Source organism: Pezoporus wallicus, unplaced genomic scaffold, assembly GCF_028554395.1.
Source record: "Pezoporus wallicus isolate ANWC-B61680 ecotype Strahan unplaced genomic scaffold, APGP_CSIRO_Pwel_v1 contig_6732, whole genome shotgun sequence".
Lineage (NCBI taxonomy): Eukaryota > Metazoa > Chordata > Aves > Psittaciformes > Psittacidae > Pezoporus > Pezoporus wallicus.
The window spans coordinates 419,351-535,178 of NW_026638638.1; the positions used below are offsets into that span (position 1 = coordinate 419,351).

The window sequence follows — 115,828 nt, forward strand, 5'->3', positions numbered from 1 at the left end:
TGGTGATCCCTGTCAAAAAAAGCAGTTCTTGCTCTTCCTCCAGTGGGTTTGGGAACAGCTCTCTGCAATTCCCTTAGCACAGCCAAGGGAGGACCTTTCTGAGGACCTGGGACTCACCTTGTACCAGCATACCCTAGGCCAGGTGAGATCCTGCACCACAGCCAGAAGGTGAGGTTTACATCCAGGAGACCTGCCTGGCTCTCTTGCTGAGGCCAGCCGTGGCCACTTACAAAGAAGACCCACATGGCCTCAGCCAAGGGTGCAGTTTTCCAGGCCCTCCACATTGGCTCAGCTTTACAAAAGGGCAATAAGTGTGTGGTGTGCAGGCAGTTGAATCAAGCAGGGGTGCACTGCTTTTCCTCTCTCTGTTGTTTCCCTCCAGCTAATCTCAAGTCGTTTTGAAAGCTCATATTTTGATCTCAGTGTATACAGAAAACAGAACAGCTCCAAACCCTCATCCCAGCAGCACACAGGAATGCCGTTGCCGAACTCACTGTGAGCACACACAGCTTTCTGTCACATCCTGGGGCTCAAGGCAGCAGGCAGAGCTCTCTCATGAGGCTTCCAGGCTGGCAGAAGCTCAGGCAACTCCAACACTACCACAGACCATTCGGTGGGACCTCACACTGGGGAATATGAGTGGAGGTTGCTCCCTGGCCCCATATGTGGAGAGACATTTTAGGATCTGTTGCAATAGGATGAGGAGTGACGGTTTTAAACTAAAAGAGGGGGGATTCTGGCTGGATGTGAAGAAGAAATTTACACTGAGGGTGGTAAAACCCTGGCACAGGTTGCCCAGAGATGTGGTGGATGCGCCATCCCTGGAGACATTCAAGGCCAGGCTGGATGTGGTTCTGAGCTACCTGATCTAGTTGAGGATGTCCCTGCTCATTGCAGGGGGTTTGGACTAGATGACTTTGAAGGTCCCTTCCAACCCAAACCATTCTGTGGTTCTATGTCCCTTGAAGATGGGCAGCAACAAGTCTCTCCCTTAAAGAGAAGGGAGAGGGGAGTTTCAGCAGTGGGGAGAGGAAAGGGTTGTGTTGTTGACCAAGGCAGCAGCTTAGTGCAGCTGTGCTCACGGCAGCCCTGAGCTCTCACCAGTGTTTCTTTGAATCCAAAGCGAGGTTTTAGGCACCTTGTCTGCTGGGTTGCTTTGTGGGTGGCTGGAAAGCCAGAGGCTCATGACACTATCTTGTGCCTTGGGCTCTCTGCTTCCCTGCTGGGAGCTGGAAGCCGCAGGAACACATCTGTTTCCAGGGCTCAGTGTGGGGGCCAGCAGGGCACAGGACCAACATTGCCTCTTTGGTGTTATGAACATGTGAAGCACAGCACACGGCAAATCCTAATCCTAATGGCTGCTGGAGCATCTGCTAAAATACTGACCCTCCTGCCCTCCATCCTGTAGAGATATGGTTGAAGGGCTGCCTATGGTTCTTTCTCAGGCTGGTGACGTTCCCAAGCAGCACAGCCCTGTGCTTGGCTAGGGGGATGCCAGCCGCACCGCTTCTCCTGCCCTGACTTCCTCACCTATGGACAAGGGCCAAGCCTGTATTCCCTCCATGGTCTGGCCATGGGCAGTGCTGTGCAGTGCTGGCTTCAGAGCCTCACTGTGCACAGCCCTTGCACAGCATAAAGACAAAACGTGTTTCCGAAGTTGCACTGCTGAGCAAGCACTGTGCTGAGCGCGCAGGTGGGACAGGCAGAGGCGTCTGCCCCGCAGGACAGGAGATGATGTGAAACCATCAGACAGGAGAGCGAGCCACGATCAAACAGAGCAGAATTACCTGCAAATGCAAAAGAATCGAAGCGTGTCAGGGAAAGCAGGAACACAGGAGGGATAAAGAGCTCAGCATTAGGCTCCTCTTGGGGAGAGTGTCAGGGCAATGATAACTTGCCAGGGCTTTGATTTCTGGTGAATGCATACAATGTGTATGATTTGTTCGCTGCTGGCAGAAGGTTTTGTTGGGGGTGAGACCAGGAGGAGCAGCCCACGCTCCTTGGCTCTCCCTAGATAAAGAGCTGTTTGATGTTGCGGCACTCTGCCATCGGAGCAGGGAGAACTGATGAGCTGCCTTGCACAGGAACTTCAGTCCAGCCGGCACCACATAAGGTCCTTTATCAGTGTTTATTATTATTGTTGGTGTAACTGTTGATATTATTACTGCTATTTGTTATTATGGACACCCGCCAAGACACACCGGCTATTTTTTCTGCCTTCCTAAATGCCAGCACCTATTTTGTTTGCACTGAATCCGTGGGCATGTATCTGGGCAAGCCACAGCCTACCCTGGCTGCGTGCCGATGTGGGGACGTTTGCAGGGGGCTCCTCAAGCATGGAGTGGCGTGTGGAGGTGTATGTGTGCACATCTGTAAGACAGAATGCCATTTCTTAACCACTGTGCTCCTTCCTCCTTAGCGCAACGCCCAGATCAGGTAAAATCAAGCTCCAGTACATGGAGAAATGTGTTTCCCCATTCCCTTTTGGATGCCAGAGCCTCGTTGTCTCACAGGACTGTGGGCTGGGTGTGTTTGTTTGTGTCGAGTTGCTGATACATTCATGGAAAGTCAGAGCTAAAAGACTTTAAAGTGGTGATGTTTTCAGGTGCAGAAAAAACTGACTGAGACCGTTTGGCATTCCCTGCATGGGACGCCTGCCCTGGAGTGTCAAAGCAATTTTGGAATCAGGTGCCCAACGCTATTCACAGGGAGAGTGAATGTACATTTACAGGCACACCCCAGATCACACAGACAAGGGTAACCAGGGCCAGGCTCCCTTAACAACAAGGCAAGACACTGTAGTGACTTAGCAGATGTGGGGTTGAGCCTCAGGCCAGGATTGATGTGTAAGTGGACGGATCTACGATGCCGTCTCCATAAAACACGGTCAGAGCCAACAGTGCTGTGGCAGGTGGGCAGCCACAGTGCAGGCAGGAGCATCACTGAGGAAGCTGTTTGCAGACCCTGATTTACATCTGCTGCTGTCTGCCCTGGCACACAGGAACACAGGGGAGCTGGGTGATGTCTGGATTCAGCTGACTGACAAGGTGGAAGCAACCAGCCACAGTTTCTGCAGCACCCCAGGTCTGCGTGCCAGTGTAGCACCCTGCTAGCTCAGCCACCAGCCCTGCCTGGGCCCTTTCCAGGTACAGACATGACGTGTGGCACCAGCTCCAAAACACACTGCACATGACAGCCAGAGCACTGTGAGGCCACCGGGAAGCCTGGGTGGCTGATGGGGCTGTTAGCACTCTTTCAGCCGTCTAATGTACAAGTCCTTATCAGAAGGCCCTGGCTTAATCTCAGCTCAACTGGAAAAATGCCGATGACTGGAAATGTCATCAGCTGCCTGTGGGCCAGGCTGGCCCTGAGCTGATAAGGAGCAACGCGGAATAAAAATGTCAGCACAAAACTGGAGAAACACGGAGCCTGGTTGCATCTCTCCTCCATCCCGCAGGAAGCCGGGCCCCTCTGCTGCCAGTCGTTCTCTAAAGCCTCAGCGAGAAACCCTGCTCTCTCTGAGGAAGGAGAAAAGTGGCTGATCTCAGTGCTGCAGAGAAAAAGTGAAACTCCTGCCCCACTGACTCAAAGAGGGTAAGGAAGCCATATTTTGTTGCTTGCTTTATCTTAAGGCAAATCTTGTGATGTTCTGGGTTGGAACCTTGTTTTTTTGAAGCGCTGGTAGATGGTGGGAGAAAGAGACGCACCCAGAAGGAGATCTGACCCCCTGAAATGTGGGCTTGGAGCACCATCTGGGCACTAGGTTTGGGAAGCAGCTCCTCTTGCCCCATGAAGAGCATGCACTCAGGATCCCACAGGAACAACAAATACCACAGCCCTTGGGCAAGGATTAATGCCGTAAGTGACTATATCTCACCTTCCCTCACTGGTGGGAGGGACATGTTAATTACCCACGGGGAATGGGGTGCAAAGCTCAAACCCTGTGATTTCCAGAGCAGAACAGTGTCTGAATATGGTCACCTGGGTCTTGAGTCTGTCTGTGTCCCTTACAGAGAAGTTTAGGGAGGTATACTTGCATAGCCACTTGCACAGTTCATACGTAAGTAACTTATGAACTCATGGAAGCAACCTGTGAATTTTTCCATCTGTGTTTTACTGAGGAGTCTTTGAAAGAAAGATAGGAGCCAGAGAGAAGTGAGGCAGTGTGATTTACAAAGGCTGCAGGTGGTATCGATGCTGGCTTTATGTCACTGTTGTGCTGGGGGATAGAAAGGAGGGAAGATGCACTAGTTCCTCACCCCACTGGATCCCTTGGCCAAACTCCAGCCCTGGGACTTGCTCATTGTGCCCAAGGCACATGAGCCAGCTGGATTGGTCTCCTACTTTACCACACCAGCCCTCACGTCAGCTTTGCCCTGCAAGGCCCCACAGGGCACATTGTGCTTCATGTGTGTGTGCCCAGACAGTAGTGTGATGTTTGTGGATTGTCTTTTTGAGGCTATTCCTTCTCTGGTTGGGCATGCCAGGACAGTCCATTGCCAGCTCAAACAAACATCAGTACAGGCTGGGGATGAAGGGATTGAAAGTACCCTGGAGGAGGAGTTGGGGTTAAAGGAAGTGATTCTGCTGCTCTACTCTGCTCCGCTGAGACTACACCTGGAGTACTGCATCATGCTCTGGGGTCTTCAGTACAGAAAGACATGGACCTGTTGGAGACAGTCCATAGGAGGGCCACAGAAATGATCAGAGCACCTCTCCAATGAGGAAAGGGTGAGAGAGTTGGGGTTGTTCAGCTTGGAGAAGACTCTGGGAGACCTTACTGCAGCCTTTCAGTAGTTAAAAAGGGCCTATAAGAAAGACGGGGAAAGACTTTAGGGCAGGGGCAGTTTAGGGGTGATGGTTTTTAACTAAAGGAGGAGAGATTCTGGCTAGACATGAGGAAGAAATTCTTTACAATGAGTGTGGTAAAACCCTGGCACAGGTTGCCCAGAGATGTGGTGAATGCTCCATCCCTGGGGACATTCAAGCCAAGCTGGATGTGGCTCTGGGCAGCCTGATGCAGTTGAGGATGTGGCTGCTCATTGCAGGGGGGTTGCACTAGGTGAGTTTTGAAGGTCCCTTCCAATCCAAACTATTTATGATTCTATTCTATGATTCTATGAAATCTCCCTGGCGGAGTTTCCCCAGCTCCCTTTTTGCCAGCATGGTTCTCATGACTATTTATGGCATCGTCGCTGAGATTAAACCCCAGACTCTGCCTGGTCCCGGTCTGGTCTTTGCAGACAGGGGCCCTGTGCGCAGCCGAGTGGTGCTTCCTGATTTACAGCGGTGGCGGGAGACCCGGCAGGGCGCTCACAGGTCGAGGCAGAGCCCGGGATTTGCTCGCCAAGGGAGGGGTGACGCCGGGTCCCCGGCTCCGCCCGGCTCGGCGCAGGGCCCCGTCCGGCCCCGCTAGGGGGAGCTCGGGGCTCACGCACCGGCCCGGGTCGGCGCTCCGCCTGCCGGCACCGGGAGGCTGCGGGCGGCGGTGTCCGGGCTGGGTCACCCCATGTGCCCGGGCAGTCCCTGCTCCGAGCTGAACGCGGAAGCGGGGGATCGCTGACAGCCGCCAAGGAGCGGGCAGGAGGCGGGTGTGCGACGGCGGAGGGAAGCGCGGTGGTGAAGGATAGGTCTCAACGGGAGAGGCGTGAAGGCGTACAGAGGTGGCCGGGCGGGATGGAGGAGTAAACAGAAAAGCTTTGCTGGAACTCTTGGTTTTCAGGAGGTTAATTTACCCGGTGACATTAAATCCTCCCAGTTATTTCTTGCCACGGGTACTGCCTATTGAGTAATTTACTTCGTATAAACCTATCAAGCGGTTCTCACACAGCAATTGAACAAACACACCCCAGAATTTTGATGGGTCTGGACAAAAGTAATCAAAAAGATTAATTATCGCTGTTAATCGCTTGCTTTGCAGACTTAGTTGCACACACCCCAACATGCCTGGTGCCCTAAGTGCTTGGGAAGCAGGGCCAGTGGGCTGGGTAACAGCAGCAGCAGGGGCTGAAGGCAGAGGAGCCTGTCATTGGCCCAACACTCATGGAGAGACAGATGTTTGGGTGTCAGTATGTCCATGCTGGGACAAGGAGGTTTTGTGGAGGTCTCTGGACACCAGTGATGTGACCAAGAGCGTGTTTCCTTAGCTTCCAGAGTGATTTGCTTAATCAGCCTTGACTTCCTGCTCAATCAGGCGGCTCCTCTGGTGGGGCAGCGTGGCCGGAGGGGCTCTGAGGAGCTGCTGGGAAAGAAGAAGGTTCAGAGGCTGGAACACTTTCCCTGGAGGGAGCATGAAGGAAGTTTAAACTAATTTAGCATAACAAAGGAAAGGTTAAGAGGTGACTGGATCATCATCTCGATGTACTTCTTTAGGAATGAGACTTCTGGGAGCTGAGGGCTGTTAGAGTTCGGAGGACAAAGGAATAACAACATACAGTATCTGAAAGAGGAAGACGGCATGCAAAAAAGGGTGTCTCCCTTGTTAATGCTTAAGGTTATCGACTAATGTACTCAAAGATGGAAGAGTTTCTATCCCTCGATATCTTTAAATCCAGATGGCAGATCTTTCTGAAAGACAAGCCTGGGGTCACACAGAAATTATGGACTTGTGATTCTGTGGCTCGTGTCTTGCAGGAGTTCATATGAAATGATTTTATCCGATCCTTTGGCCTTAAGATCTATACATCTCCTTGCAATAGCTAACAGCTGCTGCAAACCTGCTAACTCCAACTGGTAGTCTGTAGATGACCATGATGTGATACACTTTGTGCCCTCTTCACCCCAGGACATGGTCCTGATGTACAGCCAGGACCGCTGTGCCATGGCAGGGTAGCCCTTGAGCCCCCCTTTCTCTCAATGGATTAGTGTGGTGCTGCATTTTCTCATGCTGTTTTTCTGTCCAGGGATGGCCGAAGGCTTGCTGCTGCATAAGTTGAAGAAAGCATGTTCTGCAGTCTGGGCTCTGCTGTTTGCTGAGGACTACTGAAGTATATGGCATCATCTGCAGAGGCTGTATGGCTTTATTTCTGCTGAGCTATGGCTACTCTTCAGAGTGACCATCAATGAAATAGTGGAAACCAGTATCTGCTTCTACAGAAAACTACTGTCTGTGAGAAGGAGGCCTCTCTTTTCCCCAGGAAATGTTCAGGTTTCTGTTGTCTATGTCCAGATTTGCCTGATGGGGGCATGAACCTAAAGCTCTTGGCTGCCAAACTCTCCTGATTTGAGCCTGCTGCCTGGTTTGAATTTCTTCTCCTCTGAGTCCTTAGGTTGCTCAGCTGAGCGTTGCGTTAATGTTGGGCTTGGAATTTGCTATTCCTCCCCTAAATCGCTATGCTCTGCTGCCCAACCGTGCAGTAGTTCCTCAGCTAATGTAAATCAGTTTAGCTCCGCTGCCTTCCCCCTTCTGTCACATACCCTGGCTCACACCGCCTCCCGCAGCCTGGCACCCTGAGGCAGCCACCACAGCAACCCTGTTTGCCCCCACAGGCCCTGCGTAGGAAGGTGAGGGTTAGACGGAGATGCCAGTTAAAGCCCAGTCAGCTGTGGCAGAGCTTCAGTGGAGCGATGCTCCTGTCATCTCCATCCTAGGGCTGGGCCTGGACTCTCGTACCTCCCGCCTTTTGGACCGGGCAAGTGAAGCACTGCTGCCTGTCAGGTCCCTTGGTGCTGGTGATGTGGAGGGTTCACCCCCATGAACATCGCCATAAGCAATACGTAAGAAGGCAGCATCCCTGTGCTAGGTCCTTGACTTCAGCAGGCTTCCTGGTGGATTCAGACTTCCAGCATGACTCAGGATATTGCAGTGTATCCTTAAGATAACATCTTTTGCTTGCCAACATGTAGGCTGGCTGCCAAAGGTGGGGGAGGAGATCTGTTGTGAGTCTTTTGTATGTGCTCATAGTAAATAGATACATGCCAAACTGATTGCAATTGCCTTTCTATTTCTCCACTAGGAATTGAAGGAAGGGAAGAAGCAGTCCCCCATGGTCTCCCCCAAACCACTGCCTTATACCCAGGGTGCCTGCAGCCACCCATCACTGTTGCAGCCAGCACACACCCCATAAACAACAGTGTCATGATCCAGGTTTTGGCACATGCTTCGAGATGCCTGACCTGTCTATCAGGGTGCTCTCTCCACTCTGCGTCTGAACGTGCTGCTGGGTGAGAGACATGCAGATGTCCCTGGTTATGGATGAAGGGAACTAGGGTGCAGCAAAGCAAAGTGACAAGGGTGTGCTGCTGGCTGGGGTCAGAGCTGCCCATGGCATGGGCACCCTGGCTGGGTCAGCCCTCACCCTGCAGAGCTGAGCAGTGTGCTGGGCCAGCTCAGACCCACTTGCAGGACAGAGTCAGTCTCTGATCTACTGCCCTGTTGTCAAATCATTAGCTTTTCCGGTTTAAACGCTTGATAAAATGGCCCTATTTTGAAGCCTGCCAGCTGAGCTGCTGCTCGCTGCCCAGGACTGACACTTCCAGCTGATCTCTGGCAAGATGCTTTCTCAAATGATTAGAAAAATAAAAGTAATCAAAGTTGTAACCACATCTGTGGCTGCTGTTATTGCTGGGAGCTGGGAAAACCAGCTCGGAGGCTTCGAGGTACCTTCTGAACTGGAAGTCTACCAGCACAGGTCCTGGTAATGGGAAGACCAGACACTAATGTGGCCCTTACAGAAATTTCTGGCTGAGCGAAAAAAGCAGCCTAAAAACCATCTGATTTAGGCTGTTATCCTAAATCAGCTGTGGGTTCTCTTCATGCACACCATCCAGCTGTGCTGATACATTGGCAGGCCAAGCCGATGAAGAGATCTGTAGTGTTAGTGAATGGTTTTACTTAGACGATTCTCTTTTTCTATTAGTTTTTCCTAGGCTGCAGTATCTGTCCTCCACCCTTTCCCAGCACAGCTGGCAGAGAAGGGAGCAACACAATTTTTGCCTTGGTGGAAGAGAACGGGAATGGTACAGAGCATATCTGGAGCATTGCTCTTGAGTTGGAGGGACAAATTGTCTGCTGGTGTAAAAAGCCCCACCTCAATGGCATGCCGATGAGGTGACAGCAGTTTAATGCAGCAGAGGCTCTGTCCCCATCATCTCTAGGAAAAGTTGATTAGGTCCAGCAGATTGCTGACTTCTTTCATGAAGAAGCTGTAAAAAGTTCTTTTCTTCTGCTAGTGCTTCTCTCCAGGGAGTAGTTGGCAGAGAGAGGCGAGTCTCTCAGCAATAGTACATTTCGAAGTTATTATGCCAGCAGAAAAGAAACACAAGGATTTGAACTTGGTAATACATATTTCTGTATGACAGGCCAGAGCACTAAAGAGACACACACACACACACACACACACACACACACACACACACACACACAAACACAGAGCCCACCCGGCAGACCTCCCCAGGTCTGCAGGGCGCCTGACTCACTGCACTGTGGACCATGGAAGCTGTGAACCGGACCCCATTCATTCCAGGGCTAATCCACCCTTAAACACAGCTCCTGGTTTCGGTGGCTTGGTCCTGCCACCAAGCCAGCTCCTGTGCTGGCTGGGAGGGATGGAGATCTGGATAGAGCTTGCTTGGCCTCAGGATATGTCTCTTTTGGCTGTGGACAAATGGGGTCACCTTCTCTATCCACCCTACTGCTGTAATGAACCTACTGGTCATGATGATGCATTCAAGTAGTGAGCAATGCCACTGAGCCCAAATCTTTGTGGGGCTGTGGCAATAATACTGCTTTCATGTAGGAAATGAGTGAATTGTCAACCAAGACCTCCTCTTTTTGTAATGATTAACCCTCCGCTAATGATTTGATGTAATATTGGGTGATGTTGAGTGCTGCAGTATTGATGTTTAATGTGGTTGTCCTGGGTTCAGCAGTAGCAGTCATTTTTCTCCTTCTTGGTAGCTGGTGCAGTGCAGTGTTTTGACTTTCAGCTCAGGAACAGAGCTGATAACACTGATGTTTTGGTTTGGCCAAATGTGAGCCTCATGCTCTGCCAGGGAGGAGGGGAAGCCGGGAGGAAGCAGAGACAGGACACCTGACCCAAACTGACCAAAGAGGTATTCCAAACCACAGCACGTCATGCCCAGGATGAACAGGGAGTTAGCCAGAAGGGCTGGGAGACTCCGGGGTTGGAGGAGGTATCGGTCGGAGCTTGGTTGGTCAGGGTGGGGGGTGGGGGGGTGGGGGTGGGGCGAGTTAGCAGTTGGCTGGTGGTGAGGTGTTGTATTCTCTTCCCTTGTTATTTCCTTTATCATTATTATCATTGGTGGTAGCAGCAGTGATTTGTGTTATACCTTAGTTACTAAACTGTTCTTATCTCAACCCGTGGGAGTTGCATTCTTTTTGACTCTCCTCTCCGTCCCTCCGGGAGTAGGGGAGGGAAAGGAGGGGGGGGAAATAGTGGATGAGTTGTCTGGTTTGGTTTAAACCACAACAGTTCTCTAAAGCAAGGGCTCAGGAAGCAATAGATTTACTTTAGCTAATGTGTGAGAGCTGGGCTGTCCCTGGGCTCTCTGCTAGCTGACGGTCTGACGTGTTTGCTGTGGTGTGGCAGCCTCACCTAACAGAAGCTGAATTTCTGGCTAATAATTTAATGAAGGCTTTGCTGTATTTCCAATTACTGGAAAAAGCCATGATTCTTTTCTTCTATGTGTTACGAAATCAGCCCTTCATACTCCATGGAGCCAGAGGGGAGAGCACCTCATCCTTCTGAGATCCTCATCAGTCTTCCAGAAAGCCTGCCCACCCTCCAAGGGGCTGGGAGGCAGCTCCCAAATGGAGGAGGGCAGCAGAGGTAGAGCACTGCATGGGGGAACCAAGCTGGCCCCAGGACCCACCTTGCCCCATGCATGGCTGAAGTAGATGGAGCTGGCGCCACAAGTAAGTGGCGTGGGAGGAAAACTTGGAAGGACAAATTACTGCAGGTATTGATTCCCAAGGCTGCTTGCAGAGGGATTTCATTTAGCAGCACTGCCAATGACATTATGTGCAGGATCTTGTCCATGGCTGGTTCAGTGGCATTAAGAGAATTACTTTGGCCTAATGAATAGGAATAAGAATATTTCAACCTCCTCCCTGGAAAGTAATGGTGGATCATCAAGTGTGCAGCCAAGTTCAGGTCTAGTCACTTGCCAAGTGAATGTAAATGACGGGTTGTTTTATTTAATGGAGACCATGGTGCGCTGGCCAGAATTCTTTTCTTTGTGGGTTGGTGTGTCCCTCCCCCCATTCTAAATCAGACTTTGTCTCTGCTCCTGACTGGCGCTTATATTTCAAGCAGAAGAGATTTTTGCTGACTCTTGCACTGAGATCTGTCTGTAAATTGCTCTAAACCTCCTCAATCAGCTGTATTTCATGCTGTGCTATGGGAGGAGGCAGGAGCTGGTGTGCTGGTGGTGGTCACCACCAGCCTGCAGTGGAGCTGGATCTCCCTGCCTTCTTCCAGCTCAGAGCCAGTGAGATGCTGCATTGCTGTCACTGCTGCCCCATTTCACCAAGATCAAGGGGACGTTGTGGAACCCCTCACCCTGGCATTGTGCCCTTTGCTGGCACGATGTACGAGCACCTGGGCTGCATTGCATTTGGATTTAGACAAGCTGCTCGCTCCTGCAGGACACCTCCAAAGCCCTCCTCCTGCTCTCTGCACCGCTGTTAACAAGATGTTTGCAGGGGTAAAAGCCCCTGAAAAGGGCCATGTAAACGCACACGGCCCAAAAGCCAGGCAGATGCACTGAGACGCAGGGCCCAGGCACTGCAAGAGCAGGATTTGTCCCCAACTCAGCACAGCATCCAGAAAACCGGGGCCAGGGGCAGTGGGGAAGGGCAGGTCCTGTCTGATCAGGGCCTTAATTTAGTGTTACACTTTCAGTGACTTACTAAACTCTTAGAGCACAGGCTGTGCCTCACCACGGCTCACAAATTACATCACCATGAGACAAAATACCGTCACAGGCAAACATTTTTAGGCAGGACGCAGCGTTTTGCTTCATGTAACAGTGATGATTTGTAACAGTAATGGCAGAGGGTGGGTTTCCCCCCTCTTCTTTTGTAAAAATGAAAAGTGCTTGCAAAGTAAACTCTGATGTTTCAGCTACAGTCACCTCTCAAATGAAATGGCTGTGACTACTCACCACCAGTTAATCCTTGCATGGAGATTTTTGCTCAAGGATACGGGGTTTTCATCTCTTTGCTCAGAATCAGGGTTCTGCCCTAATTAATTTTTTTGTTGACGGGGAAAACAGGTTTCTGCTTTGTTTTGCCAAGTGTTTCGATGTGTGAGCAGAGGTGTCGCACGGGATGTGTGTTTGCAGAAGAGGCTGATGGCAAAGATCAAAACTGATTTGTTATGTTTGCAGAGAAAGAGGCTCTGTATCCACAAACCTGAGCAGGGTGTGACTGAAGGCTTCAGAGACCAGCATTTGGAGCTGTAATTGTGGCTGTGAGTGAGTGACCAAAGTCCTGTTGACCTCACAGAAGCATAATTTCATGCTAGGTGTCTCTCATGTCCTGGTGCTCCCTCCCAGACCCAGTCTCTGACCTGCCCAGGACAACATAACTCAGTACAGCTCTGGGCCTTTCTCCTGCAGGATGAACCCAAGGGCTTCTCCTGCTTCAAGGCTGAGCAGAGAAGGGGCTGTGGGGTGATTTGGGAATGAGCTGGGTTGGGATTGATGCTAGTCAGGTCTCTGACCATTTGCAAACAAGCTGTAAAACCATCCAGACAATAGGCCTGCGGAGCTGCCTTTTGGCTGGAACTATGCCTGGAAAATGTATTTCCCAAGTGGGCACTTCAGCAGTTACAAATCCCTGACTGATGTGGTCGAAGGACATGGCAAACACATGACCCGTTGCCATGATCCGCCAGCCTGGATCCTACTGATGTGCTTGTTTAATCCCCTCTGACACCACACAGAAGCTTCTGCCTCTGAGCACTGCCAGCATCAGCCCTTCCTGGTGCAAAACCCCCCATCCTTGCAGGCACAGGCGGATGAGAGATCCCTGTGGGAGAGCTGGCCCGGCTGCTGGGAAAGCAGCAGTGGAGAGCATGGGAACGGGTGAAGAGCTGGCTGCACTGCTCTCATGGAAAGCTCAAGAGCAACTGCTTGGCGTAAGAGCTCACCAGGGTCATGGTGCGTTGGGTGGGATGGAGGATTGTCACCTCCTTCTGGACATGTGGCTGCTTCAGGAGGCTGTCAGTCCCCCTGGCTCTTTTTCTGCTGCCTGATCCTTTGCTTGCTTCCTTTGTCCTTCATGGCAAACCACTGCCAGGGTGGGTGGGCCGTGGTGCGGGATCTGTGCTGGGATGGATGGAGGTAAGATGGAGGTCCTGTTTGGGCTCCACAGCCAAAACATGTGCTTTCTGGGCATGGCAGCATAGCTTTGGGGACCCTCAAGATCATGGGCACCACAAGACCTCCCTGTCCCACCGCACTGGTTGCTGAGGATGTTCACGTTCATGGGTAGGCAGCAGCAGTGAGCTGCCATAGCCCTTCACAAGTTGTCCTAATTTGTCTCTAACAGGTCTCTAAGGGCACAGCTCTCCTTGACTGGTTGTCATCCACAGCAGCACCATGACTGGGCCTTAAGTTGGTGCCAGCTGAGGTGCACAGATGTGTAGCTGTGTACTTTTGCCTCTCCGGAGAGCCACAGTGCCATGTCCTGACACTGGCATGAACAAGCACTGTGCTTGGTGAGTTCAAAGGATGTTTTTACACAACTGGGGCTGGGAGGCACTGAAGAGGTTTTTCTTTTTCTTCCCCTTTTTAAACAATAAATAATGGCAAAATCCATTCCTTGCTTCTTAAAAACAGCTCCTTTTCCTGATGGATAGATAGATATAATGAGATTCTCAAGCTCATAAATCTGCTGCGACTTTATTACCTGCATCTGTTGGAGATGATGTGAAGAGAACTTCATACAGAGAGGACTCTTAAAAGGTTACAAAGGGAACCAGCAGTCTGCAGAAAATCTTCATCTAGAGAAGACAGCCAAGAAAACCTGCGTAGAAAAAAGCACTTGAGCTGGATGAATAGAATCATAGGTATCAGGGCTGAATGCGCGCGGCACCGGCAGTGGAGCACCTTGCCGTGAAGTGAGCCAAAGCCAGTCCCCGGCATGGGTAACTGGTGCAGGAGCACTGTGCAAGGGCCTGGCTGGCACCTCTGCCCTTGTACACCCATAGTTCCTATGCTGATGAGGTAGGGGGCCACAAACAGTGGTGGTGTTAAAGCAAAAAGCAGAGCTCAAATGCACTGGTGCTTTTTTATTCGCCTTCTGGTTCATGTGCCACCAGGGCAGAAAGACTGGTGAGAGGCTCAGCCCCTGCTCTGGGCTGCTGGGTCTGCCCTGGTGGACAGCCCCGTGGGTGGGTTGATGGTACATCATGGCCTTCCTACATCCCTACGCCGCTCCTCCTTCCCTCTGGGCTCTCGTGAGGGAAGATATGGGAATGGGCATAGGTGCAGGCAATGGGCAGAGAAGATAACTGTTTTTTAAGCTGGTTGATAGATCAGTGGGGATCTGACTGGCCCCCAGGTGAGCTGGTGGCAGCTCTGTGCTTGCTGTGGAGTCCTGGACCAGGGACTGCACAAATGCTGGAAGGATCCCAGTGGCTCCTGAGAGGGGTGGTCATTTCTCAGCTGGGATGTGTACCCACTGAATGCGGCTGTGTCCAAGAAAGAAGCAGGTAAATGAGGATGTCCCCTAGCCTTGCCCCAGAGCCAGCCTCAGTGCTGCCAGGGGGCTGTGATTGCCAGACAAAGTGAAAATAGGCTGGAAATGATGCTGGAAAGTGCAGCTCCCAGAGCACAACAGGCTGTCATGTAAGGTCACATCTACAGTGTGGTGAAATGATAGCTTCATGGTACTATAATGCAAGCTGGCAGTTATTTTGGTGCAGAGAGTGAGGCTTAAACTTTTCACTCCCCATTGCAAGGGGGAAGATAGAAGGAGGAGCTTTGCTTGCTGGCTTTCCTGCCTGAAGTAGACTCTGCTCACCCTTGCTGAGCCAGGGAGACAATCCAGAAAGCAGAGCTGCAAACGTGGAGAGAGCAGACGGCATCTTTAAGCTGTGATCATTGAAGAATATTAACCAATCTTGAGCTTTATGACTGCCAAAAAGTGATGCTTGAGTAATGGTGCACCAGGAATCCTGAAGCACTTCTGTAGCCTTGGAAAATGCAGCTGCTTTGGGATTTCAGCCCAAGACGGCTGTTATTATCCACTGTGCAGAATGAAGCTTCTGTAGGGAGCTTTTAGAAAGGCCATCATTCTTCCCAAATAGTGGTTGTTTTTATCACCTGGCAGTAATGATACTCTCTGGTCCCTTTAATATCCGAGTGTGTTCCCAAAGTGAGACCGGGAAACTCATTTAGGGCTCGCCCCCTCCGAGGGAAACAGCTTACAATGTTCTGCCAGGTAGCCCTTACCGCTGTGACAATGGACACTGCTCACCTAATAAAAACCTTGCTGACAGACACGGCCTCCTGGTCGTTTGTTGTGCAGCACAGCAACGTATATCATGGCTGAAATACGCGCCAAGCAGCAATCCTAATGCACACAGTGTCTCTGCTGTAATTGATTTGCAGGCAGGACAAATACCTGGTGGAGAGCGTGAGGGGCTCTGTGTGCTGTCCTGGCTAAACCCTTATAATGGTGTGTGAAATGGTATTGCTGAAACCGGTAAGCTAAAATCCAGCTTGTGGTTTGGCTGGCTGTAAAACCACATCACCCAAAATATGCCTGTCCCTGCATGCGTTGGTTGGAGCACCCAAGCTCCAGTTCAGGAGGAGAAGTATTGAAAACCAGATCAGAAGTGATGACTCTTTCCACTAACGTGACTGCAGCATCGCATGTGCACCGACTTCCATTTTTTGGCCAATGCTGAGATTTATTGTTCCTTCAGGTAAATGTTGAATAGGTAAAATCCTTGTCCGGTTGCTTGTTTTGGCTGGTAAATGCCCTGGGTGGCTGCTGCCTGCCATCGGTGACCTGTGTGTCCTGACCCTCCTTTTCCAGAGATGGGTTGAGTGATGGCACCTGCACTCTTTTAGGGATGGCTAAAGTTGGTGGGCATGGCTTGGCGTGGCAGCATGGTTCCTTTCCAACTCTGGCTGTAAAGCATAGGGTGGCTCTGGGCATACCCAAGGACCCTGCACTAGGCAATAGCCCTAAATTTTGTCACTCATCCAGCATCTCTGGATGTCTGGTCGGGACAGCTGTGCTACTACATCCCCATCGCTCAGCAGCTGGGGCATGTGGGCTGCAGAAGTGATGGGAGAGATGTGAAACCTCACCAGATACCTCTAAGCAGCCTCCCCAAATATATGAGCTGGCTGGTGAGCAGGTGGAGGAGGAGGGCTGAGGTCTCACAGTCAGCTGCTTTAATTTCATCATCTGCAGAGGGCTGCTTCACCATGAATCCCCCTCCCCAGGATCAGGTAGCGTTAGAGACTTGATCCGTGGGAGGTGCAGGGGGAAATGTCTTATGGTGCGAAACTGGAGGAGTTCAGCCTGTTTAGCTTATTAAAGAGAAGATCAAGAGGTGACTTAATTGTGCTGTGTGAGGAACCTTCACGGGGAGAGAAAGGCAGGTATTAAAGGGCTGTTTACTCTAGAGGAGAAAGGCATCACACGAGCCCGCGCCTGGAAGCTGAAGCCAGACAAATTCAAATTGGGAATCAAACAGATCTTTTAAAAAATGAGTATTAATAAAGATTAAACTACCCAGGAGAGCGGCGCATTCCCTCGCCTTTGATATATTTAGACCCAGACAGGATGTGTTTCTGTGCCATACACTTTAGCCAAGCAGGAGTTACTGGGCTCGGTACAGGAGTAATTGGATGCCAGACTCGGCCCTGTGTCAGGGAGAGGTCATGCGAGATGATCTAATGGTCTCTGCTGGCCGCTGGTCCTCGCACAGCCAGAGCTGTGATTTGTGTGCCTGTGGCTGCCTGACAGGGATGTGGCTCTACCAAGAAAAATAGGCAGGGAAATGCAAAGGATGTGGCACCATGGTGGTAAGGACAAGAAGACAGGTGTGTGCCCAGAGTCAAAATATCGGAAAGGGAAGGCTTTTAGCCAGAAAATGGCTTTTTGTTAACAAAAATATGAACTCTCTGGGTATTTAGCAGATAAGTACCTATTATTTGCATATTTGTCCCTCATTTTTTGCACAATTCCTTAAAAATTAAACCACCTCTCAAGTTTTACATTGACTGGAAAATCAAGGTTTCAATATGAAAACCTCATTTGGGGAAAGAAAAAGATAAGCCTTATCCAAATTTCATGTAAGAAGGGTACATGTATGACTATACCCTTCATGTAAGAATGATACCTGAAAACCTCAGTGAGACCCAGGAGTGGCTCAGGAGCAACACCACTCACTTGACAATGTTGATGTACATTGTGAACTTATTCTCCTCTTCATCTTTATGAGCCACTCCTGAAGGGCTGGCAGGTGAACATGCCTGCAGAGGAGCTGCTTGGGCTGCCCCTCCTCGTATTTAACAACGCTGTGATTTAGCAGAGCTCATTTCCCACTCTCTGCCCGGAGTCCCTGCCCCAGTCCTGTGGGATGGCGTGCTGGGAGCAGGGTTTTGAGATGCAGCACAAAAACGTGGAGGGCCAGGCTGAGCAACGGGCTCCTTCAGCAGGGACGGAGCCTGCGGAGGGCTCTTGCTGAGTTGTTGTTGTTCAAGGTGCTTTTCATAATATTTTTTAAATGTGTTTGCTTCCTCTTGCAAATGTTCAAACATCTTTAAAGTGTCTGTGGTGCCAAGCTGCTTCTCGCCCTCTTTTAAGAGAAATAAGCTTTCTTTAAGGAAAAGGAGCTGCTAAAAGCACAGCATGCCCAAAGTTAACAGCGAGCAGACCGAAACTAAATTAACACCAGCAAGATTTCAGCTGCCCCTCCAAAATATTGTGTCTCTCAGCAAAGGGTCCAGGAAAAGATGGGAGAACAGATTGTTTTAGTGCATCATAGTGGTGTCTCTGAGGCACAGATGAAGCTCAGGCTGGGTTCCTTTCCCCTTGCCAAGCCTGCGGTGGGGAATCTTAGCACCCAAAAGTGGACGGTCAGAGATGCAAGCTCAGCAGTGCACCTGTAGGCCTGCGGTGAGACTCAGGATGCTGGAACTGGCTGGTTTAGAGAAGCATCACCTGGAAAAGCAGAGCATGAGCCCAAAAATGAGCCTGGTGGTGAGAAGGAGGCAAAGGACAGGTAAGGAGAGTCTGGCCCTTCTCCACTGCTATAAAGGGAGAGGAGAGGGTGAGAGTGTTAACCGTTAGCCATGGTGTTAAAGCTCTGTGTGGATTATGTTGGCCGGCTTCAGTGATGGAAATAGGCAGCTAACAGTGAGTTCCTCTTTGTAAGAGAAAATAGTCAAAACAGCTTGAAAACTATTCATAATGAGAGCTCTGAGACCGGCAAATGCTACACACACACAGAGTGAATACTGTCATTAAGCGCTCTTTGGATGACAGGCCCAGCAGTTCATTATCCCCATCACTGCTTGGGGAGGGTGGAGGAGAGAGTGGGGTGAGGGTTTTTTTTTAAATAATGCTTTTTTTTTTCCCCTAAATTAATCCTCACTGCAGAGCAAAGCAACAAAGGAGCAGCATAAAGACGGCATCCTGCCTCGCCAGTGCCCTCCACGGCTGGGGCGTGGGGCTCTAGCAACCACCATTCAGGAAAATCGGGCATGGAGTGGATGGGAAGGGGATGGCCTCATGGTGAGCAGGGCTGCAGTCAGCATCAGTGTGGCAAGGGCCCTCTGCAGAGCGAGGTTATGATGGGTTATGCACAGCACAGGGATCGGCTCTTGTGGATGTGAGTTAAAGGTGGGACTGTGGGGTTGCAGGGGGGGTGTGGGGAGGGGAGAGACCAGGCTGCGGGTTAGCCACACACGTGTGTGAGTCTGGCACAGCTAACAGCAGCCCATGCACCTCTGCAGCAATGTGCCACACAGCATGGCACAGCACACGGGATACCTCTGGGCAGGCAGCCTGCTCTGCGTCCATACCCATGCCTGTGTCCCAGTCAATTCACCCTGCAGGAGTGCCAGCAGCGTGACAAAGACCCATAGAAAGGGACCATGGTGTTCCTGCTGCTGCCATGTGTCCCCCAGGGCCATGGAGCTGGCCGGGGTCATGTGCCTGACCCATTTACCACATGTGCAGTCCATCGTGGGATGCCTGCAGAGCCTCGCAGGCTGCAATAGCATGTGGCAGTGCCTGGACTTTTATATGTGCTGCAGGCAGTCTGTGGCCACTTGACACTGGGCACATGGGAAGGACCAGGTCTTTGCTTTTCTCTTCCCTTTTCTTGCATGGGTATTTTTTGCTCAGCCCGCAGCTGAAGCTGCAATGGCTGGTCACAGCATCCCTGCTGGCTGTGGAGGGAGAGCCTGCAGGGCTCTGGCTCATGTGACACATCCCCAGCAAAGGTTTTGCCACTTGGTGCCACCAAAACACAATTACAGCCTTGATTGTATTTTATTTATATTTTTATATTTTCTATTGAATTGTACGTACCTCCATGCTTACTTTTATATATATATATATCCATATATATCTCAAGATACGGTGTAACAAAAGTTTGCTTTTAAGACCCTGGCTAACATTGCTGTGAATCCAGCAGACTTCAGCCTCACCAGCTGTTCATGGCAATGAGGTACCAAGTGCTGGGTGCCTCCTTCTCCATATGAGGATGCTCATGAGTAGGTTGTGACTTGTCATGTGAATGCAGGTGGGTGTCTCGGGCCATGACTCTGAAGCCCCTGCATATGGGGATGGCCATGAGGAGCAGGTCTCCCAGCTCTTCCTGCAGTCGATCAAATTCCATAGTTATCTATGCTCAGGGAGAAGGCACAGGATGCCAGTCCTGGTGCAGGTGCAGGGCTGGCAGCACTGTCTGCATTTGCAGGCAGATCCAAAGTGTGTCCTGACAAGGGTAGGTGAGAGCATCAAGAGATGGTGTTTTATAATTAGACTCCTTGTCTGAGAAAGAAGTGGTTTTTTTTGTCAGGGATGGTGTTACAGTACTGCTTGTGTCACCTGACCAGAGGATTTTAGGGTGTGAAAATCCCTGTATGCCCATAGGACACCTCTGCACACTGCTTGCCCACTCAGAGGGACCCGACACCCTGCTGCTGCTGCCATCCAGATTGGCCAGGGTGTCCTTCGGGCATCAGGAGGAACATGGACAGGGCTTATTAAAACTTGTGCAAATGGTTTCCCAGCCTGCCAAGCTGCCTGGGCAGCTGCCATGAGTCACTGTGGCTGCGCTGTCACTCCACCCCTGTGCTCCATCAGCATTATCTCACCTTCATCTCCCGTATCTGCGGGAATCATCATAACTTATTCCTGAGTCAGGATGCTGAATCTCCTCAATTCCAGCAACAGCACTGCATTCACAACCTTGTCATTATCCTGAGGCTGATAACCTCAGGCAGAGGTGTTCATGTTTGAAGTCATTGAGCAATGTCCTGTTTGTGATGCCATGGATATCCAGAAATACAAGCTGCAGCAGCCCTTTCCACCTTCCTACATCACCCTCTGAGCCCTCCACTGTCAGACCCAGCCTCACTGTCCTGCTTAGCCCTTGAAATAGACCCCAGTGTACAGCAGCTCAGCTGCAGGTCACCTTATGGCCCCCTGTTCATGTACCACAGGCAGGCAGTGCTGCGCAGTAGGGCCTGCCAGGGACTGCAGATTGCTATTTTAATGGTTTTATGACACCCAAAGCATTGCAACCGGCTGGCTCCCAAGTGTGGATCTGCTCTGGTTTAATGAGCTTTGGAGATTGCATCGGCAGCAAAGACCCGGCTGCTTGACAGCGGTCAGCGGGGCTAATTAATCTGGTGTGTGCCCAGAGCCCCATGCCTGCCTGCAGCCGCAGCTGGGGCAATGCCGATAGCACAGCTGAGATCTGAAACTGCCTTAGAAAGAGTGCTTAAAGGGGCCTGTTCTTACCCAGCTTTCCCCCTTGAACTGAGGCCAACACTGTTTCTAATCTCACGGTTTAGCTTCTTCCGTTGAAAAAAAAACCAACAAAAAATGGCTATTTTTGAAACAGTGTCCAAGTGGGACTCTGAGACTGGCTCTGTAACACCAGCAGGCCAAATGAAGATGCTCCTTGTTGGTACCAGTATCTGACCTCTGCTGAGGCTGGGGCTCCCAGTCCCTGGGAGATGGGTTAATTTGCTTTATATCCCCCTTTTACCCCAAAACCCCAAGGCTCAGAGCCTCACCAAGGTGCCTGTGGGGAGAATTAACAGTGCTGACGACTTTGTCTCTGGCCTCTTCAGCATGTTTCCCTTTGTGTTTCCCCCAGCCCTTCGGATTGTGTTGCTGTTGGAGCTGGAAGGAGCTGCTTGGATTGGCACCAAGGTGTTTGTGTATTTGAAGCTCAGAAAAGGGAGAGTTGCTGAGATGGCTTTTTCTTTCCAGGAGGAAAGCCAGAGATGGGGCCGGGCTTTTCTTCCTCTTCCTTCTACCTAAACCAAAATGAAACCAAGCTTTATAGCTGCTTCAGTGGGTAATCACTGCCTAAGTGTCAGAAAGAGCCATGGAAACCCCTCTTTGCTCCATAAAACTGAGAGGCATCCATCACCCTCCTTGACACAGCTGTTGGCAGGGAAGCAGCACCTTCCAGGCACTGGGATTGTCTTGTAGTGCCAGCAACGGGGCAGCAGTGACCGGGCAGCCTGTGGTGGGAGGCAGCCCCATCCTCATCCTTGTCCAGGCCATGAGAGATGGATGGCCCCTGTGTGGTGCTTGGCTCAGGCTCAGAGCAGGTGTTTGGGCAGGGCCACAGTACCTGGGGGAGGCCCCTGGCAGGGGGTTGAGCTCCGATCACCCCATTGCATGGATGCAGGAGATGGATGCATGGAGACGGGCGCATGCAAGCCCCTGTCTCCCTGTCACCTGGCTGAAGCAGCACATGTCACCCATAGGAAGCACCAGGCCTGGTTTTCTACACGTCTGCAGGATGCCTCCTCATCCAGCAATATGTTTATATAAATAAATTGGTAAATGAGAATCGCTGGGCAAGATGCGGTGGCAGGATGCCAGCCCCAGCCCAGCCGATTCATTTGCAGTTCTCATTAACTTGGGCTGACCTTTGCTCACATTTCCACCACGAGCACATTCAAAACAAGGCAGACATTTAACTTTGTTTTGGGCGATGTTACTCTAATGTGGCTTTTTTCCGCATAGCTCTCTCTTTTATGGTAATCAAATGTTCTGCCAACTTTTCCCTTGCTATGTACACCAGCGAAGGGAACCAGATGCTTCACATTTTCCTCCGAAATGTATCTGAATGTTGTTTTTTGTTTAGTGTTTCAGAGGGAGGGCTGGCTTACAGACAGCAGTTCATAACGCCAGCCCTCGCTGCACCGTTTCCCAACTTACGGTGGGTCTTGGCTCTGGCTCCCGGCTGGATCCGCAGTCTCTTCCCGGTACATTGTGGCAGCAGCCCCCGAGCTGTCCCAGTCTCAGCAGGGCACGGCTGCCGCTGGGGACCCCAGTGATGTGGGGTGAATAGTGTGGGGCTGGGCAGGCCCTTCCCTCTGAGTTCTTGCACAACAGAGCATCTGAAGCCTGGCCATGTTGTGCAACCAGCCACAGCTCTCGTGGAAACTCTGGGGTCAGCCCAGAGTCACATCTTGGGAGAGCCGATCCCCGGTTCAGGAGCAGGTTGTGCTGCTCATGGGGAGCAGCTTGTGTGGCTTTGCCTGGCAAGTGCCGCTCTGCCTCTGTAAATGGAGGGGGTTCACTCTGGTGCCCCTGACTACGTATGGGGGTCCTTGCACCAGGGTGGTTTCAAGCTGGTGCTCTGCATCCTAGGGGCTGCTCCTCCTGATGTCCATGCAAGGTCCGAGTTGTTGAAGCCCACCCAGTGAATTGTTTCTGAGCAAGGAACACAAGTGGTCTCAGGCAAGACTGTCAAAAGTACTTGCCACTGGGGCACTTCTGGCCATTTTAAATAATTTCTCTCCTTTACCTCCATCTGTACTTCTGCTGCTATTTTTATAATCGCTTTCTGCTTTCAACTCCTTATCTCCTTTAGCTTTCCCTCTCCTTTTCACTCTTTATGCCATAAAATCTTTTCATCACCTTTTTTTTTTTTTCTTCCTTTTGGGTCTGATTGGGCTTTATTTCTTCTTCTCTGCCAGATTTATGTGAGTTGTCAAGTCCAGCAGCTATTTGTCTCTGCCTGATGACAGACTTGCCTTTTCCAGCCCCCCCCAGATCAGATTCACGGCTGCTCTTTAAGGCCCTTTAATATTTTAATGTTCCAACTATAAATCTCTTTTTTTTTTTGAGCTTCAATCCTTCCGTGGGCCTTCCCGTGGCTGGGTCGGTGGCTCCCCCCTGCTCCCCGCTGTGATTTGTGGCATGTCACAGGCGGCATTTGGGGTGGCTTTGCCCTGTGCATGGGAACGGAGGGCAGGGGAGGGGAGCGGAGAAGGAATTCGCTTTTCCTTAAGCTCAGACAATTCCTCAAACCTTGACAGGAATTGACACTTTCTGTGCTTCCAAGACGTGATTTGTTGTGGGCTTGTTGTGCTTTTTATTAAAATGCTCTCGTGGAGTGCTTAAAAAGGTTGGCTCTGCACAGCCCCAGCTTCCTGCTTTAATAAATGCAGCCTCAGCTCACAGTTTTTCCCTCTGATGTGTCAGCTGGGGACTCGCTCTCCATCTCAAATACACACAGACTGCTTAAATCATCCTTATTTTTCTCACAGGGAGAGAGACTTCTTTGCTCTCTGAAACTTTTCACACCCTAAGTTAATAAAACTTCTCTGCTGTAAGGGATGGATGTGACACTGCTGAGGGTTTCATGGCCGAGCGCTGGATTATTGCTGCAGTGTAAAGGTCTCCCCAGCTCTGGTAAGCACATTGAATGTCTTCTTAAAATATGAGGTTGAAATGCACTGGCAACGGCTGTCCCTGAAGGCTGCTGGAAGAGCTCTGTGTTGTGTTGGAGATGAACACCTCAGGGAAGCGCTTCCCAAGGGCCACTGCAGCCCAGGGCTGCCTCTGGTTTGTCCAACACAAGCCATCAGCGAAGTGGTGAGGTGCTGGAAGAGCTGCCCTGTGCAGGATACTCTTCTTGGAGAGCTGCAAAAAGCACTGGGCTTGAAGCCAGTGCAGTGTTACTGTCTGAATAAACCCAAGAGACCAGGAGGGCAAAACCAGTGCTATGCATTTTGACGGCGTTTGTACAGAAATCACTCACCTCCGCTATTAGCATGAGATTGGTGGTTGATCTGAAGGGTGACAAAGCAGCCCCTCACCATGCCAGGAGGGACCTGATAGGAAACCATCAGCAACACCTGGGGCAGCTCTTTCCTCTGGTGTGTAAACATTTAACTGAGGACGTGTTAGCAGACTCTTCTGCAACAAACAGTCCCGAGCCGCCAGCTCATTGCAGCCCTACACCCACCTCGGCAGCACAAGGAAGCAAGGCTGTATTTCTTCCCTTGATTTTTGGCACCTGGGACAAGGCGGGGGTCGAGCTGCTGAGTGTTTATTTCAGTGCTTTCTATTTCGGATATTAGTGGTGCAGCTGAGTTATGGTACGGGAGCCTAGAAAGGCATCATTCCCTCTCAACACATTATGGATTAGTTATTTTCCTATTAAACTGCTTTAGTCATGGTGAGTGTGTTGCCTTAAATGGGTTGCTGTGTGTAACAGGCATTGACATGAAAGCCTAATCCTACCTGATAAGTGGCAATAAGGATCTGTTGAATTCAATGAGAATTTTGCTATGGGTGTATGTGGACCAAAGCTCGGTGTCACCCTCTGTATTTACATCCACAGGGCTCTACTGAACACCCACCAGAGCAGCCGAAGCAGGGCTGAAAGGGCACAGCATGTACACAGCAGTGGTGGCACTGGTTCAGAAGCACCCCTGATGCTCAGCAGACCAGGAGTCAGCGCTTGGAGATCATCAACACCTCTCATGTCCGGGTGGGTCTGGCCCATCTGGTGGGGTGCGAATGATTTCAGTGCAGCTACAGTGAACCTCCTCAGGGAGAAGCATTAGGGAGCCCCGTGGGGAGAAGGAGCCTTTATAGATTCTAATCATCATGGTCTGAGCGTAGGAAGCCTTGCAGATGTGGATATGTGAAGGCAATGTGCTGCAAGGAGGCTGGTGTCCATGGGTAGCGGATGAGAGCACCAGCCTCTGTGTCTGCCCAAGTCACTGTCCATGGTAAAGCCAGCACCAGGTTTTGCTCAGTGCCCTTGGAAGGCTGGTGGTAACACCAGGCTCCGGGAGACAGAGGAGCTCTTCAGAGACAGAGGCGATGGGAAGCTCCACTTGCACCTGCTGCAATTAATTAATTACGAATCCAGTTATTAGCTCAGCCCCATGGCTCCCCTCCCTGCCAAGCCCCCAGCTGGCCAGGGAGCAAGCCATTATTTGAAAAGGTTTCCCATTAAACATGAAAGCAAAGGAATATTTCAAAGAAGACGGGGCAGGAGAGACAGTGAGGGCATGTGCACGATTGCAATCAGCTCTCAAGGATGTGATGGAGCGGCTGGATCCCCATCTTGGAGCAGCTTGATAATGGTGAAATTGATTTCATTAGCCCGCTCAGTCCCTGATTACTCTTGTGCTACATGAAACACTCCCATGGCCCCTACTGCATGGCAATTGCACACAGGCACCCGTGGGCCCCACTCCAGCCTGCCAGTGGCAAAGCAGCCCACCCAAATGAGCCCACCCAGCTCATGCTATGAAAGAAATCCCTAAAGATTTAAATTTCCTGATGCGGGTGCCTGCATTCTCTTTGTGCCCAGGTGGAGCTGCAGCCCAGCTCTCAGGCTTTTAACCCGGGCAACGCACACATCTGCTTTGCCCCCGTTTCTCTATTACCTGCTTTCTGCTCTTCGCTTTAGAGGAGGCGCCTCTAACCGCAGTGATTTACAGGCGGTGTTATGGCAGGACAGGTCTGACACTGATTGAGTCGCTTATCTGACGTCTCTGTCCTGCTCTCTGACAGCCTCTCCCCCAAGTATCAATCTGCACATCAGTTCTTTATTCCTGGGTGAGGGAAGAGCTGTCAAGGTTGCAGCTACACTGTCATCTTCATCTAAGCTGCTAGCTGCCCTTCATTGCTTAAAGACCCTCTTTAACACACACGTGCTTTGAGAGGGGGACACCGCGCTGGAGGTAAGGAGATGGCAGCAAAATTTCATTTGCTCTCAAGGCACCCAGGGCTTGATGGATTGGCTCTCATCTGTCAGGGTGCCCATAAATAAACAAGAGCTCTCATGATGCAGGCTCAGCCCCACTGCTTCTCCAACCAGCTCCCTGCAGCCCCATGCTGGCTGCTGGCCAGCCAGTGCAGGGACACTGCAGGGGGCTGGGACCACTTGAGACGCAGTGGTTCCCTTGGGCCAGGGCCATCATCAGGGTGATAGGACAGAGCAGAGAGAGGGTAGAAAAGCCAAGTGCATGGGATCAGGCTTGGCTTTGGGGTTTGCTGAGAGTCCTCACTGCCAGGTGCTCTTGTGACCCGCAAAGATGGGCTGAAGCAAAACCAGAGGGGACCACGTCATCCCGGTCACTGCCCTCCATCACAGGGCCTGGGACCAGGACAGGGTTAAGCTGGCACCCAGCTCCTGCACTGCAATGAGGCAGCTGAGCTGGAACAGTTTGGACCCCTGTGTACCCCCAAGGGTGGCTGGAAGGAGGCAGAGAGGGCAGGCTGCTCCTTGCTTAGTACCTGTGTCATCCCCTGCATTGCATGCAGTCATTGTTTTCCCCTCAAACCCTCATCCCCGTGGCTCACCGTTACTGAGCTCTGTGGTTTCACTGCCTTGACTGCACCTTCCTGCTCAGCACTGAGCTGTTTTAGTCCTAAATGATGTTTTTGTTAGCTAAAAAGAGCACTCCTCTCCAGGATCACCAGCAGCAGTGGTGCAGAGTGGCAGGAAGAGATTGGATTCACTTTTGGGTTTGCACTCAGGGGCTTCTCTTGGGACAGAGCAGCTTCCAGCAGTGCCTGGCTCTGGGAGGAGAAGCTGTGTCTGAGTGAGATGATGCATGTATGCACAGGGGCTCTGTTAAAGCCCCATGTCACCTCAGGGTCATCTGAAGGGATGGGCAGTGCACAGCACAGAAGTGCAGTGGGGATGGCCCTGCACACCTCTAGCTGTGCCCCTGTTTTCCTGAGGTTTTTGGCTGCCCATAGCTCTCTCAGTTTGGTTTCCTTGTTGCTGCTCTTCCACAAATAAAAACCTCACTGGAACATAATCTCTACCATAATGTTTATTAAATAGTAATTTTAAAAGGTTTTTATACAAATCATATAAACACAGTTTGATTTTTTCTTTTTTTTTCTTTTTTTGTTTGTATTTTTTTTTACACCGAAGAATCACAGTAAAAGCTCTTTTAAGTCCATAAGTCCTGGCTCAGCCAGTGAACGGTCAAACACCTTGAACTGCAAACCTTGGAGAAGTTCCATTTCTGCATATAATTTCTTAATGCTTTAATTCCCATGCTCAGCCCCAGCACCTTCCCACAGAATGAAATCACCCGGCACTACAGCCCGCCTGTTAGCAACACGTCCTCACCATGGGAAGAGCGTGGAGGCAACAGCTCATTTCAGCGAAGGCATTAACACCAATTTTTTCTCTCTTTTCTGAATTTCACAGAGGGAATTGTGGTCAGAAATCCTAATCTATTTGCAGAGGAGGATGCAATGAATTGAATGCACTGACGAGTTTTCTTTCCCCTGTTGAAGTTACAATCAAACACAGTTTTCTGTAGAACAGTAAAGCACCCAGCAGAGGTAAGTGAGGTATCGGCTTTGCAGCATTATCGGCCTGCTCCTGCCCAGCAAGCGCATGCATGTGGGTCCTGCCCTATCGGGAAGGGGCAAGCAGGACACACAGGGCAGGCGCTTTGCTGAGCCCAAGTTAGTGCCAAGATCAGCAGTACTGTCCTGCCCCAGATCAAGAGATATATTAACACGAGTCAGTCCCACGGAATAAGTCACATACACGATACATACAGAGAATTCACGTGCGTGTGCAAACACACTATTTCTGAATATATGTATACATGAACTCTTTTCTCTGTACGCCTACTAGACACCATAACGTCACCTTTTTAATTTATATATTTTCACCTATTGTTTGCCTAAGTCAACTTTTCTACTGTATGGTCTTTTCCCATTCATCCTTCCCTTCTCCTGTGATTTGAAGGGGATAAAAATCATTCAGCAGCAGCAATCCAGCTTTGAAATGGTCGGGTACATTCCCTCTTACTGCCTGTTTCTTCTGTGCGGTAAAATAACACCCCTGTGGAATTTGTCCACAAAGAACGCCAAAAGAAATACGGTGATTGGAAAGGAGAATCCGAGATACATTTACTGCTGTTTCTGTTGGGCAGACAGCGTGAATTAAAAAAGTGAAGGCCTTTGTGTCTGCCCGTCCCTGCATGTCTGTGTATGAACTGTGGATGTTTTGATGACACAGCCGCTGGTATCAGCTTCCCCAGTAACCCAGGCATCTTTCTCACAGTGGAGAAGTCTCCCCCCCCCAACCTTTACTGTCAGATGGAGCTTTCCATGAAACACTAGATAAATGTTCCCATTCCCACCACACCGAGGAGCAGCTGTGGCACTGTCCGTGCTCATCTCCTCTACAGATGTTGCTTGTCTCCCCAAACACCTGGCCTCCTGCAGGATGTGTTTGCAGGTGCTGTGCCAACTGAGCTTCACAGTACATCACACCTTTGGCGTTCTGTGGTTAGTGAGGCAAAAAAAATCCCTCCCCAAACTATTTGCTAGGCAAAATGTAAAATCAGGACATGTCAGGTATTTCCAAAGTGCTCTGAAAAAGCAAACACAACGTGCTGGGAAGCTTTCCTGCTTATATACGTGCAAGCTGATAGGGACAATCAATCTGTGCCGAATTGGAAAAGAAGGCATTGGTTTGGGGCCCAGCACTTGAATTCTTGTTTCTCCATTAAATTGTTTTCATAACACTCCTCTCCCACGGCACAGTGGTAAGTGGAGAGGTATCAGCTGCCAGACAATGTAGCCAGACCACTTGAAAGCAGAAGGACCAGACTTCTCCCGGGCTCTACTGGGTAGAGAGTGTTGACTGTTTTGCCAGGGAAGGATGAAGGCCTCACTTGTTGTTTGATACAGCACTGATCATCAGATGGAGGAAAAATACTTCTTCTAAGGCACTTGTTCAAAGTAAAACAAAACACAGCTCATCATAAATAAAACTTCAGGTTTTTGCTACTGATCGGGAACAATGCAGCTTTGCTCCGAAGGGATACGGCGGCAGCCGTTTGGTCCACCAGTGCCGACAGCTCCAGCTTGTGCTCCCCAGCTCCATGAAGAAGGGGAGCACTGTGAAAGAGAGAGGGCCAGCGAAGGGCGGGGTGGTGGGTGCCATGAGCGGGTTCCCAGGGACATGGGCATGGCTCCAGCCTCCTCCCCTGTTTATTTTCCCTCCCTGGCACTCAGGGGAGTGAGAGGCCTCAGCACCGTGCCCCAAGTCAAACCAAGAGTGAAGCCCCCTTCCCCAAGCCATTGCCTGAGCGCCGGCAGCCTGACAGGCTTTACTTTTCGTTTGCTGCAACTTTTGCATTATAGCAAAAAGAAGAAGGGCAGGATCGAGATGGGTGGGAGATTCAAAGAAAGGCCTTCCTGATGAAGGCCTCAGCTGTTGCAATCCAAGATCTGGATTTAATAAATGGCTCTTATTCGCAAATTGCTTTAAGGCTCTTCAGCTTCTGTCAAAGAGGTGCTTCTACACATAGGGTTTCCTTTCTATTTTATTTCTTAATGATTTTGGGAAGCACTGTTGCTACCGCTGACATTAAAGCCAGTATCGCACTTTTCCACCCTACCAGGAGAAGGAAAGTTGAAGGTAACAACACGCTTCCATTTTCAGGACTGGAAACTGCAGCCTTCTGGACTTAGTGTGAAATGCACAAATCCCTACAGCCAAAACAATATCTGGATGGGGTCTAAAATGGACAGGGTCTCTGTGTGTGTGTGTTATTTCTAAAGAAATCCCTCAGCCTTCTCAGCAACTCACCAGAGAAAGGAGGTGGAAAATAACAATCAACATTTAGTTTTCACATCCAAAAGGTAAACCAGTCTCTTTTGCCACATCCCAGCCACTCGCATCAGCAGAAAATGAAGATGAACCAATAGACAAGGGTCTCGGTCCTCCCTCGCCCAGCACAGTCCAGGTTGCGGAAAAGCCCGCACGGTCCTGGCGGAGTGTGACACACCAGTGGGACCTGGTGGCAGGAGCAGCGCCTCCCCTCGCTCCTCCCGCACTCCTCGTTCCCCATTATGGCATTCAGTTCCCATGGAAAACAGCAAATAAAGTACCCCCCTGCCAGCCCACCTCACCAGGCACAACGCTGAGGGTGATCCCCAGGGCACCCTTCAGGCCTCCGAACAGCACTTCTGGTGGTTCATCTTGACCTTGTGCTTGATGCCATCATATAGCTCGAAGTTGTAGTTCTCCAGCGTGGTGGAGCTACGTGAGGACAGCCCGGCATACGAGCACGTGCAGTAGAGAAGCAGACCAGCGCAGATGGCCCCGAGGAGGACGCCAAGGGAGCTCATTGCTATGATGGTCACCAGGATAGGATCCAGGGTGTAGAGCCAGCTTTTCTCTTTGTCCAGCTTTGGGGTTCCTGGAGAGTTAGTAGAGAACAGTGTGTCGTTCCTATCCGATCCAAAGTAATCTGCAGTGGAATGGGCACTTCTTATTATCCAGGGATCACTTTTTCCCCCATCACCTTTATGCGTTTCTCACTTGAGTTATGATGGCTTTACAAGAGTATAAGCCCTGCCATGGGTATCTTTCTACAGGATTCACTAGCCCAGGTCTAGAAGTGATGTGAAGCACTGAACTACCAAGAAAGCGAGGTGCCCTAATATCTAAATAGCATGCTAGCATTTTACACTCACCAAAACTCTGGCCTTTCAAGTGCCATTGGGTTCAAAACTATGGAAACAATATGTCACAGCACCCAGACTTAGTTTTCTCCATTTACAAGTCAAAATGCCATGCAAGCAGCAATTAATGCTTGAAAGATCAGTTCCACTTGTCCTAACACAAATACAATATATTGACTTTTAAAGGTTGCTGGCTGGCTGCTGAAAAAGGAAAACAAGAAAAGAACCTAATGTCTTTGTCCAGACACTAAGTCACCACATCAGTGTATTTTCTCAAGCATGTTCTAGCTTATAACTCCCACTAAAGCTGAAGTTTATGAGTAATTAATTGTAGCATCCCATAGTGAAACACAAGTTTCCCCAGACAAATTGCCAGTGTGTCATTTGGGTACCAACCTGAATCATCGTTGTCTTCAAAGTCTTGCTCAGAGATCGGAAAGTCATCCTCCATTCTTGGGAAGTTTACTAGAACAACAAAATGGGAAGCACCATTTGTTTAAAGTGGATTTTTGGGGGCATTATTGTCACTGGTCACTGGACTGCAGGACTGGTTGGAAGAAAACAATAGTTAAACTACAGCAAGGCTCTTCCTCATGGAAGGAGGAAGAACTCTTCCTCTTCCTTCGACTAAAGTCAATGAAGACTCTTTCAGACTTGAGAGAACAGCATCTTCCCACTACATCACATTTCATGACCACCAAATGACCAGCTTTTAAGAAGAAATGAGAGCGAGTGAAAAGCAAAGAGACCAGATAACTTGAATAGCACTAAAATATTGTCATTGGTGCCTGCATAATGGCCATAATTCACTATTAACAGGCTCGTGGGTATTATCCTTACAACTCTGATTAGGATCATAGTGCCTGTCATTACTTGCCACTAATGCTAGATCCATTTAGCACACTCTACTTTTCATGTTTTCCCATACATCTTACTGGACACACAGCTTCAATGACCCACTTTCTCTTTGGGTACTCAAATTTATCTGAAATTTGAGTAATTTGAGGAAGTCATGTTTCATCATTATATGTTTTAATGCAAAAGCTGGTTGAAATGGGGAGAGCGGCAAATGGGTGTCCATATCTAGGTATTTATGTTAACACTTCTCTGATCCAAATTCCTTTTAGTGGTGACATTTCTTCTTATTGTTCAGCACAGATCAAGCACTAGTGACCAAATGCATACGCTGTAATTCCAGAGCAGAAGTTATTTTCTTGTGCAGCCTTCCTAGCATTATCTCTATGTATAGTTACCATGGCTCTTTTTTTCAGTTTTCCAAAAGAAGATGCCCTTTCATTTCTATCTGCTTAGATTTTTCAAAGCTGACAGTAGCTTGGGGTGCTCAACTGAGAAGGCACCTTGAAATGATCAGGAATGCAGAAAATGAGGGACTACTAGAAAGTGCTAGAAGTGACACTCTTGAAATAGTTATGGTTAAAAAACAAGGCTACTTCACATCTTGTGTGAAAATAGCAAGAACTGTTTAAAGAGTTTGCTTGTAAACAACAAAACCCAAAGAATGTAACCTGTGCCCAAAAAGCCACGTGTGAAGAAATTATTCAGAACCCTATAAAAGAATATTTGTGCATATTTTCACAGAGATTTAGGACTTGAAAAGCCCTCCTGAATTGTCAAATCATGTATTTTTGCTATCCCAGGCAATGGTAGGAGGCAATTCCCCACCAGAGACATTTCAAGGTTCACTTCCAGAGCAGGGGGCTCTGCTGAATGCCATGCTGCCTCAGCACCACCTTATACCTGACTGCAATGATCCTCTGTGCTGGTACTAATGATACCTTCCCAAATACCCATTCCTTGGGTAGAGTTGCCTTTTGCCTTCTGCACTCAAAGGATTAAGGGATTTCTTTGAATTTTCAAGTGAGCCTAGCAACAGGAACAACACTTGGCCCTCCTGAGGATGAGGTCTGTGTCTAGTGAGCCAGGTAATTCAGCTGGTAGGTTGCTGAAGAAACATAGGTGCACACCATTTTCTGTAAATCCTCACTTTAGCAGCGAGTTCACATGATTTCTCAACACTTCCAGAACTGACAGGCCCAGATGGCAACATCTTAGGGCTGGGAGAACTGCCTGAGGGCCCCTTGCAAACATTTAGAGCCGAACATGTGGAAAAATAACTTGCAAAGCAGTTCACACGCGGAGACGTCTGCTCTGCTAGTCCTCCATCAGAAGACAAGCAATGACATTTGCCAGCCGTGTCACCCACACAACTCTGTGGAAACTGCAGGCTGCTCGAACACAAGCAAAGGTCAAAACTGGACCATGGTTTGCCCAAGGAGCCCATGTGTGGGAAAAGACTGTTGAAGCCTTTTGCCTTTCCATATTGTAGCTCCTCTAAATTTTGTGTGAGAACAAGCTAGCAATTTGGTGCTCTTTTATTTCCCAGGGTAGCCTTGAGGGGAAAGCCAGAAAAAACAAAGTATTGGTTAATCAACACTTTCAAAAGAACACCAGTTCTTCCAGCCTGAAAGGAAGGAGCACTGGGAAAACTTGAAAAGAGAGAACATTTATACAAAAAGCCAAGCCCAAAATCTATTTACTTTTCTAACAATTTTCTCAATTCCCCATGCTAACATGACTCCAAGTCTTGCTCAAAATATGTCTTGTTCCTCACCCATTCTCTTTCCTCCTCAGACCTGTGGTAGGCCCTCATTCTTCTGTTCTCTGCATGCCATTTCACTGCTATCAGATTGTCTGTTGTCACACAGGGCTCTACTCTGGCTTTGGAAAAATAGGACTCAACGTTTCTTTTTCCGTCCTGGGGTTTCTCAATTCATTAACAAATCAGCTCTGGCTGTGTGGCTGTCTGTGGAAACTGAAGCTGGTGGTCTCAATTGCAGTTCCTAGTGGAGATGATTTCCTCTCACAGAGACTAGCCTGCTATTTGTCATCAGTTGTGCTCCTTTGTGACAAGTCTCAGCAATATTGTCACAAGTGGAGCAGGCCATGGAAAGTGCCCCTTTGGAAAGTGGTCCTCAGAAAAGCCTCACAAGCTGCTGGGCAGAATGGGAGAAACATGCTGTGCCCTGTGCTGTGGGGAGACGCTTCCTTAAAGGGCAGCTTTCAGGTGCAATTTTCCTTGCATTTTAAAATGAAAAAAATATAAAATACTAGAGAAGGGTAGGCAAGAACATTAGGGGAAACTGTATTTAAAGGTGAGGAATGCTTTCTACTAAGTGAAAAGCTTTTTTCAAAGCGTGTGTGCCGAATTATAGCTGTGAGCACCTAGCCAGTCATGCCCCAAAGATGATGTTAGCGATGCCTTTGGAAATGGCCAGATGCTGAGAAAGGCTGTTATCTGTTGGATCTGAAAGCACTGCCAGCTAAAAGGCTAATTTATGGGACCTGAAAAAAGAAAGATAAGATTCTAATCAAAGACAAGGAGCGACTTAAGTACCACGTTCATATGAACTCACATGGAGGGAGAGGAGAAAATTAGTATTTCCAGAGATTAAGGAACTTCAGTGTACGTCTGGTTTAAAATAGCAGCAGGGGTGGGAGAGATCGGGCCAAGGAGGGGATTACTGGAAGGGAGTGACATGTAGCTTGCTATGCCTTGCCAGGGCAGCAGGGGAGGCACAAGAGTACACAAGAGAAAGGTTCTCTGATGTCCCACCACAGACATACACGCACCTCTTGCAGGAAAGCTCTCCCAGATCTACCCAAGGCCCCTCAACTGCAAAGCTGAGGTCAGTGCATCATATGGACTGGCATGTACTTCCCACCACCACACACACTCAATGCCAGCCTGCTTGCAGGGACTTACTGGCAATGCACACTGCCTCAGGCAGAGACCTTTGCAGCAAGACAAGAGCTATTGTCTTGGAGAGGACATCCAGTCCCAACATAGATGCATTCCTCCAAGGCAAATGACCACCATCAAGAAAAAAATGCTGTTTTCTTCCTGGACTGACTTTGTCTGGTTTCAATCAGGGCACTGAGCACTGCATCCTGCCAGGTCCCTCCATTGCAGGACAAAGCTCTGTTCGTTACCATGCATCACTCTACACAGAGGCATTGCCTCTCAGTCTTCATAGGTGAACAAAATGAGCTTCTCAACAGAAGGTGCCTTCCCCAAATGATACATTAAACTTGCAGTAATTTTGAGCCCTTTCTGTTGCCTGCCCACATCCTCCCTGGCACACAGCAGAGAGCACTCCTGCCATCCTGCTCCCACTTCCCGCAGGCATCCACAGGCTCTGGGGACAAAGGAGATGCGCCAGGTGATGACGGCTGGTGGTCTCTGCTACCTACCGTCTCTCACTCTCTAGTAACAACTGAGCCGTGCATCCCGGTACAAAAGTTGGCTGCCCTCTGGTGCTTTCCACAATGGGGAAACAACCATATGCTGCTCGCTTCCCTGAAAGCAGCAAGTGTCCTCCTATGTGTTCACCCCTCTCTCTTGCGGCTACAACATCCATCTTGGCTGGTGCTACCCTGCCCAGCAAGGGGAACACTGGAGGTGTACAACTGCTGCCCTGCCAAATAGCACCCAGGAAGGGCCGAAACACACAGCTAAGTCCAGGAAAAGGGGGTCAGAAATTACCGCTCCCCAGTGCTGGCAGCCAGAGCTCCAGCTCTGCGCTCATGCTCGCTTTTCTCCCTTTGCTCATTCCCAGCCCTTTTCTCTCGGCAGCAATAGTGTGACTCCAACTCACATCACTTTGTTTTGACACAGCGGAGCAGCCGCTGTGGCCTCGCCTTGACTCCGCTCTGTTTGGCGGCAGCAGCGCCGCGCTGCTCCTTCGGCTGGGAGCCCAGGGGGCTGCGGGAGCAACACTTCCCACCCTCCGTGAGCAGGGAAGTGCTTCTCAAAGCAGCAGCACAGGCACCAGGCAGAAACACTCCCTCTGAATCCCCCACCGCTCTATTTCCAGCCCCCAATCAGCCTCACTTCTCCCTTCCTTACTCCTCCAGAAACACAGAACAACTTTAGTTTACAAAAGGGCTAAATCCCTGCCAAATTTCAAATTAAAACAGTGCTTTGGCTACAGCTGAGCATTAAAGAAAGCAAACAAGTAGCTTCTCCCTGGCCTCTGCAGCACAGGAACCCCCAGACCTTATCCTCAGATTGCCTTGGGGCTGCTTCAGCAGCAGTGCATGGTTCACATTGCAGAACAATCATCAAACCAAGGGGCATTGAGGAATCTCTTGTGTTCCTTGGGTTCCCATGTGCAGCGAAGATAGGGAAGCATCGCTTGCCAGGTGAAGACCCCACTGAAAGCTCTTGGAGATGTGAAGCCAGGCTAGGTGTGGAGGCACACGCAAGCAGGCAGCTATTACCAGCCCCAGCACTGCCCTCCAATGCGTGGCACCCTGCCCTCGCTGCATGCATGGAGGATGGCCAAGGCAGCTGCCCAAACTCAGGACCCTGCCAAACCCTCCCTCCAGCATCACATCCTTTGTTGCAGCCCAAACCTTTCCCTGGCATGTCCTGCTTTTGCACCTCTCCTCAGCACCAGCACCAGGCCAGGAAAAGAGTGGTGGCAGCATGTGTGTGTAGGGCATTACAGGGGCATTATATAGCATGGTTTTCCTCTTTCCGTCTTAGTGCTGGACTACCGAGGTAAGGAGCCACCATTTGGGTTTGGTGCTCTGTGCTGAGCTCACCAGTCCCAGCTCCTCAGCGCAAGGGCAGCACTGCCAGTCCACTACCACCGCACAAGGGCTGGAAGCCGGGGGAGAAGCTGGCAGCTCTGCGGCATCCTGATACGTTTATCACCCTCCCTGTTGTTGCTGTTTGTTTTTACAGCAGCAATGGCTAACGACACTATTCCTCAAACTGGCAGTCACGCCTGCAATTGCTGCTAAGAGCCGCCAAAGCCACTGATGGAGGAGCTGTGGCAGAAAGCCAACAAGCTGTCCAAGCTCGCCTAGAGGCCCTCGCCTGGTGTCTGTGTGCCTCACTCTGCTGCTCTGACATGGGGTAAGATGGGGCCAGCCCTTATAAAGGTTTTCACAGGGTTTCTAGAGGGGCAAAAATCCCAGCACAGCCTGGTTTCTACCTCATTCCCTTCCATTCACCAGCAGGGGCATTTCAACCCTGCCCAGGAAAAGCCAACGTTGCCCTTTCAGCATGGGGACAAGCAGCTCAGGGTTCCCTGTGCCAAGTGTCCTGGCATGAGGCTGACCCAGCTAGGTGAATGAGCACTCCTGAGCCATCATCCATCTCCAGCATGCTGACATTGCAGGCAAGGCACAGCACAGCCCTTCCCCTGGCACCCTTTGCTTTGCCAGGTCATCGCTCCCTCTGTCACACCCTTGTTAGCCACCGGCTTTGTGCCACCACTTACAGAGTGCCCTTGGGTCCTCACCCACAGCCACACGGAGTCACTTTCCCTACAACCCAGCAGCAACTGCAGAGGTAAAAAGACACCATCACCCCACATACCGCCAGGGGACTCATGCCTGCACCCTTCCCGTGACATGCAGGAGACAGCAGGCTTCCACCCCTAATGACACTCTGAGATACAGAGCCCCTGCTGCTACCCCATTTACCCCTTCTTCTTTTAAAATAGACTCTTAAATGCCTGACACTACCTGCAGCAGAGGTTGCATCAAAATCACACCAAGTTGTATTTTTCTTAAACAAAGTGTGCTCATTTTTGCTGCCTTCTTCCTTATGATGAGCAGCAGACTGAGCAGCACCCAACTCCCTGGTCAATCTGGCTGTGGCGCACATAAGGAATAATTAAACCCCAAATGATTCCTCCCTTTTTGTCTGTTTACTTCACAGAATTTTTTTCCTCCTTGTTGGGAAGCCATCAGCCAGTCTTCCCCCCCCCTGCTTTTCGCATGTGCATATTTTTTTAAGTTTTGCTTGGACATTCACTGAAGTGTACGAAATGCAAATTACAAGTGCATGGGCTTTGCTGTACAATTAGATGGGGGGAAAAAAAAGCTAAAGAAAAGATAGCATGGTTCCTCAGCTCCATTTGTGTTTGAACACCCACAGTGAGGGATCACATTTGAATTATTTTTTGTTGATGGCCTGAATTCCTTGTAAAGCCAGGAAGTTTCACTGCAAAGCTGAGCTGCATGCCAGAGTAAAGAATATGATAGAAGGCAAATAAATGCAGAAGGGAAAGAAAACCTCTCAAATTGGCAGCAAAATATCTTTCACATGAAATGCAACGCTGCTGACTCCTCTGAAGGGGCGAAAGGCACACCTAGAGAAGATGGGAAGATGCTGCAGCAGAGATCCCTTTCACAAGATGGGAGGACTCGGATGGAGGGAAGGCAGGGGGCACATACCCTTGGTGCTGCCGCACTTGGGCTGCTCACACACAGCTCTCCTATGAAGCCCGACACGCAGAAGCCCAACAAGGGTTTCATGGGAGAGGAATGCCTTGCCATTTTCATTATTCATTTTGGTAATGGCTTACCCGGTGTTCAATGTGCTTACGGACGGAGCGCGTGGTTTGGCTGAGCTGGCAGCCAAGCCGGCCCCCAGGGCCCTGGGAAGTCGGATGTCCTGTCTCCAGGGGCCCGGCTGGAGAAATTCTGCATAATCACAGTGAGCCATTTAGCACTTAAGAGACGCTATCGAAATCCCCAGACAACCGCAGTGTCAGTCCAGCCACCCAAAACTCCCACTACGGGCTGGTACAAATGTAATGGATCTAAAAGCCACTGCTAATGGCCTGATCCTGAATGCAGCAAGGCAGGGTGCGCACACAAGAGCTGCGTCTGCCTGCAGCAGGAACAGGAACTTCACTTCGCTAAAGCAAACAGCCCTGATGCTCCAAAAGAAAACATGGAGTTTTGAAGCATCGCTTTGCTTCAACCGACAGCGTTCTCGTTAGCACAGAAAGAAGAAGGAAGAAAACCCCCAGGTATTTGTATAAAAATATCATCATTTTATTACATTCCACACAATACATCTTCAAAGAGTTTCAAATTTCCACAAGATATTTTTCACACACAGGCAACTGGGCAACGCTGGGGATGTCAGGGCTTGAGGAGCAGGGGAGAACTGGGAATAAAAATCAGGAAGTGACCTTCTGTTTTGTCTTTGGTGATTTTGGTTTGAAAGACAGGGTGCCACATTCTCCTCCCTGACACACCGATGCGTACTTGCTACGTCCATGGGGGTGAACCTGGTTGAAGCGAGGGGATTGTCTGACCTAGGGAGATTGAACTGACTGGAAACGTGATGCTATCATCTGCTGACATGGCCTGGGCTGACCTGAAAATGCAGCAAGCACATGCCACTATTTCACATCTGTTTTAATCTGGAGCTGGCTGAGGAGGAGTGGATGGCTGGGATTTCACATCACCAGCCATATGCACTGCAACATCAGTGCTGCATAATGAGAAGGCTCCCAGAGAAAGCATTCTGGCCCTGGAAGCTCCTCTCTAGGGGCTGCCTCTCTAGGCAGCACTACCTGCAAGGTGACAGGAGCTCACATGGGTCCCTTCCATCTCTGCTGGGACAGGGACAACCCTGCTGCCCTTGAAAAGCTCATGGGAGTCAGACCTTGGTGGGATGCTGCCCGAGCACTCACCACCCCTAAAGTGCTCACCATGCCAAATCACCCCAGGCTTTTCTGCGCTCCATGCACGCTTTAGACACTTGCTGCTGCAGCTGAGGGGGTCCTGCTGAACCCTGTTGAGTAAACAGCATGTGAGCTAAAATAGGCTGCATGAATAAAGGCAGGGAGGGAGAGGAGACTGACACCCCATCAACAGAGATCCCCTGGGCAGAGGGATCCACTGCAACAGGGGCCAATATCACACATGCACAGCACCGTTTGTGTTTCCACTTTTTCCCCAGACCAAAAGGAAGCTCAAGACTGCAGGAAAGTTAACAGAGCTGCTCGTCTCAATTCATTCTATGCAATATTCATGGGCAAAGGATGGGTGGGGAGCACTAGCAAGTTTAGGAGGGAGGAGGGAATCTGATCACTCAGCACAAATGAACACAAACCTTGCTCACTAGAGGTACTTTTCTCACCTGGAAACAGATTAGAGTTAAGGATTCAAACCACTTTTGCATCTCATCATTCAGTAATTTATATAAGGCATTTCCACTACAATATGCTGGGCCATTCAACAGTCGGAGGCATGTTAGAGGCTCCATCTCACCTCCCTGGTTAAAGCAGTAGCAATAGCTGGGCCCCTCAAGGAGCACCTGCTAGGCTTTGCTTGCTAGATGCTACTGATGCTTTAAGAAGCAGAACATTAGCAAACGCAAAACTAACTGACATTCTAGAAAGTCAACTGGCAATTTTTGTGATTCAGCAGCTATGAATTGGGCAGAGTTAAAAAAACATACCTAAAACCCAGAAAGGGGAACTATCCTTGTCCTAGCAGAAAGACAAGGAGGAGCCCTCTCCCCTTTTCCTGTGTAAAAGCAAAACCATCAGCACCCAGAGCAAGGATACTTATAAAATAAATAAACCTTCAATTCTCAAGAAACTACAGTATTCAGCATCCACCTTAGACCTCCTGAAGTCTATGTGTTACCCTAAGGCTGGCTTTAACAGATACAAACAAAACATTCATTATGAGCTTCTCTGATATAAGGCAACTTTAAATAGATTCACTTGCAGGTGAGGGAAGGAAGATTTCCCCCCCACACACACACACTTCCAAACAATGGCTGTGTTATCATGTTGGCTGCAGAAAGAATAAGATGGAGAGATCTTACTTTTTGGATGTCTATGAATCTCTCTGGATTCTTCTAGCCATCTGAGGTGGACATTCCTACTGTCCAGCCTGGCCTCTTCTTCTCATTTTGCACCCGAGACATTAACACTATCAAACAAGAAACCCAGCCAAAGCTAGATAAGGCAACAAAAAAGCATTGCTCTCTTTCCCAAGTAAACAAATCAGGGTATTTACCATAAACATGACCCAGACCTTCCAGAGGGGAGGCGGGAAGGGGAGAGAAATGAAAAACAAAACAAACATTCCCTGTGCAAGTAGAAGCGACAACAAGCAAATTAAAAGGGGCTGTTTCTAAATATACATTCAGTCAGTCAGACACGCACATTCCCATGCACACTCGCATACACAGATTTAGCACTCTCGTGCATGAGCCGCACACACAAGCTTCCAGGCTCTCCATCAAGTTCCCTTGCAGGTTGCCTACTGGGAGGAGGGAAAAAACCCCAAACCAAACAAGCCTATTGACCAAAAACCACTCCCCAAACAAACAAACACAAAGAAACAAAAAACCCCACCCGACACCCCGAGACTCCTCAAAAAGTAATTGAAAGGGAGCATTCACTTCTGAAGTGAAGGGGCGTTGTGTCTCTTCTGGCGATCCAAGATGCAGCATTAGTTTAGAGTTTGTAAAAGATTCAGGGAGGGCTGGGGGGGACAGAGAAGGGACGGAGATGTCTAAGAGTTCACACGTATGCTAGGTAAGGAAAAAAGTGCAAAACTGAGGCAACGTATTTGAAGTCTTAGTTTCTGTCTGTCTGTCTGGTTTGTGTTTTGTTTGTTCGCTCGTTCCTGTTCGGCTCTCAGCAGCGCGAGCTGGGGTCTTGCTCTAGTTTTATGGTTAGGGTGGGCTCCACGGCCACAGGGGCCCCGTTGGCATAGTGGGAGGTTTTGTAGGTGATGGAGTGATCGCTCTTCTTGGCCGCATAGCGGAACCGGTGGTAGTGGAGCACAAGGGCCAGCGCGACGGAGACCAGCACCACAACAGCACCTCCGGCGGCAATAACGTAATACCAGTAGGCTGGGATGGGCTGCACTGACACCGTGTCCACTGTGGGCTCGGTCCCTGGCAGGAGGGTTGCCCCTGGGGAGGAGACACAGAACAGGGTTGCTAGGTGGGAGGCATGCAGACGCACAAACAGAAACACACATGCTTTCAAGAGTACAGCACGGAGTAACACGAGGTGCCAGGGCTGCCTCCGGATAGGGGGTGTGCGCCTGGCGGGGAGCACAGCCTGGCATTCACTGAGCCCACATATTCAAGGGGCCTGTTTTCTTCCCTCTTAATTCATCACGCCGCCTGGATTTCAATACATATTCCATATGCACATTATTATTACTGTTATTTCTGGCATCAACAAATGTTTTCTTCCCCCCTTATTTTTTTGCCTTCTCCAGATCGGCTGCCTGGCTTTGTCTCCACATGGCAGATGTTGTCAAGCAGTGACAAAACACATCACTTTCCTAATTGGAGGAAGAGCATCACCTCAGATGGGCAAGGAAGTTACAGCAGGAGACTGGGAAAGAAATTACAGGAAGAAACAGTTGCTGTTCTAAAAGAAAAGACAGAGAAGAAGATCTCTGTCTGAAAGTGCTCTGCACACAGACCTGCTCTCACTAGGTGCCCATTCACAGACTGAGAGATTTCCTTTTTACTTTTTAAAGCAAGAAAGAATGGTTGCGATTATTTACATGGCACAGACTGGAAATTCAACCCAACGCTCACTTCAGAAACTCATGCTCTCCACAGCTTAAGCAAGCCAGGACCATGAATTCATGCTGATAAAGCAAACACACCCTAGGGAGGCCTGGAAAAGTACCTGCCTCCCTTGAACTCAAAGGCAGGCAGTGCCCAAGCTCAGCCCAGCAATGGCTAACCCTTCCTACTCCCACAGCTGCAGTGTGTTTTGCAGGGCAGGGCTGCAAGGCCCTGCTCTCCCTTCCTAGGTCATCCCGGGACAGCTGTGTGCACATCTGGTGATCAGCCACCACAGGACCTCACTGCCAGCCCGCACAAGCACGCACACATGTGCCTTGGCTGGCGTCGAGCATCGGTGTCTGTGCTGACCCTCACGGCCCAAGACCAGCTCTGTGCTGTTCCTCCTGCACACACTGCTCCCACCTGCCCAGCTCCGTTTGTGTAAGTAACTCCAGAGAGATGCACTTCTGCACCACATTTATTCATTGGCTACTTCAAGGGGTCCGAAGTCCCCAGGGAAGCTCTCAAAGGGTTTGCTCTGGTGCTGGACAGATTGATCCCCTACTCTTGCTTGTCTTCTCCTCTTGCCCCTGGCACACTGTGGGGGGCACAGCCTGTAGGTGCTGGCAAGCAGAATTTTAGGGCTCCTGCAGTTTGGTGTCAGCATACTGTTCAGCTCTGCTCTAACCAACTCCAGCTTGGTTTCTTCAGCAGGCTTGGAGGATGCCAAGGAAGTAAAGCAGAACAGTGCAGGATGTGCGCACTTTGCTAGCAGCAAGGGCATCTCACAGCACAGTTTCTGCCCTCCCCTACAAACACTGCCCTGCCAGCAGAGCCACTGGCTTCCAAACGTGGGATGGAGACAGCTTTTCTGCTGCTGGTGGCACAGAGGATGAGGGAAAATGCAATCACAAGGCTTTCCTCCTCTCCCCATCCCTCAAAACCTGAGCACAGGGAGTAAAACCAAGAATGAATACTGCACCCAGATACATAGCTACAACAGAAAAAAACCTCAAAACCAAGAAAAAAAACCCACACAGCCAAGCCAAATCCTGCTTTTACAGAGCAGCAGGCTGGGAACCACCCACATATTTGTCATTGTACGCAAGGAATTCGGATGTCTCAGGAAAAGCCTACCTGCCAGATACACCACCCTCACCCCGTTTCACCCCAGCTACCCCTCACCACCAGGAATGGGGGTGGCCCTGTTGTTTCTGCCCCCCCCCCGGCGCCTAAGAGAGGGGATACAGGGTGGGCTGTATGTGGGGGGTGGGGAAAGCAGGGAGCAGGCAGTTCTATGTCCTCCTCCTCTATCTCTACCAACCACCCTGGTGAGAGGGAACAGAAGCAGCACATGCCTACACAGGGGGTGTCAGTGTGGGACATCCCTTGGGGGCTGCCATCAGCCCCCACCGGGGTGAGAGCTGCTGTCTCCAGCACAGATCCCACTGGCCAAGCCACCCCACACCCATACACAGCCCACCACCATCCCCGATGGATCAGCAACGCCTCGCCTGTGCCTGACAGTGCTGGGGCAGGGGGTTGACCCCCAGGAAGAGCACGGGGCTGCTCACTGTGCAGAGGCCACTCATGTTTACACTTAGTGACAGTCGCTGCTTACATAGCACCTCAGTCCATTGAGAGATTTACAGGCAAACAGCGGCTCACACCACTGATATGCACTGGCCTTGCTGGTGGAAACTGGGGTGGGGAGAGGGGGGGCAGGTGTCAGGGATGCAGACAGCTCTGGAGGCTGTAGGAGAACAGCACTCCCATCCGAAGAATAGAGGGGAGGAAGGTTTCCGTGGCTTTCTAATGTCTGTACATTACCCAGTGCAGGGTAAAAAGGGTGGATCTGTCAATAGAGGAACACACACCACAGTGGTGAGCCTGCGCTCCTTGCCCCCTTCCCCACACACCTCTGCCTGCCTGGGGATGAAGGGAGGCAGCACGATGTGCCCCAGATGATCCCGCTCATGGGAAGAACCCCTGGGGGATCTCGAGGCAGTTTCAGATTCAGGACAACCTCTGCTTGGCTCTGACCTACTCCAGATGTCCCTGTGCAGCAGCTGGGGCTGCAAGCATGAGGGGTAGTGCAGAGCCTCTCCTTGGCCCCTGTTTCCGCACTTCACGGCCCTGCTGAGGAGATAGCAGAAGTCTGGAGAGTTCATTTAGCAACTGAAGTCATTAAGGAATCACACTCAGTTGTCTCTGAGCCCTAACGAAGCCAATTCCCAACACTAATGATCGTTCTTCCTTACACTGTCAGCCACTAAATATAGCTGCCCATCTACTCAGCACACAGCGCTGATGTTATCTGCTCTGTTTTTACTGGCTCTGCTGCTCTCTGGAAGTTTTCTCTTGTATCAGTGGAAAAGTTCCCTGCTCGGGGAGATGGAGAAAAAATCCATCTTCGTAACTTAATAATTTTTCCACTCCCCTTTGCCTTCCGCCACACACACACACACACACACTTGCCCTTCCTCACTTACTCACTAGAACTCTTGCCTTAATAAAGAAATGCCTCCTGCTGTTCTTGTTGAGTTTGTGGGTGCTTTGTTTATGCATGGCTTGGGAGACTGCTCACTGGAAACTCTTATTTAATCCCTAAACGGTGAGCAATTTCATCTGGGTGTGCTGCTGCACTTATGCCTCCAACCTGGCCAGGTACAGTCCCCTCTTCTTCCTAACAGGGGAGACTCCACAGGAGCCTGTTTTAGAGCAGTGCAGCAGCAGAAATAAAAACCCATAAGAAGAAAGAGCAAAAATCCTCTAGGGACCAAAAAAGGAGAAAATCCTTTCCAGAGAGCCTCCTAGAGAGCTGCCTGCCTTGCTCTGCCATTGCTCATATTCCTCTCTGAAATCACTGACAATAACTGCTGTGGACAAGCAACACAGCTGGAATTTTCATAGATGGCACAGATGAAAGCAAGTATTACACTCTTCTAATCTGAATGCCACAAAACCAGTGTCAATCTCAACCCCTTAGTTGCTGCCTGTCATTTCTCCAGGAAGATATCCCTGTCTTGATTTTGGGATACTCAGTGTGGGACCATCCCAAAGGCAAATTCTCCCCAGTTTGTCTCCGTGCTTTTTGGAATACATCTCTGATTTTTAACCAGGTATTCAGCTAACTTCTTGCTTCCAGCCACTTGTTACACCTTCTCTTTAAGGGTGAGATGCATCAACTCTCAAATGCAGCACAGTTTAAGCACACTTGACTGGTCTCGTAAGATCCCAACCCACTAGGCTGAAAGATATTCCACCCACACAATTCTCTTCTTATTTGCCTTGTGATCCTGGAGCCTGGAAGGTGTGTATTTTCAGCTTTGCTCCCAAGCCAGGGGAGGAAGGATTTGCTATTATTTTTAATGGCATCTTACTTTCTCAGCTTATCATGTAAGTGCAGGAGTGGGAGCCACAGAACATCTCCATACTTCCTGCAGTCTTTCCAGCTCACCCAGTGCTAGGATGTCGTTAGCAATGGGTGGGACCCCACTGGCACAAGCTGGTGAGCTCCTAAGTGAAGGGAAGGCAACAGCATCTGGCTGTGGTACTCAGGGGCCTTGCTGTGCTAGGCACAGCAAACACTGTCCCTACCAAGCCAGTGTGCCCTGAGGCACGCTGAATAGGACGTAGAAATGGGAGGCATACAGGCAGCAGGGCATGGGGTGAAGAGAAAAAGAAATGACATGAGTTAGCAGGACTTTGGGACAGACCCAGAGGAGGGTTCAAACTGAAGACAGCATACATTACAAGCCCCAAAAGACAAGGATGATGTTTGCAAAATAGGCACCAGACCAGACCCAGGAGAACACAGAGTGATGGTGTAAGTAATGTCTTTGTCAGCTGAGAATATTGCAGCAGCTTTTCAGTAACACCACAAGTCTGAGTTGCAGATAAATAAGCAGCCTACAAACCCAAATTCATAGTTGTTACAGTATGGGTATGACTGTAAAATATAGTGTTACACCCTGTGGATATCCCTCCCGTTGGTAATGCTCCACAGCCTGCCTCACACGCCAGGGACAGAGTCGTGCACTTGACTTCAGTCTCAGCATCTACTTTTCTTTTAGTAGCACAGCTCTCAACACACATACCCACCAGAGACAGTTTTGCCCCACACAGAAATGCAGCTGTTTCTAGGGAAGAGCTCAGCCATATCTTACAGCAGAGTAGGGGATGGGAAGAGTTCAAGTGAGTATGAAGGGGAGCCCTAAGTTTGCTCTTCATCACAACACCCCCCCCAGACACATTCCTGAAAAGGAGGGCAGGAAAAGAAAGTCCAAAATTAAAACACAGGGAAAAAAACCTCAAACAGACTGAACTGATCTTCCCTGCAAAAGCAGACAGCTTTTCCCACCCCACAGCAAGACAAACAGCATCCCTGCTGACTGCTCACAGAGAGAGGCAGGTTTTCTGAGTTCCTCACCTTTTCTCTTACTTTGTAGGTTTGATCAGACAAATGCCGGTTTCTATTCTCCAGGCTAGTATTAAGCTATTAAATGCACCATTTCACCTTGTTTCCCTTTTATTGACTGTCACCTTCAGAGCTCCTCTTGGCAGTTTGCTCTCCCACTTCTACCTCCCAACTCCCTTCCCCTCCCAAGCACACCATCCCCACCCCGCTCCACCAGCAGCTCAAACACCACCGCTGCCAGCACACCTATAAACTAGAAAACAACTTTCCCCAAATGAATGTAAGTCACCACCACCTCATTTCACTTTTAATTGGTTACTGGTTTACTTGTTTAAGTCAGTTGATAACTACCCTTTACTCCACAGCCTTCCCATTATGAGCTCTGCTGCTCTTCAGGAGGCTGGGTACCTCATGATGGTGGGTTTCCTAATGCTATTGAGCCCCAAGACAGTGTAACTTGTGTTTGCCTGCTCCCTGTTACCTAGCAGGAGTCAGAGGGTGCCACCTCCTGCTGCTGTGACAGAGGAGGTTTAGCATAGAGCTGCCATTTCAATGCTCAGAACATTTGCTGTTTGTATAAGCACACACATTGCTTTTCTTCGATGTAAAAGCCCATGCCAGCAGAAAGAAACCACCAAGAGAAGTGCAGTTTTACCTGGAAAGTAGAAGTTCTCACCTGGGAAAGCTGTGATGGGTTCTGCAAAGGAAAAAACAAAACCTAGTATCAGAGTGGGGGATATTACAAGGACACAGTTCATGTCTCTTGATTTGCAGTGGCCAAGTGGAGCAGGCATGTGGCTGTGCCCCACAGAAGCCACTTGCTGGGAACAGAGCGTGTGCTAGCCAGCCTTACCAGGACAGGGAGAAACCCGCTCTCAGACATGTAATAATCTTCGACTCAGACTTCAGAGGAAAACATGTCTGAGGTTGAGGGTAATTTGGATTCAGCTGGCTGGCTTGAGTCATCCAAAGGCAAAGCCTCACCAGTCCAGTGATGAAACCCCCTAAATTTCCAAGAGCAGTTTTGTTTCTGGCTCAACTCTGGCCTCGTTATTCACATGGGAACTGTGTTACTTCTGGGCATCGATGCCATGCTCCTCACTATCTCACAGTGATAAGAAACAAAGGCAAGCAATTTTTTTCTTCTTTCTTTGAAGAAGTAATCTATTATAAATTACTGGATCTGAAAAGCAATAATTGGCACTTATTACTGATTACTTTTTTGCAGAAGTAATAGATTTCTGATTATTTTTAGATTACTTCTGCATTATGCCTGTGAGTCACAGAAGGAGACTCTGGCTCTACTGAGTGCTATGAAATCATCACTCAAGTTCAGAATGTGAATGACACATCTGTCAAAGGAAAAAACTATTGTGACTTATTAGCGTTCTTTCATGCTAAAAAGGAATCAGATTACTTCCCAGGATTAGATCTGAAAAAACAGGAGTAGCCTGTGCTGGAGTCAGATATTCTCATGGCTCTGAGAGAGAAGGAGTAGCACTGTATCTCTGCCATTTCATTATTATTTTGGTTACATTGGAAATGACCCATGAGTTATATTAAAGTTTGCAGTGAGAGCCCTTTGTTAGAAATGATGTGAAACAAACTACCCTTATGGGTTTTAAGATTCCCATTCAACTTTCTGGAATGGGACAAAGAATTTTGCACAGCAGTTTGGTGTGATTTTTAGGGCTGTCGATGCTTTAAACTTTATAATTTACTAATGCTTTTGTTTTGAAATGTTAAGCTTTCGGTTCATGAGGCCCAAGATACAGAAACACTGGAGCTAGGTGAACTGCTGAGCTCAAAAGAAGTTAGATAGGAAATGTTATTAGTGTTAATCACCAGTCTTGCTTCTCTTTAATGCCATAGAAGGCAAGGGATTAAAACACCACTGTCAAATCTTAAATACAGGGAATTTGACATATGGAGTATTAGCTCCTTTGGCAGATGGGAGACCAACAGAGTTCAAAGCATCAAAGAATCTGAGACTGACAGTGCACAAGAGCATCTCTGGGGCAGTCCTGGTCCTCTGTTCTATTATTAATGTTGGTTCCTGCACCATCTTCACCATCACCTGCCTGCACAGGGTGGCAAGAGATGCGACCAGCCCTTGCCAGGCACAATTTGTCTTGTGTCTCCTTGCCTGAGATACAACCCTTGGAAGAGAGCATCAGTCCCTCTTGGGTTAAGAGGCATTGGGATCCTCCCCTCCCTTGGTGGGGGAGAGGAGCTTCACTGAATGGGGCCTTTCAAAGTCCAGTGGGGAGAGAGACTCTGCTCTACCTACTTTGCACTGACTTCAGGAGGGGTCAGATGCTTTGTGGGTGTTTAACAGTGAAATTTGCCTCACCCGGGTCACGCAGAATTGCAGCCACTGTGGGCAGCTCTCAGCACAGAGCCCCCTAAGGGGATACTGCTGGTCCCAAGCTCAACTGGGATGGCTCTAAATCCACATCCAACCTATAGGGTCACGAGAGCCATCAGAGTGCACGCATGGATATGCCGGTTAGGGGAACAGTGTAGGTCAACAGCTCCACCAGCAAACTGCTAAAACACACTTTTTTTGCCTTTTTTTTTTTTTTTTGACATTTTTAAGTCCTCTCTGCCTTTCACATTGAATGAATCCACCTGGCTTTTGGCCTGGTTCGGGAATGGTGAATTCTAGGACAAAAATTTCCTTTGTTATGCTGTTAACACTGCTGTAAAACCCCTCTGCTATTTTCTTTCTTATTAGAGAAGACTCCTTTTGAACTCATTGCCCCCTCTAAGCGTGTAATACTGACTGACAGCTGGTTTCCTTTGTCTAGCACTTTCCTTTTAAATTTAGTGTATGTCCTTACCACGCAGAATAGTCCTCCGTAACCCTCAGCTGCTCCTCCAGCTTTGCGTAGCACAGACATGTGCTTCCTGCCTCTCGCACCAACAGCCCCCATCCCGCAGAGACTGAGTCCCCCTCATTTCCTTCATGAGCAAGCAAAGTCCCAGCTGAGATCCAGAATTCCCAGTACCACAAGCAGGGGAGAAGTGGCCGATGGAGCCTGAACGGAAAGGTTCTCCAGCCCCACCAGCCACCCCTGGCCCCCACGGCTGGATGTGGAACGTACCCATGCAGTTCTCCAGCGGGATGTCGGTGCCTAGCCGGATGTCATCAAGGGCGAGCTCTCCCAAGTAGCCGTTGCGTATAAATCCCTCAAACACGATCTGCGAGAAACCGGGACAGAAATGTCAGTGCTGGGAGGCACAGAGTGGCTGCTACTCCTGAGGTAAAGGGCAGCAAACATGCTCCTGGCTTTCCCTGCACACCTGCGGATGACCTGAGGCTAGTCTTACTTCTTGCCTTGACTCTGCCACCCCTTCCCCAGGGAAAGCTGCCCTGCAGGGATAAGTTCTGCAGAGAGATTGTTACCTGGCCTGGCAGCACGTGGCTTACAATTTGTTCAGTTAAATGCCTCTCTTATGGAACAGAGACTCAGTGAATCAATGTTCTGTATTGCAGGCCACCCCCCGGCACTTGCACAACGATGCAAGTGGCGCGTAACACTGACTGACAGCAGCAGCAGATCTGGCCTGTGGTATTAACTGGACTATGATCAGAAAAAGGAAGGGAAGGACACAAAATGCACGGCTACATTAACAGTAAAGTGTTGTTCCCATTAATATTACATAAGAAGTATTGAAATGTTAGCGGAGAAGGGTCAATTTATTCCTACTTAATCACAGGCAAAATATATTAACAAAAATAAATAGAGTCGTTAGCTCTAAGAACTGCTGAGTGGAGAGACTTGCATATTTACATAATGATGCTGTTATTTAGCTAATGCCGGCATATTCACATTTAACGCACAAACTAGTCAGCCAGTGCCCATCATTCTTATCTGTAGGCATATTGTGTTTACTGGTATTTTATTAAAAAGCCAAACACACACATGCAAACTAGTCATGCAGCTCCAGTGCAAAGCTTTTCCTGTATATCTCCCTGCCTGCTCTTGAGGGTCCAAATAATGTCCTAGGGCTATGTATTTCACAAACCTCCTCTCCCCAAATTAGGTGACCCCTTCCATCTAGGATGCCCGGGCCACCTCCCTAAAGGGCTCACCATCTGACTGTGCAGGACACAGAGTGTCAGAGCTGTTGGTACCAAGCTCAGGCCATCATTCCACACGGGAGGTAGCAGCTCCCAGGGTCAGGGCTGGAAGCTGGATGGAGCAAGGCTCCCTGCAGGGGTGGTCACTAAGTGCTACCTCAAGACTGCAAGTGTGCTCCCTTCTGCTTTGGAGGGTGCTGGATGCCGTGCTGATGCTCATTAGCAAGTGACAACAGTAGCCCTGGCTCCCCAGCAAACGGCACACTGCCCGGAAGGGCTAATCATGCCAAAGGCACTCCTGGAAGCTGCAGTCTCTCCGTGGGGTGCTGGCAAAGCCGTGCCAGAGGGACTCGGGCAGCTGCAGCAAGCAGTACAGCTCCCTCCAGATCATCCCTTCCCTTCCACTGATCTCCTGACAGTGCTTCACCTAGCCCTCTGATCTGGTCTAATGAGGCGTCTGAGAAATGTATTCATGGAGACTGGGGAAGGGCTGTTTGCTGCCTACCCTTAAGAGCTGGCCATGCTCCCTCCCAGCTTCCCACTTCTCCTGGCTGCAGGGTTTGGGTTTGCTCTCTGGAGCTGTGCCTCTTGTCAGACTACCTGATGACCATCAGCTGGGGGGGGGGTGGGAAAAGCACAGAACAAATCGAAACAAAAAAAGAAGGGAAATATTTGGAAAGTGGGAGACTTGAGGAATATAAAAGGCAACAGTCTGAACAAAGGCCCAAGTCTGTGCAGAAGACAGGCACTCTCTGAATAACAAACAGTGTCGTTTAGTTACTATGGTAACTTGAGAAACAATGAAAACAGCCACATTCCCTAATGATGAATGGGCCCTGGATCTGAAACACTGAAATAAAGATGCTGAGATGCCTGCCCAGTCCAAGACACCTTCCCTGAGCATCTTACCCGGTACTCCATGTCGTAGCTCGGCAAGATGATGCGGCCTTCCCTCCACTCCTCCCCTTGGTCCTCCATGATGACCCACAGTGCCTTGTGCTCCTGGCTGGCTTCCCGCCAGACCCGTAGCATCACTCCGTTGCTGCCCCATGCCTGGTACTGGAAGACCATGCAGACAGCACTCCGGGGCAGGTAGATGGCGGGGCTGATGATCCTGGCTCTCAGGCTTTCCCTCCTTCCACTGCTCTGCAGCTGCAGGTAATTCTTGCCACCTGTACAAAGAGGAAAACAACATTATATTATATTATATTCTGTGGGCCCTTGCAACAAGTGTCTCACCTCCTGCCAGGTAGCTTTGGCAGTGCTCTCGCACCCGTGCCTGCAGGAATGGGGTCTCACGCTGGCATCTACTTGTGTGCACAGCAAGCCATGCCACTGCTGCGCCCTGGGCAGGGCATCGAGGAGCACACTTTCCTCACCAGTCTGTCTGTCCCAGCAGGAGACCAGCAGCAACACCAGAAAGCGGTAAGCCAAAGAGCGACATAATTAGGGGAAATTAAAGAGCAGTTATTGTCAGAAGAAGCAATGCCATGGTAATGACATTGGCAGGGGGGTGTATTTATTCTGCTGGGAGCTCGCTCAGTGAACAAGCCTGAGGTGGGTTTTTCTAACTGCCAGCACTGAAAATTCATCTCGGGATGGGGATCTCAAGCTGTGTTCATCCTGCCTCTTTTCATCCCCAGCTGTAAATACTCCACAATCAGGATCTAGCTGACAATTTTGAGGATATGCACGACAACAGGAAAGCTTTGCCTCTCAGTTTTTCTGTAGTGCAGCAAAACAGCCCCTAAAGCATAGAACAGAGGAAGGACGTGGTCCCAGTGAGCGAAGTATGCACAGGTAACAACTGGGTAACTGCAAACTTGAAGGTAGCTGAAATACATACAGCAGGGATTCACTTGCTTTAATATTACATTGAATCGTGCCATGCTTTTTGTCAGTCCTCAGGGAGGAGATTCAGTACATTTGATATCTCAGGAGAAGTTCAAGGCTGAGACTGGAATTGGAGATACTTGATATGAATACCGATAGCAGCAAAAGCCCATGGATACAAATCCCTGGGCAGGAATCAGTGGTTTCCAGCCCTCTCCAATGAGGAGCCTCCTCAAAGGAGTTTCCCATTTGCAGCTTGAATGCCTGAAGTCCCTTAGCACAGACTGAAAGCCAAGCGTGTAGCTGATGTGATCCTTAGCTGTCCCCCACATCATGCCCAATGGCCAGCTGGAGTCCCTGGGGTTGCTCCAGCTGCAGTGCCTGCAGCACCAGGCAACACGGACAGGCCAACAGGATATTGCTGTATTTTGCATTTCACTCAACAGAAGGACGAATGTACTTCTCTTGCTACACAGTGGGCAAATGTCACTGGTGTTTCATGCCAGCTCTCCTGTAGCCCATGGGGGTTATGTCTGCCCCAGGGCCACACCTAAGGGTCTGTCACTTCCTTTCCTCACATCTTAGCCTGCTGAGCTTGATGGACAGAGCACTAAGTAGCAGCTTAGCTCCTGCTTGCCCTGCTCCCTCTGTGGCTTCAGTGCCCACAGCAATGGCAGAAGAGTAGCGTCTGAACTGAGAATCTCACAAAGTGCACCCAAAACACCTCCAAAACCAGAGAGACCTGAACTTAGACCCCAGGCGTGGAAAGACAAGTTCCACCCAGAAAACAGCAGCTGACCTCGCTGCTGCTCAGCGATCCTGATCCCCAGCTCAGGGGAAATGGGTCGGTGGTTGCACTGCCACTGGCCCTGCCGCAAGTTTGTCACTGCCAGGGAGCTGGGCTGAAACCAACCACCGTGAGCTACACAGCTTTCTAAGATAAATTTAGGACAGGACAGCAGAAAGATCTGCCATCACTCTGCTCCTGGGATGTATGGTCAAGACATTTCAAAAGCGTAGCCACTCCATATGATCTTCCAGTGACTGTGCTGCGTGAAGGACAAATCTGTCGCTGACCGGCCACATAAAGAAAGAGCACTGTTTTCCAGCAATATTTTCCAGCACCTATGAAATGTACCTGGGCCACTTGGCACTTTATGCCAACAAACAATAGCAGAGAAAGAGATGAAAGTATGTTTGCCCACTCCTGCTTGAGTGAATCACTTGAAAAAGTACCATGCCGTTCTCTAATGGAAGAGTGTTCTTGTGATTTACCTCAGAGTGGTAGTGGTGGAGATGCGGCAGATAAACAAGTGGAGGAAGGCAAAAAAAAAAAAGAACAAGCTGTACTCCATGCTTAAGGAGTGATAAGGTATAATAAGTCATCAAGGTCTCCTGAATTAAAATCCTCTTTTTGTAATTCACTACAAGCCTCTTCAAAGAGAAAAGCAGCAACAACAAACAAGGTGGAAGAGCAAATCAGACTGCGATCGCACAATTATCTCACAGCTGAAATGGTCTCACAGGGAAATCTTTAATAAAAGCACCACCCAGGCTCACGAATGATCAAATCCAGATCCTCAAAGTTCAGGACCAACCTTTGGTGCCAGTATTTAGGCAGCCTGTCTGAGTGCAGGGATGTGAGCCATCCTTTCATCCACCCAAAGCCCACATGGGACTGTGTTTACTGTGCAGCTGGAAACCCCCCACAATCCACACCCCTCACTGGGAGCAGCTGGTACCCAGTGCCATTGCCTCCATCACTTCAGGAAAAGATTTTTTGTGCCTCTGAGTCACATCCCTCCCGCCAGGGATGACAATGACCTCCTGTTTGTTCCCATTCCTATCAGGCTGTGGTATCAAAGATACTCCTAAACTGCAGCCAAAACCAATGGCCCCCTCAATCGCACAGGCTCCTTCAGAGCCACAGGAGGCCTCCCACATCCTGCTTCTCCTGTTCTCCCTGCCCAGTGCTTGCCGGGGCCCATATTGCTCTCCAGGACCTACTGGCAGTCCCTAGGGCCGTGGGGAAGATCAGTCTTCAGGTGATGAACCCAGATGCTCCCCTGCAGGTAGCAGTGAAGGTTTGGGCACCATGTGCTCCCCTCCTGGTACCAGTTTCTGGAGTGGAGAACTTGAGTGCAAGCAGACATGTCTTTCTGCATCATTTGAAGATGAAATGGCTGGATCACTCTGATGGCTAGCTGGACCTTCTGAAAAGCCCTGCAAATTTGCTGAGATTGACTGAACAAGGGCACTGTGGAGCTAATTGTTGGAACAGCATGTGGGAGCCCGGTGGTTCCAGTAGCTGCTCTGTTTGATACAGTCAATGGAAGTGTTTGGCACAGAAGGAACCTGAAAGGCTGATTTCGACTGCTAAAACACTTGAAGGGAGCTTTGCAATGATGAGCTGATCAATTCTTCCAGGATTAGAAATAAATTTTAATCTCTTTCCCAGAACTTTGCTTTGCAGCCTCTATTCCAGATAACACTGCAGCTACATCCCCCACCAAACTGGCACTGGCAGTTCAACGTGCTGGCTCAAAAAAGGCAAGACAAACCTGCCTCAGGCATTTTAACCTACCACTGCTTTTGCAACTGACGCTACAGCATAAATCTCATGGAAGATTTATGGGATCATCTGGGTATAGGAGAGCCAAAGGAGTGTGAACACGCAACCACCCCAGCCAGATGATGGCAGAGTCACTTGTATGTGAATGGCAGCGAGTCCTAGATAAATCACCAGCCGGGCCCTGCAAACAAACCATCTGGCCAATGTGGTTTCCTCTTGGCATACCCATACCCTCCTGCTAGCAAGCCATCTGAGAGGACATTAGGGGCAGTGGGGGGATGAAGCCTTGTGGTCTGGGTCAGGCTGCAAGTACAAGCTATGGCAGCTGCCCCCTCTGCAAGGTCAGCCTGCTTGTGCTTGGGTCCTGCATGTCTCACCCCCTCTCCCAAGAAAAACACCTTTCCTCATCGATCTCAGCAGCACATCTGGAGGTCTTCCAGCAAAACATGTTGGGCAGGATGTACACAAGCAATTACTGAGACTCCCCCTGCATCTCCACCTCACTGGGTATCATTGAGTTACAGCTGCTGCTGCTCCTATGGAGAACCCACGCTGAGTTGTCTTCACTTACGTCCCTCCAAAGGTCACTACACTCTTCTTCATTGCAAAGTTTGTTTCATGGTGTGTTTTAGTAGCAGCACCACATCCCAACGGCAGCCACCTCTTGTCTACCAAATCCCATAGGTGACACCTCTGCCCTGGGCCCTCTCTGCTGCTTGCACACTCCAAAATACCACCCTGACCATGCTGTGTCAGGACCAAGCAGGGCCTGATCCCGCCATTCTTCTAGTGCATGAAAGCCCTTCCCTTTTGCTGGGTGCGGATCAGCTCAGATCCCCTCATGGCTGCAGGATGCTCTGGGAGCAGGGGGATGCAGCTGCATGAATATGCAGATTGAAACTGGATAGTTATTATATTCTTAATTTTTTGGCAAGTCATGCAAATTCACCTCAAAAGGCTGCCACAATAATTTCAGTGACAGGCTTGTCCTCAATGACAGACTTTCATTTATGAAGGGAAATCAATCCCCCGTAGAACTAATATTTATATTAACTAGATCACTGCATCTGCTGGAAAATCCCCTCAATTTTGATTATGTGTTAATTAGCCTGCCAAGTCCTTGCCATTTCACTCTCTACATCAGTCCGTGAAAAGGCATAAAACCCCACACCTGCCCAGAACCAAGCCCTCTGCCTGCTCTCCGGAGCCTTTCTAATGGACGAGCCATTACATCCTCTCTCTTAATTAAGCTTCACGTCCTCAACAGCATGGCACAGTTGTGAGTCCTACTGCCTCCCCCCGGAGTGCATGGAGGGCACAGTGTCCCTGACAAACCAAATGCCAATTAGAGCCTGAGATTTATGCTAAGTGAGCTTCTTGCCACTGCGCCGCGTCCACCACCAGCCCAGCCGGCACCCTGCATACCCCTACATGAAAGGGTGCCCACAGACCCACCCACACCCAGCATCTTGCATGCACAATTAACAGCATTAACCACGTCAGTGCTTCCAGCGCACACTGCAGCTTGCTCATGTGCACACATGCTTTCCTGAGCCGGGCTCTGTGACTCACAGGCTGCTAAGTCACTGCTGTGAAGTGATGGAGTGATGCACATGCTAAGATCTGTGAGACAGCGTCTTGCTTTGCAGAGAGCATTCCAGCCAGGTTTTATAGGCAGTGTGTGTCACTTGTGTTTGGGACCAAAGAGTGACTCTCTCTACAGCCCAGTCCAAGTGAGTGGGAGTTTTGCTGGCAATGAAGGGATAGACTGTGGCCATGCACCTTTGCTCATAACAGAGAGTATGGGCATGAGGATGGCCACAGCCCGACCACGTCCTGGCCCTAGCAAACTTCCCCTGATCTGGGTACTGGGGGATCTCAGCTCCACCATGCTGCAGGCAGCCAAGGCATGAATGGTTCAGGTTTGTTGTTCCTCCACTGTGCAAATCATGGTCAGGAGAGCCATGTACAGCTTTGCTGAGAGGCAGTCTGTGGTGCATACACTGCATGTGTGATGCATACACTGAATGTGTGGTGCATACACTGCATGTGTGGTGCATACACTGCATGTGTGGTGCAGACTGCTGGGTATGTGGTCTCCTTCCCACAGCATGCAGCTGCTCGCTCATTGCACAGAAGTGCTTGACTTTTACACCGCTTTGCATGCAAAGCTGCCTCCTACTTCAAAAGAGGCAGGTTTGACCCCAGAGGTCAGAATGTGTCCTCAAGGCATAAACCCTAAGAGTAAGTCTCATGAGAGTAAGTGCACACCCACTTGAGCCCACCCCTGCTCCATTAACACCATGAAAACCTTTCTGCTGGTTTGGACAGAGTAGGATCAAGGGCTTTAGGCAGCAGTTTTCATGGAACTGCAGGAAAAACATGAAACTTTCCCTTTTAAAGATCCCATGGGAAAAACATCAGAATGGTAAAGGGTCACCATCAGCATAAAAACAGCTCAACATTTCTTTTCCTTAAAAAATAAGGTCTTACGAAACTTCAGAGCACTACAAACATTCTTCTGCTGGAAACGCTTTGAAACAAATAAACCTTTCCCTGCAGCGCCTGCAACACAAATGAGCAGCATTCCTGACCCTCAAAGCCAGCAAGGCCATGGCCCGCAGCAGAAGCTCTTGGTGGGCTTTGAAGCCCAGCCCAAGAGCTATGTGGTCAGGAGAGCTGCAAGGTTAAAACTGCTTCCTTTTCTGTGTGCATGTACAGCTGCCAACACCCAAACAACACCGGGTTCACAATGCTGCCAGGGCCCTGAACGCTGACACCGCGTTCACCCGGTGGAGAAGCAGTGTGTGGTAGAGGTGCAACCTCACAGCGCTCTTCTAGGACCACAGGGTATTTACTTACTGACTGCAAGAAAAGGGGAGGGGAAAAAAAATGGGCAAAACACAGCAATTCCAGCTTTGCAGTGCTGGCCTCTTAGCATAGCATCACTCAGAAGCAATGCAGACGCACCTAACAGCTTAGGATATGAGCCAGGATTTTTATACCCTTCAGGATCAAGACCACAGTGAAGAGTTGTGCTCAACTTGCCAACCCAGGTTTATTTTCAGGTCTTAAGACCTCTATCTTGACACCAATGGCACATTGCCATTGCGTGCAGCAGGACGGGGGGATGAAGCCTCATTGAAACCTGAACTTGTTGCTCCTTGAAGCGTGCTAGGTGCAGCTAAGGGGAATCTTTCTACAGACGGGAAACATCTGAAAATACACAGAGGGAAAAATCCTAGCAATCCCTTGTGGAGGGCATGGAAAAGGGAGCAACAGTATTTTCTAGACTTGCAAAGGGCAGGGTAACAGCTGGAACCATGCTGAGTTTCTGCTGAGTTGAGCACTTTTGGTCCACTTCCACCAACGGGGTCCCCAGACACGTAATGGGAGCCTGCAGGAGAGGACGTGGAACTAATCCATGGTGTGAAGAGCCCAAGGAACACAGGGCTAAAAAAAGAAACGCAGAGCTGCCTGAAAGAGTATCTTGGAAATAAAAATAGTGGGATGAGAGCAGTGGGTGTCTTGTCAGTCTCGAGAAGTTCTCCATGCCAAAGATGAGGAGGAATTGCATCCAGCGCATAACATGAAATTGGGAGATATCTGAGGAATTCAGGCCTGTCTCTCAGCAGACTTTTCTAATCAAGTGCCTCACAGAGGATATTTCACCATGGTCATTTCCTCCCCCTTTCTCTCATGCAGACTGAGCCAGGTTCCTCCTCTCATTATTATTATTTTGTTCCCCTTTTCATTTTAATTTTTGTTTTTGCCATTTTCAGAAGAAATAGAAACACCTCCCGCATGGCTCTTAAAGGCACAGCATACTTCCTTGCTACCATGGAGCAGCCATGGCCTCTAGCCCAGGCCAGCAGCTTTAAATCAGAGTAAATTGGGCTCCAGCAGCTTTGAGTTCCCGTTAGCTTTTGCCCTGCCCCTAAACCAAGCACAGCTGCTCTCCTTCACCCAACTGCTCACCCCAGGGTGGGGAATTCACAAGAAAAGACCACCCCGAACAAGGCCTTTTCATTCTTTACTCCCTGGAGTCTGAGGATGGATTTTCTAAGTAGAAACAAAGTGCTGGAGGGAGTGCGAGGGAAAGGCAGGGGAAGAATGGGGGAGTGTGAACTGAACAATGCTTCGATTCTGTCCCCGCCGAAGGGCTGGCATTGCCTCTTTTTCATGTTTTTCAAGTTGCTTTTAAAAGCTGTGTGGGGAGGAAAAAAGCAAATAGTTGTTTCCTTCTGTGTCACATCTTAATTTCTAAGAGCAGACCAAAGCGAGGCATGGCAGTGATGCCTTTGCATGTCAGCCCTTCTGCAGCCCTGCTCTGTGTGGGCAAGGCTGCAGCACAGCAGTGCCGACAGCCATCCTTCAGTCTGTGACTGGTGTCTGCTGCTGACTTCTCTCACCACCATGGGCAAGTCACTTCAGCCCCCTGGAGCTGCTACCTCCTCCTTTTCCTCTGCCTGTACAGAGCCAGTGATTAGCCAGGCAGGGCCCCAGTGCCCCCGCCTTATTAGTGCTTCAGTGCCCAGCTCAGCACAGCACTGTAAGAGAGACCTGGCACAAAACCAGATCGTTGCACTCAATACGAAAATGTTCCCTGGGTGCAGTGATGAAGTTTTGCAATTCATAACTAACTAGGAAGGAGAAGAAAGGGTATAAGAAGGGTAAAAACCAGAACTGCATGCTGAACTGTCTGAGGCATTACCAGCCTCTCCCGGGCTGTGCATACACATGCGCACGTACACAGTCTTCCAAGAAACTATGGCCAGCTAATTGTAGGGAGACTCGGGGGAGAGGAAATGAAATGAAAAATTGAGTCTGAGTTATAAAAATAAGTAATTTTTATCCTACTTGCAGGAGGCTTATATTAATTAAACATTATTATAGCGAATGAGATGGGGAGGGTTATTAAGTCTGGGCCTGGCTGTAAGTGTTCTCTCCTGTTGCCTGAGGCTCCACTGAGCTCCAGATATTAATCTTCTAAAGCACTGAAATGCTGAAGAGATAAACACTTGAAATATGAAAATATTTTTCTCCATAGCAGACGCTGTGTCCCTGTGTCACGCCGAAGAATTTGTCAGATGTCCATACAGGCTGCACTTACAGCATTACCGTGTCTCTTAGAAAAATGCCAAGCACCTCAGGAGCCGAAGAGAGAAATGATGTGTGCATTTGTGTGGGGGTGATTTGTGTGTGGAGATGTAGCAGATTCTCCTCTTCCCATATGTTTCTGGAATACATATTTTCCTCTTTAGCACTGCCTACCAGGTGTTGGCTGCACAGCTTTCCAACTGGCTGGCAGCACTGCCAATCTGGCCAGAGCCTCTGCCAGGTGGCTAACAGGTTCGCCTGCATGTTTTCATCTCAAGACTCAACCTTTACTGGGGAGGGCACAGAGGAGCCCACAGCATGCATGCCACCGTGGGCACATGGCATGCAGACACTGGAGTCACCAGGCATCGGGGCAGAGCTGAAGAGAGGTAAGAGAAGCCAGCTCTCCTTGGGGGAGTCTTAAGCAATGACTGATAGTGAAGTGATGCTGTGGTGACACAGCTTACTGTTGTAAGGAAACTGGCAAATGTTCTTCATGCCACCAGTGCCACAAAGTCAGTGAGGGTAAAGAAAGGGCACTAGTCCCAAGGCTAGTTCCAAGACGTGAAGCTGAAGAACTTAATCTGTCAACCACACTGCCAGAGGCAGGCTCCCTTCCAACCCATGCCAGAGCCTCAGTGAGGGCCGCCATAAATTAGGCAAATCTTCTGCTTCCAAAGTACAAAAGAAAAAAAGAGCAAAAGTCAAACAGCAAGAAGCTGGCATATTACAGCATTTTTAGGGCTTAGCTCATCCTTCACTTGGAGGAGGCTGAAATCCAGCCTGTGCAAGCCCAGAGTGCAGAATAGCTGAAGACTATAAGCAATCCGAGCAACATATGGGAGGAAGAAATGCAACTCTAACGAAAAAGGAAATGCATTCTGGGGAAAAACCTAGGGTCCTATGTGGAACAAAGCCAAGGCTAGCCTTCACAGTCACAGGGGATTCAAAGCCCAGTGTCTGACTCAAGACTATCTCAAGAGGACAGTATAATTCAGTGCCAGTGGTCACACTCCCATAAATAAGTCATGAACCATACGGCAAAGAATCTGAAAGCTTCCACAAAAGAAAATGTTAAGCTCTGCACAGCATTCACAGCTCTTGATAGCTGTGCAATAATCAGTCATACTGTTCAGATGGAAAAAGCCCCATTAGCTCCTTCTTCCCTGCTTTGATATTCATCATCTTACCAGGCACAGTCTCAGGGCTTGGTTCAGAGTTGCCAGTCCAGGTGCTTGTAGGCTGTAAAGACCACGTATAACCCATTGCCAAGTCGTGTGACCAACCACAGAGGTCTTCAGGGAGATCAAAGTTGCAGTTGAAGTTTGCAGGGAGGTGGAAATCTTATAAAAAGAAATAGAAGCAAAATAAAGTTGGATTAAAAAATGACCTACCCATGAAGGGTTGCTATTAAAAAAACAACCCAAACCTAAAATAGCTTGCAAGCCATAAATACTGGAGAAAGCATGAAATCTCATTCACACTGATGCTTTTAACCTATCTCACATTTCGTCAGCTCCAGGGATCAGCCTTAAATTCTGCATCATCAAAATGCTTGCCCCACGTCCTGCGGCTAATCCACCAAACTAAGCAAATATAAAAGCAAGGACCAAATGCTTCCAGACTCTAATCAGCACCTTCTCTTCATCCCCTAGAGCAGTCAAATATTAAATGCCTTCTTAAATGTCAGGGAAGAGTGCTTCCTGAGTGCCCTGTGCTCATCAGTTCCTGCTTTGGCTCCAAAAGGAGAATCTCAAGTGCTCCAAAACCCCAGCTCCTGAGTGACAGATCTAGCCACTTGCACCAGACAGGAGCTGTCTGTCAACGTGGTGAGCTGTCACTCACCACTTCCTACCTTCTTGTGGAAATGCCACCAGGGGAAATGTGAGGCCACCATGAGCTCAAGGTTTTGGATTCTGAGTGAAAGAAGCCAGCCTCTATTTCTAGCTCCACTATGGACTCAGTACATGGTCTTTGGGCAAGTCATTTAACTTTTCATCCGTGAAACAGGAGCAGAGATAATTCCCCTGTGTCAACAGCCTTAAAAGCTCTGGAGAGCCTTCCCGCAGAGACAGGTCTGTAGGCAGGAGGGCACATGCCAAGGGCTGCATGTAGCAGCAAGGCAGCTGCTAGCTCCTTTGGTTGGGGAAGCAGCCATAAGGCACAGAAATGGTCTGAGAGCATTCCAAGCACTCAGTAGACATGCATGTCACAGCCCAATTACAGGCTGGGTTTTTCCTGAGCAAAGAGGAAGTTTTAAATCATAGTGCCCACATAGTGATAGCCAGAAGGAGGTGAGTGACTCAAGCGATAGGCATCAGGAGAACTCTGCTGTGAGGAGCCGAGGGCTTTCTTTACATGCTCCCACTCTGAAATAAAACAATGGAGATCATGGATCCTTTTATTCCAATCTAATCTCATACCCTGGAGAGAAGCATTGTTTCTGTTTGGCTGTCATAAATCTGATTGTCCAGAGAAACACACTCATTGTTTATGGAGTATGAGAATGAAAATTGTTGCTAAATCTGAGGGAAGCTGATGGGGAGGCTGGTTCCACGCTCCGCAGCATATCCTACCCGCTCTCTTGCCCTGGACTGCACCCAGGAATCGTGTTGTTGCAGTGACTATTACTGGCCTAAATATCCTCTTGGCAGTTTCCCAGGTGCCACAATGGTAGCAGGGTTGCACAGGCTTAACACTGAGGCAAAGTAATAGGAATCAGACCCTTTAAGCTACTTCTGCAACTTGCATTTCCAGAACTCAACTACAGCAGGGTCCTGATGGGAGGTGTGAAAAAGCCAATTATCGTCCTTTTAAAAATGTATTTATTTAAAAACCCGTTATTTTTTTTTTCTCTGGGACTGGAAGCTGAAATGACAGAAGCCCTAGGATCTGCCTCAGAGGATAGCCTTTCCTCATGAGATGTCTTGTTGAAGTCCTGGTGTATATGCCCCAGGCCCAGTGCTGAGGTCCAGGCTCTGCGGTCCTGCTCAGAGGCATGTACCTCCTACACAATGCACTGTACAACTAACCCTGCTTGGCTCTGCTAAGCCCTCTCCCCTTAATCTGCACATTTCACAAGCTTTAGATGCTCACATCTCCCTTGCAAGGAGAAGAAGAACAGAATGTCTGCTTCTACACGGAGGAATCTGAGGCAGAGAATATCAGTTCCTCCCAGCACTGGCTCTTAGCATGTAGTCTAAGCATTCAACCTCTTCTTCAGTCAGAAGAGGCAGGCAAGTGCCAGAGATACCAAACCGTTCCCTGTATATCTGACAGCCATCTAAGGCTGGAAGGACAACCTCCTGCCTGAAATTAGTGTTTCCCTCTCTCCACTGCCTGCACAAGGAGCCCAGATTGTCCTCCTGAATTTTAGGCAGCTGTTATTAGGGAAGATGATCCTTAACATATAGATGTTTAGGACATCAGCCTTCTCTACATGTTGTGATTTACTCTCACAGTTGTGACCACTGCAAAAGGAGCCCTACATACCAGGCAGTCTGAATCTCTCCCCTGAATCACATTCTGAATTTATGACACCCAGCCAAGGGGATCTGGAATGGAGGTGGTTCTAAACAGGGCACTAAGTGAGTTTCTTCAGGTCACGTAAGGAGGCTGGGAGAGCAGCTCTTCAAGTCAAGTCTTGTACCCTACGGACTAAATTAGCTGCTATCTCTTGCTCTTGCATCCTTCCTTGATATAACTTATCAGATTCTGGCAGGTTTTGTTTGTGATTTTTTTTAATCTTGGCCTATCACTAATAATATTACTCTAAGCTTTCCAGAAATCAGCCCCATGTATAGGAGCTAATGGGAAGATAAAGAGTATTTGCTTAGCTCTTAACTGCTCATCTACTGAGATAAAGATGTGCTGCTCTGATACATACCCTCCTCTTCTCCACAGCTATCACCACACTCGGTTGCTTCTTCATAAGTTGGATATGGGGTAGTGGTCTCGTCACTCTTCAAAGTGGGCACCAGCGTCTCTGCTGTGGGCTTTACATCTGAGAAAGAATGGAGTAGAGATGTTATTTCAATAGGCAATATAAAAAGCCTAGGTAGGAGGAAACAAAGCAAAAAAATCTTTTTCTTGTGTTCTTATAATGGCAGGAAGAGACAGAACAAGAATACCATGAAATTTCCACGTGCTAGAAATGTCAGCATAGTTTGAACTTCAAGTGAACCGGCTGTTTCCATATGGGAGTTCCTTTGATTTAGCGTTCCCTTTGGACGAGGCTCTCCTCTAGACATACACGCTACTTTTCCCTCTTAATTTTTTAATGTATACGGGTGCTGGCAATCCACTTGGCTGCTATTGCTGGGTAAGAGAGATCACAGGCAAGACGCCTTTTCCTTTCAGAAAGGCACATGACGCGTTAAAAAAAGCACACACAACATTCCCACCAATTGTGCCAATTTATAAAACAAGTCACTCAAACCCACAAATGACGTAACCGCAAACGGACCCCAAGGATCCCCTATTGCGCTCTGGCGCGCTGCAGAAAGCATCTGGTTTCACACTCCGGGCTCCTGACTACACTTTCAAAGGGTCTCTGTCCAATTTCCCTCTCTCCAACACGGCCTGTGTGAAACAACCTCCAAGCAGGTGTCAGGGGAAATTTAAGCAAGAAAGGGAAGGATATTAAGATCAACAGTAAATGACATTAGGTTCCAGCAGGCTCTCCTTTTATGGGCGCATTAACTGGAGTTCAGCAGGCTTGATTCTTTCCGTTTTTAAAAAGACGCTGCTTTGCTCAGTTGTGTGTGATTGTGCTTCTTTGTTGGCACCCTTCAGGATATCATTTAATAAAGCCAGAAGCAGGAGGAAATAGCTAAATACATTGAATATTTTCCATAGGCTTCTTTCTGCCCTTTCATTTTCCTGTTATTAAACATGCTGCACATAAACTCTCAGGGTTGTTTTTTTTTCTTTCCAGTGGCTGTCTTTTGTTCAGGATAAAATACCAAACAACATCAAAGTCTTTTAATTTGTAAGTTCGAGTTTGTTACAAACCCATAAACCTCCAAATTCAACAAAGAAGCAAATCGTAAGCAGCCAGGCACAGAAAAATGCCATAAAAAAGAAAAGAAAAAAGAAAGAGCAGCAGGTGAAGGTAACATATCAAAAGCTGCAAGTTATTTAGAGCTTGTGGTACAATTTTTTTTAGGCTGTTGCTCTTGTATACTGAGATTTATAGCTGAAATGTGAAAATGTGAAAGGACCTTGAAAGCCAAGTCTCATACGGACACAGATGATGAGCAGATGTAAATCAACAGTGTTGCATTGCCCTAGACAAGCTGCAGAAATATATCTTGAAGAATCAGTTACCATGGCAGAGCTGCAACACGATGGTTACAAGAGATAATGACCGTAGCAGGCAGGACAACATCATGTGTGAAATGGAAAGTGAAAAAGAGAGGTCTTGCTTGCTTGCTTTCTCTCTCCGTGGCCCTGCAAGTGTCTGTGCAACTGGTGGTAATCGCTGATCAAAATGCAAAGTCACTGAGCAATTGAAACCAGATGTTTGGAACTTCAAAAGAGAGAAATCCAGCTGCAAGTGAACATTCATCAATCTCCACTCTTCAGAGGGAAAATTTTGGCAGGTCTTTGAAAGAAGCCGATTACTGACTGCCTGCTTCCCGATTTTTGAGTTACTAGCCAACTAGTGTGTACGCACAGTTGCTGTTAAGTTACCTGTTTGACGCAGTAATTAAGATGCATCATTGCTGATAAGAAATAGAAGCAGCTGGGTAGGGTAAACACAGGCTTAGGCCCTCACTTGAAAATGTTTTAAATCAGTTTATTTTAATCCATCTCTTAATCTTGCTTCCAAGCAAGTGCGATTGGGTTTTCAGAGCCAGTTCTGTGATGTGCCTGGGTCCTCCCAGCAAAGGAGGGCTATATCTTGGCATTGTCAAGGACTGTTGCACGTAGCCAGCCTGGATTTAGCATGCAGATAATGCTATGGGCTATCTCTGCTCCCCAGGTTGCATCATGGATACAAATGCTTTTTATAACATGGTGAAGCCACAAGATTACAAGCCCAGCTCTGATTACAAAGCTGAATGCCTCTAGATCAATAAAGCTACGAATATTTATGACTTGGCAGTTGAGTTTTAAACATTACAATGTGCAAATGATTAGCCAGACTGGGAAATGACCATAAAGCACCCTGCCTGGAAAAAACATGGGCTGTTGCTGCTGATATTGAAACTGAGTGGGAACATTGCTGTAAAAGAAAATTTGGACCAAAAATAGCACAAGTTGAGGATGCCAAGCCCCTCTTCTTCTCTAATTCAGAGGAATGCAATGGAGGGGCTGAGATATACATGGTTGGAGGTACTGTGCAGCTGCCTCCCTTTGTGGCAGTGATGCGGCACTGTGATGCACCAGCCAGCAATGTCCTGCAGAGATCTGGCACTGGGAGATTCCCAGGAGCTGCAGGAAGCAGCAATGTGGGAGCTGCCCGAACACTTCTGCATGGAGACCACTTCGGCATGGAGCCTTGGCTCCCACTGCTTGCATGAAAGCCATAGTGCCTGCTTCTCCTACAACACTCCAAAAATGTTGTAAGATTTAAACTAAGATCTAATCTTGATTTAAAGTTTAGATCATCTACAGTGGATTCCCAGTCCAGGGGGAGATTTGCCATTGACTTCAAGGTGACAAATGATTATTAGTAATTGTGTGTAGGTGTGTTGTGTGATTTGCTGTTGTTTGTAATGCATCTCATAGCACACCAGAGGAGCAAAGGGTAGCAAAGACTCTACAAAAGGGTAGAAAAAATCCTCTGTGTCCTTTAAGCTTCCCAGAATGGGAATTCTTACAAGAAAATTCCTTCTACAGATGTGTTTATAAAATGGAAATCTTACCTCCTTATCACTGACATCTGGATACCAGATTCAGATTTAAGTAGATTATTAAAAAATAAAATAGATTAAAAAAAAGATCAACTAGCCCCTGGCACTGAAAAGCTAGCATCAGACCCAGTGAGCTGTAGGGTGCATTTTTAGCTTTTGGGGATGAAACTATGGAGCAATCAATCACTCTTGAGCCTCAGAGGGTCAAAGGCACAACCTCTACTGATGCCAGTGAGTGTGCTAGACAGTTTTCCCCTCTGTATTAAAAACAATGGTGGCTGCAAGGCACACCACTTGTGAAAAACAGGTGGGCAAAAGTGAACCAACTTCCCTCGTCCTAGGGATCTTGTAGAGACATCACAGAATTAAAACCCCAACTTCGTCTGCAAAAGGATTTCCACATGGGGTTCAATGAGAGGGACAGTTGTTTTTAGAGCAAAGACTTATTGCGGCAGCTCAAGATACCTGTACTGGTCACTGCACGCCTCTTGTGCACCTCTGCTTCTCTTCCTACTTTTTGTCTTGCCCATCTGGATTAAAAAGCCGAAATGTTATCTGACAAAGAGACTGGGAAAGCCTGCACATTCAGATAAAAGATGTGAAAGGAGGGAGAAGGGAATTGCAGACAAACCCTGCATGGGGCTCTTTGTGAAAACTTGGACTGGGGTGCAATCAATGCTGCTACATCCTGCATCGAGACCAGTTCTTTTTAAGGCAGAAGTAAAAAGATGGGGTCAGGCCACACTGCAGGTCCTGCCCTCATGGCTGCAATTTCCTTGCCATGGCATGGCCCTGAGGTGGGATAGTAGGGAGAAAAATAACCTTACACTTGCACCTTGCTGGTTTAGTGCTTGCTGCATCCCCAGTGCCGCCAGTGGGCAGACACACAGGAGCTCTTACCTGTCCAGTCACAGCCCAGCACCTCCAGGCGCATTCCTATTCCTGCTGGGGACCACCTCTCCGGGTACACTCGGATGTACTGTGCAGGAACAGGGTCAAACCTCCGGACTTCAGGGATATCGTAGTGGATGTTGCCTTCAAAAAGCTAGAGAGAGAGAGAAAAAAGGCAGATGATCTGTGCATCCCCCCATGCTCTCCACCAGGCTTGGTAATTTGGGTCTGGCAGGACACAGCCAGCCTGAAATATTCTAGCTGTCCGACTCCAGGCCATTGAGTCCGGCTAAGCAGATATTGGGCTGCTCCTCCTCAGTTCCAAGAAGACCAGACAGGCTGTTCCCAAGAAGCCTGAACAATTTCACTTGGCCTCTGCCTAATTTCCAGGGGTCAGATTCTGATCCAAGCCATGCAGGGGAAGCCTGGGGAATATCCGCTGGCTTCACATACAAATAAGATCACAGTTGTCCTTTGGCAAATACAGAAGCTACTGCATGTTCGAGGATAGTGTGAATGCTCAGTTTTCCTCACAGTCCAAGTACTGCTGCTTTTTAGCTTCCATGCATGAACTCAAGTCTGTGCAGAAGGCTATAGATAGCATCAGGCCTTCAAAAACTCATTTGTAGGATGAGGAAAAATTAAAACTTACTCAAATTTTCAGAAGCAGATGAGTTTGCATAGAAACAGAACAGGCAGTAGCAGAGAATTCATTTATTCCTCAAGCCCCCTGTCACTCCCGGACTGCTAAGCAGAAAGATTATGGGGAACTCCAATGATACAGGGAATATAAGGGTCATGCCAGTATGGCAAAAGGGACTTTATATAGCAAATTTCCCAAAGAGAAGTTGTGATTCACCTTCCCCTTCCAGGGATGCAAAGCTCCTCTTCCAGGGATGCAAAGCTACAACAGCAACACCGCCCTTCCCCTTAGAATGTGTAATTAGTTTGTGCCAAACCGAATCGAAGACAAAAACTTTTGGACTCTGACCTGCAGGAGCTGGGAGGACCAGAAGGTGATGTCCACATCCCCAGGTCTGGTGCACAAGAAGATACGAAGGAAAATTGCCATCCCTGGTACAAGGTGGAACTACAGCCTCTAGTACAGCTGATGAGCAGGACCAGAGGACACAACCTTGGATTTCACGTGACAACCCAAATTCCCGGAGTCTCTTCGTGGGGAGACACAGCCAGTTTCCCAAGACCGCATTAAGCAGACTGCATATAGCCAGAAACACAGCTCATTATACAGCGGCTCCAGGCAGCGCCTACCTTGCCTTGCATTGTTTTGGGGTCCCGGATGAAGTCCCAGTCCTTCCCGTTCATGCTGTAAGCCACCTTAAACTTCTTCACAAAGGAGCGGGACTCTGTGGTGGTCACGCTGTCCCCTCCACGGGCCCCCTGGATAATGACGCCTCTGACGTTCTTTGGGACACCAAGGTCCGCCTGCAGCCACTCCTCGCCGGGCTGGGCTTGGGGGACACGTGGAAACCAGCCTGAGCGGCTGCTCACCAGGCGGGCCATGCTGGGAGACCAGTCATAGCCTCTGGTGGAAGAGGCTGAGATCTGAGAGTCAGGGATGAGGCCAGAGAGCATTCCCAGCAAGTTGGAGCAGGGCGAATCTGCAGGAAAGGAAAGGACATGAACAGTCAGGGCAGTTGCAAGGGAGTGCTTGTGGGTTTCCCTGCAGGTTTAAGCACTTTGCCTCCAGGGACTGGGTGCCTGTCCCCCAAGTGCATTCATTGGGATGGGTGCCTCCCAGTGTCACCATTCCCACCCCAAGCAACCATGACAACTGTGGGGACAGCACCCCAGGACAGGCTGCTGGAGGGACAGAGAGGAGGGCTTGAGACCAAGGAGAGAAGGGGACCCTCACCGGTGATGCGGCAGCCATACAACTCCAGCCTCAGGGCGATGCCGTTGTGCCAGCTCTGGGGACGGATGCGCACAAAGCGTGTGAGCACCGGGCTGTGGATCTTGTTGAGAACCACCTCCGTGGCATCCTCGTTGGCCTGAAATGTCTGCAAGGGAGAGGGGGCACAAATATGGTTACGTGTTCTCCACATAGAAAGAAATAGCTAGATCAGCAGCCAAAATAATCCCAGCAGGGTAATGCAAGGAGAGGCTTTATGGGCAGCGCCAGCCTCCAGCAAGGGCAAGCACCCAGGGGCAGGCAGGGAATGCTGAGGTGCTGGCAGGACAACATGCTGAATGGACTCCTCCATCAGGCAGAACCAGGAGCTTGCTGCCCTGCTGCTTCTCATAGTAAATTGGACTGTAAGGCCACAGATGCTGTGAGATCACCCCCAAACTGAAAGCTGCTCCAACGCAGAAGGCCGGATGTCCCTGAATGCTGTGTGAGATCTTGCCTCGTCTCCATGGGTAAATGGGCTGACATCCTTGCACAGAGCACCACTGGGACACACTGTGTGCAAGCAGCAGCAAAAGCAGGGAGGATGCCTCTTCTGCCTGGGGCAACAAGCTCCTGTCCCAGCCAGCCCCTCGCCCCTGCTTCTCCTACACACATGCAGCCTGCCACACAGAGACAGCGTTTCAGAAGAGTTTATGATCCGACATGATATGAAAAGGGTGCTGCTTTACCAGATGTCTGTAATCAATAACTACCAGATGGATGTTAAATCCACCCCTCCTGCCCATTTTAATAGGCTGGACAAGGACTGGATACTTGTGTTTCTGTTTCAGGCTGCAGAGCCATAGTGGAGAAAGACAAAATACCCAACCTGAGGATAATTTCCAACCCTTTCTCTGCCCCAGCATAAAGCACTAAAGCTCATAGACCAAGGCTGCAGGCATTGCCTGCTTTCCTTCTAAGCACGCAGGCTCTCAGGACAGGGATAAGCATCCTCCAGACTCAGACAGGAGCTGCATCCTCACTGAGATGTTGGCTGGGCTCTTCTGCAGGTTCCTACCCTGCATACAACTGTGCTAAGCACAGGAGCTCCCAGTAAGTTTATCTCAGAGTGAAGCAGGAGAGTGCAATCTCTGGCACTGATCTTCTGTTGGAGGCAAGAGTCAAACAATTCAACTGAAGATCCCTGTGATCTGGGACAGAAAAAGGAGTAAGATATCCTGACCTCTCACCTTGAATTGCATTTAAAAAGCACTTTATAAGCATCCCACCACTCTAGGCCTGCAGACAGCACATGTCACAGCTCTTCTCCCAGGACCCAGCACAAAAGGTGTTTGCAGAGAGGGTCAGCATCTGTTTGCAGCACCACAACCAGCTTTGGGCTGCCTCTGCGCATCACCATCCAGCCTAGGATGGTGGCACTCCTGCCACGGCAGGGAGCAGCACCCCACAGAGGGTCTTGGTTGCAAATCTGGCTGGTAATTGGGATTTGGGGTTGACGTGAACTTGAGCAGAAATGCTAATCTGAAGAATATATATCATGCTGCTACCATTTAGCAACACAGCATGGTTTATGTGTTTTTAATATCCTATTTTACCCTGTCTGACCCCACTTCCCATCCTTTTCCTTGCTCAGCAGACACCAAATACCCTTTTTTCCAGCAGGAGGGCTATAAGAAGAGTGGTTACTGTGAAACACTCTCCAGGCATGTGTGCATGTGTGTGTGTCTTGTAAACCTATGGGAACTCACACACACACAGGCTGCAGTGGATGTATTTCCACACCACAGCAAAGCCTCCAGCTTTATGTCAACACAGAAGCTGACACACAACACCTCACCTCTGAACCTAACACCGGAGGACAGGAAATGTTTATCTGAGCTAGTGCAACTATTTTAGCACAAGGAGCAGCACTTCAGGTCAGCCCAAAGGTCCTTCTGTCCCAGAGGTGGCTCCTGATGGTGGACCCAGCAGATGCCTGGGGTTAGCAAGCCCCAAGGGAGACTTCTCCTGGCAACCTCTCTTTGCTTCCCACCATCAGCAGTTCGAAGACTCCACGAGCCAAAGGTTGCATATGGACCAGCATCTTTAACAGTCACTGACGAGGTTTGCTGTTCTTTTTGATTTAACATATTTCCAGTTTTGTTCTTTTATAGCTCACTTCGCACATACAAGCATCAGGGGCCAGAATCCAAGTTTACACCAGTTTAATTTGTTGCTGACTTCTGCAAAGTCAAGCTTGACAGAAAGCAGAAGCAGGACTGAGCCCAAAAACTTTATCACTACCACATGCATTGGTGAAAGCATCTCTCACATGACCTTAGTCCCAACCACCTGCTTCCAGGGAGAGCAACTTCAATTCTGCTTTAGATTTGGGGCCCAGTAATTTCCTCAGACTAAATCACATTCAACAAGCTATGTAACTCTGAACTAGGGCCTTGACACTCTGGACTGCCAGTTATGAGGGCAGAAATGGCACCTGAGTTCCAGCTCTAGGATCAGCTGCATCAGCAGGATCTGCCACAGTGAACCTTGTTTCTCAGAAGTCCCAACTGATCATAACAAGTGACTGCTTCATACCCTGTTCAGCATAACAGAAAAAGGCCATTTTCAGAGGGCAGGTGCCTAGTGCTGTTAGAGAAGTGGGGTCCTCCCATGTGCCTGGCCTCTCAGTCTCTCTTCCAAGTGGAAATGCATTGTGAGCCTGCAAGTCCTGATGCTGCTGAGTGTACGGTTTCTCTGCACTGCAAATACCGACCCCAGAGCCCAAGCACACTGTGGAGAGAGTCCCATTGACTTGAACAGGCTCTATATCCTGCCTCAAATTAGCACTCACAGCATGGGAAGAACTAGCAGGAAAATGTGTGAAACTGGGAGAGCCAAGAAAGCAAAGATTTCTTCCCCCTCACCAAAATAGAACATTGCTATTCCTCCCAATCTATCTGCTTCCCATCCCACTCAGCACATATTTTGAGCCAAGTCTTCGAATGGTGTAAATCAACATATCACCATCGAAGTACAAGAAGTCACAGTAATTTACACCAGCAGGAAGAAAAAAAATCTGGCTGTGATTTAGGGAGATAGATAGATAGATAGATAGGGAGATAGATAGATAGATAGACAGACAGACAGACACTCAGCAGAGAGCACACATGCGCACGTGCTGAAGCGCGACAGAGCTAGATGAATGAGAAAAACATTAACAAATTAAAAACACCTTCCAAGAAGCAGTCAAGGAACTAATTTTTACTGCCGCATCAAAAAGCTGCCCATCCCCTCCCCATGTACTTTTATGTTTACTTCCGTTTTAGTCCAGACGGCAGGGTCTACATGTAAAATTAAACTGATAATCAATGAAAGCTGACCCGCTTAATTAATCTGCTGCAGAAACCAAGTGGTGGGAGATGATGTCTAGGCTAGAGGAGGATTGGGCGAGTTTTCCATGAGCGCACACATGCCACCTCTGCACCAACACTTCTAAGTTGTATTTCTGACATACTGGAACCACTGTGGGGTGACTGGGGGATTTCTGAGGCTGCACTAATTCCAGTGGGTATGGGAGCTGTCCCGACGGCAGTTTGGAGTGAAAGGAACGAAGGACAGGGAGACAGAAAGCACTGTGAAGTTGAAGAGGCTTTGAGTAAGGGAGGGGGCAGGAGGTAACTGCTCTCCAGCTTTATTTATTGCGCTGCTTGGACACCATGTAATTTCTTGGGGAGCTAAAGAAAGTGGCTGGGGGAGGCAGGGGAGAAGGCCAGGGATGGCAGCAGCCCTGCCTTCATCCGTGTGTATGTGTCTCTCTGGACCTACTAGATTTATTGCAGGATTATGTTACTCCTGTGGAGACAGAGCCCTGGAACAGAGCATGCTAACAGGATTAGGGCTTCAGGATTTAGACAGAGAAGCATGAAGGAGAAAAGTAGGGGAGATTATTTTCCTTGTCAGATAGGGAAGGCATAAAATGGGGCATGTTTGATGGTGGGAGGATTCTGGCTTGAGTGGAGGGTGGATGGTTCTGGATTTATTAAATCCAGGAACAAGGAGCTAAAAGAAAAATGATACTTGGCAACACACAACGAAGCACAGCCGTCTGGGCACGGCACAGCATGCTGGGCTGGGCTTGCCAGCGCTGTGTCTTTGAGAGGCTCCACTCACATCTGGGAGTCGCCAGGGACAGGATGAGAGCCACTCTGTTAGCCTGCAAAGGAGATATCAGGCCCAGAAGTACAAAGCTGCAGCCTTACTAGGAGAGCCACGGCTATAATCCTCCCCTGGTACTGCACCAAGGGTGAATGTGCAGGGCTGCCTTTCCCAAAGCCTGACATCTTTGTCTTGCCCGCAAAAGCAGCAGAAGCCGGCTGGGACCTGGGGATGCTTCTGGGTAAAGCCTTTGTGCTGTGATGTCTCTGTGTAGCAGAACTTGTGGCCTTCTGGCTGATCATGCAAGCTTTTCCTGAGTTTTTCAGATAAAGCTTCTCTCTCCCTCCCCAGGTAGATAAACACAAGCGACCTCACTGAGAACTGAAAGGACAGAGGAATGGTCCAAAGTGAAAGCATAAGGGCCTCCAAAGAATCGTCCTCAATATTCCCTGCCAGCACCAAACACCTCTGACATCTCCAACTCCATGGAATGCTGAGATATTCAGTTGTTTGCTGCAATTCAACTTGCCTTCTTGCATCCACCTGGAATATCACCCAGGAAGGTTAGCTGATAGCAAGCACAAAGCCAAGAAAATAAGTAGGAAACGGAAAATGTGCATCAGCTGGATATTGCTGCCATTTGTCACCAAGTGACTTCTACAGGTTCTCAAAGCAAATATTTCAGTTGCATCCTCCCATTTTACACACAGAGGAATGGAGGCAGCGAGAGCACCCATCACAGTGCCAACCCAACAGGAATCCTGAAACCCATCCAGTCCCTCACCACACTAGATGATCCCAGGAGATGATGTCCACAGTTACTAAGATGGAGTGGCTCAAATAACAAAGGAACTGGAAATCAAGACCCTACAAAGAAGGAAGTGGATCAGAATGGATGAGCACTTTGTTTTCCAATGAAATCCTCATAGTTGAATCTGTCTGAAGAAAATAGCCAAAACCAAAAGGTCAGATCCTGTCAGGTGAAGAAAATGGCCAAAACTAAAAGGTCAGATCCTGCCAGGTGCTCTTTTCCTTCCTTGGGTTCAGACATTTGCAAATCACTAGATAAGATCTCGGCATACACACACCAGTGTCTGCACCCAGAAGATAACCTCTGGGGCCATCAATCCCGGATGGCAGTGGGGGATGCAGAAGGAAGGGCAAGAGCCAGACCAGCCTTTCTGGGGCAGGAGTTGTTTGGCCCCGTCCCATAAGGATGTGCTATTGGGTAGTAAGGGACGAGTATGGGGCAATAAGTGGTGGCTGCTCTCTTCCCCATCTCCTCTCTCAGGGACACACAGGCAGACAGCTCTGCACTTCTGGACAGGTCACTGAGTTAGCCTCTCCCCCTGGTCCCATGCTCCAGGCAAGGACAAAGCATCGTCCCCTCAACAGGGGGATGTCCAGGGTGTGCTGGGCTGGCCTTTGTGGGGAGTGGGCTGCCAGGCAGAGGGAAAGCCTGTCAGGGATGGTTCAGGAAGGGGAGGGTGTGAGTGTGGGGCTCCTGCCTTCCCACTGCCACCCACCCCAGAAATGCAGTAGCGCTTGGCATGGTAACAGCCCAGCCAGCCCTGCCTGCTGCAAGCATGTATGAATCTTCTTTTCCTCTGCTTCATCCTGCCTTTCAAGCTTCCCATGCTGTGAATGCCAGCAGCTGGGGCCTCAAAGGTGAGCCACCATGTTCCACAGGGAAAAAGCTTGGCTCCGCTCTCCTCAGAAACACTGGAGGGAGGGGAAGCAAGGGGGGGTGAAAGAGAGGTGGTCAGAGCTCCCCATCCTCTGCAGAGTATCATCCCCTCCCCACCACTCCTGCACTCACTGATTTGCTCTTTCTTTAGTTCCCTGATGAAGACGTAAATGTTAGCTGACCTACCTATAACATGGCAGAGCTTTGCTTTTGGCCTACACAGCTAGCAGAAATTCAGAGCAGTGTTTGATACACCCCATATGCCTATGTGTGCATGTGCATATATATATATATGCATGTGTGTGTATATATATGTATGTGTGTGTATATATATATACACATATATATCTGCATGTATATAGAGGAATAGAGAGTCCCTGTCTGTCCACCCCCCTTCCCTCCCTCCCTACTCCTCATGGCACCAAATCAAGCTGCGGCAGACTTGACAAATCTATTTGGCATGGTTCACTCCACCGTTGCAGCCTGAACCGTGCGGAGTGCCTCACTGACGCAGGGAGGAATCTGCACCTTGAGTACAGACATCTGGGAGCTTTCCTAATGCAGGAATGGCAGGGATTAACTCGGGTGGGGAATGTGGGGCCAGAGCCCCCTGGCACCAGGCCTGTGAGCAAGGGGCTTTGTCCTGGCCCCACTATGGCTCAGTGGGCTGGTGGCCAGTCATTCAGAGGGGAGGGAAAGCAGTCACCCGGATGCAAGGGGTAGGCGAGCCACCAAAAAGCAATTACTTATCCTCCCGGCTTGGGAAGTGTCTGCTAAATTAAGGCCAGACCATGGGAAGAAAGCGAGACTGGAATAAAGGAGTAAAAAATGAGAGATTTGATTTTTCCTCCTTTTTATGAAGAGAGAAAACAGAGCAGAACAAAGCTGATAGGACAAATCCTGAAAGGGAGGCAATTAACACGGCTAAGGGACTGCTTTGGGTTGGTATCAGCCGGCTTTAGGCTCTTGCTGGAGCGATGTCATGAAGGGTCTGCTGTGGCCAGTGGGTCCTGGAATAGCACAGAGCCTCCCCATCAGTGCACAGCCACCCTGTTAGGTTATATGCGAGCTCTGCCATGAGCTGCAGCACTGGAGCCAGCCTGCCTGAGGTTTGGGCGAGCCCCGCTGCTGACTCTTCTATGAGATGCTAGACTGCCCTGTGCCTCTCTTTCCCTACCTCTAAAATAGGACTAACACCACCTCACTGGCACGCAAGGAGCTCAGATGCTCCAAATGCTGGAGGTATGAGACCCTGCCTGGGGCCTCTGCGCACAGAGGACTCGTTCTGGGAAACAGTGAATTTGAACCATGAGACACACTTGAGGGGAAGAGGAAATCACACAGCCCGGAAGGGAAGGAAATGTCTGGATGAATCCTGGACAAGGCAGGCTACTGCATTTCATGCCAGCAGTGCTTGTGCCAGCAAATGGAAGGGACAGCTAATTTAACAAAAGTGCTGAGCTATCAGAAATTGCTGGGACGTGTGTGTGGGGGGACGTGTGTGTGGGGGGACGTGTGTGGGACCCCAGCCACTGAGCTCACACAGGCAGATTGTAGCACATCAACGGGGAGGACATGAGCTGCGGCAGCAGTGCGGGTACACAGGGAAGGGCTTTCCCAAGGTGCCCTTAACCAGCAGACAACCACATGACCAGGGCAAGTGACAGAGCAGGACCAGCCTGGCACCACGGCTTGCTTTAACCCCATTCCCCATATGCCAAAGCTCTCATGCAGACCACCTCGAGTTTGCCTTGCCTGGCAACACAGCAGCACCCGCAACGCTTGGAACACCTGAACACCCATATTTACCCTCCCTCTCCATTGCTCCCATCAATGTGTGCCCCCCAGAAACACAGTGAGAGCATGCAGCAGCTCCCAGGGTTCAATGCACCCTTGCTGATCACGCCTGCTAGCGCAGATCCCACAGCTCTGGCAGCCTGAATTGCTCCTCATTATTTATTGTTCACGTTGCTCTCTGGGATGGTGTGATCGCCTCGTAGGATTTGTGCCCTTTCATTTCCAGGCCTCAATAACTCCTGAACTACAGTTTCATGTGGTTTTGTGATTGTTAACCCAGCATGCAGACGGGGCTACAGCCATAAAAGCTCAATGAATCTTGTATGGCAAAACACAGGCTGTGAAAGCATTTTCTCCTTCATTTGCAGTCAAAGAACATACTCTCGCCACCACGAAAGATGCAACAGCAGCCAGGTTTTCCAAGGAATAGTGTTTCCTCATTGCTGTGCAGAGAAGAAAGGACTACTTCTGCTCAGAGCATCATCAGCCTTTTAGCACTCATCAGAAAAAAGGTCCCTCACAGATTAAACCCTCTGGGCCTGTAAAATCTCTCTTCTCTTCCCTCCTGTCAGCTGCAAGACTCACCAAGGCGCATGTAAAAGAGGCAAGAAGGCATTTACCTTGTGGTTTTTCCCATGTCGGTACATCATCCAGTCCTCACCATTGGTGCTGACCTCCAGCTTGTAGGTACGGACATAGTAACCATTCTGGGTTTCTCTAGAGATGGCACCCTGCGTGGCAATGGCTGTGAGCACAGTCAGGAAGTGGAGGTCCACCTTTCCAGGGTTAAAAAAGACAAGAGAGAGTGGCGACCACCTGAGTTAGTTCCTCCCTCCATCCCTGAAAAAGGCTGGAATTCAATCTGCCTCATTCTGTCTGCTGGCACACATTTCAATGGGCACAACCCCCCAGGCTGACTTCAGCAGGATGCCTGCAAATAGGACTGTGGGACAAGAGTGACAGAGGAGCTTGACGTCTGTCCACACGGGACCATCACAAAGTCTTCTTCCTGCCACAGACCAAGCAACAGGATCTGCACAGAAGCTCCTGTCCATTAAAGCAGAACAGAGGCTGACATTTTCCATGTAAAATAAAAGCATGACGTCCAATTAGCAAGTGCTGCAGTTCTTGGTCTTCCATTGATATTTTTCTTGTTGCTTTGGTTTTGGTTTTGACGGGGTTTTTTTTACAAGTTGAGAAAGGTCAGCAGAGCTGGCTTGGTAGCACTGCCATGAATGAGGCATGAGATGTCTGCTACAGGCAATGACATTCACCACTTCCTGCTCCCAGTGCCCTTTAGCAAGCAGGGTCTCATGGCAATGTGACACAGCCAGAAGCCCTGTGTGGACAGACTGTGGCTCTAACCAGCTCCCAGGGAAAGCCTTTGCTCTATCAGCCCTACATGACTTTAGCCCGCTCATGCTTCCTGCATCACTGATAAGATAAATACTACTCCAGTTGTTTTCCCACGTGCCACCTGGACACTTTGGTCCTCAGGCCAGTGGCGGAGTCAGTGGCCCTTGTAAGTGGCAGAGGACCCTCAGCCTCTGTCAGTATGCTGAAAAGTCCATCAAGGTTTTGGGCAGGAAAGAGGCATCGGGAGAGGGACAGCAGGTCAAGCCAGCCCTTATGCAGGCAGACTAATGGGAGAGCCAGCCTGCCACATTTCACAGAGGCTCTGCAGCTCCCCTGCTGCTTGCTCCCCATGAGCCACACAGGCAATAAAAAATTCAACATGCCCTATGGTCAAGGGTCAGTTTAACAGCGTGACACTCTGTTTGGTGGGGGAAGAGACAAGGGAGCTGGAATGTGTGCATACCTGGAGGTATTCTTTGTTGCTGTCTACATTAGGGGTCCAGCCGTTGTCATCACTGTTAAGCCGGCTCTGTTGAGGGGTCCATCGCCCATCTGAGTAGGTGGAGGAGGCACTGATCTGCATGTTGGAGATCCTGCCAGACTCCATCCCCAGCGGCACATTGCACTGGAAGTCTGTAGCAGACACAGACAGACACACAGATCAGCTTACAGTCCCAGTACTTCACTCCCAAGTGGTAGGCAGGCCTGAAGTATCCTCCCCAGCTAGCCCTGAACAAAGCTGCCTGCCTGGGAAGATCAACAGATCCGCACCATCCTGGGGGTTGTGTGCTCGCAGATGGCACTGAAAAGTGAAAGATGAGGCAGCTTTATGTTTGCATGGCTCTTTGAAAACTAATACAGTCCAGATCTTTCTCCCCTTCTCTATCTCCTTCACCTTTGCACAGTTTTGACACAATCCTCTCCCTTCATTCCCTTCATCTCCACCAAGATGTCCCAAGTCCCCTTGCCACAAAGTTCCCCATCTTCTTGAAGGCTGGAGGTGAAATCTAAAGCACTGCCAAGAGGCGTATGGGCAGGCACAGCAAGAGGATGTTTACTGCTGTGCTGCTGGCCTGGAATGGGCAGGTCTAAAGGTTTTGCATGTGTGTGAGAGTGTGGATTCATCTGTGTGTGTGTTTATGTGCATGCACTGTATGTGGTATCAGAACCATAGGAATTAACCAACCAAGAATATGAAAGACCCTGATAAGCTTTGATTTTGGTTTCCTCACTTCTAAGGCTTTAAAAGTCACAATTAGCTCAATCTTACTGCATATCTCATATTTTATGGCAGCTGTTCCTGCAAAAACAATAGCAAAGAAAACACTGATAGGAGCCACTGCTGTAAATCAATGGGGCTTTACCAAACTGCCTGCGTTTTCAATGTGGCCAAGTCAAACCCTGGTGGAAATGATGGGCCATGTTAAGATCTCAGTGATATTATTAAAGTTTCAATTTACATCAGCATAAATTAAAACAGGCCTAGCCCTTTTACAGCTCTTGTGCTTGATTTCTCAAGCTTTGTGTGTCATTAACATTTTATTTCCCAATCATTTTGAAGAACAAAATAGAAAGAGGGCTAAAGAACAGATCAACTGAGTGTGAAGATAGGTAATAGGGAAGAGCTCATGCTTGTCTGTAACATTCACAGCCTCAGCAGAACACCCCTAACTCAATCACAGAGCAAGAGCATGTAACCCAGCTGCCCTAGCGCTGCACAACCCCTGCTCTACCCTGCTGTCCGTCACTGGGCTTTCAGTGTCAGGTCAGGGGCTCCCTCTCTTTCTCCGGGACTGAGGGGTGTCCTGAAGGCTTCTGTTTATCACAGGGTCACTGTGAACAGAGGTCGAGATCTGTAGCTCTGATGTAAAATTATCATGGGAAAACAAACTGCATCTTCCCTTGCCTTCAAGCTTTATCACAAAGAATTAAAATGCTCTTCATTCTCAAAACACACTACTTCCTAGCTCCACATCAATTTATCTCCCTAAATAAAGGATCTAAAACAAATTTTGGGTTGAAATTCTTAGAGCTTTAGGCATTTTTTAATTAGACAGTCAAGAAATTCAAATTTGTAGTCTGCGGCTATGAAATTTTGGAAAACCAGAGAGCAGGAGAGAGTATTTTCCCCCACGCTTTAATGAATCTGCTGCACCCACTGGGCTGAAGTCTTCCCCTAAATCCGTTGGGATGAGCACAGATGTGAAAGATTCTATCCCAAAAGGTATTGAGAAAACTTTCTCAGCAAGCAAAAAGTCAAGGAAAGGCCAGAAAGTGTGATTCTTACTGAAATCTCACTTCTGCGAGAAACAGAGAACACACTTAGTGTAACTGCTGTCTGCATTGCTTGGGGGGAACCAGTCCCTCGACACACTCCTCCCTGTGCCAAGTGAAAGAAAGACTTGGGAAATACAGGTGACATGACTCACTAAGTCATACGCACACAATTCCAACTTACTTTCTGGGACTTCCTGCTGGATCAAGTAGTACTGAGCAGAGAAACCATCCTTAGCCACTGCCAGATCCGTATGGAAGGTGAGCGAGAGGACGCCGGTGGTAGAGCGGATGTCCGATGGCATCTTAGTGCCGCAGTACCTGCCTATCAAGGGGCCAACTGCAAAAGAAAGAGCAGTAAAGGTTTTCCACCGGCCTGCTGGGTCACAGGCAGATTGGCATCACTCAGCAGGGATGCCTCAGCAGGACTGGTGGGATAAAAGAAAGGCTTTGGGGTTGGGCTATTTTTTACATCCGCTGGCCTGGTGCCATGCAGTACGTTGTGCAGAAATATCCACTGCAGCAGGCGTTGCTCTGCAATTGCTGGGAAATGCTCCAAAATGCTCTGCTTCTCAGTGTTGGAACAGGGGAGGGAGGTCCTCCCAGCACTGCATGGCTGGTTGTATCTTGGAGGGCCCATGAGGATTTTCAGGTCAGTGGTTACAACAGAGCAGCAATCTGGGGTTTAATGTACCGCAGCCTTCTTCAAGCACACCATCTCCACAGCTGGCCATGGAGCGCCCTAATAGCAGGCTGCATGCTGCAGCTCTATCTGAGGTTAGGCACCTTTAGTGTGCAGACACAGACTGCACAGCTCTGGAGCTTCGTGGAACACCAAGAGAAACAGAGAACAGCAACACAGTACCCCATGGCTTACCCTGAGGGATGCCATCCCAGATGTCCAGCCAGTCATACTTGCAGTCTCCTTCCCCTGCCTGCAGTGGGTCATGCTCAAGGTCAAAGAGCAGAAAGTGGAGGAGGATTTCTGTCTTTGGCTTGGCTATGATGGTGAAGATGCAGTCTAGGTTGTGTGGATACTTGTCAGGGAAACCTGGAGACTCGATAGTGCCGTTGGAGGAGGTGAAGTTTCTGGAGCAGTCCTCAGAGCCTGTAGTGGCAGGAAAAAACCCACAGCCTTAGCAACAATGCAGCTTAATACCAACAGCCTGACACTGTGGAAAGCCCATTTTGAGCTCACAGAGGTTATGTATTCACTTCTGGAAATGTTCTGTAACCCAAGACCTCCGTGAATTCCTGCAAGGACCAAGAGGGTGATTTTCAAAGCTTTCCACAGGTGGAGAGAAAAGGTCCATGTGTTCACTGGAGTGGACTGCATGGTTCTAAACCCCTAAGACAGCTCTGCAAGTGTAACCTGTACATGACCGCTGATATTGTCAGTTACTCCAAAAACAGGACTAGGAGAGTGATCCCACCCAAAGCCACAGCAGTGATTTCGCAGGCCAGCACCCTGCCGTGTCCCCAGCACTGGTGGTGATGGCTGTCATGGGGAAGGGAAGCCACACCAAGCTGGGCTGGGGCTGGTCCTATCCCCTAAACATGGACCTCGCAGGAGACCTGCGTCCACTGCCCCAGAACCCATGGAGGGGCCAGACAGCATGCAGGGGGCTGCTGTATGTGGTCCTCACTGCTGCGGCTGCCACCCCCTGGCCATGTTAGCATCAGCTCCAGGTCGGATGGAGGAGCACCTGTTTGGGGAAGAGGCTGCCTGGGAAGGGGCAGAGAGGAGTAATGAGGATGTCACCTTTTGGGAAAAGCTGTCCCCAGGGGCTGGTCTCCTGCAACCGCCATCTCTCTGGCACTGATATCAGTGCCTCAGTTTCCTCTCAGGAATACCAGGAACACAAATATTTACACAGTGAAGGGGCCCAGGGGAGGGTGCCAATGTCTCCACTGTTAGCTGGAACCCCCCGGGAAGCACACCGTTAGCCTGCAGCCCCCTGAGACCCATGTAACAAACAATGGCCAGCTCCAGCTTACGTCCCCACGACTTGGCCATGGCAAGAGTAGGGGCCATAGCGGGGGGTCTCTGCCAAGAGGAGGAACAGAGCCCTCTTTCTCACAGGCTGAGCTGCCCGCACCAGAAATGCGAGTTATTTCTATCCTTAAGGAAGACCTCCGCACGGCGAGGAGGGCAGACAATGTTGCCTCTTATTTATTGCTGACCTCAGCACGGCCTCGGCTGTGGCAGGGCCAGCTCAGTGCCCCCTCTCACACAGCCAAGGTGCCTCAGGGTGGCCGGAGAATGAGGAATTTGTGTCATAGTCGTACCACGGTGACTTTGAAACCCTTCACTGTGGAGACAGGACAACAGGCAACAGAAATCTGCAGCCTGGAGCTATCAGAGGCATAGGGGATGTTAGAGAAGCTGCTGGCCAGCGCAGCAACCCGGCGTTAGCATTGGCAAAGCTTGCTGCTTCAGTTTTACTGGGACACCCTCCTTCTCCTCTACAAACCCTTCTACTCCAGCTCTTCCAGGCAGCACAAACCTTCCTGGGACTAACGGGAGACTTGTTATTCAATTCAGCATTAACCTACAGGAGTCAGGCCAGCAGCCCACAGTAATAGCAGGATCCCAGCACTGCATTATGCAGTGCCTAGCTGGAGAGCTACTCAGGAGAGGCTCTTAATTGACTACCTAATGAAGCAGCCAGCTTTTCTGGTGTGAACCTGTGGGGTAAAACGCAGAGGCGAAAAATAAGGCCAAACACAAATCACATCATAACGCTGTGAACAGGGATAAGGGTGTACTTCGTTCCAAACAGCTTGAAAGGCAAAGAGATAAACGAGGAAAATAACACCAGCTCCAAGTTAGGGGAAAAAAAACAAAGACTAAATGCAGAGTCAGCCTCTCTCCTGTCTAGAGTCAGGAACTGTCCTCTAGAGACATGAGAGAGACATAACTATGTCACTGCATTAGACAATGACAGTCTCCTCATGTGGGGCTCTTCCACATTTGGCATCTTTGTCTACAGTTTGGCTGATAGCAGCAAACACAATGATCAGCTTTTTATGCAGAAGCTGCAGATAATCAACAGGAGTCATGCTGGCTTCGGCAGCACGGACCAGCCTGAGAGGAGACTTTGATGGCCAGGGATGGAGATCTCAGACCAGCCCTGCCAAACTGAGTCACAAAGCGAGCAGCGGGGAGGCTGGACCAGCCAGGGCAGGCATCTCTTTTCTCAGCCCACAGACCACTAACTGATACCCATCGGGGGATTCAGACACTGGTATGCAGTTGCTTGTATGCAGATCGCTCCTCTCTCACACCACGATAAGGGAAATTTAGCACAAGGTGTGGAAACAAATGCTTAGTTGAAAAGAATTGTGGTTTTTAGGTCATCTTTAAGAAAGAAAGAAGCTGCAGCCACGATGCCTTTAGCCATGTGGACAATGGCAACCCAATGACCTTTAAAGGTGGTGACGCTTTTGCTGGCTTCCCTGACAGTTCAAACAGAAACTTCGCCCGTGCCTGCCTGCCTGCAAACAAAGGCAGGGTTTGCTTGTACTGCATTGGCCCACTGCCCTCCCTTGGCACCCCGGGAGGGGGCAGGGGTCGGGCAGATGATGTGTGCTGGGGGTGCTCCAGGATCACCCCCATCTCTGTCCCAAAACATGCCTTGCCAGGCTAGATCGTGTGGGGTGTGGCTGGAAGAAAGTGTGGCTATTTCTAGAGAGGGTGCCTGCTGGGGGGGGGGGGTGATGGTGGCAAATGGAGTCCCAAAACCACTTCAGACCTGAGGGCAGCTCTGCAGGGACCTATGTTGAAGGGCACAAACTCAGCTCTGGCTCCCATCCAGCATCCTCCCAGATCAGCCCTTTCTTCCTTTCCATCTCTAACAGTCTAACAGCAGCAATAAAATCTCCTTTTTCCTATGAGTTTGGCTCCTTGCTGGCTCCCACTCAGGCAGACAGGGTTCCTGCCTGCCATCCCTTCCCACAGCCGCACTCAGCCAGGCCTGGCCACCTCAGCCAGCTGGACCATTTCACATTGCCCTGTGTCCTGACTCAGGGCATGGACCTGATGTGAGGACAGGCAGAGGCCAGTGCAGCCTGCTGGGCTCAGAGGGTTGTGTGTACAGGCAGCGAGAGTCAAGGGAGGTGGGTCAGCAGTCTTCCCACCTAAACACAGACATTCTCTGCCATCCTCCATTCTGGCAACTGGCCTCAGCAAACCCCAATATCCAGATGAGCCACTAAACTCTTTCAGGACTAATCTGTATTCTAACCATTCACAAACAGCAGTGGTGAGATGGCAGCACCACAACAGCTCAATGTCCAATTATACAGCTCAGGCAACCACTTTCCTCATCCACCTGAACCTCCAGACACCTCACCATTTCACAATGAACTTGAGGAGTCCCATTCCCATCCTCTTGCAGCTGTCTCCGCATTCACATCAACCGGTGACTGGGTTGTGAACTGTCTGCACCCCTCTGCCCACAAGGCACTGGTGCCCGAGATCCCTGCCTTCCCTTTGAAGAGGCTGGGGAAGCAGCCCTGTTGTGCTCCTTCCTGGTTCTTCACCAGGCACGGTGTTTTTTGTGCTGGATGCAATGCAGTGAAAGCTGTGTGTGTTTGCTTCCAACGCACCACCAAACGGATGTAGGAACAGGGCAGGCACCCACATCCTCATGCAAAACACACTCTTGTTGCCTCGGCATGCAGGCACACCTCTCTCACCCGCTCACACAGAGTGGGTTTTATTTTCTCAAGCCGCCTTCTTCACAGACACACAATTCTGGCAAATATTTAGACAGAAACACTATTAAAAGGCCTTTGAGCAGCTTTTCCTTTTCTCAAGAATAGTTCAGTATTAAACAGTATTATGAATAGTTCCTCTTATATCTGCCTGGAAAGGCACTGCCTCTGCCCGTGACAGCACTGCTGACAGCAGTCCCTTGAAAACCAGAGCTCCCCAGTCACAAACCCCACTTCCAGGAAGAGAAAACACAGCGTCATTGATAAGCCCTGAATCGCAGCTCCACAGGAGGGGGAGCTCCATACGCTCCTAATAGAGGGACAATCCCCTCTCAGCCCTAACAACCTCCACACATGCCAGGGAGAAAAGATTGGTTTCAAGTCCCTGAATACAAGAAATCATTTAAGGAGGAGCCCTGCTTTTGATGCCACACTGTGATCCAAAAATGCAGTATCAATCATGTGCCACTAACATCTTCACCTTCTTAGAAATGCGATGTAACAGACTTGTCTAACAAACAAACAAAAATAGCCTTTTATCGCTGGAGAATATGCTAAAAATCATATTGAAAAGGTGGCCAAAACATCTCCTTGTGAAGATCATCTTGGCAAACGGTGCCTGAGAGGCAGGCACTGACTCAGACACTCACCTGTCTTGTAGATCTCATAGCGCAGGGAGAAGCCGGCACCTTGCCGTGCATAGTCAGAGGTAAACTTGATATAGAGAGAAGGACCAGAAGAGATAATGGTAGGAGGTGCTATGTTCCCACAGTGCTTGCCCAGCAGGTCTGCTGCTTCACTGTCCCCGTCTCGGATCTCGATGTAGTCGTACCTGTGGAGGCAGGTGAAATGGCAGTGAAACCATCTGTGAGGGAGGCCCTTTGGGATGCCAGGAACAAACAAAACCCACTTCTTTGTGTCTGTATATGTCACAGACCATCTTCCAGACAGCTACCTGGGACTCTGTCACTCACACCACACTTCCCTTTGCTGATGTTTTCCCCTCTTTTGTCTGTCTGGCTACAGTTAAGTCCTCACATCATGAATTTATAGCACCCACATCCACTTTAACGTCAGAGCCAACATGCAAAATTTAGGACGCAATTTACCTCCATTTCCACAAGACTCCCTCAGCATGGGAGAAGCACAGATGCAACTCTCCTTGGGCTGCTCTCCTTCTCTTACCTCTCTCCGTGTCATTGTGCTACTTAGCACAGCTCAGTTTATTCCACTATCCAGGCAGGATTTGGCCAAGCACACACCAAGCATTAAACAAATAGTCAATGTTCAATCCATGTCAGCGGGTAGCTATTTTGTGCACTGTCTGACACCACACTAGTCCTTTAACAAGCATGGCCAGTGCCCTTACTTAGCACTTGCACAGTAATACTGAACCTCTTCTGTTAAGTGCTAATAAAGATTCTCTGTGGATGAGAAGTGTCATGTAAGAGCTGGGTAACCACATTCGCTATCCCTGTGCACCCTGTAACCACAACCTGCCTTCACTAAACCCTACCTGGAAATGTCCCACTTGCCCACTGGCATGGCTCCTGAGCATCTGAATGGTCTGTGGGAGGAATGCGTTGCCTCCTGGCGCAGAGATAAAAGCTTGTTGCAAAGTCTGGCTATAAGGTGAAACTCCCACAGATTCCTTCATATTTTCTAGGCCACGACTGATGGCAAGGTAGTACCAGGCTCTGTGTGCTGTGAACGAACAGCTTTTACATGAACATCTTGTTCTTCTGCTGCTTTCTAACACCCCCACTCTCCCGCCCCTCTTCTCCTCTCTCTGGCCAGCACACTGCTATTTACAGAAGCTGCCCATCTCTCTTCAACTGTTTATTCACTTTGTATCAACCTGTTTGAAAAACATGCTACAGCTCCTCTCAGGGGGCCAGGGAGGGAAAAAGCACTTCCAGGCTGCCAGGCATCTGCCTTTCTTCTTTGTCACAAGATCTCCTGTTTGGGAATGGAGGGCTGAAAGGAGAAGTAGCTTGCTGGATACTGAATAATCCTCATGTGACTCATTCCTGTTCTGCGAAGCACACATGGGCAGGCAACAGCCTCAAAACAAACTTAAAGGGACTCAGTGTGCTCCTCCACAAAGGAAGATGGCTCGGACAGCTTTCGTTTCACTCCTTTCTGGGACTAAATCAGGCTGAGAGCCAGCAGAAAAATGCCTGCAGATAAAAACCTGTCTATGCCAGACCAAGCACTCAGCTAGCTCCAATCACCCAGCCTTTAACTTCATTACACTCAATTGGCTTGGCCAAGGTGAAATCCAAACGGTCTTAAGAAGAGGCACTCACACAGGAAGAGCACTCGCTTAATTGAAGGGTGGACACACAGCAATATAAATGAAGATCTGCTCTCTATGCTCTCTCCTCACCTTGTGACCCCTTATTACCCTGACACCATCCAGCAGCACCCTGCATGACCCCACTAATGTCCATCATGTGTGGCTTGATCCCATTTCCCCAGGGAAAAGGAACATAGAAGGCAGTGCTAGTGCTTCTTATGAGTAGAACTTTTTCCTCCCTGTTTTTCTATCATCTGTTTAAAGTAGTGCTGAGCAAACAGCAGGGACATTTTGTTCTTTAAATAACTAGTTGCTCGCTGCCTGCTTGCAGCCCTTCCACATCCAAAGTACACATCTGTGCTGCAGGACTACTGGCTACTAATGAGATTGTGAATATATAGCAAAAAATTAATTTGGTGAAACATGAATGTTGGCAAAACACAGTTAATGGAGTAGACTGTAAAAGCTGCTATTTGCATGGCACAGGGAGAGTTTAGCTGCATCCCAGAGAATCACATCTGTTCGTGTCCTCATGGGGTTATAACTCGCCAACACAATACATGATTTCAACTACTTGACTGTAATGAACACAGCTTCCACGGTAGCCAACACACCAAACATCCTAGTGCTGTCCACATGGCTCCTCAAACCACCCAGTGCTGTAGGAGACCTGGCAATTTCAGAAGCAAATTCTGGACCAAGAAATATTTGCTTATTGAATGGGTGAATAACTTCCAATAATACGTACAATTTGGGAATATTACAATCTGCTCATGGGCAATCTGCAAATGGAAAATTAAAAGAATGAATCTGGTAAGTAAATCATCAGGAAATATTTGCCTCTGAATTAAACCCTGTTTGACTTCATCCAAGCATCTAACTGAGCTTCCTCCTACTGAAGCTAATCCTTAATAAATCAAACGTTACAAACAACTAAAAAAAGCCCCTAGGAGAAGTTCGGGGAATCTTTCTTGGCAAATGTAGAATGAATAAAAATGCATAAGGGTTTTCTTCCCTAGTTAAAAAATCTTGGCCCAAGCCCTCTGCTCCTCATGAGGCAAAACTCCCTTCCTTCAGATCATATAAACAGTGTGAACTGGGAGAGCATTACACTCAGGAGATACAAGCAGGAGCACCTACTTCCTCTCCAACAAAGCAATTAAGCTTTAGGCTTTCAAAATGAAACACCAAAGACGTCCGGTCCAGACCATGAAACTTTCAAACTTCAGCAAGAACATTGGCTAATCCCCACCACAGACTCTTTTGGCATCATGTGCTTTAGTCACGTCCATGCTTTGGCCCGCATCAAACAAGCTGATAAGCTCCATTCTCCTCACACTGGGTCACCAGCCATGTTAAAATCTAGTTTGGCCAGACCTTTGCTTCTTTGCTTCCAGACCTAAGCTTAAGCATGTTTTCCAGACTTTTTCCTTCCCGTGTGAAAAACAAGAAGAAAAATTGGAAGGAAGAAAACCCAACCCTGGGGATGTTTTCAACCCTTATTTCATTTCCACATAATTACAGACTAGGGCACAGCTGGGTGGGACAACATTTATGCAGCGATGGCATCCAAACTGTCTTGACCAGTGCCCAGCAATTTGCATTTCACTCATATAACCAAATCCATTGTTTCAGTCAAGGAGCACCAACATCCTTGTAAGCTGACCTCTCTGGTGTTACCTCCACTTGGCAAGCCGCCATCTCCAAGCACATTTCATAGCCGCTTCTTCCCATCTAGGCATTGCTCCAATAAGCCAACCATAAATACGTTAGAGCAGGGTGCAGCATCCATAGCCCACAAGGATAGTCAATGGATTAACCAACTCTTGCAGGGAAGGTGACCGCAGTTGGCTGCTCCCCCAGCAGCAAGATATTTTCAGCTGCTGCTTGAGTGGGAAAGCCAGCCAGCTGGTTTGAAACCACCTCAAATAGAGGTTTCCACCAGGGAGTTTTAAGGCAGAGAGGCAAAGCTGAAGTGCTTTTAACTGCCCAGACAATGTGTGTGTATGGCGGGGCCAGGGGGGAGGTTGAGAAAGGAGGAAAATGCATTGCTCAGACACTCTTCTTGGAGCTGTTTAACAGAATTAAACAGAAAACATACAATGCTTACAAATATTGCTGTGTTTTTATTAAGGATTTTTAGTAGAAAGTGCTTTGCTGATGCTAAGAGAGCTTTTATAAACTAATTATAAAGCACTTCTAATGCCTGTATTACTCATGCTTGCTTGCTTGCTTTTTCCTCCACTCAAACCTCTCTGCTTCCCAGTCTTTCCTTTTTCTCTATTTTCCCTAAGTCACTTTGCTGCTGGCTCTCCAAACAAGTCTGCAAGGCACAATAAAGGCAAACAAGACCCAGCTGCAGTAATTATGAGAAGACCTCCACCTTTTCAGTCCTTCTCTGTTGTGAAATAGCTAATCTACTCCCTGGCCATTGAGCTGTGCTCCACCAGCACAGACCTCCCAGCTACCCACACAGGCATTGGTGAGCTCCAGAAATGCTATGACCCACCTGAGGAGCAGCATCAGCAAGCCTACAGCTCCTCTTCTGAGGCACACAACTCAGCACAAAGCAGTTTTGGGACTCATACTGCTCCAGACATAATCAACAAACCTATTGCCCCTCAGCCCCAGGTCCTAAGAGATCCTGATTTCTTCTCACTGTAATATGCTTCAAGGTTGTTACATGGATGTTAGCTTAGGATGGAGAGAAATACAAACAATACATTTTTTATATGTTCACAGGCATAATGCGAGTCCTCCCAGTACATAAACTTGTGCAAGCCTGGTTTCAAAGCCCAAGGAGGGCTGGCTCCCCAAACCACGCTCTGACCTAGCTGGCAGCTTTCTCTGTCTCTTCCTACAGCTATAATTTGAAGTTAGTGAGGGCTCACATTCAGCTAAGCCCAGTTTCCAGTGCTTGCGAGGGCCAGAGAGAGTCACAAGGCTCTAACCTGAACTTCCCCAGTGTTTAATTTGGAGCTATTATTCATAGGTATTTTCCATGGGGCTCATGACCGCACCTGGCAAACGGTAATGATGGGGGTGCTCACGAGACTGTGTGAGGTAGGAGGGCAGAGAGGAGCAGTGCCTGGCCTAAGGTCAGGCAGGAAGTTTGCAGCACAGCCAAGAACAGGAGCCAGCCTTGATTAGACAGATTATATTACACTGGAAGAAGCTGGCCTAGACAGACAGCGAGACAAATAGGTACTGACTGTGTGCCAAACACCCTAAATTTGGGAACGCCCAGTGCTGACCTGAGTCTTCGAGACCCCCAGTATGCTTGAACCACATGTCATAGTGTCTTGAACAGGAAGGGAAACTGCGATTCGAGTGAAGCTGAGCAGGCATTAATATTCTGCAGGTAGCTGGAAGATGGCATGGGGAGCCTGCTTAGCCACAACAGCAGCTAGCAAATGCAACTGTTCCCTTTCAAAGCGTTGTAGGTGGTTTGTTTCTCAGAGATTGTTATAAAAAGCATGCGGGGTTTTTTTTAAACATCCTCCAAGAAAAGGCTGTTTCTTAGAAATCAAATAGCAGCTGCAGGATAGAGATGGTTAAGAAACGGTGAACCAGCAGCTCTGTGCTTGTTTTGCAATCAAGGAGCGGCTAGAATTAATGTCCATTCCATGCTAGCTGCCTTAGTCAATTTTTCTGTGTCACCACCCATATTCATGCTCTTTCATATGCCACCTTCAAAACAAATCCTTATTTCATGGATAGTTATATTGTGAAAGACAAGAAAGGTTTTCTGTGATGTTTATACAATCTTGAGCAGCTGCAGGACATACCCTTCAAACGTTAAACTGCTGCAGAAGCTACTGGGGACTTTGGGATGATTTTTTTAATAGCCATGATAGCAGAGGCAAGCACCGCTGTTGCCTGATGAAGCAAGAGCAATGAAGTTTGATCTTAGCTGCCAGCCCTTAATCAGAGTAATTAATTATAAATACAGCAGATGAATTGGATTCTCCTTTGACTTGAACTAGGTTTACACATGTGTAACTCATCATTTTAAGAGTAATCGCTCCTAATTTATCCTGGGGTGAGAAGAGAATCTGTCCTCATGGACACAGATCCTCATATAGATGTGTCTACAGACCTAAAAAAACTTGTGTCATATCTAACTTCAGCCAACTAAACATCCTCTGCTCTCAGTGGAAGCAAATTCCTCACACCCAGCTTGGGATGGGATTAATTGTTCTTCTGCACTGATGACAGCGGTAGTTTAAATCACTCCTGCTGACTGGACTTGGACTCTGGGAGGCTGAATATTGGAGAGGTCAACCTGGTCTCACTTGGTAGCTTGTGGGGCCATTTTTACCAATGCTGAAGGCAAAAGATGCTCACAGAGTAAGCAGAGCTTGCCCTTGTTCTGCCCAGATGGAAATAACTGCCCCTGGCAACAGCAGAGAGAAACAGGCTATCATTGTTCTGAATCTGAAGGGATTTCACTGGATACCAGTGACAAAAATGACCAAAAACCAGTGGCAGCAGGGGAAGAGCAAGGCCTTCGGGTGGGGGGGCATAGCTGCTTAGGATTTCTCGGAAGTTTGTTTTGAATTGGTTGCCTCCAATTACATCTTGTGTAATCACAGCACTGTGGGGTTTTGTAATCATTCCACTGTGTTTTGGAATATTTACTTATCTTCTCAAAAATCTGACCAGAATTTCTGAGAAATGAGAAAAATCCAGTCATAGAGTTGAAAAAAAAAAAAGAACAAAACCCAAAAAAATAAAAAGAAGAAAAAGGAAAAAAAAGGAGACAGGGAGGGAGAGAAAATAACCCTAACAGATTGGAAAAGTTCTTCAAAAATGCCTTGAAGACAAAAAATGGAAACTACAAATAGCCTCTTATTTATACTCCTTGGGTTGTTTTCACCCCCGTACAGGCACCACTGAGGGGAAGAGTCTTTCAGCAGTCACAGATAACTGGGGAAGGGCAGCAATAAGGGTAGCCAACTGCTCCTGTAGCAAGTTCTGGCTCAGGAGGGAATTTCAGCTCCTAGCATGCTGCATGCTGCTGCCCCCCCTGAGACAGGAGAGCAAAGGCTCCCCCATGCTTTGCCATTCATCCTCGGGCTGCCTTCTTCAAGCTGTGTTGCCAGATCGCTGCGGAAAGGCGCGTTGGAGTAGAGCAGTGCTCTCATCTGGGGCATGTCTGGAAAACCGTTCATTACATAAGAAAACAAGATGTGCTAATGTGCACTTTAGGGGTTTTCTGCAGGCTGTTGTTCAGGAGGTACACATGGCTGTTTAATTTTATTCCTGTCTCCAAAACCATCTCTATAAATTCCTCGCCCTTCTATCTTTAGCTACAGGGGTCTTTTGTTGCAAGATGTCTTTGTTACTCCTTGGGGGAAAAAGTCATGGCAAAACCAGGAATAAAATATATAAAGCATGTTAAGAATAAGCTCCCTTTCCGTGGCATTCTGCCTTCTGTCGCTGCTCTATGGGAACTGAAGCGACTCACAACCCTTTCATACCCCAAAATGCAGGACACTTGAGAAAATGCATTTGCACTTTTTTCCTTCTGCTACAATCCATCTGTGGGAAAAATTGGACTCCAGTTTCTATGTCATTTTACTGTCACCACTCACAGGCACTTGATCACTAACAGAAAGCAAAAAAAATATAGTAAAAGATAACAACCACAAGAGGAAATTTACTGCCAAAAAGCAGCAGAGTGGGCAGAAGGCAGGGGGCAAATGATCACTTTGCTGCTTTGCAGTGGGGGAAACAGACTCCCATTGCCTGATGCGATCCGGCGCCGAACAGCTCAAGCAATATAGATGGAGACCAGTTTGGGCCAGGCTGGCTGAAGGTCTAGAGACTGGCTGGCAGGTGCTGATGAGGAATAGGGAATGCTCACATGCTCTCTGCTGTGCCAGACCTATGGAGAACACCCCTCCATGGAGCCATAGTGAGTGACATCCCATTGCACCTTGTATCACTCGTGGCCTTAGACATAACATGCGGTGAAGAACGAAAGAGCTGGTAATCACTGGGATCAGACAGGAGCTTTGCAGCTTGGCTTCCCACATATCACTCACTTGCACTGCGTTTTTTTCAGCACAAAACCAAAATAAACACCTCATTAAGCACTAATTGTATAAATGAGGTTGCAAGAACAGAGCCCTGACCAGCCCACCGTGCTCCTGGCTGTCTACATCCCTTGTTAATGATGGATGTCACTTCAGGACCAGCCCACCACAGGACGGCTTTCTGACCCCACAGTTTCTCAGACACAGCCTGTTTGTTCACAGCCCAGCTCCTGCCTTAGCTGATGCACAAGTAAACAAAGCTTTGCAGCCAAGCCTGGCCTGCAGCCTCTGCTATTTGGGCACTTCCACAACAAGCCAACCATGCCAGCTTGTAATAAGAGCCGGTTCCCGGGACAAACAGCACACAAAACCCGCCTGATCCTTCCTTGGATACATCTCCTACCTATGCCCTTCTCCCCCCAAAATATGGGTACTTGCAGCTCAACAGCCACCTGAACCAAGCCTCGCCAAAGGTCTGAGCACAATCAGTGCCTGGATGAGGGCAAGCGCTGTGCCATGCACACATCACACCTTGCTGCATGCTCACAGCAGCAGTGGCCTCCCACCCAGGTCTCAGAGGCAGCAGTACCTGCCTGGGTGTGTGGGAGGAATTAGCCACTTGCGGGGGCTGTTTGGTACCCTTGAGGTGAGCTCAGCCCTGCCTGGGACAGCAGGTCGGAGGGGCAGCCATGCCAAGATGGAAGAGGGAGACAGAGATAATGGAGCGGGCAGCTGCACGAGGCTGGTTGGTATCTTTTCTCCTTAATGTGCTCTGGAACATTAAGGAACAGGGGGATGGGAGTGTCCCTGTTTCTCCCACAAACAAGGGCCCTGCCATTGCTTTGTTCAGGAAGGTTTTCTTTGAAGCAACCCTTTGTGTCACCCTCTCACTCAGCCGTGGCAGTGTGTCTGCTTTGTCCTGCCAGCTCAGCCATGGAGTGTTTACAAGCCTCCCTCACCCTTCCAGGCTGTGGTTCAGCTCCATTGACACTGAAGGCAACAGGCTCCTCTCTTGGCGTGTGATGACTCAATTACTTCCTCTGACACTCTATTACTATAGCCCTTACATCTCCAGATTGAAGATGAAAAAACAGGCTGGAAGGGGGACAGGGAAGGGGAGAGGTCTCCTGAGGTCTCCTTCAATTGAGTTGTTGGACATCTGAAGAAATCCCCCTCTGCCATATTTAAAGACACAGAAAGATGTTTTGCTCCTGAACTGCAGAAAACTCAGAGGGTTTTCACAAAAGAAAACTGAAGAAATCAAATGGGTCAAAAAACTTGAACAAGATGCAGTGAACAGAGATCAATGGTAAGTCAATCCCCTCTGCTGATGGAGATCCCAGACATTGTTCCTGCTCATGATTATCAGCCAAACATCAGCATTACCAAAGGCACATCACGGGAGAGCCAGGCGCTGCACCTCCCCTTTCCACTGCAAAGTAACAATGTAAATGAAACCTCACACCAATGCTCACAAAAGAGGAAGGAAGCTGAGCACATGCCTCAGACTCTCATGCTGCTGGGGGGTGGGGGGGTCCTCCTACTTGTTGGACATCCGTCAACAACCCCAGCTCCAAGGGTTCCCTGGAGGTTTCTAATACATTGAGCACTTCCCATGCAAACACCCTGCACGTGCCACAGCATCAGCAGGCACAGGGCTGAGCGCAGCGGCTCTCCCACCACCAGTGAGTGCCGACTGTCTCAGCAAAGGGGGACCCCCCCTCAAAGAACAGGGGTGCGCCCTTCCTCACGTCAATTGCAATGTCTTCCATATCGCTGGAAGAAATGACATTTGGGGCAGCCACAGCACACACACAGAGCAGCCATCCTGCCAGCTTCTGTGCCATTTGTAACAGGCACACTGGTATCTCCATGTCTGACCCACTGCTACTTTAAAACCACTGTCACTACTGGACTGTGATTGCTCAGCAACGCTGTGCATAGCTCCCAAGAATTCCTTGGGATTCGGGGGTGGAAACCCAACAAAACCCCACAGGTTACTCACTCTTTCTAATGATCTACTGATCTACTCACTAAGCCAGCATAAGGCAGGCTTTCTATGGTGTGTTTGAACTGCTATATCAAAGACAGTTGCTTAAAATATCCTAGCTGTGATTAGTGGACCATGACTGCTTATTAACTCATAAGGAATTCCAGGATCACCAGACTGTGGTTTGCAACATATTATTACATTGCCATTCAACAGTGGTACGCAGACGATTTAAAGAAAACGGAGAACCAAGTGTCAGACTTAAAACTAACCTCCCCCAGTTCTTCCATATGAGCTCTCTGCTGAGCTCTGGCCAAGAGCAACCAGAAATTTCTTCTGTTTTCAGTCTGCTCTTAGCAGTCTGTTCTTTTTATTTTGCATTCATATTTAATTGCAGAATTCACACCCAGCCAGAAAAGGTTGGGAACAAACTAGTCGTCGTCTGCAGTGCTCTGAACTGCTCCTGCGTGATGCTGCTATGCAGCAGCCTTTGGACTGTTGCTATCTAGACTGAGCTTTGTGCCTGCAGATACCCAGGTGTTCTCTTCTTTATAAGGCAGGGAATTTAAAGTGATTTGCCAAAGCAGGACCGGTAAATCACTAACAGGGAAGGGAGAGAACCCAAATCTCACAGCTCCCAGACCTGATATTGCTGGTGAGTCTGCCACTCCCCCATTACAGCCTGACAATAGGGATGATATCCATTAAAAAGGCTGTGTGTAGCTAAGGCAAACAGTTGCTCATTAAAAGCCTAAATCAGTTCCTATGGAAATCAAGGTAAAACCTCCTGCTGCCTTTGCTGGGCTTTGAGTCTGATCCTTAACGAAAAAAAAGGGTGTTTTTTTTTTAATACTATTTTGGCACCTTCTAACTCCTGCATCCAGACAATGAACCTGTGACATGGAAGAGCACTGCTAGCCCCACGGTGTGATGCAAAAAAAGCGACCAAGGCTCATAACTCCACAGGCATTTAGGCTCCTGAAACCCAGCTGTTTGGGATGAGCCTCTGTGAATGGTGTCATTGATCTCACCCAGTGAGCCAGAGAACTATTGCAAAGACAGCCAAAGACGGTGGGCTCTTCGCTGACAGCATGACCATCTCAGCACTGTGGCTGTTCCAGCGGAATTGCTCTACTAGTGTGCTATGGCATTTGCACTAAGCAGGGTCAGCAAAGATGCAAAGGCCTTAGAGTAGGAGCGTGGCTTGCACTGCACACTCACAAAAGGCACATACTTCTAGCCCTTTCAGCTAGACCCCGAAGCCAGTCAGTCACCAGAGCCAGCCCTTTGCTCGCTCCATCCCCAGGCATTGCTGGGGACCCAAGGGTCCTGCTCCCTCCCTCACTGGCCAGAGAGGCTGAGTGAGAAGCTAGGCAGGAAGAAGGGGGAGAGGTCTCTATCTCTAGTGCTATTGTTCCCAGTGTCACCAGCTGGCCCTTAGTTTGTCATGATTCCAACAGGAAACAAGGTGCAAAACCAGATCCAGCTCCTACAGACCGGATGTTGGTGACCTGGCGGGACATAGGATACCCCACGAGAGTGCCTTTGGGGCCATCACCTTCTGCAGAGTCTGGACCTTGTCTGTCCCTCCCAGGAGAGGCTCCGGGCACCATGAAGCACAGCTGCAGAGCAAGAGGAGCTCTCTCGGCAACGTGGATGGGCAGCAGAGAAGAGATGTGAAGAGCCCTGAGTTGTTAACTCATGCGCCGGTCTAATGCCATCAAAGCTAACCCATTCACTGATGTTTCATTTTGGAAAATGACCTGGTCTTGACAGGAATTATGAACCATACAGCGGATGCTGCATGGAGTTGAAAAACAGTAGAAGCTTACTTGAAGACAAGCTAAGCTGCAGTGTCACGTTACCCAGACTGAATTATTTCCTGTACGTTAGAAATGTTACTTCTGGCTACCCATGCCACAAATGTATGAGCAAGCAAATGCCTTCCTTAACGACTCATCTTTGACTTCCTCCCTCTGCAAAGTTAAAGCTCCACTTCCCCAGCGTTGCAGGAGATGCAGTCACTTCCCCTTGCATCCCAGCAAAGAACCAAAGAACCCCACAAGCTCTGGTGTTCTGTAGTGCTCCAAATGAATTTCTCATTTCAGGCATTTTCGCAATCTCAAGATGAACTGCATTGTTTCTAAAACGTTTACTAATGAGTTAATTACGCATACTTTTCAAAGCATTTACTAATTAGATGTCCATAATTGCTGCTTTGTCTACTCTTAACCTTTGCTGACAGGAGGACAGCTTCTTGCAGTATCATGCTCTTGTTTGAGGGAGGTGGTCAAGAGAGCCAAGCTGAATACTGCAGCCACCAGCTGCCTGCCTGTGGGCACTGGGGCTTGCTGCCACTCCCCCAGCTGCCCGAGCAAAGGACTTGGGCCAGTGTCTCTGCTGCTCTCTAGGAAGGATGCTTTGTTCTAGTGCCCAGCTTCCTGGAAGCACAGGAGATGGCCACACTGCCATAAGAGGTCTTCACTGGCTAGCCAAGCCCATGTGCTTCATTCTTTGTACTGTGGCCTGGGAAAACCAGTATGCTACTGCCAGCATTCCCTGGCAGGCAGTGCTCTGCAAGACGGGCACTGGAAGCATGGTGTATTCCCTTGCCAAATCTTAGTCCTCTCTGTCCTTCAGGCTGGAAGCAGGGACATCTCCTGCCATACCTGCCCGGTACCCAGCACACAGCAGGACGCTGAACTTGGTTCAACTCTCTTAGCACCACTGTGGCACTTTCGAGGTCACAGTGACAACTGCACACATTTCCTCATTCAGGTGGCCCCAATTCCTGTTTCTGGAAACCCTTGGAGGACTTCATGGAAACCCTTGCATGAAACACGAGGGGCCAAAGTCAGGAGGAAGAGCCTGACTGTGCAGCTCAGGGCTGGCTCCTGCCCATTTTGGAGCCCCGGTCCCCTGTCTCCGGGAACCTTTCCCAGCATTTGGCCTGTGCCACCAGAGGGGGCTGCGAGCCACGGATACGGTCCCCGAAATCCGCCCGAGGCAGGGATCCCACCATTGCAACCCAGTAGCATCATGTGCTGGAAAGGGCTGCAGGAAAACCCGCTGGCACGGCCATGATCGGTCGGGTTTTCGTTAAGAAATAACGTTCTCCTGGTGCAGATGTTATGACCCAGCTCAAAGGTCTCCTGCGAGCACAAGCCCAACGGCTGCAGTGTGGAGGGGGCATGCCTCTGCCATGTGTGTACAGCAACGTCCCGGTGCTCAACCACAGCTCTGCCCAGCCTAATCCTCATGGCCAGGGATGACAGTCAGCAGCCAGTCTCGTGAGGGGCCTTTTAATGTTCCAAAAAGAAGCCCAGCAGCAGCAGGGAGGCACGAATGGAAAAGGCGGTTGGTTATAAATGCAGTTCACTCAGAGCTGAGGTTTCTGACTTGGATTTTCCAAGCAAGGAGTGCAGACAGAACAGCAAAATGGCAATTAGGAAGGAGCCAGTAGCTTGGCTATGTGACTGCACAAGCTGAGCTACCCCTCCTGACTGGACAGCCACCCCTGTTACACACCTATGGCAAGTGGTTCAGGTAGCTCCAGAGATCACAAATGAACCCTGGCATGCACAAGGCTGCCCAGGTACCACCATGGCACACAGGGAGTGGAAATATTTCACCATAGCAGCAGCAGCATGGGCTTTTCCACTAGATGACACTTCCCTTTTCAGAGTGCAGATATGATGGTGCCCGAGCAAAAGCTGCAGTCACAGCCAAGAGAGAAAGAAATGGTGAGCAGATGTGCTATTACAGTTGTTCCTGAATAGTTCAACAACTCTTTTATCAGAGCATCAAACTTCCCTTTGGCTCTGCCCTACAGCTGCAGGACAGCACGAAGAATAGTCTAGGTCCCATACTACCTATCACAGTGTGCCCTACATCCCACAACAGGCATCTCTGCTGTGCTCCAATTTTCTTAACCTGAAGTGCCTTCCCAAAGTAAGGTGCTTCCTCAAAGCACAGATAAAGCACAGAGAGGTGGAGAGGAAAAAAGGTTCTGGGGCTTCAGTTCCACCCAATTACTTCATGATGGTGGTGGACACAGGTGAAAAATAAAAGCCCAGATGTGCCTCCAGAAGAACAACAGCAACACCCAGCACTGAGCAGCCGCCCTGGCCGCCACCTCTGGGCATCCATCCCTGGCTGATGCTCCTGCCCTCCATGCAGGGAGTGCCGGCTGTGAAGCTGGACCAGCAGTCAGCTCTTGCTCCACATCCGGACTGCAGCAGGTAGACAGGCCCTTTCCGGCCAGCTGTTGATAGAGGGGAAATCACTGACCTTTCCGCAGATGTCCCTAGGGTGCCAGGCAGTGCACAAAACACAGGAGGAAACACCTCCCGTCCCAAAGGGAAATCTAAAGCAGATACAAGGAAGGGCAGAAAGGACATAGTAAAACTAAAAAGACTTCTGCAGATATTTTTGTAGGCCTTAGAACGGGTTTTAGGAATGTAAATGTTAGGCTTTATGAGGGAGAAACTTTAGCCTAATAAGGTAAAATGAAATGTTGAAACAAGAAGCAACAGAGGAAGGGTGTATGGTGTTTACCTCTTGCAGCTGGAAGCACAGACCAGCCTGCTGCTCTGATAGCTGCCAGGTAGCAATACAAGTGTAGGGAGAACCTTGCCTGCCCAGAGACAGAGGGCCACAGTGGGGTTCATCAGCCTGTCACCTTTGTGTGAATGTGCTCTATATTAATGATCAGATGTCAAAAGAAGGGCTTTGCCCAGAGACTGTTTCTTTGATGCTGAACTCCTGTTCCTGTTAAGGTTCCCACCTGCAGCTGTAATGAGGCCTTTGCTTCTTCATAGAATACCCTCTCATGCTCAGATGAGATTTAGTACTAGCTGGTCACTTATTAGAACTGCTTAATGCCCAACCATTACACAGTGGTAATACTTGTCTCCTTCTGCTAGGTCACTTACCAAGAAATATCCCTCCTATCAATTTCTTTCAGGCAGTGTTTATCAGACACTGATTTCATTTGTTTTGTTATGCTTCCTACCAAGCACTGTCCATGACAATCTTTTAAACACACTCGTGTGCAGTGCTGGCTCTGGGGAGCAGGCACCCAGTGTCTGCTTGGCTCTCAGCTCATACCTGTGGCCATCAGAAGCCCAAGTGCACTATGGATGAACCCCATTTCACTTGCACAAAGGTGGCAGTTGAGGGGTAAAGAGATGCAGGCAAACTTGGCTTACAGGAGAGGTTTGATGTTAATACCTGGTTTCTAGAGAGCAGTGTTGCTGCAGGGGCTGAAATGAATCGGAGACCCTGACAAACCCTCCACTATTAATGTCCCACATGGGGGACAAAAACCCTTCAACCTTTAAAGGCTGCTTTAAAGTCTCTTTCATGCACATACACACAGAAAGGGAAAGTGTGAGACCACATAGCAGCCACTCAGAAGATCTGCCACGATAAAGTAGAAGGCAGCAAAGGGACAATATCTCCAGCACTCAAGTAGCCCCTCCAGCACACCCCACCTGCAGCCTGGGACCAGAACCTGCCCTCTCACAGGCAGCAAAACATGGCAAAAGTTGTCCAAGGTGCTCAGATCTAAACCCGACAGCTTCCTACAAGTGGAGTTTAAAACAGATGCCAATGGTGGTTTCTGGCTCTCTGACCAACTTGGCTTTGTTTGCCTGAGACCTTTGAGAGGCAGAAGCAGGAGTCCCTCCTGCCCAGTTCAACCTCTGTCTTGCACACAACATTGCCCTGCCTAATACCTATCACATACTCTGTAGACTGTGAATATAGGCCTATAAAGCTTTTATTACTGCGAATACGGGGGAACTGCATTAGCTATGAGAAGGCTATACAGTTCAGCCTGTGCAAGCAATAATAAAATCTGATAGCAACCATCATTCTCATGCGCATTGCTGAGGCTTGTTGTGTTCATCTATGCTCACTATAAGCCTTCCTCTAACTTCTCCCTTTAAACACAGGCCTGATCCTGAAAAGTGCTAAATGCCTTCCACACGCATTGACTTCAGGGAGAGTTCATGGTGCTCTAAGCCTTATTAGCCCAGGCTTTATCCGTAGGGGGTTATGAGATCCCAAATGACATCAATCAGCACACCTTCATTAGAATCAGAGGAGCTGATTTATGGTAGCTGAGGGTCCAGCTCTACACTTCATAACCTTCCGTACATCATCAAACCCATGCTGAATTCTTTGTTCTCCACAGGACTGATTCTACAGCCCTATAAAAGCTTCCCCTGTCCCTCTGTCCCTTTTGAAAGCAGAGTTCCCCTCTCCATATATAACCCCCTTTTTAATCAACAGGACCAGCGTGTCTGCCAAGACTGCTGTGTCAGGCCCCAAGCTCCTTCACAGCTCAGGCATCCCTGTAGCTGGCTGTGGATTCCAAATTAAACACACAGGTTTATGTGTCTGCTGAGACCATGTTATTAACTCAGCCTTTTATGGTGCCCTTTGATGCTGTTAATTATTCTTTACTAGTTGTTAATTGTTTTTCCTGGGCATCTAGTTTGAGTCCCATCTTAGAAGTAGTAAAAAAAAAAAAAGGCAAACAAAACCAATCTCCCAGTTTATCAAAAGCAGCAGAATAAGCACTGTGCAAAGTCAGACACAGCCCAAACAGCTCAGACCGTCAAGCCCCTAGCCTCACATGGCCCAAGCCTGGGTCTCTAGCCCTAGGGCTCTATATGCCATACCTCTGCATAGTTACAAACCAGGAAATTGCTCTGCTCTCCCAGCATGGTTTAAAAGGACAGTGTGGCCACTTCGACACCGAGAAAAACAAGCTGCCTTTTAACAGAAGTCAAGCTCAGGTTCAAAGCCCGTTAGCTCTTGCTTTCATGTTGATACAAGGCTGAGTTAAGAACCAGCATTTCAGTGCAGAGTAGGCTCATCCTATTTGTCCAAAGCTGCATCTTATAACCACCCAGCTGGTAAGGGCATACTTGCCCCTGAAAGGCAAAGAGATGCAGATCTATGTGGCCTCAGGACAATGCTTGTTTTCACACACAAGGAAGCATGAGGCCCATATCGCTAGGCAAAACAGGGAAGAAAAGGAAGAGGAAGTCTCTTACTTGCAGTCGTGTTTTTCGATTTCAAAGTGAGGGTTGAAGTTGAGGATAATCTTCTGGTTGGGTTCAGGGGCGTAGATGACCCACTCACAGTTCTGGTGGGAGGGATAGTCATTGGGGTACCCCGGAGAGGTGATGTACCCAGCATCCTTGGAGTTCAGGCGGCCCCCACATGGCTGAGCTGCAGAGACACAGAAGGCAACAAAGCACTGAAACAGGTTCAGGGCATTGCCTGCACATAGCTGGCCTCTCTGGGCCACTGCTAGGGGTGGTCTGATAAAGGCCGTTGACATCCATTCAGCACTCTAATATGTCATATTAATCTCTGTGCAAGGACAATTATGCTACACAACAAATGTGCTTCTTTTCCCCTCCACCTCCTGCCACACTTACATACCACATTTCACACAGACCAGAAAAAAGAAATAAATGCTCTTGCCGAGGCAATTACAGAGCCATAAAGCAAGAGACAGATTGATATCAGATCATCTGGAGCCGCCTCATTTTATCCCTTGTTTTACCTCCTTTGCAAGCTGCTCCGTGGCAGTCTCCCACAGCTGCCTCGGGAGACGCTAGAATTTGGATGCTTCAAATACATCCACAGGAGCACAAAAAGTTTTGCTGCTCCCAAAGAAGGAAGCTGAAGCAAGCCAGGACTGACGGCCCCAGCCTGCAGCCCCACGACAGCCGTTCCCCGCTTGCTGTGCTCTCCCTGCCCAGCCCTACCTGCCCCCATGACCCTATCTCAGCACACTGGCTTCCCCTCTGAAACCTCTCAAGCTAGCCCCAGCCATTGAAACTCCAGGCTCAGACGATCAGCAGCGGTGGTTTTGTGGGGCTAGCCCACAAATGGCTGGCAATGGCTGTGTGGTGAGCAAAGGAAGCACTCTCAGCTTTGGGTTAGAACAGGCCCTAGAGGGTGATTTCATCTTCAAAAAAACATTTAATCTCAAGAACACTGCAAATCAAATTTATTATTGCATTACTTGCTGGGAGGAAAATCTGCATCACATGCTCAATTGATAACGCACTACAAGTCCCCACAAAGTCCCTTTTTCCTCAGGGCCCCTGTTGCATGTTGGCTTGCTGCCCCCTCCTGTGCTGCCACCACCCCATCCCAACACCACGGGCCCATGGGCTGCCACAGCTGCCCTCAGAAGGCAGCACTGCCTCCTCACACTCAGCAAAACAGGCAAAAAACTAGCAAAATGAGCAAAACCCAGCAAAACCCTAAACCGCTCCACAGGGCAGGCTGGCAGGGATACGGGGTGAAACCCAGACCCACACTGCAGAAAGGCTTTCCCTTTCCCGATATAAGAGAGCAACCACACATCCCACACCCCATCAGCTCTGTGGACCGAGGGTCTCTGCCATGCTCCCCACTGCCCTGAGGGCTCTTTCTGTCCCATCTGCAGTAGCAGTCACTGCAAAGCCCTGAGACCTCCTGGTCTTGTATGGGCTCAGACGTATGCTGTGGGTCTGACTCTGTTCCTCAGCCGCAGAGGTGTCACGAGTCTGCCTGCTCTTGGTGGGCACATCCCAGTCACCTTCAGACTGCCCCGTTGCCAGAGCCAACACAAGCAGCAGGAGCAAGGCAGGACCCCTCGGTGGTAATGCTTCCTGCGAAAAAGCACTCTGGATAAACAACCTGCTGCCTGCAGAAAGCACACGTGCCCTGTGCGGGAACAATGAAGCAGGAGGGCCCTTCGTGAGGGAGCAAAGCTTCCTTCACCATGAAAAAGAATTGTCTCACTTTCTCCCCTGTTTTTCATGCCCTCTAACACATTCATTCTTCAAAATAACTTTCTTCTCACACACCCATGGCAGCTCTGCAGCCTTCTCTTTTCTCTTAAAATAAACCTGCAAGTATCCTGAAAGAATCCAAGGGGAAAAACCGCAACACTGCCATAGAAGAGCTGAGAATACCAGAAAACATCTGGTTTTGTTCCACAGGAGAGCTTGCTCAACACACAAACATTTACAAACCTCCGTCCTTGCACAAACCTCTTCTCTCAGTAAGGCATATTTGCCCACACGTGTCTATGTGGGTTGGGGGGAGGGAGAGAGAGAGATTCACATGGAAGGAAGAAATTCACGGACTTGTTGACATCAATGTACAAATAGACGTGTAATTCACACTTCACTCATGTACGCACTTTCACACCTTCTCATAAAAATTCACACCTCGTTTGCACACATGTCCACCCCCTCCAGCAAAGAGAAGTATTCAAGCTGCGGATTATTTTTCTTGGAAAGGGCAAAGTCTCCAAACAATGAAAATACAGTCAATCCTTCCACACCTCGTCATCCCCTCCCTGTCTCTCCAGCTTTCACACACATGCTACCCGCTAGGCTGATACCACCAACATCACCCACCACTCAGAAGTTGCTAGCCCCTTACTTGCGCCGGATACTATGAATACTCTGTGAGCCGTTGCAACTCAACGGGTTGGAGGGGAACTGCAATGTGAACATTGCTTGTTGTGGCTCTTCCCTAACAAATGAGCTCAGGAGCAGAAACCCAGATTTATCCCAGTCTTAAAACTTCTCCCCTTGCCCTGCCAGGCCACTGCAGGTCAGCAGGACCAAGCCAAGGAAATCCATCCCTGGGCTTAATCCTGACTTCAGGTCAGTTTGGTGCCCAAGCTAAACTGCTGGTGCTGGTGAGGACAGCCTGAGCGAGTGGGGCTGGAGCCCAGTTCTCTGTAGCTGTGGCCTCTGCAGCAAATAGGACAAACAGGAGTGGACAGGAGCACCAGCCACATCCCTCAGGTGTTCAGATACTACCAGTAAAGACTTTCTGTCACAGAGAAAACCTTCCACCTCCATGAAAGCTTATTTGTGTCTCTCAGAGGAACAGATTTTGTCCTCTTATTCATCCCTCCCCAAGAAGGTCCAGAAAAAGGAAGGCGGCTAGTTCAGTACAGCACTGACTTTTCTACACACAGCACCAGGACACGTGATGGGCGATAGCATACCAGGAACGCAGGACTTCTTAAGAGTTATCTGAAGAGGCAAAATGACTTTAATATCTTTGCAACTGTTCTGTTGGACGCCTTCTCTTTTGATTCACCGGAATGCCTGCAACACAAACATCTATCACTGTGCCCACTGACAGGCAAAGGGTTTGTCTCAGTAGACATGCCAGTCATTGGCTTTCTGCATACGATCAGGCCTGTTTTGTACACAGTAGAGTCAAGCTTCGACATAAATGTGCCCTTTCAAACTCATGCATTGAATCCATGCAAGAATAAAATTCAGAAGAAGGAAGAAAGAAGGTGAGTGGCATGGCTACTGCATGCTTTGGAAGCAAGATGTGCTCCACAGCTAATGGGCTCTGGCAGCTTTTGCGAGCCCTGAGTTCACTTAATAAAGCTAAAATGAAATTCTCAAGTATAAGCCAAGTCTGCCAGGTGCGTGGGACGTCCCGTTGCTCAGTGAGCAAAATGCAGGCATTGAAAGCAAGCTTCTGGGGCCCCTGCCAGCCTGCATGGTGGAGGGGCCAGTGCAGCGAGGCTGTGGCAGAGCAGGCAGGCTCCTCAATGGAGTCTACGGAGGTTGACACTCCCTGGCAGTGTTGGAGCAGGTTGTGTTCTGGATGGGAGATCCCCAGATCCCCTCCTTTGTTATGGCCCACCAAATGACTTAAGGCTATCCCAGCAACCCTCTTCTTGCAGGACCACTCCAACAGAAGTACACCAGAGAATGGCAAACATGCCACAGGGATGGGCAAGGAAGACCTGGACTTCTGCCTCCCCCAGGCTTCAAGGAGCAACCTTCACTCAGGGGACCCAAAAATAACAGCCACACCTCGGAAACCTCCACCCAGACTTTGGACTTTTCAGCACTTCAGCTCATCAGCACAGGCTGAAACCTTAGGCCAGGAGCAGAGCGTTCTCCTACTTGAATTTCCTGGCAATTAAACCCCTCTGGACTTCTCTCACCCCAGGAGAGCAGGGCTCACTGTTATTGTTGGATCTTCAACACAGAAACTAAAGCCAACTCTGCCTGTAACAAAAATAATCATCACCAGAGAGGCCCATTTCACAACAAACACACAAAACAGCCTCTCAGAGCTTGCAGTGTCCAGCAGAAAACTATCACATGCTTTGATCTCCTGGGTACAGTTGACTTTGAGGATGTAATTCAGGGCTATGCACGAAATTTAAGGCATTCTTGTTGCCTTAGAGGCAAGCAGCAGCATTTCTATCTGTGCTACTCGGAAGGAGCAGCCTTTGAGGGCAGGAAAGGAGCAAGGGAGAGAGATCCCCGGAGCTCCATGGCAGAGACACACCGCCTAGTCTCATCACTTATCTCCCTTCCCCACATGAGGCCCTCACAGCCCAGCTCCACACTCTCATCCAACTCCTGAAGATGATTTCTACAGCCCAGGATTCAGCACTGGGCAGAGTAGATCCACCGTGCCAACCATCCAACAGTGCAGCAAAACACAGGTCCTGGCTCGCACAACCTACTGCTCTCAGAGCTGCTGAACTTGGCACGAGCCATTGTGCCTGAATTTCAGCCCCATTAGAGTCAAGCAGCTCTTCAAGAAGTGAAGTTTTTCAGGGTCCATGTGCATCCAAGCACTTTGCTAAACCCTGGCATGGAGGGGATAAACAGATCTCTCTGGCTGAGGATTAATTAACATTCATCCTACCTCATTCCGAAGCCCAGGAAGGAGTCTGGTTATGGCTAACGTGGCAGGGGCTCTCACACCAAACCGTACAGCACAACTTTCGCATCAGGCAGGAACATAAATGCAAGCTCTTGGGACTTAAATGATGCAGCTTAGCCATCAGCCAAGAAGAGAGACATAATGCAGAGGAAGCTAATAAGATTAGATATTTTATCCCCAGTAGCATAGATCATTTTAGCAGAAGCATGTTTGCTTTGGATTGTGAGATAAAGCTTCAAAGGCTTCCTGAACAAATTAATGGACAAACACACCCAAACAACACAAAGCACTTACATGCACATTTCATCCCAGAGCAGTACCCACATCCACGTCTTGGGATTTCACACAGCCAGGGAAAGTTCCCTGGACATTTCGTCGAGGACCTGCACCAGCTTAACTAAATTTTCCTTTAAGAGTAAAGGCATAGCAAAGCAGAATTTAAAGACTGCTTTTGTGATCTCAGCTAGGGTTTATGTTTGATTCAAAGCGTTTCGAGCGTGTCACGAGACAGGCTCATAAAAACACTGCCTGAGCTTAAGCAAGAGAGGAACACACCAATCCATCAGTTGAGGAATGCGGCCGTTTGACCACTTCCTAAGGCAACTGGGAGGGATGCAATATATTCACTTTATAGCGCTGGACAGCAGTGAGAGGGGAACACCAGAAAGCTCAGCAAATGGAACATTTTAGCTGTGAGCCTTAGCAGAAGAAGAGATCCTTTTAAATTATTTTTAAATACGAAGGGAGTGTTGGAGGGAGGAATAGAAAGTGAATTGAAGATTTCTGATGCCTGCACTTTCTTTGCCATGTTAATCCACAGACAAATTAAGTGGAAACCTGAAATAGAGACCTACTCAAGCTTCACTGTAGAAACTGAAAGGGCCAAATCCTGCATGCAAATCCAGGTAATTTGCTTTGAAATCACTGAGTTCAGCTGATTTCCACCCTTGCAGTTCCAGATAGCCACCTTTCGGGGGCTGGCATCACCTTGTACACCTTCCTTCAGTGGCAACCTTGACCTTTAAATGCCTCCACTTTGGGGTTTCGGTAGTTCCTACCCCCACCCCCCATCCTCTTATCTTTGATGAGATTTTATAGCCTCCTTTTACATGGTGCCACCTCCGCTAACTTTGTTATTTGTCATCTTATATCACAGACAAATGCAATTCCAATAGGGCAAGTGGCTTAATAGTGTTAGTCTTTATATAGATATATGTGCACACAATTCTCCCAGCTTGCCTGGAAATGTAATTGGTGGGTCTGGAATTACAACTCCTGGCAACTCCAGTAATCATTTGAGAGAGAGTGCGAGTGTGTGTGTGTGCGCGTGTGTGTGTGTGTGTGCACATGTGCATGGGAGAGGGATAACTGCATACTGAACTTGCAGGAACCATGCCTGTTTCTCCTGCCTCTATGATAGGCTCCCAGGGGTTTGAAGTCTTGTGGAAACACTGCCATCTCCCAGGAGTAGGTGGCATCAGGAGACCTTCAAGCTGCAGATCGGGCAGTTTCTGAGGAAACCTCACTGGTACCACAAGCAGGGAAATGGAGGCTTGGGGACACTTGAAAGCTCAGAGTGGAGGCAGAAATAAAGCACAGGCTTCCTGCATGGCAGCCTGCCACCTTACCTATAGGCTACAGTAGGAAATAATATGAGGATGAAACAATTTGCTGTGCCACCCCCAAGAATGCTATCAGTAACAGGCTGGTTCGAGGGCCATGGAGGAAAAGCAAGAGACATTTTAATTCCACATATTAAAGAAAGAGCCATGGATTCACCTAGGATTCCTCTCTAAAGAGCTTCAGGCTTGATGAAAGGTGTTCGATGCCTCTGAAATACTAATTAGTATTGTTATTATGACAATTCCAAGAAGAAGAAAAAAAAAAGCCTATCTCTCATCTACCCCTGCAGCCTCCCAGCTTCCTCACACCTTTGGAGCCCATCTGTCAGGGTCCATTCTGAAACCAAATCCTGCCTTTCCCCACAGGGCAATGGCAGCTTGTTCCTGCCTCTTCCCAGAGCGGCTGGCAGAGCCTCTCCAAATCCCACAACACCCCCAGCAGCCCTCCCTCCCAGGGGCTCTGTTTGACCTGAAGAGCAAAACCCACTGCCCTGGCAAGGGGCAGCCCCATGGACAGGATGGGAAGGAAGGCAGCGCCTCTGGAGCCACCCGGGGAGATGCCCTGCTGCAGCTCCCTCCGTGCATGCTGCCGAGCAGCGGCAGCTTCTGCCTTTATGATGGTTTGCTCAAACCCAGCTACTGCAGAGCTGCACTACTAGTGCTGAAGTTATTACACATTCTGGCGAGTGCTTTAAACACATTGTTTCCTGTTGAGCACATATTCAGCAGTCAAACAGAAATGGAGAAAAGCAGGAGCAAGCCTGGGGGTGTGCAAGGGGGAGAAAGTTGCCAAGGGGCTCTGGGTGTGCGAGGGAGAGCGCAGGAAAGGGAAGGATGTAGGAGTGTGCATGTGGCAGGCAGCAAAGTTGGGGTGTCTGGAGTGGCTTTGTGAGAGAAAAGGTAGAGATTTGTGTGCCTGTGAAGAGAGAGGAGAAACCAGGGAGATAAGTGTGTGTGTGTGTGTGTGTGTGTGTGTGTGTGTGTGTGTGTGTGTGTGTGTGTGTGTGTACATGCACAGGGGGTTGGAGTTTTCCTCCCCCTTCTCCCCACAGGCATCCCCTAAAAAACAGGGTCCAAAAGGAGCCTTTCAACAAAATGTAAGCAGAGCAGAAGGAGAGCGTCCTTTTGACTTCACCATCTTTCTAGGAGGGATGTAGAAATAGGCAGGCATTCAAGCCCCACAAGACAGCACTTCACAGCTAGGGGTGACCCACCAGAACAGCTGGGGCAGATGTCTTGCCTTTGTCTCAAATGCATGGGGATAAATCAGGACAGGTTTCAAAGACCCAGAGCCCAGCACTTCATCTCTGGAGCCCATTTTCTTTGACTCATCAAGTATGAAGAGAGGGGGAGAAGCATTCAGACAGAAAGTCTCTGCATCCATCCATCCCTGCAAGTAGTACTTCAGGCTGTTCGGCATGCCGACTCACTGCTTGTACCCTTTTCCCCAACCTGTTTGGGAAGAGGCTGCGGCACCAAGGCTGCCGCTGGAGCCCCAGCCCCGCAGCATTACCCTAGCCATCCCCTGCAGTGAGATCCACAGGCACTGCTTGCACATAGAAAGGGTTACAGCTCCGAGTTGTGATTTCGAGTGTTTGGCCCTGTGCCTGCCGACCTCGCACTGACAAACCTCTCCTCCGTGTCTGCGCTTGTGTCTTTTTATTGCGCAGGCATCAATCCTGGCTCAGGATCTGGCCTTCCGAGATTGCGATTTGGCTCAGGCAGGGAGAAGGCTGACCCTTTGATTCCGAGCATGATTAAAACCATGCTACTGTAGCGCTAAGCTGTGCGCAACACTGCTAGCAACAGCTCTGATTTATGTTGTTGCTAGTATTGAGGTTTCCACCAGGGTGTAGACAGGGATTTCGAAAATAGCCCAGCTACCTCTTTGTCTGTGTGTGTATTATAATTAGATACGTGTCAAAGGGCTGTTACAGAGTGAGGGTAGAGCTGGAAATGCTCACACCCCGCTTCTGCCCCCACCTCTGTGCTCACACCATCACCCCCAGCTTGGGCGCATACAGGCACATCAGCTCTCCACACTTCCCGGATCAGACAACTGTACTCCTGAGACCCCATGGGGACGCGGTGGCGGTGACTTCACCGCACAACGGAGAGCAAGTTTAGCAGCTTCCAGTTTGCTCTCAGGCTGCTGCAATCTGCCCCCACCATCGTGGCTAAATGCCGACTTTCTCTATTTCGATTTCAGATAGGATCACGGGTCTCAGATATAGACGATTTATTTTCCTAGCACAGCTGGTCTGTCAGAGGTCATATAATTTGGCAGCAATCCCAGTGCTTAAAAATTAATTTTTCCTTATTAATACAACTGAGGGTCCCACAGGATAGGATCCCAGCCTTATCTGAACCCGACAGCTTCCCAAACCACATGAAGGATGCTTTCTCCTCTCTTCTCAGGCTATCTGTGATACAAGGCCACCATGTCCTGGAACCCAGCAGCACTGGAGGTTTCTGCTAGGAAACCAACCCACCTGCCTGACCAGAGTGGCAGGCTGCTTGGACAGGGAGTGCTGCCTTCTCCAGCCCAGCAAAGTAGGTTGCTTTTGCATTTTAACCTTCAAAGCCACACATGGGGTACCAAACACCAAGTAAATATTGTGAAGAGGGCTGGATGGGAGAAGGAGCAGGGCAGCGAGATAGGAAGCGCCTCTGTAGAGCCCCTTGTGATCAGTGTGTCTGTCACTCCAGACACCACACAGCATGATTTTTCTGTGTCAGGGAAATTAGGAAAACAAAATGCAGCACCCTAACCTGGGTCAGAACCCCCCAGTGGGCTTGTATCAGTCATTTTCAGCGATAAACCTGACGACTGCCCGATTCCTAGGGTAAAAAAGCTTTTGTTCCCAATAAGAGCCAAGTTAACAGTGCAAGGGGCAAAAGGCACTACACGCCAGGCTTGCGTGGGGGTGTGTGTGTGTGTGTTTGTATGTGTGTGGCTGTGCGCCTGCTTGGCAGCAATTTGTTTTGATCCCCCTCCCCACCTTGCTACATCCCTTAAGTCATTACTAAAAATACTAGCTTTTAAGCAAACTATTTGGAAGGCTTCAAGAGTGAGCTTTGCTTGGAGCTGCATAAACATCATCTGAACGGCTCAGCACTTGGGTCACTCGGATCTGTTACTTTCTTACTTGATTGCTTTTTACGGGAAGATGAAAAACACACAGCCAGCCAGCCAGCCTTCAGATTTATCTTCCAGGGTCTCCCACCCACTCCCCTCTATGGTTATCTCAGGGTTTGCTTGGCTACATACAAATTGGCAGCTGCACTGTTTATCTCTTACTGTAGAAATATTACACACAGGTTTTTTTTTCCATGTGGATTATCATATTATTGTCTATTAAAAACATCTCCCCTCTCTACTAACCTCCCTTAGGGAATCTTAACAGGGACTTTCATAATGGGGGAAGGCTTTCAGATACACCAGACTGAAACATAAATCCACCTACCTCTGGCATGTTTTTCTTACTAGGCTGGCTAATTCACTGGTGCCGAGCATAGGCTGATTGAGGGTCACATCCCATTACCCCATACCTTTGGGCGCTAGGCTAGCAATAAAGTCATTTGACGGGGTTTGCAGCACCACAACATTTCGGCAAACAGCCGCTGATGTCAGCCACAGGGAGACAACTTCCTTGCTGGCTCCACCACCATGTGATGCTCTACTTAGCCGGGAAAACCCTGTGTTCAAACGAACATTTCTTACAGCGACTGAATGGCCTTGGAGACACGGGTGGCTTATAAAGCCCTGATCCTTAGCCCACTCCTGGATGGAAGGAGGCACACACGCAGACCCGTACACTCGGGCTTGGCAGCCACAGGGATCGTGGCCACGCTGGCCAGTGCACCCTCCTCAGCTCACAACCCGATATGCCTCAGCACAATACCCACTCCAGAAGATCCGACACTGCCTCTGCAACAGGGCTCATCCGAAGAGACTGTTGCACTCAGCCCGGGCCTCCCGGGACTTTGCCCTTTCTCTTCACCCCGTCGAATGCCTATTCATTTGTTTTCCTATTTGAACAAAAGATAGGAATTATTTTTTTCCCCTTTCCTTTATAGCCATAAGGCAGAAGGCGATGCCAACCGGCAACTGAATGTACACGGAATGTGTTTGCCGGAACGTCTGTGCTTCTCTACTGCAAAAAAGAGGACTTTCTCAGCCGGCAGGGACTCACCCACTTCCCTTTCCAAGGGAAGCTGGAGGCCGGGCAGCCGCGGGGCAGGGAGGGCAGAGGGGCAGGGGGAGAGCGGACACCGCGCCTTGCCTCTAGCGCTGGCGAGGCCAGGCCGCGGCTCAGGGCGCTGCGGCTCCGCGGGCCGCCGGAGACACGGCTCGAGGCCAAGCCCGACGTGCGGGAAGGGAAACCCGCAGCTCAGCAGCTGCTGGCTTGGCACCACAGTCCTGCCAGGCAGCTCCCGGGCTGCCGACCGCAGAAGAAGCCCCGGGAGAGCGGTGACGGCGGGGTGAGGCATATCCTTCTCCTCCACATGGGGACCTCGCACCCCCGTTAGCCAAACCCAAAGCCAGCACAGGGCCAATCTCAGCCCACCCGTATACCTCTCCAGTCCCCAAGCCAAAGCAGCGCAAGCACCGGAGTTCATTCCAGCGCCTCACTGACAGCCTAGCCGAGCTCTTCAGCGAAGACCGGGAAAACCCATTCGCGTCACAAATCTTGCCACGAACCCGCCAGGTCCCAGGACACCCGAGGGCTTGTAAAGTAAGTGCGGTCCCGCACATACCGCGGGCAGGCTTGCCCCGGAATGCCGCCACCGCTGCACAGCCTCGTCTGCTGCCAGCGCCGCCCTGCACGGCTCCTGCTTGCCTGCGCGCCCTGCCAAATGATTTTGATTTCCCTCCTAAAGTTTTCAGAGGTTTCAACCCGGCACGGGGCCGCGGGCATCCGGATGCGGGTGTCCGGGATGCGGCCGGTCCCTACCGCTGCCCGTCACTTCCCTGTGCCACCCCCGAAAAAAACAGCACGCAACTTTCCAGTGCGGCTCCGTCCCCTCGCCCCTTCCCGCCGGGCGGTAGGAGCTGCGCGGCTACACCCGCTGCGCGCCTTGCTGAGGAGCGGGGGGGGCTGCGCCATCCCCGCCCCGGCACACGCACGACACCCCCCAGCCTCCCAAAACCCGTACTGCGAAATCTGCCGGTCCCTCACCTATTCCCGGTGCGGTGCCCGACGCCAGGCAGAGCCCCGGTGCGTGCGCCCGGGCATCCGAAAGTTGGTCGGGCGTGAACGCTCCCTCGCCCGTGCGCGGCCGGAGACATCCCGGTCCCGGAGGGCACCTTACCTGTCTCCGCCGTGCCTCCGGAGCCGGGCAAGCACAGCCCTAGAAATCCCCACGCGAGAAGAAACGTATCCATCCTTCGGAAGGAATTAAAACCAGAACCACCAGAACCAACACCCGAGGCGGCTGGGCCGGGCTTCGCCTCCCTACCCCGGGCGCGCCGCGCCCGGCGTGGGAGCCCCACTGGCGATCGGCTCCGGCGGGGCTCAGCGCGGGGCGGCGGCCTTCCCCGGGCGGGGGCTGCGGGGCGGGCGGTGCCGGAGAAGCTCCTCTCCCTTAGGGCGAGCCGCGGGGCCGGCGCCTCGGCATCCCCCGGGGCGCGGCGGTGGTGCGGGCTGGGGCGCCGTCTGCACCTCCTCTCAGTCCCCGCCGGCGCCTCGCAGCCTTTTCAGGCAGGGCGGCATGTGGCTGTCAGCGCCGAGCGCCGGCACCGCCCCCCGCGCACCCCCCGCCCCGCGCCCCGCCCCGCCCCGCCCGCAGCCGCGGGGACACGCGCAGGCAGCCGCGGGGCCGCTCCGCGGGGTTGGGTGAGTTCTCGGTGCGGCGCCGAGCCGCGGGTACCGCCCATCGCCATCCTCGTCCCCGTCCGCGGCCCCGCTCCCCGGGCGCCCAGAGCCTGGCAGCGCAGGCAGGAACCGAAAAGCTCGGTCGAAACGATTGCGAAAGAGCAAGGGCTGTGCGAAGGGAGACACCCAGAAATTGTCAGATGGGGGAGCGTCAGGACAAGGATTGTCCCTGCTCGTGGGCTTCGCCGCTGCCGGCCGAGACCCAGGAGCGCCGTGCCTCGGCCGGGGACCGGGAGCGGGGTGTACGCGCTCCCCGGCTGCTGACACCCGTGTTGCGGTGTCAAGGCTGCCACAAGGGACAAATGCAAAAC

The 115,828-nt window shown here is 49.5% G+C and overlaps 1 protein-coding gene across 6 annotated transcripts; it reads right to left on the reverse strand.

The window, feature by feature from the left end:
- Positions 1 to 28,557: 28,557 nt before the first annotated feature.
- On the reverse strand, positions 28,558 to 115,357 carry NRP2 (neuropilin 2). 6 transcript variants are annotated; one of them, XM_057411643.1, is made up of 17 exons: positions 114,955 to 115,357; positions 103,342 to 103,519; positions 86,595 to 86,776; positions 82,103 to 82,333; positions 81,410 to 81,565; positions 79,415 to 79,584; positions 78,216 to 78,371; positions 69,978 to 70,122; positions 69,374 to 69,723; positions 68,111 to 68,255; positions 64,237 to 64,353; positions 61,541 to 61,693; positions 51,755 to 52,017; positions 49,866 to 49,962; positions 47,435 to 47,455; positions 31,349 to 31,417; positions 28,558 to 30,738 (listed from the first exon to the last, which is right to left on the reverse strand). In XM_057411643.1, the coding sequence occupies exons 1-17, from the start codon at positions 115,025 to 115,027 to the stop codon at positions 30,434 to 30,436; spliced, it is 2,811 nt and encodes a 936-aa protein (XP_057267626.1). In that variant the 5' UTR covers positions 115,028 to 115,357; the 3' UTR covers positions 28,558 to 30,433. The 6 variants fall into 6 exon arrangements, with proteins under 6 accessions (XP_057267626.1, XP_057267627.1, XP_057267625.1 ...); XM_057411644.1 differs by having other exon boundaries at positions 28,558 to 30,687; positions 47,414 to 47,455; XM_057411642.1 differs by having other exon boundaries at positions 47,414 to 47,455.
- Positions 115,358 to 115,828: the final 471 nt, after the last annotated feature.

Excerpts from the sequence above, each read along its gene's own strand:
- NRP2 (XM_057411642.1), bottom strand. The coding sequence starts at position 115,027 with ATGGATACGTTTCTTCTCGCGTGGGGATTTCTAGGGCTGTGCTTGCCC. Across the intron at positions 86,777-103,341 it reads ATCGAAAAACACGACTGCAA|GTACGACTACATCGAGATCC; the intron begins GTAAGAGACTTC and ends CTGCCTCCACAG. Across the intron at positions 49,963-51,754 it reads GCTACGACATGGAGTACCGG|ATCGTGTTTGAGGGATTTAT; the intron begins GTAAGATGCTCA and ends GGTTTCTCGCAG.